General features: G+C 39.0%; 1 protein-coding gene across 3 annotated transcripts; it reads right to left on the reverse strand.

Annotated features, from left to right (window-relative positions):
* Positions 1-6746: 6746 nt before the first annotated feature.
* Positions 6747-61125, reverse strand: MORC4 (MORC family CW-type zinc finger 4). Of its 3 annotated transcripts, none has more exons than XM_045537906.1 (17): positions 60746-61125; positions 60555-60627; positions 52974-53106; positions 47716-47933; positions 46816-46963; positions 43303-43435; positions 42851-42979; positions 39289-39408; positions 37617-37717; positions 30865-30963; positions 27398-27526; positions 25627-25695; positions 25202-25253; positions 23637-23809; positions 8243-8930; positions 7659-7942; positions 6747-7354 (listed from the first exon to the last, which is right to left on the reverse strand). In XM_045537906.1, exons 1-17 carry the CDS (start codon positions 60845-60847, stop codon positions 7201-7203), a joined length of 2805 nt encoding a protein of 934 aa, XP_045393862.1. In that variant the 5' UTR covers positions 60848-61125; the 3' UTR covers positions 6747-7200. The 3 variants fall into 3 exon arrangements, with proteins under 3 accessions (XP_045393862.1, XP_045393863.1, XP_045393864.1); XM_045537907.1 differs by having other exon boundaries at positions 7697-7942; positions 60746-61119; XM_045537908.1 differs by lacking the exon at positions 27398-27526 and having other exon boundaries at positions 60746-61119.
* Between the last annotated feature and the right edge of the window lie 64684 nt (positions 61126-125809).

Raw genomic sequence — 125809 nt, forward strand, 5'->3', positions numbered from 1 at the left:
GCAACAGCCCTGAGTGAAAAACCCAGTCAAGAGGAAATGAATTTCTACGTTCTTTGGAGGGATATTTGTTACATAAGTGAACAATTTCCTGATCATGAGGGCAGTTAAACATTGTGTGGTTCGTGGAACTTTCTTCCTTGGAAATTCCTATTAATGTGGGCTAGTTTTAGCATTTTCCCATCAAAAGGAAGAAGATGAGACTAATAATTTTCAAGACAGGCAATATGGTGTAATGGGCAGAGAGCTTGGGCTCTGGAGTTGGACACATCTGGGTTTGGATTTTGCCTCTGCACCCTCTAGCTGGGTGGCCTTGGGAAAGCCACTTCAATTCTCTACACTTTAGTTTTCTCATCCATAAAATGAGGATGACACCTGCCTCTCAGTGTGGTCACGGCATATAGTAGGTCCTAACAAATGATTAACTGTTATTACCTAAGTATATTGGTGACCTAAAGGATAGGGTCAAAGTCACACCAAAATGTGTGTCTTTGAAGGATGGGGGCAGACAACAAAGTGTATTTTATATAGCATATTTGAATCTACATTAGCAAGAGATAGTCTTTCCCAGGCCAAAACGTCTCAAGATTCTTCCCAAATGTCTAAATACCTTGAAGACCTCAGATAGGCTCCCACTCCTAAGATTCTTCTAACAGAAGCCAGGGGAAAAGCAGACTTGAGATGCTGGAGAGGAGAGGGATGGTGATGGCTCTGTTGCCTTCATCCAGATCTGTGGAAATCTGGGGTGGAAGAGAACCACGATTAACCAGGTCCCATTGCTAGAGAAAAAAAGTCCAGTCTAAGGCAACTACAGACTGGGGTTAATGTCCCAAATTCAAGGACAATTGGGGAGATTTCAATAGCCACTTTCCTACTGTTAAGCAGATTTAGTATAGGCTCCATTCTGTTCCTTATGCTCCAAATTGGATAATTTACTCTTGGGTGTTCCTGTATTTACCTCTACTCACTTCTGTGACTTTGCTCACCTGGAAAACCCTTCCCACACAACTCCACCTTTACAGTCCTTCCAGTTTCCAGGGCCTATCTTGAAGACCAGAACTTCTGGGAACACTTTCCTGAGCCCCTGACTAAAGTCATCTTGCCTGCCCCTGACCACACAATGGGCAGATTTATAGAAAGTGTTTGGCACGTAGAAAGTATCCAAAAACATTTGCACTATTTTATCTAAAAGTGGGTTGGGGATTTCTGGTGATGAACATCAAAACTTTGGGCTTAGGGCTGGAGGCGAGTAACAAAATAAATTTCTTCTGCAGATTTTATTTTTCATTAGAAAATGAATGCTATTTATGTCTCAATGACTAACGCTTTCATATATACAAGACTATCTGATTCAGCTCTTTTTCCAATTATTTAGTTTATTAATCCAAACATATGCCTTAAATTTTGATTTGGAAAGTATAGTTCCTGAATGTTCTCTCTGCCTAATATAAGTCATGAGTTAAGGATGTCCTTGTCATAAAGCATAAGTCATTCTTTTGGGAAAATTACACTTGACTTAGCCTGAGCTCACACCAGCACTCCTGAGTAGACCCCCATGTTTCAGTCCTAATAAAGTACTACAGAAAAGGGTTCTAATTCACAGTACAGAATCCTAAAGAATTCTACCTGGAGATTGCATGTGAGAACTAAGAGCTTGCTAATGAAGCCTCTGCCTATAAATTTTTAGCTCAGATGATTTGTAATCACTGAACCTGGACAAGCAAATCTTCCTGTCCCCCGGGGCCACAACATGTCTGGCCTAGTCCTCTGGCAGGTGCCCATTCGTTCGTCTTGATGTACTGACCTCTTAATGTGTGCCCAGAACTTGTTTCCTTGAGACTTGTTTTGTCTGTCCTTTGTTTGTGGATAGCTCCTCCTTCTTCTCTTGACGTAAACTATCACCACTCTCAGAAAAAGTGAACAGAAGCCTTCTCAGAATTTTTTCTCCTTTTAGTTTTCACTCTCAAAATCTGGTCTCTACAGCCTTCTCCTGGTTACCTTCTGTCATTCTAAGTATTTAAAAATTGCATGCTAAAGGATGGGCACGGTGGCTCATGCCCATAATCCCGGCACTTTGGGAGGCAAAGGCAGGAGGATTGCTTGAGGCCAGGAGTTTGAGACCAGCCTGGAGAACACAGCGAGACCGTACCTCTACAAAAAATGCATGTTAGGGAGCCTCATTTTGATAATATTAAGAATATGTGTAGTAAGGAATGACCACATTCCCTTTCTCCTTTGGTAGCCTTTTTAACTATTCATAGCAAAGATCAGCTAAAGAGAAACACTAAGGCACTCCAGCTCACAATGATGGCCCCTTATAACCTGTAGCATTTATTGTCTCAGTCTTTCATTTTCCAAGTTTAATGTCCAGGATTCTTCTATCCCTCATTCATACTGTATTTATCCAACCACTTCTATGAACAAGGCACTGTTTTAGGCTCCAGAGGTAGATGAAGAATGAACAAAACACAGTTCCCACCATTTACTCATTCATTAACAATCATTTGTTGAATACTTACTATATCCCAGGTACTGTGATAAGCTCTAGAATACAGTGGTTGGCAAAAACAGGCATGACCCTTCCCCCTCATGGAACTTATTAGTGAAGGAGGCAGACAGAGAGCAAGTGTGTTGCCTTTACCACTGTATATCATATAGCACACAGTAGGTACCCAATTAATACCTGCTAAGTGCAAGTAAATGACCAAATATATAACTATAAATTGTGAAAAGTGCTATGAATTGAAGAAAACAGGAAACAGTGATAGAATGAAAGGGTAGCTAGGGACAAAAGGCTGCCAGGAAAGGCCTGTCTGAGGAAGGGACACTTATAACAAGACCTGAAGGATAAGGATAGCCAGCCACGCCAAGACTGGAGATGGGAGCACTACAGGGGAGGGAGCAGTATGGGTAAAGAGTGTTCCAGGGCCAGGTGTGGTGGCTCACGCCTGTAATCCTAGCACTCTGGGAGGCCGAGACTGGAGGATTGCTTGAGCTCAGGAGTTCGAGACCAGCCTGAACAAGAGCGAGATATCTCTACAAAAAAATAGAAAAATTAGCTAGGTGTCATTCATTGTGTGTGCCTGTAGTCACGGCTACTTGGGAGGCTAAGGCAGGAGGATGGCTTGAGCCCAGGAGTTTGAGGCTGCAGTGAGCTATGATGATGCCACCGCATTCTAGCCCAGACAACAGGGTGAGACTGTCTCAAAAAAAAAAAAAAAGTGCCCCAGGAGCAGCAACAGTAGGGGTAAAAGTTCTGAGGTAAGTAAAAGCTTGACATGTTTCAGTGGGAAAATCACAGTGAGCCAGGGGGAAAACGGTATATGATGAAGAGTCTCATGAGACAAAGTAGAAGTAGGCAGGAGTCTTGCAGGACATTGTGAGGGGTTTGGATTTCAAGAGCAACAAGAAGTCATTTAAGGGCTTTAAACAGAGGTATCACATGATCTGATTTGTATTATTTTAAAAAATCACTGTCTGCAGTTATACAGCAATTGTGAGAACAAGAGTGGGTGCAAGGACTCCAGTCAGGAGTTATAAAAATCCAGGGGAGATGATGGCAGTTTGGACTAAGGTAGCTGTGGTAAAAGTGAGTAGAATCAAGACATACTTTGGAGATAGAACTGACAGACTTGTTGACAGGCTGGATGTGGGGGAGAGAAAAGGAAAATTAAGGATGACTTCCAGGTTTCTAGCTTAAGCAACTGGGTAGGTGTAGGTGCCATTTTCTAAGACAAGTAAAACTGGGGAGCGGGAGGGACAGTCCCACGGTATGTCACTGTTTAACATGTTTTATTTGAAATGCTAGTGAGACATGTAAGTGTAAATGTCAAGTAGGCAGTTGAATATCTGAACCTGGAGCTTCTAATAGGGAACATAGTACAAGGAAGCTTGTGATAAGAGCCTTACAAATGACAAAACTTAAGTGGTGAAAGAGAAATATCATGTTTAGCTGAGTTAATCAGAGGAATTTGCAGAAAAAAGTTGGCATTTGAGCCAAAGGGAAGATGATGAGGGAAAACATTCCAGGCAAAGGGAATGAAATGGTAAAGGTGAAAGAGAAAAAATATATATGTTTTTAAATCTTCTGTAGAGACAGGGGGTCTCGCTACGTTGCCCACGCTGATCTCAACAGCTCCTCCTACCCCAACTTCCCAAAGTGCTGGGATTACAGGCATGAGCCACCACGCCCAGCAGAAAATCTTAAAATGTGTTCAGAAACTGAAAAATAGTTTAGTTTGGACGGAATGTGGCTTGTGCTTGGAATGTTGCAAAATGAGTCTAGAAAGGGAGGTTGAGGCCAGATCACAAAGGGCTTTGCACACCATGCTGGGGAATTTGTATCGCATTTGGTGGGCAATTGGGAACCCTAGCAAGTCTTTGAGCAGAGGCATAACCTGATGAAGTTGTTAAACACAACTTAGTGACACAGAGTAAGATAGATTAAGCAGGGAGAATAGGAGGGAGGGAGGCCATGAGATCACTTAATTTAAATAATTTGACTGCCACGCTAGAAAAAAATTTTTTTTCCCTTGGGCCCACGGTGTTTTATTATGAAAATAGAATAAAAACTTCAAAAACAAAATGATCCTTTCTAATTTAATGAAAAATTTTTTGTTTTCTGTGAGTTATACGCAATTAGATTGTCAATATTAATTGTAACAATAAGAACATCAACAAGTAAGATTTTCATTAACCAACTGCAGGGTTTTGCCCAGGGGGCCACCCATCATGTAACACATATGCTACAGCATGGCAGCGTGAGCTGCCTGCACACCACGCGGCTCCCAAGGTAAAGAGAAGTATTAGTTATACATGCTTCACGAGGCCCTGGGCTCAAAACTAGAATGAGTTAAATACAACTCACATGGCAGTTTATGTGTTCAATTTAAATAATTTTATTTAAATGATCCAAGGCGTGAGGTAATAAGGGTGTAAATGTTGCTAATGGCAATAGAAAGTTCAAAGGCAAATGCGAGAGATATTTGAAAGGAGAATTACGATTATGTTAACCTAACACGAAAGCTAGGAGGAGACACCCGCTTTTTTCTTCTCGATGTCTCTTGCCTCCACACTAGATCATAAACTCTGGAAAGGCCGGGACACTTTTCAACTCTCCACAGTGGCATTTAACACTAGTCAAAGAGACCTCACGCTGGTATGGTTTCATAGCAAATAGGTAACAAAGAGGTAGCTCTGGTATTGAAGTGAATGGACTCACACAGGTAGCTGGTGCTTGTACAAGCAGTGTGGGGTCAGCACCACGGGTTGAGAGTAAGCACTAGCAAAGATGAGTTAAATTTCTTCCACCTTTTTCCCTTTAAAGCCCAACTGTCTCTTCTCCTTCCTACTCTGCCCGCTTGCTCATTCAACACTCACTCACACAGGCTGAACCTTCAGTGCTCTGAAGTTTTCCCTCCACCAGACTCCCATCCATATTATCCATCTCTGTGCACAGTCTCACCCTCACGGGCCCCATCTGAAGAGCTGACGAACAAGCGTCACTGAGAGAATGACTGAATATGCTCCCCTTCCCTCAGTAGTATTTACATTTAGAAAATTGGGGCCTTGACTATTGTAATCCAAATGTCTAACAAGAAAATTAATCATGTGACAAGCTAGAGCTGGGGGAGGTGGAGGGTAAGGGGCCAGGGGATATCGTTAAGTACTCATTCTGATGGTGAAGCCTGGCTCTGGCCTCCCCTTGTTCCTACAGTCTTACTGGGGTATCTATGATGGGCCTCCTTTCAAAGGAGGTAAAGTACATTTGGAAAAGTCTTCTGGAGTAATTCTGCAAAGGAGAAACAGAATGACTGTCCAAAACATTTCCTCTGGACTAGCTAGTCCTTTTGCCATTGTTTGATCCCACCTGCCTTTTATTGTTTCTCCTCTGCTTCCTATTTTTTACTGTTGGTGTATTTTTATGTGTTTGTTGTTCAACGTCTTTTGAAGAGTACCTTGAACTTGTTGGAGAGTATGTGCTACATAAATATAATAAAGCAATGAATAAATAAAATGTCTCCTTTTATAAGAGTATAAGTTTTACTATTTTTGATAGTACGATGTCTACCCCTCACTAGCCTGAAAAGCAGGTAGGTGTATTCTGAGGGACATCAGAGAGACGATCTTGCTCTAAAATACTTCCACTATACCCGAAATTCCACAATTTTATGATACATATTTTCAAAATTTGAGCCTTGAAGTTTTTTTCCCCAAGAATCCCTTATTAAAATGCAAATGCCAAGGGGGGTGGGTGGTAGGTGGGTCATGATTTAACCTTAGTTCCCTTTACATTACCCGACCACTCCTACCAAACGCATTTTTCACATTCTGAATTCTCCCGAGCCTTTGTTTATGCTGTTCTTCCAGAGGTAATGCTAACAGTAACATAAATTACAAATATAACCTTACCTTATATTTTCACAAGTCTCTCATTTGATATCCAAATCCAAGCCTACTTGATATTTTTAAAAACATTTTATTTTTCCCAATGTAAAAAGAACAACATTTATTATAGAAAATTTGAAAAAGGCAGGAAGATAGGAAGAAGGAAAAAACATCAACCATAGCCCTAACACCTAAAGAACACTCCTTAACAGTGTGGTCATGCTCATTCTTTAAACCTCAATTTAGGTCCCATTTCTGGTGTCATGCCTTCCTTGAAATTCCCCCCACCCAAGATCTCCTATGTCATGTTTGTACCACTCACTTGTACACATCAGACACTTCTGTGTATAGTTAACTTGGTATATGTCCTGTATTTCCAACTAGATCGTTAGATCTTTGAAGGTTGAAACTGTTGAATTACACTTCTTGGTTTATCCCAAAACACCTGGTACTTTGGACCCAGTATTTGTTGACTGATTTAACCTAAATGAATATAAACCATTTTAGAAAGGATACGAAATAGGCCAAGTATCTAGGTCATGAAAATTAAAGCTTTTGGGTCACCTAGCTTGGTGACTATTGCTTTTCTGCTCCTAGACTCTTGAAAGCCTATTTAACTGGTCTCTTTCTCCATACCAAAACTGAACAAGAAGCAGACTGATTAAGAGCCAGGATTTATACGAAGAATCTCTATATAAGGCAAAAAGGTGAGAGAGAATCTAGAGAGAGATGTGGGGTGGGGGGGAGGAGAAGAGAGAAGAAGAGGAGAGTAGGGTAGAGAAGAGAAGGGTACAGAAGAGTCACAGAGTCTGCTGCTCAGTCCAGAATGTGATTTGCCTCCAGCACTGTGTACAGGATCCCATCCACTTGTTCTGAGTCATACCCGATCTCTCGAAGCTCCAAGTGAGGGAGGACAGAAGTAAGGAGATAGCTGACGTGGATACGCAGCCGCGTAAGCTGTGCCAAAGCCCTGTATAATGGAGTGAGGGGGCAGAAGAAGAGATGATATGAAGTCATTAGCCAACAGAATAAAATGAAGCCCCTTCAAATTGGGCCTACATCTCTCAACAATTATGTTTCCATTAGCTGGAAACAAAGAAGAAAGCACAATGCCACCAAGCACAGGGAGACTGGCTGTAGCTTTCTAAGAAGTAATTAGTCCTTGGTGGCCTATGAATTAAGGCTTCCTCCTTGTTTATGACGAGTAACTGGGGGTCCTAAGGGATGCTTCCCATTAGCACTCACAAGCTGATAACTAAACCCTAGTAATTAACCTTTCTAGGTCATCTCCCTCTGGGGTCCGATAGGAGACCTGGGCCTTCTGCAGCATTTCCAGGTGTGTCTCTGTCTGTTTCAGTTTGTCTTTTAATTCTTGCTTTTCCTCTTTGGTTCTTTCTAGCTCAGCTTTCAGAATCTGGAATTCAGCCTGGCGATAACCCATGTGTTTCTTGCTCCAATACAAGCCTTCCGTCTCCTGGGTACTGTAGGCCACCAATTCATGTTGGACTTTCTTGAATTCAGAATGCCAGTGATTCCTCTCCTGTTCTAACTCCTCCACCTGCAGGCCAAGAAACAGAAATTCAATGTCCCCACACACTACTGAAAGCTAAAGAAACTGCCCAAAACTCTTCCTAATATAACCACCCTGTGATTCCACTATACATACTCCTTTACTTATGGACCTTTTCAATCCCAAAATATGGGAAAGAAGCCTATTATGGTTCATTCCACCTGAAATACACCACAGAATAGTTCAATGAACTGTTTAAAGGCCTCAGAACATGAAACCATTAGAGCCCCAATGCCCCGGTCCCTTGGTTACAATGATCTCTTATCCCCAGTAAGGTATTGCCTTAACCTTTTTCTGAAACAAATTCCTTTCGGCCAAAACACGTTCCAATGTTTCTGTAGTTCTCTTCAATTCTTCCAGCTCTCTCTGGTTCTTCACCTTTGGTGTATTACGACCTCCACTCTCCTCGTTGCCTCTTCCTTTCTCTCCAATGGCTGCAGCGGGGACTGCAGCAGAGGCCACAGAAGAATAAGGCACTGGGTTCCAGGACTCAGCTGCTTCTCTTCGTCTCTCAGCAAGCCCCTCTTTGTGAAAAGGGATAAGCTGAATGGGAGCTCCTGAATCTTGCACACCTTTGGCAACACCGACGACAGCTACAAAAGGTCCCTTGTTCATGTCTTCTTTGTTTATATTTGTGCTATCTCTGTTAAATTCTTCTGCTACTAATCTTGGCATCTGATCTTCTAATTCTTCAGGAAGCAAGGACCCATGGCGTTGGTCTTGGGCCCCCAGATACAGAACTGGAACATCCCTACTCTGACCTGTACTCTTGTTTGCTTCTGGGTATTCTGGGGAAAGGTATGGTGGTGTATTTCTCTCCGAACTGGATTTATCATGGCTGTTCTCCCCTTCTGGGTAGGCAACAGCTGCCTCTACCCTCTTGTAAGGACCAGGCACAGAATAATGTAAAGGAGGTATTATCAGCTCATTCTGGAGCCTTCTTTGTTTCTCCACAGGTTCCTCGCCTAGGAACCACCTGTAGTTACAGCAAGAAGAGGAAATTAAATTGTAAGCTATCACAATACAGACTAATTATGTTCTTAGTCTATGGAGCCCCTCCTCAAATTTCCCATATTAACATTGCCTCTAGATGTTACTCACAGATCATTTCAGGTTAGGAATAAAACTTTACACCCAAGCCTCAACCCCTTTGCTCATGCAATTGGCTGAGTTCGCAACTGAGAGAGGTGAAGGTGAAAGGTGCGTAGGGGCCGGGCAGCATCTGGATATAGCAGGACTAGGTTTACCTTGGTAAGAATTCTAAAAATAGGATTCAAACCAACCTGAGTTAAATGTTTCCTAAATGCGCAAGTAAAGGAAGACAAACAAAACACACACAAAAGCCCCTAATTTAAGAATGAGATTAAAAGGGCATAAAAAGCCTAGTGGAGTATGTGGAGAATAGAGCCAGTTTGTTAATTTTACAGCGTCACAAAACTTTCCAGTATCAAGGACTTAAATACACACTTTTTATATTGCAGCAAAGCACCGTACAATTCTTTGCCAGCCCACTGGATTGTGGCTATTGCCCATTATTCACTTGTAAAAGTTAATTAAAACACAGGGCCCTAGTCAGAAACAAAGAAAGTAAATCGGCCAATTCAAGTCATTTCCCTTTGTGACCAAAGAACTCCCAGTGCTCAGGCAGAAGCCGGCACTCTCTCTGTTCTTCAGGATAGCCCAGGGTAATGGCCTTAAATCACTTTCCATTTTTGGCTGCTATATGCACTGATGGTTGAAGGAACTAACAAAATGTCACCAGACAAATCCAAAGGTAATTTTATATTATGCAGCAGGACAGGAACTCTATTTTAACCTTACAACTAACTATTCTGCCCTCTCTCTGGATAACAAAGAAATTTCAAGGTAAAAATCAACTTTCAAATTTTCAATGAGAAAGAGTCAGGCATATTTTTAGCCTCAAGGCTGTCCGTATTTCTCTGCAATTTCTGAGAAGACAAATCAAACCTTAGCTTCTTATAATGCCCCACATGTTCTTCAGAAATACAACTGGTCTATCTTAATACAACTTGTTGTGTTGGCCTCAGGGGAAAAGCAAAAGGACTTAGGGGCCATGTAAGAACAAATATATTCATCTTTAAACATGTATAAGGGCACTACAGATGGTCCATTTAGCTGTGGTATCGAGGAAGATAGTAAAACAATAAGTTGGCAGGAATGAAAGAAAGGGGTATAATACTAGATATCAATGACAAAGTTTTATGAAAGGCAATTAAAGTCATATTATTTGCTTTCTTTTCATTTTCCCACCTCTGAGGGTTCTGTCCTTAACTATCTTCTCTTCTGTCCCTGTATTTCTTCTCTTTGGTAATCTCATACAAACTTTTGGCTACAACCTCTGGACAACAATTCCCACTTTCTCCCAAGCCCTGACCTCCAGTACTAAATTTCTAACTGCCTGTCAACACATTTCTTCCTGGAGGTCCACTGGTATCTCAAACTCAGTATGTATCAAGCCAACCTTTCAATTTAACCTTCAAATCTGCTCCCTCTCCTATGTTTCCTATATGTGTTACAACACCAGCAAACTGTTACCAATTATTATACAGTTTTATATAGTAATTTTATATGCTATCAATAGTCAAATTCAAGCTCTCGTTATCTCTCCTGGACTATTGCAATGGCTTCCTCCAGTCTCTGGTCTCCCCTTCTCTCACTCCAGATCACTCACTGCCAAGTTAATTTTCCTAAAAGCATTGCTCTAATTATGGTACTCCTCGATTTGATGTTTATTGCTCCCAAAAAATAAAAGCTCATATGTCTTAGGTTCGCACTCAAACTTTTCCATGTGAAAACATAGGAAACATTTATTGAGCACTTACTGTGTGCCAGACAGCATGAGATTGCTTAATGTGTATTGTCTCATCTAATACCCCCAATAACCCTGAAGTAGGTGGTATTACTATCTATCTCCACTGTTTTAAGCGGATGCTCAGGAAGAGGTTAAGTAACTATCTCAATGTAGCTAGTAAGTAGCAGAGCTGGGACTTAATTTAACCCTAGTTTTATCTCTCATTATTCCCTTCACAAACACCAAACTGGATGCCCTGTGATTTCTTATGCTGCTCCTTTTGACTGGAATCCCCTTCTCCTCCCTAACACTGCATGCCTAAATTCTTATAGCACTTCAGCATTCTCTCATGACATGCATCACTTTGTACCCTGTGTGTGTGTGTGTGTGTGTGTGTGTGTGTGTGTCTTAAAGCACCGTACAAAAGTATAAGCTCCTTGACAGAAGGCAGCTTAACTAACTGTGCTAGATGAGGATGAGGAAACAAAATGTTAACATAAGAGGCAATCAAAAAACAACCATTATGTGAATGAGAAAAAATAAGCAGATTTTACTTATTGGTTCTATACCTCTCCAGAGAGTCTGGCTCTTCCCTCTAAGAGCCGATTCTCATACCAGACTTGTATCCACTCATTTAGAAAAGATTAATTAGGGGTTTTACATAGTAGTAATTCTTTTTCCAACTACATAGTTTCTTCTCATTTCTTTTTGCTCTATCATATTCCTCCATTGTCTGTCATTTTATAGGTAGGTGCATTTTGAATTTTCTCTTTTAGTTATTTTACATTTTCTCAAAACACACACATACACCATGCTTCTGCTCCTTCAAAATGCTTTTTGGGAGGTTTCTATGTTTGACCACATCAGTTTACTATTTCACTAACCAAGACAGAGAATGCTGTACTCAGATTAGGATATTTCATTATTTTTTTACTCGCTTATTCCACAGATGTTGTCTGCTATGTTTAAGTCAGGAATAAAGATTAAAAAACATGGTCCTTTTTACAGTACATATGTACTTCTTCCAGCTGATACATTTTTAAACATCTTTGTTGAGATAAAAATGACAAATTAATTTAAAGTCTACAATTCAGTGGTTTCAGTACACTCACAGAGTTGTGTAACCATCACCACAATCTGTTTAGAAAATTTGCATCATCCCTAAAGAAACCTCCTACCCATTAGCAGTCACTTTCTATGCCTCCACCTACCTCTATGCAACCACTAATCTACTTTCTGTCCCTATAGATTTGCCTATTCTAGGCATTTCATATAAATGGAATCAAGTAATATGTAGTCTTTTGTATCTGGTTTCTTTCCCTTAATATAATGTTTGCAAGGTTCATCCACGTTGTAGCATGTATCAGTATTTCATTCCTTTCTATAGCTGAATAATATTTCATTGTACAGTTAGGCCACATTTTACTTACCCATTCATCAGCTGACGGACATTTAGGTTGCTTCCACTTTTTGGCTACTGTTAATAATGCTGCTATAAACATTTGTATAGAAGTTTTTATATGGATGTATGCTTTTAGTTTTCTTGGGTATACTGGATCATGCAGTAACTGTTTAATGTTCTGTGAACTACTGGGTCATGCAGTAACTGTTTAATGTTTTGTGGAACTGCCAGACTGTTTTCCAAAGCAGCTGCAACACTTTGCATTTATACCTGCCATGCATGAGGGTTCCAATTTTGCCACATCCTCACTGGCACTTGTTATCGTCCATCTTTTTGATTACAGCCATCCTAGTGGGTGTGAAGTAGCAGCTCATTTTGGTTGATTTGCATTTCCTTAATGACTAGTGATGTTGAGCATCTTTTCATGTACTTATTGGTCATTTGTTTATCTTCTGTAAAGATATTTCTATACAGGCTGGGCGTGGTGGCTCACGCCTGTAATCCTAGCACTCTGGGAGGCCGAGGCGGGTGGATCACTCGAGGTCAGGAGTTCGAGACCAACCTGAGCAAGAGTGAGACCCCGTCTCTACTAAAAATGGAAACAAATTAGCTGGCCAACTAAAATATATATATAAAAAAAAATTAGCCAGGCATGGTGGCACATGCCTGTAGTCCCAGCTACTCGGGAGGCTGAGGCAGTAGGATCGCTTAAGCCCAGGAGTTTGAGGTTGCTGTGAGCAAGGCTGACGCCATGGCACTCACTCTAGCCAGGGCAACAAAGCGACACTCTGTCTCAAAAAAAAAAAAAAGATATTTCTATACAGATCATTTACATATTTTTAATTAGGTTGTTTGTCTTTTTATTAGTGAGTTGTAATAGTTTCTATATATTCTGGATACCAATCCCTTATCAAATATAATATCTCCAAAGTTATTCTCCCATCCTGTGGGTGGTCTTTTCATTTTCTTGATAGTGTCCTTTGTAGCTCTAACATTTGTAATTTTTATGCAGGCCAATTTAACTTTTTTTCTTTTTTGAGACAGGTTCTTGCTCTGTTGCCCAGGCTAGAGTGCAGTGGTTGTCATCATAGCTCACTGCAAATTGAAACTCCTGGGCTCAAGCGATCCACCTGCTTCAGCCTTCCAAAGTGCTAGGATTATAGGCATGAGCCATTAACTATGCCTGGCCCAATATATGAAACCTTGGTGTCATAGCTAAGAAACTATAGCATAATCCAAGGTCACAAAGATATAATACTCCCATGTTTTTTCTAAGATTTTTATAGTTCTAGCTCTTACATTTAGATCTGTGAGTCATTTGGAGTTAAATTTTGTGTATAGTGTGAAGTGGGGACTCAATTTTATTTTATTGCATGTGGATATCCAGTTGTCCCAGCACCATTTACTCAAAAGACTTTTCTTGAGCCAGGCATGGTGGCTCACACCTGTAATACTAGCAACGCAGGAGGCTGAGGCACAGGGATCACTTAAGGCCAGGAGTTCAAGACCAACCTGGGCAACACAACAAGACCTGTCTCCAAAAAAAATAAATAAATAAAATAAAATAAATAAAGAAATTTAGCTGGGTGTGGTGGTGCACACCTGTCATCCCAGCTACTCAGGGGGCTAAGGCAGGAGGATCCCTTAAGCCTAGGAGTTCGACACCGACACTGTAGTGAGCTATGATCATGCCACTACACTCCAGCCTGGGAGACAAAGCAAGACCCCATCTCTAAAAAAAAGAGAAAAAAAAAGTCTGTTCTTTTCCCCATTGACCTGTTGCCTTGGCACCTTTGGCAAAAATCCAGTGACCAAAAATATAAGGGTATATTTCTTGACTGTTCCATTGATATATATGTCTATTCCTTATACCGATATCATACTGTCTTGATTACTATAGCTATACTATAGATTACTGTAGGGAAGTATTAATATAAGTCCTCCAACTTTCTTCTCTTTCAAGATTGTTTTGACTATTCTATATCCCTGACATTTTCATATGGATTTTAGGGTCAGGTTGTTGATTACTACAGAAAAGTCAGCTGGTATTTTGATAGGGACTGTATCAAATCTGTAAATCAATTTAGGAGTACTGCTATTTTAACAATATTAAATCTTCTGATCCACAAAGATCAACCATCTTTCCATTTACTTGGGTCATCTATAATTTCCTTCAACAATATTTTATAGTTTTCGGTATAAAAGTCTTGTTTGTACTTCTATTAAATTTATTCTGAAATATTTTATTTTTGAAGCTATTATAAATGGAATTGTTTGATTGTTTTCTTAAATTTTGTTGTTCTTTTCAAGGAACCAGCTTCTGGTTCTACTGATTTTCTCTGTTTTCTTCCTATCTTCCTATTTCATTTCCATTCTAATCTTTTTTTTTTTTTTTTTTTTTTTTGAGACAGAGTCTCACTCTGTTGCCTGGGCTAGAGTGAGTGCCGTGGAGTCAGCCTTGCTCACAGCAACCTCAGACTCCTGGGCTCAGGCAATCCTCCTGCCTCAGCCTCCCGAGTAGCTGGGACTACAGGCATACGCCACCATGCCCAGCTAATTTTTCTATATATATTTTTAGCTGTCCGTATAATTTCTTTCTATTTTTAGTAGAGACGGGGTCTCGCTCTTGCTCAGGCTGGTCTCGAACTCCTGAGCTCAAACCATCTGCTCGCCTCGGCCTCCCAGAGTGCTAGGATTACAGGCGTGAGCCACCGCGCCCGGCCTCCATTCTAATCTTTATTGTTTCCTGCTGCTTGCTTTGAGTTTGCTCTTGTTTTTGTATTTTTTTAAAGTAGGAATTGACATCTTTCTTCAACTTTAATGTAAGCATTTATGAATACAATTTTCCCTATGAGTACTTCTTTAGCTTCATCCCGTAAGTCTTGGTATATTTTGTTTTCATTTTCATCCTTTCAAGATATTTTCTAATTCCCCTTGTGATGTTTTTCTTTTACCTACTTGTTATTTTGAAGTGTGTCATTTAATTTCCACATATTTGTGAATTTCCCAAATTTCCTTAGGTTGTTGATTTCTTTTTTTTAAATTTAACTTAATTTTTTATTATTTCAGCATATTGTGGGGGTACAAAAGTTTAGGTTATGTATATTGCCCTTGCCCGCCTACCCCCCTGAGTCAGAGCTTCAAATGTGTCCATCCCCTAGACAGTGCACATCACCCATGATTTCTAATTTAATTCTATTGTGGTTGAAGAACGTCCTTATATGATAATAATCCTTTTAAATTTTTTTTAGGAATAAGTTTTATTTTATTTGTTCTTGATCAAGATGCAATTGTGAGATTATGATTGAAAATTAAATTTTCCACTTTGTGAAATTAAACTTTCAATGAAGTCAAAGTCTGGCAGAATTAGTGGTGGCTAAAAGTATTCATTTGTTAAGAACTGCTCCATCCTTGGCTGGGCGCGGTGGCTCACGCCTGTAATCCTAGCACTCTGGGAGGCCGAGGAGGGTGGATTGCTCGAGGTCAGGAGTTCGAGACCAGCCTGAGCAAGAGCGAGACCCCGTCTCTACTAAAAATAGAAAGAAATTATATGGCCAACTAAAAATCTATATAGAAAAAATTAGCCAGGCATGGTGGCACATGCCTGTAGTCCCAGCTACTCGGGAGGCTGAGGCAGTAGGATCGCTTAAGCTGAGGAGTCTGAGGTTGCTGTGAGCTAGGCTGATGCCACGGCACTCACTCTAGCCTGGGCAACAAAGCGAGACTCTGTCTCAAAAAAAAAAAAAAAAAAAAGAACTGCTCCATCCATCCATCCATCCTCCCATCCTTCATCCACGAAATGTGTGATCTCATTACCTCTCTAATAGTAATGACAAGCTAGAGCATATACTAAGTTTACTCCCCAGGAACAGAAAAAAAAAATCAGTCTTAACTCTGTCTCATAAGTTATAGGCATGTTATATTCTGCAAAACTTGGTCTGCTCATCTTGATGCTTTGCTCATCTTCCCCCGCCAGAGCCAACACTGACCCTCGGTGTATTCGGTGAAAGGCTAGCTGCTTGCTCCTCTCCTTGTGGTTCTGGGATATTCTGGTTGGATTAATGTGGCGATCACTGGGAAACGTGTAGAAATAACTCACCTCCTGGGGCCTGAGCTGTCAGATATCTCCTTGCAGACTGGCTGCTCCCCATCTTGTTCTTTTTGCTCATTTCCATAAATAGACTCCAGTTGATAAAACTCTGCACAGTGATCGATTCTATGCTTTGTATGGAACCAGAGAAGACCTTGTATAGCCAAAGCAATCTTAAGTAAAAAGAACAAACTTGGAGGTATCAGTCTACCAGACTTCAAGTTGTACTACAAGGCTTTTAAATTCATTGAGAGTTGTTTAATGATCTAACATATGGTCTATCCTGGAGAATACTGCAGGTGCACTTGAGAAGAATATGTATCGTGCTGTTGTTGGGTGAAGTTTTCTCCATGTGAGTCAGGTCTACTTAGTTCATAGTGTTTTTCAAGTCTTTTATTTCCTTGTTGATCTTCTGCCAAGTTATCATCTCCATTAGTGAAAATGGGGTATTGAAGTCTCATTGTTGAATTGTCTACTTCTCTCTTCAATTCTATTTGCTTTTGCTTTGTGTATTTTGGGGGCTCTGTAGTTAGGCCCATATACGGATGTAGTTATTATATCTTCCTGATGGACTCTATCATTATGAAACGTCCCTCTTTATATCTAATAAAACTTTTTTGTTCAAGTCTATTTTTTCTAATATTAATATAACCATCCCAGCTCTCTTATGGCTGCTGTTTGCATAGTATATCTTTTTCCATCCTTTAACTTTCAATCTATTTGTATCTTTGAATCTAACGTGTGTTTCCTATAAATATTGATAGCATATTTGGATATTTAAAACAAATCCAATCTGATATGTCTTTTGATTGGATTGTTTAATCTAGTCACACTTTATGGTATTGACATGGTAGAATTTATATCTGTTATCTAGTTTTTTATTTTCTATATGTTTCATGTTTTTGTTTCTCTCCTTTACTGTTCCTTCATTTTATGTTATGTATTTTCTAGTATAACATTTATAAATCTAATATACTACTGTAATTATTACTTTATGCAATGTTACATCTTTTGAGGAAGCCAAGAGAGGAAAGCAGAGCAAGTACATATTTACATAGTTTCCTGTATTAACCTTCTTATTTACCATTTTTTATTGTCTTCATCTATGACTGTGGGTCTGAGTTACTCTCTGGCTCTCTGGTATCATTTCCTTACTCCAATAGAGCTTTGCTCCCATCCACCTCCTTTGTGCTGCTATCGTCAAATAGTTTACATTTGTATATAAGGCCACTGATGATATACATATATATAATTATGCACAAATATGCATTGCTTATGTAATTATTCTTTAAATCAGTTAAGAATAGAAAGAAGAAGAAATATGCTAATATACTGTCCTTCATAATTAATTATATAGTTACCTTTATAAGCACTCGGTGCTTTTTCATGTGAATTCAGAATACTGTCCGGTATCACTTGCTTTCACCCTAAGGAACTTTCCTTAGTATTTCTTGTAAGGAAGGTCTGCTAACTACAAATTCTGTCAGCTTTTGCTTATCTGGGAATGTATTTATTTTACCTTCTCTTCCTAAGGACAGTTTTACTGAAGTTAAGATTCTTAGTTGAGTCTTTCATTCAGTACTTTGAATATGTCATCCCACTGACTTCTGGTTTCCATTGTTTCTGATGAGAATTCAGCTTTTAATGTTATTGGGGTTCTCTTATACATGATAAATCATTTTCTCTCTTTACTTTTAAGATCTTCTCTTCACCTTTCAATAATTTCCCTACAGTTTGTTTGGCTATGAATCTCTCTGCATTTATACTATTTTGAGTTTGTTGAGCTGCTTAGATATGTAGATTAATGTTTTTCATCAATTCTGGAAAGTTTTCAGCATAATTTCTTTGAATATTCTTTTTATCTCTTTTTTTTTCTCTCTTTCTCTCCGTCTTATACTCCTCGTATACATATTTTGGTGTACTTGATGGCCTTCCATATTTCTCTGAGGCTCTGTTCATTTTTCCTCATTTTTTCTGCTCTGTTCTTCAGATTGCATAATCTATAATTGATCTATCTTCAAGTTTGCTGATTCTTTCTTCTTCCAACTCTAATGTGCTGTTGAGTCCCTTTAAATAATTTATGTTGGTTATTGTACTTTTTACCCTCAGAATTTCCATTTGGTTCTTTTTATAATTTCTGTCCCTTTATTGATATTCTCGAGCCATTGTCATCATACTTTCTTTAATTCTTCAGACATGGTCTCCTTTAGTTCTTTGAACATATTTATAATGGCTGCTTTGAAATCTTTTTTTTTTTTTTTTTTTTTTTTTTTGAGACAGAGTCTCGCTCTGTTGCCCGGGCTAGAGTGAGTGCCGTGGCATCAGCCTGGCTCACAGCAACCTCAGACTCCTGAGCTTAAGCGATCCTACTGCCTCAGCCTCCCGAGTAGCTGGGACTACAGGCATGAGCCACCATGCCCGGCTAATTTTTTGTATATATATTTTTAGTTGGCCAGATAATTTCTTTCTATTTTTAGTAGAGACGGGGTCTCACTCTTGCTCAGGCTGGTCTCGAACTCCTGACCTCGAGCGATCCACCCGCCTCGGCCTCCCAGAGCTAGGATTACAGGCGTGAGCCACCGCGCCCGGCCTGAAATCTTTGATAAATTCAATGTCTGTGTCTCTTCAAGAGCAGTTTCTATTGCCTGCTTCCCCCCACCCCCATGTACAGGTCGTATTTTGCTGTTTCTTTGCATGTCTCATAACTTTTTGTTGATAACTAGACATTTTATTAGATAATATAGATAATAATTAGAGAATATAGATAATATAGTATATCAATTCTAGATACTGATTCCCCCTCCCTGAGACACTGATTTTCTTGTTTGCTTGGTTGTTTATTTAGTGACTTGGCTAAATTGACTCCATGAAGTGTACTTCCCCTGCAATGTGTAGCCTCTGATGTCCTTGCTCAGATTTTTTGATTTTAATTTTTTACCTGGCAATCTAGGGTTTATCCCTGGTTCAGCATAGGCCACTTATTGGTTAAAGCCCCATCAGCCACTTAGGTTTTTGCCCCTTACCATTAGATGCATATGTAGCTTGGAGGCTACTATCAAAGTTCAAGGAATTTGTTTCTGGCCCATATTCAGCCAGGTATTAATAGCTTGGATTTTCCCTTTCGATCATCCCTGAGAGGACACAGCCTTGAGCATGCACACCATCTTCCACATTGCCAGGAATGTGTGTGATTTTATCTTTAAGCCTGGCTTCCCAGGAGTTGCCCCTGGTAAGAGTGGCTTATTGTTCACCAAGTGGTTGGTCAGAGGTTGTGCTTAAGCCCCTAGTGCCAGTGAGGCTCCTGCTCTTTGTTGTTTGATCTGTATACAGCTTGGGGACTGCTTTCAAGTCCAACTTATGTCCTGCTCCAATTGCTTCTGAGTGGGTATAGCCTTGTGTTTATGAACATCCTTCCTGATACCCAAAATTGATTATTATCCCAGGAACACTCTTCCTGACTTTCTTTCCCTGATTCTCTCTGTTACCAAACTTCTGATTGCTTGGCCATTTTGCTTGCTGCAATTTGTATCATGGACATATGAGCACACTCTTAATTGTTTTTCACTAAGATTTCCATTATTTTTGACAATGCCCTTAAGCATGGAATTCTTCATGTTCTATTCCACATAAAGTCAGGCCCTTCATGTAGAGCTGTGGAGTTCTTCATCCTTAAAGACCCTCCTCTCTCTAAGCAGACCCTGTGGAACACTGCACAAGAGCTGGAGACAAGGACAATGGCACACTTCTCCCAGTGTGAAATCTCTTCTTTATGAATGGGTGTTGGTGTAGCTTTTGGCTTGCTTCATCCAGCATAAACTTCTGACCTATGATCAACTTCAGGCTGGAGCAATAGAAGCATAGTATTGTTGGCTTGCTGTTCTTGGGTGAGTGCTTCCACACTGTAAGGGAGTGCTGTTCTTGGGCTGTGTGGGGAAAGAGAAGGTTGGGTGGGAGAAGAGTCTTCTTGGGTCTGCCTGGAATAGAGCTTCTACAAAGCAGAACTGGAGTAGATGAGAAAAGCAGAGGCTTGCCCCTCCTGGGTAAAACCATAGTTCTAGACAGGAAACTAGGGGAAGAGGGAGTCCTCATTTTCTTGACCACACCCACCTAGATTAGAACTCCCTTGAGTAGTTTTCATAGAATAGAGTTTGGAGGTGAGTAGGAGCAGGTTCGTGGTTCAAATGCCACTGACTCTTACTGTTCTTTCTGATATTTAGTAGATTTTCTTGAATGAAATATTTCTCCATCTTCTGTGTGCCTCTAGGACAATTTCCAGAAACGTTGATTTAAAAAATTTTTTTTCAAGTTAAATGGCTATTTGTAGGTGACAGTCCACTGTGCTCCTCATTTTTCCGTTCTAGAAGTCATGCTCCCAGATCATATTTTTAAATGTTAATAAAGGCCCCTGAATTAACCATTAACCCCTGAATACTATTCTATTTCTACCCGTCATTTGTTATTTCAAACATTCCTTTAAATGTGTTAGAATTCTATCCTCTTCCTTCACCATTACAGTGTAATTCAGATTTTTTTTGGTTATCCTTTGAAAACACGAACTAATTAATTAGCCTTCGACATATAGCTTAATTTAAAATATCTAAATAAATTACAGCCACTAATTCTTGCCTTTGTCCATATGCTTTTGGTTACTTTAAATTTTATTTTGTATAAGAAAACTAGCATGTTCTGGGGATACTCACATATAAAACTTTGACTAAGCTCCTTCATCTTTAATCTATCACTGCCCTAGAAACAGTGTCTTTCATATAGTAAGCATTCAAATACAGTCATGTGTAGGTTAATGATGGGGATACCTTCTGAGAAATGAATCATTAGGTGATTCTGTCATTGTGCGATCGTCATAGTCTACTTACACAAACCTAGATGGTATAGCCTACTATATACTTAGGCTATACGGTATTGCCTATTGCTCTTAGGCTACAAACCTATACAGCATGTAATTATAACACAATGTAAGTATTTGTGTATCTAAACATAGAAAAATGTTTAGACATATACAATAAAAATGTGGTATTGTGATCTTGTAGGACTATTGTTATACATGTGGTCTGTTGTTGACTAAAATATTGTTATGTGGTGCATCACTATATATGTAGAATGAATGAACAGAAATAATCTGTCTTCCCCTAAAAGGTTATGCCTGCTTACATACTGGCTGAATCTGTTCTTTATTGCAGGTAATCTCCTCCCCTTGCTACATTTGTGAGACTCACAAAGCAGTTGTCAGTAACACTTCTGGAGCCCCTGCTAACTTACCCCACTAGAACTTTTAAAGTTTTCTTGGATAGTGTAGGCTTTATTTTATCTGGAGTTAGTAAGCCAACTACATGACCCAAGGATCCTTATCAGCATCAGGTTTTGATAATAACAAAATAGACCTTTATAACTCTTAATTAAACCTATTACTCCATTAACAATGTTTTTATCAGAAACGCTGTATATTTTACTAAACTCTTGAGGAACTCCATTTTCCCCCCATAAAAAGGCAGACTCTCCTCAGCCAAATTGAACCCCCCATATATGTGTAGCCTGAAATGACACAATCATCATTTACTGACCTTACATAACACATGACATTAGCATCAACTGTCATGTATCTCATATCTTTATCTTAAAGAATCTTATTCTCAATAAATCAAAATGACACAACAATGGTCAAGGTATTTTACCTGTCCTCTATAGCCAAAACCTCACTCTTGACATATAATCCACACTCATACAAATATCCCAGTAAAGACTGACAAAGTATGCCACCCAATGGACGTTCTATTGTACTGCACTCATAAAGTATGTTCATAAATTAGCACTTGTAATCCTCTTGAGGTTACCAAAAACCACTAGAGAGTTGCGAAAGAAACATTGGGGGGAAAAAAAAAAGTGATCATAGTAGAAAAAGGATAGTAGTCTTCAAGAGCGATGACACCTGATACTCCAGTGGTAATGATGATATATGAGCATCTCCAGGAGACCAAGGTGGAGAGGTAACAATGCTTCAAAAACACCTAGCATTTACTGTGCATCCCTCCCAACGTGCAATGGAAGTTTAAAAAGTATGGATGGGAACAGGGTAGAATTAGGCTCAAGCTCATGAGACTAAGGTTAGATTCTATTTCTTACCCCCTTGCTACACAATTCAATCTTAGAAATTGCTCCTTCAAAATGACTCAAATTCAACCATTACTTATTGAGTACCTACTATATTCCAAGGCACTGTTCTAGATGATTTCATACAAATTCTCATTTAACTCTTTTAGAGCTTTATTAGTTCTGCTCCTAAAAGCTTACTTCTTGAGACTGTTGCTCATGTTCAGGGGGTCATGGGGTTCTTCCAATATCCACAGGGCTTACTTGTGGAAGAATCATGGAATAGGTGACTTGCACATCTCTAAAGATGTTTATCTACATGAGAGCCTGAAAAAAATCAACCTAAGAAGCAAGAAACGGGGAGAGAATAAGTAACATTGGGGAAAGAAAACAAACTAGGAGTCATTTTACTCTATTATGTATTCCATTGGACTATCCTACAATATGTTAACAAGATATCCAAACTGAAAAGTGTCACTGACAAGTTCACATCCTACCATATAATAGTCACATTACTAATGAATGCAGAAATTTCTATTAGAAAGCAACTCTGTGCCTGTCCCATGGCTTGGCCCTACCAGAGTGAGAAGCACAGTAGAGAGGAGAAAGCAAGGAGTCATAATTAGAAGCACTGGGTTAAGTCTCACGGCAGTATAGGGGCAGTCATATCTTTCAGTTCTTTAAATACTCCTGGTATTTAAGAAAAAGAACAGCTACGCTCCTTCTTGTTATGAAGGCTCACAAAATAACATTGATAAGGTGCTAGAAGATGAACAAGTAAAGCCCAAGACTAAATGTATACTAATAATTTACTCTAGGAAACAATAAACGATAAAGCTTACCCAATGGCACAAATTTCTGATAGTTATTTTTATGTGTGGCCAACACGTGCTAGGCCTATGAGTCCCCAGACAACTTCAATATCCATAAATTTAAGAAAAGGAACAATGTTTATCTATGTATTATCTTATTTGTATGGTATTTTATGCTTTTCAAAGAGTTATGGCCATTATTTCACTTTCAAAATTCCCTACAAAATGTGAACACATAATACATAAAAGAGTATCAGCAAATAATCACCTCAAAAAAATATATAGACTTGACACAGCAGTTGTCATGTTGAAAAGTTTGGGATATATGCAACACACACTTCTATCAACCTAAAATTTTGTTTCTCCTTCTAAATATAGACATGGTACAACATAGCAACTTACTCTACAGGAAAGTAGACCTTGAGGCTTACAATTGACAAGAGACTATGTTTACTAGTCACCTGGAAAACTGAAAAACACTGGAATCCAGAGGCTTAAGTTGAAGAGGTGATCTGCTTTCTTCTCTGATGGCTGGAAGCAAATTAGGGCTATCAACTCCCTCACATCCAGTTGTCTTGGTATTCAATCCAGCCATATCTTGAACAGTAGGGATCTTTGGTGGATTACTGAATACCTAGAAAAGAAAGAAATGATTTATAAAAACCTCCAATTCAAACTAAATGTCAAAGGATGAGTCAATCCTTTTGATGCTAGGAAAGAATGCTTGGCCAAATAAAAAGAAACTGTTTCCTACACAAAACAAACAGCGCGCAGTAATGTACACTAGAACACTGAACCCAGGCACGTTCAGTAATCAACCTTATCAGCTGGACACCAAACAGACCTCCCCCAAATCACATATTGGCTCCTAGAGTCATCCCACCCCCAACATTAACCCAGGCCCCCCCAATCACTGTCTAACTCTCTCTTGTGACCCAGTTTAAGGCTGAGAGTTTTCACTCCTCTGAGATATGTGATGAGGGTCAGGGTGGAGGGAAAAAGCATTGCAGCAAGTGTCTGTTCTGGTTTTGGAGAAATGCATGCGAGAGACTAACACATATTCATAGTACACACACACAGAGAGAGACATGCGGCTGGATCTTATGGGAGAGCCAGCTTATGCAGATGGTAATGAATGATAAAGGTGAGGGAATACACAGGGGAGGTAAACTGAATGAGGAGAGGGCAGTCCTAGGAAATCTACCAATCTCTCCATCAGACTATTAAGCCAAAACATTAGGATACGAAACCTGATTATTCATATGCCTGGGTCTTGGCAGGATATCAGAAGAAGAATTAGTATTCAATCACCTCTATCCTCACCAGTCTGACCTACCCTGATTGAGTGGGTGGAAGGTGAATCTAACATGCGACTAGCAGATCTCTCTGGGAAAGAGGGTCAAGAGGGAAATCATGCAGAAAGGCAAGGTTGGGTAGGGAAGACATATGGGTGCTACGGTGGCTGTCAGGAAAGGAGAGTCCCTGAAAGGACGGCCAACCTTATTGCACCCTTCAGCGTCCGGAGCTGGGCAACCATGTCCGAGAGACAGTGCTCCTGAAAATTCAAAACAGCAGAGAGTCTTTATAAAGCCAGCCAGCCTGAAAGCAGGGATCGGGCAGGAGCACAAAGAACCACCCCTTCTTCCCAAGAGGGAGGAGAAAGAAATCACCTGTGAATCCTGGAAGAAAAGAGACAGGAAAACCAGACACTCAACAGGAGCAGCCTATGTGAGGATGGAACACAACCCTGAATATTCTGTGACACTAAATGTGACATTCACACTGTCCAGAGTCAGTACTGGATTCAAATATGGAAAATAAATGATTTGACTCTTCTATTTTTAGCGATCTGAACATCAGTAACAGTGGATCAAAGCAAAAGCAAAAGATCCAATGAAACAAAGACCACCAGAAGAAATGGTTTGTTATTTCTACGTAGCTTTCAAGATTGCTGCTTCCTTCAACCTGTGTCCTCTGTTGGGGAAAATTTTGTGTGAGAAAAGGAAGGGTGTGCACTGTCTCTCACCTGTTGTTTTTCATTTTCTATAGGCATCTTCTTCTTCTCAACAGTTTGATTTCTAGGAGAAGATAAAAGTGCTATTTAGTTCACTTGTGAAACTTCTCAGTTTGAAATGGATTACCAATTGTAGATTTAGGTTATTATGTTCCTTCGAAATTAGAAATACTGTGAGCCTTACTGAGTGACTAAGGGTGAGATTTCCAGTGCCCCACCAGAGTAGGGGGGGGAAGGAGGAGGAGAGAGACTAAAGATAGTCACTAGTTGAGATGTTCAAGAGATGGTTAGAAGGAATAAAGAATTGGGAGAGCAGAGAGGTGAGGAAGGAAATCACTAAGAAATAAAAATCTCTCTTCTCAAAACTCCTGTCCTATTAGAAAGGGTCAGGCTCCTCTACTGTATGATATAGTAGCACCATCTCATGTATACTCAACTGTTTCTTAGCTTTGCTCAAGTACAGGTCTTCATCGATGAGTTCTTGTTCCTCTGGAACAGAGCACCTCCTGCAGTACAGAGAAGACATCATCCTTCGGAAGCAAAATGTATCCTTTGCTTTTACCCTTTACTCTCCTCACAAGTATGGCAGGCAGGTTAACAACCGTCTAACATTACAGAGTTCAGATCCCACCCACGTTACAAAACCTTGTTATATGTAAATCATGAGGAAGAGAATTTTAGGAGTAAAAGCTGAAGGTAATACTGAAAAACTTATTCAATGGTCAAAAGTAATCCTAGAAACAAACAAAATTAATAACAATTGGAAACTATGTTACAAGCATTTTATAAGGAGGTAAAGTGGCCAGGAAAGCTATGTCTCTTGGACTAAGCGTAAACAGACAGGAGATAAAGTATTCAAAAGTGACACTTCCAAGCACTCAGTTCCACATTCTAATCACACAATCCCATTTACTCTCCATGGAAAGGTAGCTTAGGCATATCTGGAGACTAGGAGGGAATGGCTTACACATTATGGACCTAGATTTTATCTATTTAATTTCTTCCATTTTAGGCATTTCCACCCTAAAATGTGTATCCATTTTAGCACTTTTTTTCTATTAGCATTTACCTTGCAAAAAAAGAATTTTAAGAAAGTCACAGCTGAATTAAAGTAAAATGACTTATTATTATAAAACTTTGTGATTACTGAGTCAAATTAAAAAACTATTATATTAAAGTCAGTGCCCATGGATATGTCAGGCACTATTTAGATGTTGGATGCTGCATATGGTATATTAGGAAAACAAACACATAAACAAACAGCACTGAATGTACAATAGTTACTACTATATAATTGATTCCATAGACATATGAAGAAAATTATTGACTCAGTCTGGAATATAAATACTTTTTTCTCAAAGAGTTTACAATCTCATAAAGAACCAAAGCATACATATATGAAAAACAACTAAAAATACAAAGCGGTATGTGAACAAACATCAAGAATCAAATACAGGCCAGGCGCGGTGGCTCACGCCTGTAATCCCAGCACTATGGGAGGCCGAGGCGGGCGGATCGTTTGAGCTTAGGAGTTCGAGACCAGCCTGAGCAAGAGCGAGACCCCGTCTCTACTAAAAAAAATAGAAAGAAATGATTTGGACAGCTAAATAAAAATACATATATATATAGAAAAAATTAGCTGGGCATGGTGGCTCATGCCTGTAGTCCCAGCGACTCGGGAGGCTGAGGCAGGAGGATCGCTTGAGCCCGGGAGTTTGAGGTTGCTGTGAGCAAGGCTGATGCCATGGCACTCACTCTAGCCCAGGCAACAGAGTGAGACTCTGTCTCAAAAAAAAAAAAAAAAAAAAAAAAAAACAACAAGAATCAAATACCATAAGAAGTGGGAGTAAAATCACTATAAACCATGGTTAACAGAAAAAGCATCACAGAAAAGACTTAAGCTCCCCAGGTGGATATGATGGCCAGGCAGACAGAACGTAGGTCATTGCAAGCAACAGGAAAATGCTATCAAAGTCAGGGAGGAGAGAGTAAGCATGGCATGTGTGGGGAAGTGAAGCTACAGGACAGGCTCAAGTACAGGGTTTGTGTTAAGATACAATGAAATATAAGGCTGGATAGGTCAGGTGGGGCCAGTTAAGGTTTTGAATGCCAGGCTGAAGGGTGTGGACTTGAGATAAAAAATGTTTTAGAATATAGAGACAAATCAAGAGTTACATTCAGGCATAATACTGAGTCCTGGAACCTTACTTGTACTGTGGATGGGAATTATAATAACAAAACCATCTTGCAGGTAATGAAGATGGATCAACGTTGCCAGGAAGCTTCCTCCATTTAAGACACTCATCACACTGTACCCATGTCTGGTCAGGAATCTTCCTGAATGAAGGAAAACAGAAGTGTGACTGTATATCCCAGCTCTGTGCTTTGTCTTAATTAGTAAGGCATAGCCTAAAAATAAAAGAACCTAATTTTATATATAAAATGTGTTAAAAATGTTATAGTCTAGGTGCCTAAAATATATATATTTTGAACTAAACAGATAAAATAATAATAGAACTAAATCAGATATGGATATGAAAAATAATAACAAGTATTACATGGTGAGCTGCCATTATTCATGGAGGTCAATATTTATCCCAGAATCCGTTGCTCTAGGCAAACAATAGGATAATTTTAACTCTAAAATTTATTAACTTGGAAAAAATTTTATGTATATGTTACTTTATTACCAAGAAATAAAACCCATAGAACTATTTTAATTGCTTCTGTCCAATCACGTAACAAGTTTAAAATGCATTTATGAGAGTCATTGAAACACTGTCATTAAAACATCTCCCCCATTTCCCTGCAGAGACTCCCTATTTCTCTTTACTTTTTGCCCTCTCAAAAAAACCTTTTGTTTATAATATTTCCTTTTTTTTTTCTTTTTTGAGACAAGTTCTCTCGCTCTGTTGCCCAGGCTAGAGTGCAGTAGTGTTATCACAGCTCACAGCAACCTCAAAATTCTGGGCTCAAGTGATCCTCCTGCCTCAGCCTCCTGAGTAGCTGGGACTACAGACGCGCGCCACCATGCCAAGCTAGTTTTTCTTATTTTTGTAGAGATGGGGTCTCTCTGTGTTGCCCAGGCTGGTCTCAAACCCCTGGCCTCAAGCAATCCTCCCACCTTGGCCTCCCAAAGTGCTGGGATTACAGGCATTAGCTACCACACTCCGCCCTGTTCATAATATTTCAGTCAAAATTGTACTAGGTTGATATTCCCAAAGTTAATCTTAAAAAGTAATATAAATTTGATTAAATTTCATAACTAAAAATGGTGGTTCCAGACCAACAATTGGGTTAAAAATTAAGATAAAACTCTTCTAGAGTTCAACTCTTAAAATGCATACCCACTCCCATCCCCCACCCTAGACAACATAACCCAGTCACATACACCTTAGAGTGAATTTGTTTCTCTGTGAAAAAAAGATGGCCTTTATATGGTAGAAGTGGTCAGTACTCAAGGCATAAAAGGCAGACTGAAGTGGGAAGGGGGAGACTAGAGAAAAGGTACACAAAGCAAGTAAAGGGGAACCTTGACCCATTTCACCAACATAATTTTTTAGCGTAGGATGGGTTTTGTATATGTTACATTTATACTGCTCTTATACTAGATATCTCAATAGAGTGGTGTGGTGCTTTTATGTCTTAGTTCAATAATTTTCTTATCATCTTAAATAGTGCTTTTTTCTAAAGATAAAAGTAATATAAGCTCATTATGGAAAAACTAGAAAATATAGAAAGATATGCAGAAAAAAATAAAAGAAACTCATAATTCTAGCACTCAAATACAATACTCTCTTCTTTTATAAAACTCTGTTTCAACAAAAAATAAGTTTGTATATATTTTTGGATCTACAGCTTCCCATCTCCCAGCTCCAGGCTGCTCCTGCCTTGCAACCTCTAAGCTCTAAGCTCAGGTCTGACCTCTGGTGTCTACATATTTCTAGACAGCCACTGTTTTACTTAGAGCCAGAGCCAGCAAAAAGCTGCTTCAGTACTAGTGGCAGGGGAGAGGAAAGGTCATATTAGCTTTGGTTCTACATGCATATGCACTGAAGAGTCTCTTGCAAATGCCAGTATTATACTCTTAGTGAGAAGCATGCTTAGAGGCAGCAATTCTTTGCTTCAAGTTACATGCAGACCATGGTAGATCCTTCAATCCAGGCAGATAAAAGAGGCTTTTAACTCATGCTTGCAGTAAATAGGTAGTTGAGGAGGCTGTACTACTAATATATTCCCTTCACTGCATCCCTCGAGAAGGGTATAACAGTTAAGAACTTAGGTTTGGGGAACCTGATTGGCTATATTTGAACCTTGGCTCTACCACTTCCTACTTGTCTAAACTTGGGCAAGTTCCTTAAGTTCTCAATGTATCAGTCTCTACATCTACAAAGAAGTAATAATAAAATCTATTTCATAGGGTTGTTGTGATGATTAAATAAATTACTACACGTAAAGAACTTAGAATAATGCCTGGCATATAGGTACTCAAGAAATATTAATAATAACCATTATTACAATTCTGCCTCCAGCACACACACTCTCTCACAGTATGTAAACAGCTGCTTCACTGCATTAATCATTGCTAATCTGAAAAGCAAAAAATGGCATGATCTTAATTTGCATTTCTTTGAAAACCATGGAGGATAGACATGGAGCTGAGATCTTTAGAATAAGAAGATGGTGATATACATACAGCCATAAGGTTGCATTTGAAACAAAATTTTATATCATACATTTGTCTGATGATTTCTATTTTAAAAAAACAGTTGCTTATCCCAAAATGAACTTTTAACACTCTAATCTTTGTCTTGAGGGTGGTGTAACTGACTATATATGTGTTCTTATACATTCTAGCCTCTGTAGAATGCTCCTTTTCTGACTTACTGAGGTATGTCATCCTGTTCTGTGTGTAACTCCCTGTCTTAAATTCGATAAATTCTATCTTTTCTATAAAATTTTAGGTTCTTTATTTCTACTCTCAAATACTGGTGCAGCCCCAACACTAAAAATAAAATATAAAATATTCACTAAAAATAAAGAGAAGGGAATACAACATCTGAACACCTACTTTATGCCAGGTACTGTGCTAAAAATGTTATGTCACCTAATTTAATATTAGGTGAAGTAACTTACTAAGCCAAGCACACCCAACTATTAAGAAACAGATCCAGATTTTCAACCCAGGAGTATCTGATTTAAATGGCCATTATCTTCCACTACATCACACTGCCTATACTAAACTGACAGTACTAATCTCTTTACATTTATGATCCAAACCACACAATTGTTAAACCAGAATGAAGAGGTTTAGAGAATGATGCAATTAGTACCTATGAGTTCCTATTTTTAAGTCAATTAAAATTCCAGATGTGAAAAGCGTCATCTTACCCTGGTTCCTTCCATTTGATTTATGGACATTACCTCTGATACTTTCTTTTTTTTAATAGTCAGCATACTTTTTTATTATTCTTTTTTTTAATTTCAAGATATTAAAGGGGTACAAATGTTTTTGTTATAAGAATACCTTGTATAACGCTTAAGTCAGGGCTTTTAGTGTGCCCGTCACCAGAATAGTGTTCATTGTACCCAATAGGTAAGTTTCTAATAATTGGGAGCTAAACAATGGGCACACACGGGCCCTGGTACTTTCATCTTCTATATTCATTACTCACGGTATTGGTCTGGCTATGGCTGAGGTCTCAAAATTCTCTTGAGATGTTTTTTCCTTCCAGTAAGCATTGAGCTTCTGGGCAAGGGCATTTATTGTCATCCTGAAAGAAAATGCAGGAAGTTCGTCAAAGTTCAGCACTTAGGGAACAATTTTTCGATCTTTAAGAAGCTCCCATTTAACAGAAACCAACAATTTAGCAAATTTGGTACAGTTTTGAATATTTACACTTTAAGAAACTAAGACGGGAATCCACTGCCTTTGAAAACTACATGTCAAAATGACAAAGTCATAATGTTGAATAGTCACTTTGATTGAAAAGATGAAATGGTCACAAGTACTAAAAAGTAGAGTTCTACAAATATTCAGGGCTTATTGAGTCATGGAGTGGGTAGATAAGTTGACATCACAGACTATGACAGAGGACCAAACTGCAGAGCTAGGACAGGGCCAAATACTGATAAGTTGATTGTCAAATGACTGTAGGTAAATAATTCAGGAATAAGATGAAAGTCAAAAGATCAAATACTGCACCTTATCTATTATAAATAAAATAGTAACTTCAATTTGTCTATATAGTTTCTCTTCATCCAAATGCTGATCAGAGCAGTTAAAGCACCAATGGACAACAAACACTCTGCAATATTCTTATTATACAGCTGTTGCTGGCTGTTGCTCTTTCTCCTTTACCTCCCTTCCCAAATGAACAACAGTAGACCCAGGGTCAACAACAAATTTAATTTGTAAAAGTCAAAACCTGAATTTTACTTGTAAAAATTGCCAACTTTCTAATTACTAATTCCTATTTAATTCTACAACCTAGGATTACAACTGAATGTAGAGCTATACACATTTGGAATGCTGTAAACTTAGAAATTTTTTTTGAGACAGGGTCTCACTTTGTTGCCCAAACATGAGGGCAGTGTCATGATCATAGCTCATTGCAACCTCAAACTCTTGAACTCAAGTGATCCTCCTGCCTCAGCCTCCCGAGTAGCTGGGACTACAGGCGTGCACCACCATGCTCAGCTCATTTTTCTAGTTTTTGTAGAGACAAGGTCTCACTTATGTTGCTCAGACTGATCTGCAACTCCTGGCCTCAAGCGATCCTCCTGCCTCGGCCTCCCAAAGTACTAGGATTATAGGCATGAGCCACCGTGCTTGGCCAAGAATTTAGAATTTTTGAAATCTCTTAACCCCCTAGATTGTTCCCCAAGGATTTTTGCAGAGCTCTTCTCTTTTTAAGAGGAACTCTTCTTTTCCTCCACCTTACTTATATTAAATTAGATTCTCACTACATAGAAAAGAGTAATCATATATGAGCTCCCCTATAAACTCCTATTCCCCTTAAAACTGCCAATGTTCCTACCTCTATGTTTAATGTTTATAGCCTTCCCTCAAGTCAGATGAAGAAGTATTCCTTGTTTTCTCTTAAACTCTACTTTAAAAAGAAGTAGGTTAGATGGGCTTCTGGGAAGATGGCAGAATAGGAGGCATATGGAATCTGTCTCCTCACCTAGATAACAATTGCACTGGCAAAATCTGCTTGATGTCACTATTTTGATGAACTCTGGACTTGACTGAAGGCTTGCAACTTCCAAGGGAAGGCTTAGATGCTAACTTGTGGTTAATTTGGGTCGATTTCAGTTTTTAGCCCAGTAGCAGCTACCCATCCTCCACTCCCAACCCTGTGCCAGACAGCCCTGCATGTGTTCCAAGAGGAGCTTGTAGGAGCCAGGATGGGCAAAAGGGATGATGTTCTCCTCCAAATATTATGGATTTGTGCTTTGATCACTGATTGCTGCTTCTGATCACAGAAGTGCAGACAAAAAGGCAAGTAGCCGTTGTATACCTCCCCGTTGTTGTAAGCTTCTCCTCCAGATGAAATGAATCCAGGGGATTAAAAGGCCTGGAACATTTTTTGTCCTCCTTCATTTCTCTCTTTTTCCCCTTTTGGGAGTCATACATAGAGACTAGCACATTCAAAAGCAATCACACATATGGGGAAAATTAGAAAGTCGCTATGAATGCCCAGGGAAAGGAGCAGGCTCAGAAAAGAAGTGAGAAGACCTTAAGTTTACTTCTCAGGATGATCCTCAACACAGAGATAGCCTACAACAATAAAATAAAAGCAAAAGTGAAAAATAGCAACCCCTGAGAAAGGAGGAGAATCTGATTTCCAGAGTTACCATATTATTAGATTCAAAGGTCTAGTTTTCAACAAAAAAATCACAAGGCATACAAAAGCAACAGGAAAATATGGCCCATTCAAAGGTAAAAAGGAAACCTTCCCTGAAAAAGACCCAATAATGGATCTACCAGACAAAGACTTTAAAATAACTGTCTTAAAGATGCTCAAAGGACTAAAAGAAGATGTGTAGCAACAACAATAATAAATAAATGGGACCTGATTAAATTAAAAAGCTTCTGCACAGCCAAAGAAACTGTCACGAGTGTAAATAGACAACCTTCAGAATGGGAAAAAATTTTTGCATGCTACACATCTGATAAAGGACTGATAACTAGAATCTATTTAGAACTCAGGAAAATCAGCAAGAAAAAATCAAACAACCCTAGCAAAAAGTGGGCAAAGGACATGAACAGAAAATTTTCAAAAGAAGACAGAAGAATGGCCAACAAACATATGAAAAAATGCTCAACATCTCTAATCATCAGGGAAATACAGATCAAAACCACAATGAGATTATCACTTAACTCCAGTGAGAATGGCCTTTATCAAAAAGTCCCATAACAATAAATGTTGGCATGGATGCGGAGAGACAGGAACACTCATACACTGCTGGTGGGACTGTAAACTAGTGCAACCTCTGCGGAAAGCAATATGGAGAACCCTCAAAGAGATACAAGTAGACCTACCATTTGATCCAGCAATCCCATTACTGGGCATCTACCCAAAAGAACAAAAGACATTCTATAACAAAGACATCTGCACCCGAATGTTTATAGCAGCACAATTCACAATTGCAAAGGTGTGGAAACAACCCAAGTGCCCATCAATTACATGAATGGATTAATAAAAGGTGGTATATGTATACCATGGAGTACTACTCGGCTGTAAGAAACAATGGTGATATAGCACCTCTTGTATTTGCCTGGATAGAGTTGGAACCCATTCTACTAAGTGAAGTATCCCAAGAATGGAAAAATAAGCACCACATATACTCACCATCAAATTGGTTTCACTGATCATCACCTAAGAGCACACTGAGGAATAACATCAATCGGGTGTCGGGCAGATGTGGGTGGGGGAGGGGATGGGTGTATACATACATAATGAGTGTGATGTGCACTGTCTAGAGGATGGACACGTTTGAAGCTCTGACTCGGGGAGGGGGTGGGGGGGCAAGGGCAATATACGTAACCTAAACTTTTGTACCCCCACAATATGCTGAAATAAGAATAAAAAAGAAAAAAATAATAAAAGAAGATGTGTAGAAAGTCAAGAAAACAATGCACGAACAAAGTAAAAATATCAATAAAGAGATAGATAACCTAAAAAGAAACCAAAAAAGAAGACTAGAGCTGAAAAGTATAAAAATGGAAATTAAAAAAAAAAACCACTATGGGAATTCCAAGGCAGATTTGATCAGGCAGAACAAACAATCAGTAAACTGGAAGATAAGAAATGGAAATTATTGAGTCTGAGGAACAGAAAGGATAAAAATGGAAAGTGAATGGAGACTGAGGAACCTATGGGACATCATCAATGGTCCAACATATGCATTGTGGAGTCCCAGACAGAGAAGAGAGAAAAGACACAGAGAACACTTAAAGAAATAATGGCTAAAAACTTTCCAAATTTGACGAAAGACATGAATATAAACATCCAAGAAGCTCAACAAACTCCAAGTAGGATGAATTCAGACACATCATTATCAGAACCAAGACACATTATAATCAAACTGTCAAAAGCCAAAGACAAACAGAGAATCTTGAAAGCAGCGAGAGCGAAGCAATGTATCACATTCAAGGGATCCTTGGAGTTTATAACTCCACTTTTTGCTTTCTACACGATGTAAGAAAATACATTTAAAAGAAAAACATTATGAGTCTAAAAGCTAGTATTATGGTAACTTTAGTCTGTAACTCTACATTTGTTTTCTACATAATTTAAGAGACTCATACATTAAAAATTATTTACTCATGATTTTGGACAGACAATTTATAAAGATGTAATTTTGTGACATCAACAACTGAAAGGTGGTGATTGACCTGTTAAGCTGTTAAAGGAACAGAATTTTTGTATGTATTTGAAATTAAGCTGGCATAAATTCAAATTAGAGTGTCATAACTTAAGGATGTTAAATGTAATTCCCATCATAACTACAAAGAAAATAGCTATAAAATATATACAAAAGGAAATGAGAAAAAAATTTAACTTTTGCTACAAAAAATCAAGTAAGCATAAAAGAAGATAACAATGTAGGAAATAAGAGACAAAAAAGCTTTAAGACATATAGAAAATAACTAGCAAAATGACAAAACTCTCCTTATCAGTAATTACTTTAAATGTAAATGTATTAAACCCAGATTCACAAAGATATGATGTAACGAAAAGGAATGTATCAGATTTTGGTACCTGGAAGTGGAGTGCTGCTATAATAAATATTTATTAACAAAAATATGTAAGTGGCTTTGGAACTGGCAACTGGTAGAGGCTGGAAGAATTCTGAGGAGGGTGACAGAAAAAGCCTAGATTGCCTTGAGACTGTTAATAGAAATATGGATGTTAAACACTTCACTGGTGATGGCTCAGAAAGAAGTGACAAGCATGGTAGAGAAAACACAAATTGTCTTAGAAAATACTCAAATCATCATGAACAGACTACTGGTAGAAATATGGATGTTAAAGACATTGCTAGTGAAGCCTCAGAAGGAAATGAGGAGCATGTTATTGGAAAACTTTAGAGAAGGTGATCCTTGTTACATAATGGCAGAAAGCTTAGAACTGTGTCCTACAGTTATGTCGAAAGCAGAACTTGTAAATGATGCAACTGGATATTTAGCTGATATATCCAGGTGAAGTGTTAAAGGTGTGGCCTGGTGTCTTCTTGCTGCTTATATAAAGTGAAAGAAGAAAGAGATAAATTGAGGGAAGAATCATTAAACAAAAAGGAACTAGGACTTGATGGTTTGGGAAATTCTCAGCCCCTCCAGATTACAAAAGATGCTAAAATTTAGGAAAGCATGCTCTAAAGAAAAAGAGTGGGATTGAACAACCTTTTGCTAATAATCTTGGAAAAATCTAAAGGTCAGAGTATTCAGTTGCACAAAAGGATCTTTGAAAAGATTAAGCATGTGACTCACAGATCTCCACAGCTAACTAAGCTGAAGCCAAGGATAGATACAGAATTATCTAGGACAGACTTGTCAAGTGCCTCTTGTTGGATGGCGTGAATATCCATTACATACATGGGAGACCTACAAAGTTCTTGAGAATGGCACAATAACATAAAAACTTCTAGTTTGGACTAAAAGAAATGGAAAGAACATAAAATGACAGAATGCTGTTGGAACCTCAAAATTCAATAGTAAGAAAAAGTAGGCTGATGAAACTACTCTGCTGCAAATACATGAAAAAAGAAAGATGACTTTGAGGGTGAAACCGTAAACTCAGAAGGCAAAGCCTCAAGACTATAAGGTAGAGGCCTTGAAATTTAATGGAATTTAGCTGGCTGGATTTTGAAATTGCTTGAGACTTATGACTCCTTTTCCTCTTGTATTTTCTCTCCCATTTGAACTGGAATATATATAACTAGCATTCTATGCCTGTCCCACCACTGGATTTTAGCTGCAAAAAAAAAGACATATCCACAGATGGAGAAAAATTTTGCTCCAAGATGCATCATACTCGGAGTATCAACCTTACATGATTTAGATAAGGAGATTTGGGACTTGTGAGCCAATGACATTTAGATGAAATTTTAGACTCTGAGTTGATGCTGTAATGGGTTGAGACTTTTAGAGACACTGCGATGAGGTGAACTCGTTTTGCATGTGAGATGTAAGTGAATCTTAGGGGACCAGAGGGCAGACTGTGGTAGACAGAATAATAGTCCCGCACAGATGTCTAGGTCCTCATCCCCAAAACCTATGAATATGTTAGGTTACATAGCAAAGAGTAATTAAGTAATTAAGATGAAATTAAGATTACTCATCAGCTGACCTAAGATAACAAGATTATCCTGAATTATCCAATGTAATCACAAGGGTCCTTAAAAGTGGAAAAATGAGACAGAAGAGTTAGAATCACAGAATATGGCCCTACTCTATCCATCTAACTTGCTTTGCCTTCACTCCAGTAACATCCCATTATCCCCACTCCCCAAATCCCCACTCTATAAATCTGTTCACTGATTTCAAAATTTTTTTTTGGAACAAACTTCAAACTGCTTTCTTCCTTCAACATACTCAATAACTTCAGATCCATTCATCTCTTTTCATTCTTCAATTCCAAAGCTCTTCGTTTCACCAGAAATATTTTACCAAATGACTCCCACGTTCTTTCCATAATTTCTAAAGGTAAGGTAGACTCAGCTAGACTCCATATATCAAGCATCAATAAGCTTTAACTTTAAAATGAAATAATTTTATCCCTACTCTTGGAATATAGATTTGAAGTAATTCTCAGTTAACTTACCTAACTGGTTTTTTAAAGATAGTTTTAGAGATTTTAGAGAATAGAATCATATCTGAACAAGCTATCAGAAGCACCTCAGGTTGGAAGTGACTCACCGGTACTCCTTGGTGTACTCAAAGTCTTGTTTGTTGTAGGTAGGTTTTAGGAAATTGCACTCAATGACTCCAATTACTCCCACACCTTCTCCACAAGTTGGCTTAGAAGAAAAATATTAATTGCAACACTTACATTACTGTTGACTGCCTGGAGGCATTTCCTTTTGATTCCAAACAAGAATAGAAAGGTTACATAACCTTTATGGGTAAGAAAAGGCCATCAAGATCTAGAGAAACATTTAGAATATACTTCAATAGACTGCAAGTATTACATTGAACTGGAAACTCTGACAAAATCTAGGGCAGAGATTTTCAAACTATGATCCACAGATCCCTAGGATTCTTCAGGGATTAAATAGCCATCTCTACTTCTCCCATACTACCTCCGCTTTAATCTGCTTTATATTCCAGGATTGCTATAAGATTTCATTTGAATAATTATACTGCTAAAAAATCAAGGTTATATATTATTGTTCTAAAGAAGTGAAATAAAAACTCATCTGAAAAAATTTAAGGATGCTGTGTGATCATCACATCCTATAAATTAAAATAAGCAATATTTCCATATATATAAGGCCACCAAACAACTACAAAATAGACTTGCAGTGACCACTAATTACAAGTTGATTCAAGAAGTTTTTGGATTTAAAATCATTTTTTTAATTCTTTAATGGAAGAAACTAGCACACAAACACGAGTTATCTAAAGATGCTATAACAAGGAAATACAAGATAGGTTGAAAATTATCTATCCTGGGCTTTATATAACTCTGCCCTACTATGTAACATAAAGCAGTTTATCATTTTTTGTACTTTATTAATCTTATCTGTAAAGTAGGAATGAAACGGATACTTGTGGAAATCACTACCTTAAATAATCATTAAAATATTAAAGACAATGGTAACATTTGTATAGTTTGGTTTTAAAAATATTTTCAATGCCCTGAGGAAAGACCATGAAAGAACACAGCTGGAAGGCAGCTGTATACAAGCCAAGAGGAGAGGCCTTAGAAGAAATCAAACCTTGACCTTGGATTTCCAGCCTCCAGAACTAGGAGAAAATAAATTTATGTTGTTTCAGCCATCCAAAAGAATGATAATAAAAATAATAAAAATATTTTCACATAACTTATCCCATTTAAATCTCTCAAACCTGTAAGCTACGAGGTAGGTTAAACAGGTAATATTATTATTGCTGTTTCTATTTTACAGGTAAGGAAATTGAGCCTCAGATAAATTAAATGACTTATTCAAGGTTACACAGCTTGTACATGGAAAATTCAGGACCCAAATCCTGGTCTTCAACCACCAAATTTTATGCACCTTCCACTATGCATTATTGTCTCCCCAAGAAAATGGAAAATGCTACCTGAAACACTAATAGGCTGGTATGCACGGCGAAGTTGCTGGTGTTCTAAATCTACTTCTTATTAACAGCTACTTAGAAAATGCATTTAGTAAAGTTCCTGGGTTAACATCTGTGAAGAATGAGAGGAAGAAGGAATTTTTCAACACAAGACAGCTCACTGGTAACACAGAGTTCCAGGATCAGAATTCAACAACCATCATAAGATGGGAGCAGAAGCCATTAATGAGCCTATCCCCTTTGCAAATTTTAAATCCTCTTCCTATTCTTTTTAGCCTCCTCTGACAAAGAAATATTAACCACTCACCTTCACCTGGCATCCCACCTTCTCAAAAGGCTTTATGAGTCGGTTGTTATGATACATCATTATTCCAAACTGGTTACTATTCTTGCAAGAGAACCCAAAAGTGATTGTCACTTGCTTATTCTGAGAAGAAAATCATTAAGGAGACAAATACATACCAGGGGCTTCAGCAGACAAAATTTTGTACTATATTATAGCAAAAAAAAAAAAAATCAAACACCAATGGATATAAATTGGTGCACCTTTTCCAGAGGGCATTTTAAAATTCTGTAGCAATAGCTTTAAGAATATTCTTAACCTTTGACTAAGTAATTCTCTTTTAAGGCATTTATCCTACAGTAACAGGGGAGCCCACAAAGGTTTATGAGTTACAGAGATTTTCCAATTAGTTGTAATAGCAGGAAAAACATAAATAATTAATATGTTCGACATAAGGGAATGATTAAATAAATGTTGGCATATTCACATGGTGTACTATGCAGCTCTTAAAATTATGTCCCTGAAAAAATATTTGAGAACATTAGGAAATGCTCAGATTATAATAACAAACATTATCTAAAAAAATATATATATACACACAGGCATAGAAAACACTATGAAAATATACCAAAAATATAATCAGTGATTAAAAAATTCATAAATAATCACAAAACATCTTAACCCTTGCTAGTTGCTCAATTTGCTGCTAAGGCTTACAGGTTCTGATCAGAGTTGGAAATGGTACAATACTAATCTGCATGATTATATGCAACAAAGTAAGTCCTGCTAACCATAGAAAACATAATGAAAGCAAAAGTAACAAAAACAAAATCATTTTCAAAGATAAAGGACAATGAATAGTCCTGTAGCAATAAATTTCGTGAAAAGAATAAGCTTGGATAGATGAAATTAAGAAATTAATTATTATAAGTAAAACATGAATACAAACTAGTTTTTAACAAATCCTACTCAATTTAAAAATCAAGGTAAGTAAGAAAGATAAAAGTGAGATAGAGAAACTGAGATTTTCATTAAAACAATTACTAAGAAACCTTCATGTCCAAATGAGTTGAATGAGAAGTTACTTTTGTTACTTATTCAAAAAATGATCTTTATTACCCCTCTAAATGACAAGTTACTGGCATCAAAACCATACGACAAATGGGCCAGTATGATACAAAGGCATGATACAAGTGAGTACATAACACAGTAATGGTTGGCTCAGAACATACGATGTTCTGGGCTCCAGAGGCTCAAAGCAAATCTCAAATAAGACCTATTCCAACACAAAAACAAAACTCCCCCATATAAGCAAAACAAAATTCCATACCACACAATTAACTTTTTTTTTTTGAGACAGAGTCTCGCTCTGTTGCCCTGGCTAGAGCGCAGTGGTATATCAGTGGCATCATCGTAGGTCGCTGCAACCTCAAACTCCTAGGCTCAAGCAATTCTCCTGCCTCAGCCTCCCTAGTAGCTGCGACTAAAGGTATGCACATCACCATGCCCAGCTAATTTTTCCATTTTTTTGTAGAGATGGGGTTTCATTCTTGCTCAGGCTGGTCTCAACTCCTGGCCTCAAGCCGTCCACCCGCCTTGGCCTTTCAAAGTGCTAGGATTACAGGTGTGAGCCACCATGTCTAGCCTGTACACTTCTAAAATTCCAAAATATGGGGTTGGGGTACATTGGGGTAGGAGAGTCCCCAAATTAGCATAAGAAGAGTGAACAAAGTAAAAAGAAGAGGACTTTGATAATTGATAAATAAATAAGTTATCATCAATGATCTTGTTCCTCGATGACCTTGGAGGAAATTTTATTCAGAGTTTCATTTTACTCATGCCTATAGTGAATCTGTTTGGTCTAAATTGTAATCTGGGCAGGTAACTGGTTTAATGAAAGGGGACTGACAAGAGTTGAGGTACATATGGAATGCATGGAGAGGAGTTGCCCTGACAGAATCCCACAAAAGAAAGAACCTAGAGACAGAAATATGTTATATCCTAAAATAGTAGTTGTAAAGTACTTCTTTAGACTGGTTCTGTTAAACCTACAGCACTAACATCCTAGCCTACATACAGTGATATGTATAACCAGCGTACCTACAGATGCTAACAATGCTAGCTCTGGCTCTGTTAAGTTGGGTTTGTTTAGGACTTTAAAAGAGTTTCCTAGTAGACAAGATATATGTTCCCCCAAAAAAGAAAACTGATCTGCTCATGAGTAAAAACTACATGGCTTTTAAAAAGGGGAATAACAATTTCTCATCTTTCATCAGAAAAAAAAAAACACAAAGCAAGCTAGACAGTGCCTTTGATAAAGCAAGTAGAGTGTAAACACGTTTCACTCTTGTTTCTTGGGCCAAGAGTGATGCTTAGCTACTAGGAAATAAATTAATAGAAAATTTCTTCATAACTGCATATGAGTTCTCAGCCTTTCAAAGATATTTTGTCCAAAAAGCCATCAACAAAGATGTGCCTAATTTCCATAGTTCATCTTAAGATTTCCTCTAGTATGTGAAATCCATTCCCAATGTAATTGAGGGTAGAAGTGAAAACAAGTAATAGCTCCTCCAAGTAGTAGCTGCCATTATGAGAAGTACTAGGAATTTTACGTGAAACCTGTGTAAGATTTACCTCACCCTAGAAAATCAACCTTTAATTTCCACTCTCCTAACGTCAATCAATGTAAGTCTAGACCTGTTACAACAAAAATCACTCTATATCCAAAAGATTAATAAGTTCTAGTCAACATTTTATTTCAATCAACATAATATATTTCAAAATTCCAGTATAAACTAAATGATATGTATTGCTCCTTATGGCACAGATTCCCAAACGTGGCTGCTCATTAGAATCAGCTGAGGATTTAAAAATAAATATTTCTTATTATTTAAAAAGGAAGGATTTTAGGCAGGGTGTGAGAGCTCATGCCTATAATCTTAGCACTTTGGGAGGCCAAGGTAGGAAGACTGCTTGAGGCCAGGAGTTTGAGACCAGCCTGAGCAAGAGTGAGACCATCTCTACAAAAAAAAAAAAAAAAATTAGCAGGGCATGGTGGTGTATGCCTGTAGTCCCAGCACTTTGGGAGGCAGAGGCCAGAGGATCACTTGAGGGCAGTAGTTCAAGACCAGCCTGAGCAACACAGTGAGACCTCCCAGGACCCCATCTCTACAGAAAAACAGAAAAATTAGCTGGGCATGGTGGCACGCACCTGCAGTCCCAGCTACTTGGAGGCCGAGGCAGGAGGATCCCTTGAGCCCAGGAGTTTGAGGTTGCAGTGGGCTATTATGATGCCATGGCACTCTACCCAGGGCGACAGAGCGAGACTCTGTCTCAAAAAAAAAATTATTTCAGAATCTACTGAACAAGAATCTCCAAAATCTCAGGACTCTGTATTATTTCAACAGTTTCCAGGTGATTTCCAATAAAACAGGTATATACATTAACATTTAAGAAATACTTCCTTAGAGTACACCATAATAGGATTTGTACTACAACACACATTTTTTAATTGGAGAAGCAAAGTTTTTATTTTTCTGTGCCAACCTGAAATAAAAAGGTCAATTTCATGTAGTTGTAAGGATACTGTGAAGGTAGGTTTATATATATCATATCCTACATTGGCCAGGCTCTTGGCAATTATCTGTGTAGTCACCTTCTTTTGACGCAGAAAAATTTTCATTCGTGGCTTCATGTATAGAATACCACAAAATGCCTATGGAACAGTTAAGGGAAAGTTATTATGTGATATTGCCAATTCTACTGACATCCCCATAAAACACAGCGAGCAACTGATGTCTATTCTGGACAAAGATTTGGCTCAGTTTCTAAACCTTGTTACTCTACGTCAACTATCACACTGAAGTGCTGCTGACTATATTAGCTAAACTGTTTCAGTGGAGACAGTGCAAAGGAATCCTAGCAGAAGATTAAAAGGTTGTCATCTTTATATAATTAAAATGAGATCCTGTTCTATAATACCTTCATGTTATAAGAAATCTTACCTCTCTTTGTTGAAGAAAATCCATTCTTACTCACCCGTAAAGAATATTCTGTTTCTGGTAGCTCAGAGGTAACACCACCAGTCTCTTTTTCTTCTGTGTCAAAGTCTGATACCAGGATGTCATATTGATCTGTGTCAAAGTCCAACTCAGACTTTCCATCTTTATTTCTGGGTAAAAGAGACAAGGACCAATCTAACAAAACTGGCTCCAAAGGATAAAAAATGCACTAGGAACCCAAGAGAAAAGAAACAATATAAACCAAAACTCAGGTATCTATTTCTTTCCCTGACTACCAATGCAAAGGAACTACAAACTACTTGGTTTGAGGATCACATAATATTCAAGGGTATTTCCATTCTAAATAAATTTACTATGTTTCATAGAGGTGGTGATGCCAAGTTAATAAGGAAAGAAACAGAGAAAGAATGTGGAAAGTCCGTGATCTGATAAATCAAACAGAAGTCCGCTATCCTCAAAGCAGGGTCTTAAAATAGATCCCAACTTTCCTCAGTACTGCTAAGTAAGTCACTCAACATTACATTTCCCCACTGAATAAACAGATGAATTAAAACCTACTTCTACTAACTTCAGACTAATAAGATACCATGATTTCCCCAGATCTAATCTTATTTCTTAGAAGGAAAAAATTGTTATAAAAACAGTACATATTTACTAGTCCTCTAGAATATCATTTATAGAATTATTACTTAAACATAACAGCACTAATATTCTTTTCATAGGGACCTTTATTCTTCCCATCTTTTTGGACCACTTAGCTTTAGTCCATTCCAAGACCCTGAGCTATATCAGTAACCACTGCCAGGGCAAAAAGGTAAGAACCATCTTTGTTCCTGAAAAAAAACTCAAAAACAAATGATGGATTTTAGAGAAAATGTATGTATCAGAATAATAGTTCCCAAAATTTGTTCTGTGAAATAGTGAAACAGTAGTCCCTCAAGATACTCTTAAACAAGAAATAAATAAAAGTTGTATGATCAAATAAAATCGAGAAACAATTCTTACCCTCAGAGTCACCTCATATTCCAGTGATACTTTCCCCTAATACTTCAGGCTGCATAAGCTCAGAGCTGCTGTGTTGAAAATGTACTTCCTTTTTCAGGGCTGGACCATAGCCACTATGGTATATAGTCTTATGAAGCCCATGTCACTGTACAATATTAATAACATATTCTGGATTTTCCAGGATAATCCTGATTCTTACTACCTCACCCCACCCTAATACATAAATCCTAAGGTTCCTTGTCCTCTTTGTTCCTGTCCCTGACCTTCCCCATCTAAGAAAAAGAAGTCTGAAGAAGTATGTTTACAAATTGGGAAATACTGCACACTATACTACTCTCTTAAATATTTTCAGTGCACATTAGTATATATATTAAAGTCTCTTAAGTCCTAGAATAAAACAGCATGGTAAACTTTGTTTAAACCAGCTTTTCCCAAATTTATTTGACCATGCAATCTTTTATTTATATAGGTTGAGTATCCTTTGCCTGAAACACTTGGACCAGAAGTATTTTGGGTTTGACATATGAAAAAATGCTCAACATCTCTAATCATCAGGAAAATGCAAATCTAAACCACAATGAGATATCATTTATCTCCAGTGAGAATGGCCTTTATCAAAAAGTCCCAAAACAATAAATGCTGGCGTGGATGCCGAGAGATAGGAACACTCATACACTGCTGGTGGGACTGCAAACTAGTGCAGCCTCTGTGGAAAGCAATATGGAGATACCTCAAAGAGATACAAGTAGAACTACCATTTGATCCAGCAATCTCCATTACTGGGCATCTACCCAAAAGAACAAAAGACATTCTATAAAAAAGACATCTGCACCCGAATGTTTATAGCAGCACAATTCACAATTGCAAAGGTGTGGAAACAACCCAAGTGCCCATCAATACATGAGTGGATTAATAAAATGTGGTATATGTATATAATGGAGTACTACTTGGCTATAAGAAACAATGGTGATATAGCACCTCTTGTATTTTCCTGGATAGAGCCGGAACCCATTCTACTAAGTGAAGTATCCCAAGAATGGAAAAATAAGCACCACATATACTCACCATCAAATTGGTTTCACTGATCATCACCTAAGAGCACATTGAGGAATAACATCAATCGGGTGTCGGGCAGATGTGTGGGGGAAGGGGATGGGTGTATACATACATAATGAGTGCGATGCGCACCATCTAGGGGATGGACACACTTGAAGCTCTGATGGGGGGTGGCAAGGGCAATATATGTAACCTAAATTTTTGTACCCCCATAATATGCTGAAATAAAAAAAAAGAAGTGTTTTGTTTTTGGGACTTTTTTTGGATTTTGGAATATTTGCATTATACTTACCAGTTGAGCATCTGTAATCAGAAAATCGAAAACTGAAATGCTCCAATAAGCATTTCCTTTGAGCTGTCATTTTGGCATTCAAAAAATTTCAATTTTGCAGCATTTTGGATTTTAGATTTTCAGATTAGGGATACTCAACTGGAAATACCTCAGGAAAAATGATCCTTTGTAATACAAATTATGTTACTTGAGGTTTTCTCAGTAGGACACAGGGAAGATCTAAATTACCAATGTGTGAGCCATTATACTTTTTTTCATTTTTAATTATAAGCACAGTACTCTCTATATAAATGGGGTCTCACTATGTTACCCAGGCTGGACTCAAAGTCCTGGGCTCAAGCAATCCTCCTGCCTCAGCCTCCTGAGTAGCTGGGACTTACAGGTGTTCACCAGCTTACCAGCACTATTTTCATGTAAGTTTTATCCAGCTAAGAAATGAGACTAAATACTTGACCCAAGGAGAAAAGGAAGAATGAATATATCTGACAATCTGTTCTATTAAACATACCAGTAATACATCTCTATTTTATATTAAAGGTTTTTAAGTTTTTAGTGTTTAGGTTTTAATCCATTCCTAAATGTATTCCATTCCACATGCCAAGATTAAACAAACGGCATATTATAGAGTATTTCTAGATTGTTTTATTAGTTCTAAAGACATGATCTTAAGCCAATCTCATTATAGTTAAAATTCATCTGCATCAAAGATTTTTCTACTTCTAATCCAGCTATTTTGGAAGCACTAATACAGAGGTCCTTATTTTTTATAGATAATGTTATTCATTGTTACTCTTAATTTCTCTTTCTCATACTTCATTTTCATTGTCAAATAGGTAAAATAACTATCACTTACCAATCCCAAAACAATGCCCATGAATATGAAATAGATATTTATAAAGGACTCTGAGTATCTTAGAATAATGTTGAACTGTCCTGATTATTTACGGCAATAGCCTCAGGATATGTGTTTCCACCTTAAAAGTGCCACATTTTACCAATAAGAACCATTATCTCAAACAGAACTGTGGTTCTAAGAGAAAGTTATGGAAAGGTATACAATGAGATAGAAATATGTATCAAAATTCATCTACTCTGCTTCTCTAGAAAGATTTATTAAAATGTGCTTCATCATACTACCTTTCCTTATTAGAATCTCTCACCCTTGGAATACTATACCTGCGGATGTTCCAAATGAGAACACGAGTGCCTTTTTTGCCTGGGATGGCATCAAACTGGGATAGCAGGTCATTTTCACTGTTGAAAATTGAATAGTTCAAGATGGCTTCTAGGCTGGGCAAGGAATCCTCAGTAACAACCATTTTTTGTAAAACCAAATATAGTCAAAGAAAAATTAATATTTTAGGATGTTATTGAGTATGAAGATCTGCCTTTTGGGTTGCATGTTTAGACAAAACTACGGACATAAAGCATGGGCATTATTGCCAGGGAAGAAAGGAAAGGGGGAAAATGGAGAAAGGTTGTAGAGACAAACACCAAAATCAGTTACCCCTGAAGAGTATAGCTTCAAAGATACAATGCAAACAAAAGCCTATATTTAAGACAAAGATCAAAGTCTGAATTTTTAAACTCTTTGGAAGCAATGAGTTCAAACCTTGTTGCTATACTGTTCCAGTGAAGACAACCTGGTGTCTAACAGAAATAACTATACAACTGTTATTTGTTATAGTGAAATGAGCTATTTTATCAGATAAGCTGATAAATAATATGTTTCTAGGAGTATGAATGCCGATGTAGCTACCCTTAGGGGGAAAAAAGGGAAGGCCCTGGGAACTTTACTGTGGGGGTGGGGGTGGGGGTGGGGGTGGGGGAGAGATATACTATATAGTTCAAGTAGCATGACAATGAAAATTTCAATATACCAAAAACATTTCTAAGCTTCTGTCAATGACCCACTTATTTTAAAAATATTTGATAGAGGACAATTCCAGTTAAATTTACGACATTTGAATACCTCTTTATGAAAACTTTTGATAGCTAGATTTGACCTGAAGTGGTTCCTATCAAAATAGATTAGACTAATTTTTAACCAACATTCTCCATTTCCAGAAAGGATATTGTTTTGCTGGTTGAATGGAACGATTGGTACAATAACTGCCTGGGCCTGGACACATTCCAGATAGGTCTGTGACAGGAGTCCAACAGTGAGAGTACCCCCATTCTTGGTGAAGACAAGAGCGTCCTTTCCTAGCCGCATGGAGCCTGATTTGAAACCATTACCAAAGACCCCGATGGGACACTGGCTCTTCCTTATTTCTTTATCTGTAAAGCCAAAGCTGTAATTACACAAGAAAAAAGAAATCAGAAAAAAGAAATCAGAACAGTAAAAAGCATCCTAAAATAGGTGACAAGCAGAATGTTTGGCTTACAAATAAAGAACACTTGTAAAAAGTCTCCCCTGTTTTATTCCTTTTGGTATTTCTGGGCAAAACTATTAAGTTAGAAACATAGGAAATTACTATGGGGTAATGAGACTGATTTTCCTGTGTGGTTTGTGTGTACATGAATAGTTCCACTACCTTAGAGTCACACTTTGTAAATGTAAAGAAGGTGTCTTTTCACTGGCTAACAGAGAGCTGGAGGTGGCCTTGGGCAACTGTCTTTCTTGTCTAGATAAAACAGCTCTGATTGCTAGAAGTTAGGATAAGGTGAAAAAAAGTACTTATCCAGAGAGGGTAACAAAAGTACCAGACAGTGGCACTGGTCAGAGGTACTGGACTAGGCAACTCCTAAACTGGTTATATCACCCTCCAGAAATCTGAAAGTCAGGGATCATATATCTTGACAATTTCAACTCTCCACCCAAAGGATAACCCTTCCAATTCTTATGCTCTGCTCCATCTGCTGGGACAGTTCATTGGAATAGGACCAAGGGATAAAAATAGGTAGTTCTGCCTCTGAATATCTGCAAACAGCTGCAGTATAACATCTTTCTTGTTCTATTAAGGGCCTATCACTGAGTCACCTCAACAGTCTCTGCAGTCCCTTATGATCAGCTTAATGTGGGAGCCAGAACCTTTCCTTTTCTTATATTTTCCATTCAGATACACACCAAAAATAACAGAACCTGAAAAAATTAAAGATATCAAATCTAGAAAATGATTATCTTCCCCTTATATTGTCCCTCATCACTGATAAAACTAATTTTAAGGATTGTTTCTCTCCAGATTGACTAATTTTACAATGCTGTATACTGCCATTCGTTCAATATATATTTAAATTGAGCACTTACTATATGACATGCATGGTGCTAATAAGCACTTAAAAGAGACATTGCTTGCCCTCACGGTTTCTAGTCTAAGGAAGAATTTCATATATAACAGATTATATGCTTCTCAACATCAATTAAACAGATACTCTATAGGCCACGACTTAGCAGCCTGGTCTTGACTTCTACTCTTTTCAGCAGGGTGGACCATGTGTCTGATTTCTGTTTCTTAAAGGTTGTACTTTTGTGTTTACTCTCTAAGGAAGGCCACCATCTTTTAATTTTCTATTTCAAAGTGTTATACAATAATACCATGTCTTCCTAGAGTAGATACTTTATAGGAGCTTTGTGTTTCCCACAAGTAAGTCTAATGACAGAGAAAGGTAATTTCTAGGGCAGTGATCCTCTGAAAAAGCCAAAAGAACATTGAGATTATGCTGTCTATGGACCTTAGTATTCTAGGAAATAGACTTATAAGTTGGTAAGATTCAGGCATTCCCATTCCTCTTGTGGAAGAATTGGCTAGAAAAAAACAGGGTCATTATGAGGATTAAATTATATACTGCATGTAAAACATATTAATTATAAAGTAGTATTCAAACTTTAATTTTAAACTAACTCTGGAAGTCATTCTGAGAATTGTCATGTGCTATCCCCTACTCCTACTTCAGATCCAATGTCACATCTAAAATGCAGGCCTCACTATAAATTATAATAATAGTCTTACCTATCATTTGAAATGAATTTGTATGGCTAATTGGACCTAAACTTTCTCTAATACCACAAAATCTTCAATTAGATGGTCATGGGAAAGTGGTAAAAATAGGGAGATAATATTAATCCCTTAATTTCCTAGCCTCTTCGGCCACCCATCACCTCTTTTTCCCTTTTTAAGTATTAATCTTCATTGTGTTACTTAGTTCGGGGAGACCAAATGACAATATAAGGTTGAGAAGATAAGTAGTAGGGCAGGGCCAGGACCAGAATGGAAAAGAATAAGAAGAGTGAAAAGAGAGGAGGTGGAAGCTCTGGATTTTTTGGTTATTGTTATGTTTCACTTAATTCTTCCCATATGCTCTTTTATTCTACCTAAGTTCCCATGTTAGGTATTCTATTTAACTGCAAATTAATCCCAGATACCAATCAAATAACCAACTAATTTAAAAGCCCTCAGCATACATAGTAATAGACTTGTATTTTATATAATTTGATATAGCTCAATAGTTTTCCATAGAGCTATCTTGGCTCAGAAGGGTGGTTTCTCTTCACTAAGTCAGTCTTGTTCTATCCTCTCCTATAAAAGACAACATTGTTTACCCGCCAAAGGGGCTTGGATACCACCTCTTTGAGTGGAATCCAAGAATACAGCAGTTTGCCCTTGAGTACCTTAAAATGTCAAGAATCTAGAGAGGTAAATTTAAATTGGGACTCTGATCAATGAAACAAACCTTAGCAAAATCCACGGACAAAATCCAGGGCAGGCACTGCTGTTTCCTAGATATAGTAGTGATATAATATGTAATATAAGAGAATGAAAGACTGCTAAGTAAACTGTTACTCTCTGGCTGTTGTTTTAGAAGAACAGACCTACTGGAAAATGCACTTCTGAGCACAGTTAACAAAGACCTTCAAATCTGCGGCTCTGTGGCTATTGTTAATCCTCAACCTTTGAAAGAGATTTTCCACCTTGCTGAAAAAAGGCAGCTGAATACATAGACTAGCTGATTCATACTCTATCCCCAGAAGCTAAAGAGAATTAGTTGTGGACTGTAAAGGAATTTAATGATAGGTTTTTCCTTTTTAATTTGATTTGCTTGAGATTACATGTTTATGGAAGAACTATTTTATCAGCCTGAAAATAGAAAAGAGTAGTATGAAGAGTTGGAAAATGGAAACAGGGTAACAACAAATGTTAGAGGTCAAATGGAATTTCTGTAGGCTCAACAATTTTGTATAATTACTTCTATTACTTTTTCTAAATACAAAAGTAATATGCCCACAAATGAAAAACAGAAAAATTAATATACCTAGTAATAATTTTCAAAGCTACCTTTAAAGTTCAATTATTTAAAAAGAAATTGTGAGAAGTGGAATCCTTGGTTAGAAGTTAGGATCAGACTAAATGTTCTCTTTTAAATCAATGGTATCTTCTCGCTGATTCAAGTTAAAATACAATTGCAAATACAATATAGTACATATATTAATACTACATTAAGGACACATTAGAATAATTTTCTAAAATTAATTTTTAAATATGATGAACAACTGCCCAGTTCAAATTGGAGGGAAACATTTGGTATGGTAAGGAAAATGCAAGTTTCTGCTTGTTTTGCTCCCTGGGGAGAGAACAAAAGTTTCAATGGATGATACTAATCCTTCATATTTCAACTCAAATGTCATTTCTTCAGGGTACCCTTTTTTGAGAATAGATTAGATCCCTCTGTTATATGCTCTCAAAGAAACTGTGCTCTTCCTTCATAGCATTTACCACTGGGTAGAATAGCCTATTTAGTTATATTACTAGTCAATTCTTTTCTTTCTCACTAAACTGTCAGCCATTTGAGAGCAAGGATCATGTCTGGTTCACCACTTTATCTCCAGTGCCTTGTACACAGGTGCTCAGGAAGAATTTGTTGAATGAATAAATGAATGAATTTATAACAAAAATTATTGCAATTATTTTGAAACCATCCTCCTCCTCCCTCCTACCTTATAAGTACTAACTTTCACAGATGTAGTTCCACAAACAAAATGGAAGTTGATCAGATTCGTTGGGCCCACTATTTGACACCCATGTCACTGGGATAAGGTGTAGTGGGAAGGAGTCATTAAGAAGATATGCAATTTTAGGGGAAAAAACTAGTATGTACATAATTAGATATAAATATTTTTGTTCCATCCCATCTAAAATTCTATTTTTCTTAATACATAATATTAACTTTAGGAGATACAACTGATGGTGTAAGTTGAAAACCAGGGCCAATTCTCTACCTTCACCAACATACTAGTCATATCCTTGTCTCACTTCTAGAGGCTTTCCCAAAATAGTCTTCTAATTAGGAGGGTCTGAGACAAGGTAAACAGACTTCTGAGTGGTAAAACATAACCACTCACTTTGCCCAAATTTCTTTTTTTTTTTTGATGGATCAAAGCTATTTCCCTACAAAACAGGGCTACTGATTTAGAATACCTACAAGGAGAACTAAAACCGAATGAATTGGTTTTCCATTTTTACAGTTCTGAGCCCCTTCCCTCCTCCACAGCAACCCCCAATGTTATTCGTGCTTCACACACTCTAGTGCAGAAAGCCACATGGAGAGTAATCAACCTCATCTGCTACAAATAGAGAAGGAAGGAGTTGAAGAAACACTCATCTTTCACTGAGTGATATGTGAAGACATTATACTACAAACTTACATTCTCAATCACCCTTTTAAAGTAATTAAATGAATTGAGTGGCAATAGAAATCTACCACCAACTGCAACAGTTAGAATTTCCTAACTTTGCAATTCTACTGCAAAACCTTCAAAGATTATGTGTGTGAATGCCTTCTATTTATCTTTCATGTGGCTTGATTATACCTAGATAGCTTCATGGTCTAATCCATAAATCATCCCAACTCCAATACTTCCGATTTATGAGTGAGTTTAGGTTAATATAAATCAGAGAAGGTCTCAGACCAGTGAAGGCCTTCAGGTCTTTATACTTGTTCTCTTTGCCTGAATTCTCATCCCTTGCTCCCTGTCCCTTTATCTAGTTAAATTCTACTCACCCTTAGATCTTAGCTTATACATAATTTCATATAGGAGGCTCTTCCTAACCTCTGGGATCAGATTGGGTTCCCCTGTTGACTCATGCCATGTACTTTCCTATCATTATGCTTACAGCTTTTTATCGATTACTTGCTTAATTATCTGAATTGCCAGCTAGGCTGTAAATTCTGTGAGGGCAGAAATAGTGTTTATTTCATGACTAGTGCCCTGGCACATAAGAGATGCTTAATGAACATAAGTTGAATAAATAAAAGGCAAGCAAAATATTAAAGAAAACTATTAAGCCTTAAATAGGGTTCATGCACTCAAGATAAGAAAATGAAGACATTTTTACCTGAGCATTCGGTGTAGTTTATGAGGTGTCATCCCACATCCATCATCAGTAAAGGTCAAACAAGATTTATTCTTGACCTCCTCAACATCTATAAAGACCGTCCTGGCCGATACATCTGGATCTACAGCATTATCTGCAAAAGGTAGAAATCTGTGATATTAGATCCCTTTTTTTTTCAATATTCTATCAAAATTTCTAGTTCAGTGCCTCTAAGACATAGAAACTATCCTTTATTCACCTCACTTGGATGTCCCAGAAGGTGAGCATGGAGCATTAATGGTAGTGCACTTACTGAATTACAGAGAACAGATATAATGGCAGATGGGGTTACAAAGCTGATTTCTAGATTTCATATCACTAATGTGCAATCTGCTATTCTATCTTCAAACTTCAGGGTCTGTGGGAAAAGTATTCCCATATACAAAGCATTTTGCTCCATTTCTGCCTTATTACTTCCTTTTTGTTTGTTTGTTTTGAGACAAGATTGCCGGCTAGAGTGCAGTGGTGTGATCACAGCTCACAGCAACCTCAAACTCCTGGGCTCAAGTGATCCTCCTGCTTCAGCCTCCCCAGTAGCTGGGACTAGGGGTACACACCACCATGCCCAGCTAATTTTTTCTATTTTTAGTAGTGTCTCTTGTTCGGGCTGGTCTCGAACTCCTGACCTCAAGCAATCCTCCAGCCTCGGCCTCGCAGAGTACTAGGATTACAGGCATGAGCCACAGTGCCCAGCCACATCTCATTACTTCTTATCTTTTAGCCACTTTACTGCTCATGAATACATACAGTAAAGAGTAGCTACCGAGAAAAGTTGAACCAGCAATTTTAGTAAAGGTAGATGCATATTACACAGATTATAGTTTGTGATAATTTTATCTTCTACTTTTTTACATCATCTCCTCTATTAAAGAACACAGATACTATCACCATTCCTGTTTATAGCCTAAGAGGCATTGAAAGAGTTAGAGGTTAAAATCAAAACATTTAATTTCCTTTCTAGATCTCAGTGATGGTAGCAAGCATACTTAGAAGGAGTGATTTTTGCTTAGGTATTTTGTAATAGTCTTAAAGGTGAGGCAGGCTGTCCACCCCTTATGAAATGAAGACCATAGAATTAAAGCAGAAAAAATATACAGAAAGGTTCACAATTCCTTCTGAATTATGTCTTCACAAGGGGTTAATTATTTAGGATTCCAAAGACATCAAATATAGTCATATTCTAACTTATGTGTCATGTCCACAACTCCAGGGATGCCATTGCCTAGTGGCCACATCCTTTTGCCACAGGCACCAATTTACTGTCAATCACTAACACCTGTGGCTCATTGGTCCCAGTGGAAGAGCAGTCTGTACAATCTGTTGGCTAGATTCCTTAATCATTCCTGTCTTTTTTTTCTCTATATATTTTTAGCTGTCCATATAATTTCTTTCTATTTTTAGTAGAGGCAGGGGAGGGGGGGTCTCGCTCTTGCTCAGGCTGGTCTCGAACTCCTGAGCTCAAAGGATCCATCTGCCTCCGCCTCCCAGAGTGCTAGGATTACAGGCGTGGGCCACCACGCCCGGCCTCATTCCTGTCTCTTTAAGGAAAACAGAATCCTTCCCTTCCACCTCTTCCCTTTTCCTGACATTCTATACTATTTTCCTGATGCCACATTACTGGGCTGAGAGAGCCAGGTGGGGTCCTGGTTGTATATTCATCCCATCACTACTGATCAAATCATGGCATTTCTCTACTGAGAACATCCCTTACAACCAACAGTATTACACATATTCAAAACATTCATTTTTTCCAATACAATTAACAGTATCAGTTACAACCACTTGGATCTGTGGAATGTCCATCAAATAAGACACAGATTAATTTCAAGGGCCACAATGGTGTTGTCAGAGTCATTGATAAAACTGTCACTGATTGTAACCTGTACAAGTCTTAACAGCAGTATAGTATCACCAGTCTCAGAAGGCAGTTAAGAGGTCTGATATAGTCAATCTTTTTTTTCACAGAAGGTCCCAAAGGAAAATTTATTTTATATGGGTAGCAGCCACTTCTTTTGCTTTCATTATTATTTTTAATTGAGACATAATAATTGTACATATTAATGGGGTACAGTGTGATATTCTGATACATGCAGACAATGTCAAATCAGTGTAATTAGCATATCTATTACTTCAATCATTTATCATTTCTTTTTTGGGAACATTCAAATTCTACTCTTCTAGCTATTTGAAAACACACAGTAAATTGTCTTTAATTATGTTCACCCTAAGTGTTATAGAACATTAGAACTCATTTCTCCTAACTAGTTTTGTATCCATTAACCAACCTCTGGCTATTCCCCTCCCCCCTACCTTTCCCAGTCTCTAGTAACCACTGTTCTACTCTCTACTATAACTTTTTTAGCTTCCATGTATGAGAACATGCAGTATTTGTTATTCTGTGCCTGACTTATTTCACTTAACATAATGCCCTCTAAACTTATCCATGTTGCTATGAATGACAGGATTTCATTCTTTTTATGGCTGAATAGTATTCCATTGTGTATATATACACACCACATTTTCTTTATCCATTCATCTGTTGATGGATAATATAGTCAATCTTTAAGGACCAGATGCAGCCTAAGGCCTGTGGAATATGGCAAGACAAATGGGCTAACTTTTGGCAGGAGTTACAAGTCTGGCATGCAATGGCAGCTTTATCAGAAATATAGTTCTTTACTTTGTTGAGAGGCAGAAGTTTTTTTCTGTAACTGACAGAAGGATTCAGCATTGTATAGCTGCCTACATCATTTCAAAAAACTTTACTTGGCAAGCAGGCCCTGAATTGTGTTGGGATTTATAGCCAAAGTCATTGTGACTGATGCAACCTGTCAACTAACTGGACATCATTTATACATTGAAAACTTTGGACACAGAGGAATTTTTTCTAACACTATAAGGACATTCACATTTCAAACATGTAACACATACCACCTGCAATTACACATTTATACAACAGTACGTTCAATGAATCAGCTGGAAGGCCTTTTGCAAAATCATTTTAACCTTTTACCTCTTTACTGCAAGTTTTGACCAAAGTTTACTAGGTATGTTTTTTACAGGAACACACCAAAGAGTTTTAACACAGGCACTTCAGGAGTCATAAGATAGCTGCCAGGAGCAGCTAGATATTTTATCTTCTTGGCTGGAAGCTCTTGGAATACAGGGGGGAGGGAGCACGCAAGGGGCCAGGGTCAGCTAGAGCAGCAAGGAGAAAGAGATCAGTGACAGGTACCAGCAAGCACAGTTTTGCACTTACTTTCAGTTTTCTGTGGCCTTTCACTTGGCCTCAACAAATTATACTAATAAGGTCGGCGTCAACGTATGATAATAAGGCACCAATCTGGCAGCTGGTTTCAATCCTTCTTGCTACTTAACCCTCCAAAAATTTACCAACTTGTGGCATATGCTATCAGATCCCAGGAAATCTATCTTCTCCCCTAACCCAGTCCACCCAGCCCAGGAACAGAAAGGACAATGAGAGAACCCTTCCTCCTCTCCCCTCACCCACCACTCAGGTGAGAGCTGCACTGTCAGATCCTGGAGGGTCTTCATCCCCTAACCTGGCTGCACAATCCCACATGCTACCAGATCCTAGGGAGTCTTATCTCTCCTAACCTGGCCTGTTCTATCCCTTAGTAGGAGAATCTTATCTCTACTTTCCCCTTGCCCACCACTTGGGCAAGAGCATGAGAAACCAGATCCTGGAGAACCTATCTTTATCCCCTAGTCTAGTCCACTTGACCCCTTGTCTTCTAAAAAAGCATTGTAACTGATGCCTCAGACCTCAGCAGAACCTGGGAAGCAATGAGAAACGATTCCACATCAGCCCCCCAGTCAGCCTCCCGGGAGAGATAGGATGGCAAGTGGGAGACAAGGGCTTTGAGGTAGCACTTCACAAGCTTCTTATCCTTTCCTGTTCCAGTAGGATCACAAGGCTCCCATCCTCACCTGATCTCAGAGGACAGCCTATTTGGGCCAAGCGGTTGCCCTACAGGCATCCTGCAAGTATCTAAAAGTATTCTTGCCTAAAAGTAAGGTCATTGAAGGAGCTCAGGAAATTTCACCCCAAAATACCACTCCTTGCTATAAAGAATATTTTGAACTAAAGGCCATTCAAGATAAAAAAAAAAAAAAAAAAGCACTGGAGGGGGCTTTCCCTCTATCTGCATAAACTGGACTGACCGGATCAAAAGATCAAAGGGGCAACTGACTTCCCTTCCTCTCCCTGTTATCTCACAGTATTGCAGGAAAGAAGATCAAGAATGCAACCAGGGCCGGGCGTGGTGGCTCACGCCTGTAATCCTAGCACTCTGGGAGGCCGAGGCGGGAGCATCGCTCGAGGTGAGGAGTTCGAGACCAGCCTGAGCAAGAGTGAGACCCCCGTCTCTACTAAAAATAGAAAGAAATTATCTGGCCAACTAAAACTATATATATAGAAAAAATTAGCCGGGCATGGTGGCGCATGTCTGTAGTCCCAGCTACTCGGGAGGCTGAGGCAGGAGGATTGCTTGAGCCCAGGAGTTTGAGGTTGCTGTGAGCTGGGCTGACGCCACGGCACTCACTCTAGGCACTCACTCTAGCCCGGGCAACAGAGCAAGACTCTGTCTCAAAAAAAAAAAAAAAAAAAAGAATGCAACCAGACCTGGCAGAAATCATTTAAATATAATACCTGTCTCTCAGGTTAATTGAATTTGCAAAGAGAATCATTTACAAGTCTATCTGTTTCCCCCAGCCATTCATCCTCCCTTTTGCCACTGGCTGCCCCTAAACAGAATTATCTGTACTTTTCATCTCCCCCTCCCCTCCAAAAGGACAGGTATAAAAAAATCTGAACTTCATGGGGATATTGAGTAATCACTCTGTGATTTTGTATGGCAGAGTTGATCTTTCAGGGAACATTTTTGGGGAGAGGAAGAAAAGGGAAGTTTCCCCTGGCCCCCACATCATCAACCTCTGGCACAAGTCTATTCTTTTTCCTCTGTTCCACATCCCCACACGTGCGCACAGCACTCAAATGACCACAAATTTGAAATTTAGAAGTCATTTTTTTTTGTCTCTCCCATGCCCTATAATACATCCCTTAAGCTTTCTCATACCTTGCTTTTTCTATTCCCATTGTAATTCTCTTAGTTTACAGAGTTTTTTCTTTCTCATCTGGATTATTGTGATAATCTCCTAATAGTCTTTCAAATCCATGTCTCTCTCTCCGGCAATCCATCTTATACACTGCTACAAGATTAACTTTCCTGAAGCACAGCTCTGATCATGACATTCCCCTGTTCAGAAAACTTTAGACTAAAAGGCCAAATACCAGAGCCTACCAGTCACATCCTGATCCCAGATCACCTTTTTAACCTCATTTCCTACTTGGTACTTGGAGTAAAAAAAACCTGTGTTTTAGTCCTGGATCTGCCACTTACTACACATGTAACCTCGGAAAAGTCAATTAAATTCTCTGAACCTCTGTATCATCATCTGCAGGATGAAAAAATAATAATACTGTTTACCTCAATGGGTAAAGTTAAAAAGGTATTCGTGAACGGTCTTTGTAAACTTTCTAAGCACCTATAGATTTTACTATTTGTGAACTCCTTGCTCCAGTTAAACTCAACTATTCAGTGTTCTTCATGCTTTTGTTCATCCAGTTGTCCCTTTTGCCTGGAATGCCCTCCCCCCCATATCCACATGTCCCAATCCTTCAAATCTCAGCTCAAATGTCACCTCCTCCACAAAACCTTTCCTAACCCCCCTCTTCCTGATAAACTGGAAGTCATTACTCTTTCCTCTAAACTCCCACAGCACTTGTTTACATCTTTGTTGATATATCACTTCCTATTTTGTTGTTATACAAAACATAAACCTTCTGTACATATTTTATCTCCCCTACTAGAAGAATGAATCTGTGTTGTATTCATTTTTGTACCTACTACAGTGGACTTGCACACAATGGGTGCTCAATAAATATTTACTGAATGAATGATTCACTCGAAAATTAATGCCTAAGTAGAGAAAACTATCGAAGGAAAACCCAAAATGCAAGCTTTGGATTACCAGTTAACACTTTGCTCTCCCTTTTTCCTATTATTAACATTATCACAAATAGCTGTGATCTGATTTTAAAATCTGTATACATGTGTGCATGCATGTGTATGTATAATACACATATACACTCGCACTCCTATTGGACATCTTAGGCCAGGCTTAATGTAATGCTTAAGACAAAAATCACATATATTCAAAATTACAAATTGAAAACTCATTAAATCACCTATAAAGTAAATTAAGAACAGGTACATGTGGTTTTACACAGTTCAAAGGTGAGGGAACAATATATTTGTCTCCCATCCCCCACTATGTAAATTGTTGCGTTCTCCTCTTTAGGCCTCTCTCTCTTTTTTAAAAAATTAAAGCACATAGATTGTATTCTACTCTGCAGAGATTTGCCTGAGGCATAGTGCCAAACCTTAAAGATACAGTCCCTGTTCTCTAGGATTTAAAACACATCAACACCACTTTTCCTGGACCTTCTAAGTAAATCACACATCTTCTAAAGCATTAGGTGTTATAGTCAAACTAATTATCAAAGTTGTCTATCACCTTTTCAAATTAACTCTCCTATCTCCTGCTGCCCGCTGACTTCTTGCCCAAGGCAACTCTCATGGCATGGCCACAGCGACTGTTTAAGTAAGGACTGGGGCTCAGGTGGAGAACTTTGAAACCATTTTCAAGATTTTGTTCTGTGCTACCTTGCCCCATAAATATTTTTTCCTCCTTTCAATTTTTGAAGCATTTACAATGTGCTCTGCATGCTGCTGCATTTTATGCAGGACTGCTTTTCTTCTTTGCTTTCCACACAGCATTTAGCACACTGCTGCTGGTGTACTTGGCTTCGAGAGATGAACCGAAAATGCTTTAAAAGCAAACACAGGTGGAGGGAGAGGTTAAGTCCTCGGTATTCATTCCAGCGGTGTGAGGGCGCTCGTGGACCACGGATCCAGCCCTCCGCAGTCGCAAGGAGCCAAATGCACTCGTGTCATCTCTTAAGAGATGTCCCATCATTCCTAGACTTTCTTGTTTCAAAAGTTAAGGAACTCCGTTTTCCAGACCCAACCTCTAACCCAGTCCCCAGGACCCTAACCGATCCTCTAACCGTGCCCCTCTGCTAACTGGGCATCCTCCGTTGGTCGCCCATCCCCGCGGAGCCCAGCTGCCTCGGGGCCAGGTATTTTTATGCATTTCCTTTTGATTATTAACTAAGTTATCCTAAAGTGCCCGGAACATCACGACCCAGAGAGAACAAGCACACAGGGGTCCTGACCCCTCAGACACACCGTGTTTCCTCAGCTTTATTCCCGGAACCTCGTCCCTGGCGAGAGAGCCGTCCCCCTCCTCCGTCTGCGGAGCCGGGGCCGGCCCCAAGGCCCCCACCCCAGCCCCGGCCCGCCCCCGCGCGGCTCGGCGCATTCCTCTCGCGTCCGCGGCACCACGCTGGCACCACTGCCTCGGGCGATCGCGGCCGGGCCCGCCCTCGCCACTCACCTAGCAGCTCCGCGATGGCACTGAAGGGTCGCGTGTGGCTGCTGGAGTTGCTCTGTAGGTAGCGGGGGCTCATCTGGGGGCGAGAGAAGGTCCCGTCCCGCGTGAGGCCTCGGCCCGCTGGGCCCTCCCCGCGCGCCCCCCACAGTCCCGGGGCCCGCGCGCGCGTCCGCCCCCTCGGGCCCCCGACCTACCGTGCTCAAGCGGATTCCGAAGGCCTGCGGGGCGCCGCCCGGCCGGGCCAGCCCGCAGCCGGGCGCGCCAGGGCCCCCGAGGGCCCCTCGGTGCAGCAGCATTTTTTTGGCCGCCACGATGCTCGTTTGCTGCCGCCGGACTCCTCGCCCGGCCGTCCCGAAACTAGCCCTTCGCTCGCTCCCACTCGCAGCTGGCAGCGGCCGTCCGGGACTGGCCCTCGCTCGCTCCCACTCGCAGCTGGCGGAGGCGGGGCACGCTCCAGCCACCTGTCCCGGGCGGGAGGGGTGAGGCCGGCGGAGCCGAGCGGCGGCCCCGCCCTGTCAGCACCTCACCCGACCCACCGACTGCTGGGGCTCCTTCAAGGGCCGTACAGAAATATGGCGACCTCCTGACTGCCGCTCCTTGATCCCCGCCCCTAATTAATTCTTGGCGTTTGCCATAGGCCAGATCGCCGAGCGGGAAAGCACGAGGGGGGGGGGCGCGCGTGGGAAGGGGCGGGAATGAGGCAAGAGGAGGGAGAGCGTGTATGGGATTTCTGGAACGGAGTCGCACTGAGGCTGCATGACTAACGGGCAGGATAAGACAAGTCTTTCAAGTTCTGAAGGCTACAGTTTTGCTATCTGGGAAGATAGCAGACTCCCGTGATGGGAAAATATTCTGACTACTCTGACTCAAATGCTTCCAGAAGCACCTAGAACTTTCTGGGAGGCAATTGGCAAACTAGCTCCAAAGTCTTGCAAGCTTGCAGGGAGGCTGTTTGTTAAGATATCGGATTCACTTAAATACCGCCAAGTAGGGGACTGATTAAGTTTTAGAATATCCATAAAGCAAAATACTATGCAGTTCTTAAAGGCCGTATCTGTAGATAAATATTTATTGATGTAGAAAAATATTCATGAAGGCATTAAGGTAATGAGAGAGTATGACATTGTGTGACATGTGATACCTTTTTTATTGAAAAAGTATGTGTGCATATATATGCATATGAACATACATATATATATATGTATGTATACACACAATGAAAAACATTTGGTATATACCAAGATGATGTCTCTGGGTCTAGAGTTAGGGATTTTTTTCCTTTTTCTCTTATCTGTACCTTCTAATATTTATATTATAAACATACACTGTAGGAAAGTAGATTTTTAATTTTTAAAACATATAACATTCTATAGCATGGATGAACCATAATTTATTTGACCATTCCTCTATGATAATTTAGGTTGTCTTCAATTTTTTTTTATTTTGACAATCCAAAAATTGCTGCCTCAGACAATCTCATGTACAGGTCATTAATTTCTGGTACTGTTATTTCTATAGAATAAATTCCAAAAAGTGAGATTGCTGTGTCTAACAGCAAGTGCATGGCTTAATTGGAATAAATACTGTAAGATGAAGAGGATTTGACCTCCCACCAACAGTCAGCTATTTTGCCATGTTCATAGCACTAAATGGTTCCAATCTTTTAACTTTGTGCAAGCCTTTTGAATAAAAAATATTCTCCTTGTTTTTATTTGCATTTACCTGACTGAATATCTTTTCAAATGTTTATTGTATATTTGCATCTCCTCTTCTATAAGTGATTATATCCTTTGAGCATCATTTTTCCCCTATTCAGTCCTTTGCATTTGTCTTTTCTTTAGTTATCTTTTTTAATTTTTAAAAATACATAAAAGTACAGAGAACAATATAATGAACCCCATTTACTTGTTACTCAGATGTAGTATACCAAGACTTCCATACCTGCTGCAATGGACTGAACATTTGTGGCCTCCCAAAATTCATATATTGAAATCCTGCCCCCTAATGAGATAGTATTAATATTAAAAGGTGAAGCCTTTCGGAGGTAAATAGGCCAACATGAAGCCCTTAAGAATGGGATTAGTGCTATATCAAAGGGACCCCAGAGAGCTCTCTCAACCTCTTTCTGCCACATGAGGACACACGGAGGAGCTGGCAGTCTTTAGCCTGGAGGAAAGACCCCAGCAGAACCGAACCATGCTGGCTGGCATCCAGATCTCAGACTTCCAGCCTCCAGAACTGTGAGAAACACAGTTCTGTAGTTTAATACATTGACTGCTACACTAGAAAAAAAATTTTTTCCTTGGGGCCACAGTGTTTTATTACAAAAATAGAATTGAAAACTTTGAAAACAAAACTACAATAAAGAAATTAAGTGAGGTGGCGTTAATCAGGAATGATTTGCAAAGGAGGTGGGTTTATGCACTAGGTTTGAAACTACTGATGAATATGGATTAACAGATCAAAGAAAGGGCTTTCACATGTGTAGGAATGATAAATTCTGAAATCAGGGGGCTATTTCCTGGAAATGGTCAAGTGGATGGGAATAAAGTGGATGAGGTAAACAGGAGATGACAATCATTTGTAAGGGTTTATTTCTTAAACACGGTGGTAAATGAATGGGTGTTCATCATACTATTCTGTATACTTTCTATACCTCAATATTTCGTAATAAAATATTTTTAAAAGAGAGAGAGATTGGTCTTTCCAGATGGGGGAAATGCAGCAAGTGGGACACAGAAGCAGGGACAACACACGTCTATTCTGGAGATGTTTCAACCAGCACCCTCATGTCTGGATGGAGCACTCAGAGACTTCCACAAAGCGATCCGCTGCCATTGCTCCCTCCCTAAGCAGAGTGCATTTTGAAAGCCGTCTTAGGCCCTCACTCTTATTTGACTCAAGGCTCAGGACCTCTAGAAATGCCCATTTCCTGCCTTCTTCTAAGATGTGCTCCTGTGGTCTGTCCATCTTGCTTGCTGTCGGACACCGAATGCCGCCCTAAGTATCAGCACGTTTGCTACTTGTGGGATTCGGTGTTTAAACAAAAGCTTTGTGCCCTCCCAAGTGATTGGTCCCCTGACTGGCAGCTGAGGTCCGGGGCCCCCTCCCAGGCCCTCTCCAGCTGCCCATGGCAGGGGCAACCCTGAGGGGCCAAGTGAGCTGCCGAGGTTCAGGGCTTGGCCTCCCCAGGCCTTGCGGCCAGTGCACAACAATAAACAAAAGCAGCAAATGAATCCACGCAAATCCCATCACTGTGGCTGCACAGGGCCATAAAAAGGCCATAACTCGAGGTCCCATGTGCGTCACCAGCAAACGGGGTTTCAGCAGCAGCTGGCACGTTGTGAAGGAGGATCCCAGTGAATAGATCCTGTCAGTTGGCGCAGCCTGGGTGCCAGGTGTGACACCCCGGGTTTTGCTGCAAAATGAGGTGCAGGGAAGTGCTTCGGCAGGGTGTGGTGGAGCCCTCCGAGAACCGCAGCGTGCCTCTGTCTGGGGCCAGAACTTTAGGCCTCCAGGCCAGCCTCGCCCTGGGCCAGGGCCTTGGGTCTGAGGCGCTGCACAGTCTACATTATCTTTTTTATTTCAAGTTGTCCCTTCTCCTGGTCCAGGCTGAGTTCCCTTAGCCGCTCCCCCAGGCACGTGGAGGAGCCACAGAGGCGCCTGCCATTTCCTCCTGGTCAGCTAACCTGCGACAGGTAGCTCTAATTGTTTGACACATGCACATAAACATTACCATGCAGGGCACTCCAGGGTGTGTGCGCATGTGTGCGTGTGCGTGTGCGTGTGTGTGTGTGTGTGTGCATACGTGCGTGTGTTCTGTTTCTCCTAGCATCTTTTGACCCATTCTTTCAGGTCACTTGTCCCAAGTTCCTGGTTGGATGTGATGGAGAGAGCCTAGGAGGTATCCGGGTGGGAGGGCAGCCAGGTGTGGTAGGAAGGCTGAGTCAGGAGGCACAGATTCCTGTCCTGACTTCTCCACTGAATCAGCCTGTGACCTTGGGGAAGGGGCACAGGCCTGTTCCCAGGGAAGCAGACTCTGAGCAGAGCTTTGTGGGCAGGAGGTTGAAAGGGGGGCCCTCTCAGCACCAACACCGGTGGGCAGTGGAGACAGCAGGACTGGGCGGAGGAGGAAGTGGAACTGCGACACAGCCACCACAAAGGGATCCCATGGGAAGCTCAGAGTTGTCCTGAATTGTGACAACAAGGCAGACATGTATGCTCCTGCATCGAGCAGTCTTTGGATGCTGCTCACCACCTGGGAAGGGTGCAGCACCCTACGCATGGCGGCTCTCTTCAGGCAAGGGCAATTCCCAGACACGGACTCAGCTTTGCACTGTTGGCCACCAGCATTCCCCACAGCTGGGGAAATGGAGCTCGGGTGCTAAAGGGGAGGGGTGGAGCCGGGCAGGGCCCCACAGCATCCAATTCAGCAAGTTACTTCCCCTCTCTGGGTCCCAGTTTTCTCACCTGTAAGAGGAGTGACTAGGATGAGCTCTAGGATCCCTTCCAGCTGCAGGGCTGGGATCCCCCCAGCCACCCTCTGCCCCTACCACCACCCCCTTCCTCTTAAGCTACGCCTAGTTCAGCGTCCTGCCCTTCTGAAATGTTTGCAATGACTCCTCATTGACTACGACACAGTACAAACTCCTGAAGGGACTTCAGCCTCCTTCCTCGTGACTTACCCACGGTGAACATGGTGTTTCTGTCTCACTCTCCCCTCCGTTCCTCTGCTCTTGCAATAAGGATGTGTCTGTTATGCACTCATGAGCAGGGTATAGCGGAAAGCACTTTGGAACCAGACTGGGTTGGAATCCAGGTCCAGCTCTCATGAACTATGTGACATTAGGCAGGTCACTTCAGCTCTCTGAGGCTATTTCCTCATCTGAGGAAAAAATGTAGTTATTGATGTCTTCTTCCTGTGGTTGCTGTGAGAAGTAAACGAGATAACGTGGGTCAAGAGCCCAGTGCAAAGCTCACTAGAGCTTGATCAGTGTTAGTTCTCTTCCCTCCTCCCTTTGTTGAAATAGCTGAACCTGAACATCATCACCCCATAACTCTGGGGCTGGGCCTGGCAATCTGTGTGTTGCCCCAGGTGATTGTGACGCTGGCTCAGGTTTGAGAACCGCAGCGGATCGGGGCTCATCTTGGACCGAGTGCTCTGGGGTCCCCTCCACTACCCTCTCCCCACCCGAGAAGAGGGAGGCGTGACAGCAGGAGCCAGACAACTCCAGAAGAGGTTGAGCTTTTGCCAGGAGGCCTTGGGAGTGACCTGTGCTCTTTGGCAACTATAGGAGCCCTGGAGCAGGTGGCTGAGTTCTGCCCGGGGCCTGGCCTCACTGAACTAGAACCTCCCCCAGGTCACGGGGTGCAGTCCCTGCCTCTGCGTGAGGCCTCCCAGCACCAGAGACACCTGAGCTTCAAGCCTACTCAGTGCAGCCCCTAAAGCAGTGGTTCGCAAAGTGAGGATCTCAACAGCACCAGCACCCCCTGGGAACATACTAGAAACACAAATTCTCAGGCCCCACACCAGACCTGCTACAGGTGATTCTGATACAGACTCAAGCTGGAGAACCACTGGCCTAGACTTTGCAAACTAGTTTAACTTCATCTGCTTTTTAAACTTTCCCATCCTCTAGCTACTTCTTCCTTACTACCCAGAAGATAAAAAAGGAAGACAAAAGCATGTTGATGGAAGGACATATAAAGCCACGTTTCCTAAGTAGAGGAAACGCCCTTTCCACTTCGCTGTTTGCATTTATCTGTTCTGAGCAGTCATTTCGAATGGGACCTGTGGCTGGTCTCTCTTGATTTGCACTCAATACCAATTTCTCCAGTGGTTGGTGCTACTGGTAAAAGCTTCAGCCCACAAAACAGAGCATTCATAATTTAATATAAACAAGCATTGTGAACAGAGATTTAAGCCAGCCACTGGTTTAAATTTCATTGCAGCCACTGGCTTGGTGCATTTTACAGCTCTGATTTCAGTTCCAGTCGTGAAGACTCAGGAAAGGCCAACAGATTTCTGAACATAAACAAAGGAAACAAGGGGCAGAGGTGGGGGAGGTCTGCTCCCAACTGGCAGATCAATTAGAGATCTAAATAGATCTAGGGAGTGTTAAAAGAAAAACCTTAGACAAATTATATTTAAGAGAGTTTAACTGAGGAAAGAGTAATTTACAAATCGGGCGCTCCCCCCCCACAACCAGAACAGGTTCAGAGAGACTCCAGTGCTGCCACATGGTTGAGGAAGATTTATGGGCAGAAAAAGGAAAGCGAGATACAGAAAATGGAGGTGAGGTACAGAGACAGCCGAATTGGTTACATCTACAGCTGCATTTGCCTTATTTGTACAGGTTTGCACAGTTGGCTGCCTGTGATTGGCCGAAACTCGGTGATCGGCAGGAGAGTAGGTTAGAGTCTGTTGACACATCCACTTAGGTCACAGTTCAACACGTATGGAGAGCCCTTTAGGCCGAACTTAAAATATGTAAAGAGGCAGCTTTAGGCTAACTTAATTTAACAGGAGCTAACTTAGGCCATTTTATAGCGAGGGGGACCGGGGACTGTGCTAGGACATGACTGAGCTGTGGAGCCCTCACTGGGGAAGGAAGGGCTGGGGCACAACAGGGCTGGCTGAGGGCCTGCATGGGGGACACTGGACACAGGGGGCTCTGTGGGAGAAGCCCAGGGAGCACAGCGGGGAGTGGGGGGGGTTCAGGCCTAAGGGCTGAGGGTGTGGACTGCTAAAGGACTTCCCTTCCCAGCCAGGGCGGGGTGGGAGTGGGGGTGGGGGGTGCGGGGGTGGGCAAAGGCTTGCCCTGAAAACAGAGGCAAGAGACTTGCTGCCAGTCCCAGGAACAAAGTGTTAAATGAGAGTCTCCTCCACTCCCCTCCCAGCGTCCTTGCACCCCAACCAGCCCTGCCTGGGGCTCCTTCCCTCTGCCCAGTAGACAGGGGCCAAGCCGGGCTCCAGACTGCGTTCCTCCAGCTCAATGGCAAGTGCAAGACCTCCCTAAGGAAAGCCTCTCTCCCGCTTGGGTTTTGTTCGTTTTTAAAGGAACTCTCCCTTTCTCTTCCTAGGGTCTCAGTAGGGGCCCAAGTGGAGCTGTCCTGGGGCCTCGGGCCTTGGCTCAGCACAGAGCACGTGGGCTCAGTGGTTTCTGTTTCCCATCTTGTCACGTCTGGGCAGCTGCCTCCTGGCTCCTGCCTGACAAGGATCTCAGAGCATCTCAGGGGGAAGGAGAGGGAAGCTCCAGCCACCCCGAGGCATGAGTGAAGGGAGGGGGGTTGTTGCCGTGGGGGGAGGTGTGCCCCAGACCAGGCAGCAGCCTGCTATTAGCACACCAAAAGCTGGCTGTCCCTGGGAATCCCTTCTCTTGGCGCCAGCCGGCCCAGGTGCCAGCCTTCGGCAGTGAGTCAAGATGTGTTTCTCTGGGTATGCGGCGTTCAGAGGGCAGAAGGCGCTTGTCTAACCTACACACAAAGGACTAGATGAGTAGCTTGTTAGTGCACACCGGCCGCAGAGCTCATCCCAAGCGTGTGTGTGTGTGTGTGTGTGTGTGTGTGTGTGTGTGTGTGTGTGTGTGTTGCTTGTGGGGGGCGCACCTAAGTGGTATGGTACATGGTTTGTATGCATTTTTCAAAAATCATCAAATGGTACACTTAAAATTTGTGCATTTCATTGTGTGAAAATTTTACCTAAAAAAATGAACTAAGAAGAAACTTTGATCTCTAATGATATACATGCTGAAGTGTTTCAAAGGAAGTGTCCTGATGTTTGCAACTTACTTTGAAATGCATGAAAAAATTAGATGAGCTGATGGATGGATATAATAATGAATAAATATGTGATAAAGCAAATAAAAAAATGTAAATTTTAGCCTCTAGTTTGTGTTTATATGGATGTTCGCTGTACTTTTTAGAAGTCTGAAAATTTTCCAATAATGACATATTGTGGAAAATAATACTGTATTTGGCAAGGAGGTGTGGAAATTAGTATCATTCTTAAAATTCTAAGCATGCAGTGGTGTTAGACCTTATCATATCTGCATTCAATCCACCAATCTGACCTCTAGGGAAAAAGATCTTCACAGACTACTGTAAACTCAACCAGGTAGAGGTCCTAAATTTCTGCCACTGTGCTAGATGTGGTATATTTGGAGAGCACATTAACACAGCCTCAGGTATACAGCATATAGCCATTAATTCGGTGAATGTGTTTTTTTCCATACTATTCAGGAAAGAAGATCAGAAACGGTTCAGATTCAGCTGGAACAGACAAGAATATACATTTGTAGTTTTACTACATGGCTATATTAACACTCTTGCCCTCTGTCAAAATGTAGCACGAAGAGACCTGGATATCCCACAGAACATCACAATGATCCACTGTATCAATGAAATCATGCCAACCAGACCAGATGAGCAAGAAGTGGCTTGCACATTGATAGCCTTGGCAATGCACAATCTCTCACAACATGGGACATAAGCCTTATGAAGATTGAAAGGCCTGACACGTTAGCACATTTTTTCAGGAGGACATTGTTTAGGGACATGCTGAGCAATCCCATCCAAGGTAAAAGACAAATTATTGCACCTTGCACCTCTCACCACAAAGAAGGAAAGTGCAACATCTGATAGGCCTCTTCAGGTTCTGGAAGCACTATATTCCTCACTTGGGAATACTGCTCTGACCTATGCACTGGATGATGTGAACAACTGACAGCTTTGAGTGGGACTCAAAATAGGAAGTGTTTTGCAGCAGATCTATACTACAGTGCAAGCAGGCAGGCTTCTTGGGCCATATGACCATAATACCACATAGTATTAAAGGTAGCGGTGGTGGGAAAATATTCTATGTGGAGTTTATAGCAAACCCCATGGAATAATCACAGTGCAGACTGCAAGGCCATGTCATCTTCAGAGGAGAATTATATGCTTTTGAAAAACATCATCCCATGTGCTTTTGGGTCCTGTATAAGTGGAGCAAGCTGACAATGGGACACCATGTAAACATATGGCCACAACTGCTCATTATGTGTTTGGTTCTGTCAGACCCACCAAATCCTAAGGTCAAGTGGGCCTAAAAAGAAGCTATCATAAGAAAGTGATAAAGCCACACAAGCTGGACCAAAGGACACAAGTAATGAAGAGGTGACCCAGTCCTCCACATTATCCACCACTATTACACCAGCACCTTTGCCTAAGCTCACATTTATGGTGTATGGGAACATCCCTCGTGACCAGCATACAAAGGAGGAAAAAGCCTGAGCTTGGTTCATGGACAGATTGCCATGGCATGCCAGTGTAAGCCAAGACCGAATGACAGCTACATTATAGCCACACTCATCATGGCCTTGAGAGAAGATGACAGATAACTCTGAAAGGCCACTGTAGCTGAGACTGTCCTTTTGACCGGCATCACAGATCAATTTCTCCCTCTGCCGACTGACTCCTGTTTCCTTCCTCTCTTTTCGGTGGATGTTGATCCAAAAGTTACTTCTTAATTAACGTCCTGTGCATTAACACCATCTCAGACTGCTTCTTACTGTGACAATACCCATTTTTCTTTTCCTTCTCAATTTGTAAGATCTCTTTGTATATTAGGAATATTATATGTAGCACAGATATTTTCTTAGTTTGTCTTTTGTCTTTTAACTTTGTTTACAGTGTCTTTTGCAAAACAATTCATTTTTGTAATTGAATCTGTTAATCTTTCCCTACATCTACCAAAAGATAATGACTGTGATGTAGAAGCATTAACCTGAAAGGAATCATAGAATATTGTTAAGAGATAAAAGCAAGTTGCAGAATAATGTATAGGGCAGCACTTATCAAACTCTTCTGATTATAGGACTAACCAAATTTCTTCTTGGAAAACTCAGATTCAATATGCCCAGGGTGGGGCCCAGGAATCTGTATTTTAACAAATACTCAAGGCAATTCTATGATCAGATAAGTTTGTACATCAAATATCACTCCATTTTTGTAAAGAAAAAAGGAACTCTGTGTGTGTGTGTGTGTGTTTGTACATACTATATGAGTATAGAGAAAAGTGTGTAAGGATTCATACCAGATTAATATTGGTTACCCCAAGTAAATGGAACCAGAAGAAATGAAAAGATTATGTGTTTATTTGTATACTTTTGTTATACTTATTACAAGGGGCATGGATTACTTATTACTTTTTTTTTAAATTCAGTAAATCTTTTAAGCCATTTTTAAATTGCCTTTTTTTCGTTTACAAGAATAAGATAAGAAAAAGAAGCATTCAGGAGAGCTATCTTAATTCTTGGCTAAGCATTCCCTGCCAACTCCACCACAGCATCAGCAATTTCCCCTATATTAAGAGAGCTAAAACCTGGCCAATGGTTGATGAGTTTTACACCTATGTGACCATGAAATAGTTAACCGAGTTTCTATGTTGTTAAAATTTTGGTTCACACCAAAAATAGTTTATACAGGTTGTGTAACAGCTGCTGTTGCAATTATGTCTAATGGAAGGTTTTGATTCACACCAAAAACACTTACATGTGTTTTGAGTGGCTAAAACTTCTGGTTTCCTAGGAACTAACTACACAAGTCTCCCCTGGGGACTCTGAAATCATCCTTCTTACTCTTGCCTGGTTCACTGCCTTGGAAACATTCAAAACAGATTGCTGATCTGCTTCTAGGCACTGGGATTATGAGACTTGCTTGTCCCTTTTATTGAGAAAAATGTTGTTCTGATTACACAAGTAATTAAAAGCTCACTGTAGAAAATTTGAAAAAAATAGAAAAGTATAAAACGAAACAGAAGAATCACTCATAACCCTTCCACTCAGAAGCAACCACTATTATCCTTTTGGCATATTACCTTCCAATTTTGTTTCCAGGCACTTTTTGCAAAGTTGAGCTCATCCTTGACATATAATTTCATATTCTGCTTTTATCATGCAATGTGACAAAATAAGCAATTTTTTATAAACCATGCTCTTATAACATTCCATTTTATTAATATATAGATGCTCTCTGGTTTACTTTACTATTCCACTTTTATTCACATTTAAGTTGTTTCTGTTGGAAAAGTAACATTGAGCTTATATCTTTGGGAATAAAACTATCTGAATTTGAAAACATCTCCTGTTTGCTGGTGGTAGTGTTTCCTAACAGCTGTACTCTAATAAGGTATTCATAAATTTTCACCTTGTAATCGTCACAGTGAATTCCAGGATATCTTAGGCCTGCCAACTAAGAGGCAGCTCCCCTGAAAATAAGGGACAAGGATACAAGTGAAATCATAGCTTCAATGACAGAAAGGACAAACATCCTAAAACCCAAATATACTGAACTTCCAGAACAGTGACAACAATGGTATGCATTATATTTAGCCAAAACTCCTATGTATCTGTTTCTGCATTGTGCTTTGTTCTTATCTGAAGTGTTCAGTCAAAAAACTTTTCCATTTTGTTTGTTTTGGCAGAACTCTTTTAAAGGGAGAAGGGCCAGAAGACACCTTGTCCAGCTAAGCCATGTATTGCCATAAGAGAAATTTCACTAAAACTGAAATAGTTTTAAAAAAATCATGTTGGCAATTTAATTGGGGCTAAAGACTCACGAGGTTTGGAAGGACATATACCTTCTCATTCTAATCTTACATTCCTTCAAACCTTTCTCAAAAATAAGACCATAGTTTTTGTTGTTGTTGTTGTTGTTTTTAAGATTAGTCAAGTGAAGTAGTGAGAAGGGGAAGACCACAGTTGCTTTAAAATACTCATGAAAAAAAGGTGTGGCTGTATGAAGAAATAGATAAAATTAGCCGGGCGCAGTGGCTCACGCCTGTAATCCTAGCACTCTGGGAGGCCAAGGTGGGAGGATCGCTCGAGGTCAGGAGTTTGAGACCAGCCTGAGCAAGATCAAGACCCCGTCTCTACTAAAAATAGAAAGAAATGATCTGGACAGCTAAAAATATATATAGAAAAAAATTAGCCGGGCATGGTGGCGCATGCCTGTAGTCCCAGCTACTCGGGAGGCTGAGGCAGGAGGATTGCTTAAGCCCAGGAGTCTGAGGTTGCTGTGAGCTAGGCTGACACCACGGCACTCTAGCCTGGGCAACAGAGTGAGACTCTGTCTCAAAAAAAAAAAAAAATAGATAAAATTAGTAAAACGTTGCTAATTGTTGGAACTAGATGATGGGTATGGATTATACTATTCTCTCTACCCTTAAATATTTTCAAATTTTCCATAATAAAAAATTGAGAGAGAGAGAAAAAAAAACCTAAAAGGCATCTAAAAATTAAAAGTAAAAAAAAAAAAAAAAAAAAAACAAGGATAAGACACCCTACAAATGGTAACATTTGATCTTGTTTGGGCTAGAATGTTTTCACTTGTAACTCACTTTCTTAAATAGCTAGGAAACCACACATACAGTTTTGAGGGAGACATTTGATTACATCGATTCTTCTTTTTTTTTCTTTTAACTCCTCATCAGTCAACTTGAAGATTATGCAGTTTCTTGCCTATAATAATTTAGCTATCTTTGATAGACAAAAATCCTATTGGTCCCTAAATGATTGATGAACAGATATTGCATTGGCTTAGAAACTTTATTTCAATTAATGACCACTGCCTTTCACACCTTGCAGAAGGAAAAGGTAGATGAACATGACTGACTTCACAGTTTTTCAGAGGCCAACCAGCCTTACTGCCATCTATTGCACACAGAAAGACAGACATTCCAGCAGCATGGCCACAGCATAGCCCTGGAGGTGTCTGTGTAAAATGGCCTCCATTTAATGCTGGCTCCCTCAGCAGAACCAGTTATTTTTATTTTATTTTTTTTTTGAGACAGAGTCTTACTTTGTTGCCCGGGCTGGAGTGAGTGCCGTGGCGTCAGCCTAGCTCACAGCAACCTCAAACTCCTGGGCTTAAGTGATCCTCCTGCCTCAGCCTCCCGAGTACCTGGGACTACAGGCATGCGCCACCATGCCCGGCTAATTTTTTCTATATGTACTTTTAGTTGTCCAGATAATTTATTTCTATTTTTAGTAGAGACGGGGTCTCGCTCAGGCTGGTCTCGAACTCCTGACCTCGAGCGATCCACCTACCTCGGCCTCCCAGAGTGCTAGGATTACAGGCGTGAGCCACCGCGCCCGGCCCAGAACCAGTTATTCTACACAGTTTTTCCAAGTCTCTGTCCCAGCATCAGGCATGCGATATTAAATCTCTCTACTGGTCTTTCTTCCCCTCTAGAATGCTGTGTCAAAGTCAAGGCTGTGTCTTATTCCGTTTTTGTTTTCCTAGTACCCGGTACAGCCTCTGGAAAGTGGCAGGGAATATAAATTCATGATAAATGAACAAAGGAATAAACATACAAAAGTACTGGAACTGGAGTATGCAAATGGAGGGTTAAGATCTGTTTTATATTTCTTAGTTGTTACAGTCTTAAGAAAGTTTCTTAACCTATGTCAGTCTCAGCTGCAAAATGGGAATTACAGTGCCAAACTTTCCTACTTCACAGTGTTATTTCAAGACTCAAAATCACCCTGAAGTAGTGCATATGAAAGTATTTTGGAAACCAAAAAGAGGGAAGGCCACCTGTGTTGCGTTAAGGAGGGAGACAGCATAGTGTGGTGTTTATGTCCCCTCTCTTTCAGTTGCTGTGAGAAAAAAACGTGGTGTTGTATGTAAAATGCTTGGCAAAGTACCTGGAACAATGTAAACTTTCCAGAGATGGTAGCGTCTCGATTATTCTCTTGTATGTGAAAGATTCCAGGCAGCTGAGGGTGATGGGATTATATGGGAGCCAGCCATATGGACCACATGTCCTTTAAAATGACCACTTGACCTTCATGATGCCGTGGTAGGCAATTTGGAATCTTTCATCATGTCTAAATGACATTGGACTCACACACAGGCTCTCTATGACTGGCTGGTGCCCTCACTGGGCCTGAGAGTGGCCCTTCCATGTGCATATATATGTATATATGTGTATATGTTTGTGCATGTATCTGTGTATATATGTGTGTGTTTCTATGAATGTATTGTGCTGGGCCTGAGGATGTCCCCAACTGAAGTGCACATATCTCTGTGTTTGCCTGTGTATATATGTGTATCTTAGTATGTTAGGGCTGCTATAACAAAATACTTTAGGTAATTTATAAACAATAGAAATTTATTTCTCACAGTTCTGGAGGCTGGGAAGTCTAAGGTCAAGGCCCCAGCAGATTTAGTGTCTGGTGCAGACCTGTTCCTCATAAATGGCGCCTTCTGTAAAATATGTCCTCACATGGTAAAAGGGCTAATAATCTCCCTCAGGCCCCTTTTATAAGGGCAGTAATCTTATTCATGAGAGGTCCATTCTAATGACCTAATCACTCCCCCAAAGCCCCACCCTTTGATACAATCACCTTGGTGATTAGGTTTTGTCTCAGTCTGTTTAGTGTTATTATAACAAAATACCTGAGACTGGGTAGTTTGTAAAGAAAAGAAGTTTATTTGGCTCATGTTTCAGGTGGTTGAGATGTTTAAGATTGAGCATCTGCCTCTGGTGAGGGCCTCAGGCTGCTTCCACTCATGGTGGAAGGCCTTCATGGAGCTGGCTTGTGCAGAGATCACATGGTGAGAAAGGAGGAGAGAGGGGGCAGGTGCCAGGCTCTTTCTAACAACCAGCTCTCCTGGGAACTAATAGGGTGAGCATTCACCCCAAAGGGAGGGCATTAATCTACTTATGAGAGATCTGACCCCATGATCCAAACACCTCCCACCAGGCCCCACCTTCCAGCATTCCCACATTGGTGATCAAATTTCAACATGAGGTTTAGAGGGGACAAACATCCAAATCATAGCATTATGCCCTGGCTTTCCAAAACTCAAGCCCTTCTCTCACATGCAAAATACAATCATTCCATCCCAATAGTCCCAAAAGTCTTAACTAGTTTTAGCATTAACTCAAAAGTCCAAAGTCTCATCTGAGACTCAAGTTAAGTTCCTTTCAATGATGACCCTGTGAAATCAAGACCAAATGATTTACTTCTAAGACACAATGGTTGTACAGGAATTGGGTAAACATTCCCATTCCCAAAGGGAGAAATTGGCCAAAAGAAAGGGGTAGCAGGCCCTACACAAGTCCGAAATCAAGCAGGGCAGACATTGAGGCTTAAAGCTCCAAAATAATCTCCTTTGACTCCATGTCCCACATCCTGGGCACACTGGTGCGAGGGGTGAGCTTCGAAGGCCTCAGGCATCCTTGCTCCCATGGCTTTCCTGGGTGTAGCCCACATGGCTGCTCTCTCAGGTTTGGAGTCTAATGCCAGCAGCTTTTCCAGGCTGAGTTGGCATGCTACCAGTAGTTCTATCATTCTGGGATCTAGACAGCAGCCCCATCCTTGTGGCTCCACTAGGCATTGCCTCAGTGGAGACTCTTAGTGGTGGCTCCACCCCTGGGTCAGGCTTCTCCCTGGGCACCTAGGCTTTCTGATACATTTCCTGAAATCTTGGTGGAGGAAGCTACGCCTCCATAGCTCTTACATTCTACAGGCCTGCAGAATTAACACCATGTGGACTCCACCAAGGCTTAGGGCTTGTGCCCTTCAGAGCAGCAGCGTGAGTACTTGTCTTTTGAAACCATTCAGTCCTCCTAAGTCTCTGGGTCTGTAATGGGAGGGGCAGCCTCAAAGAAAACAGGCCTTAGGGTTGTTTTCCCATAGTTTTGACTATTAGCACCTGGCTCCATTTTAGTCATGCTAATCTCTTTAATACAGTGCCTCTCACAGCTGCACCCTTGGATTTCTCTCCTGAAAATACTCATTCATTCTCTATCACGTGGCTACCCGACTATTTTAAAGTCAGTCTCTCATATCCTCCTTTGAATCTGCTTTATCATCATGCTGGTTCCCTCAATAATAATTTGAATAAAACTTTGCACATGCCCACTACTTTTTTACAAAAGGCATTGATTAGATAATATTGGGTATGTGGATTAACTTGACCTATCTGGAACATGAATATATCTGTTCTGCAGGCATATGACTTTAGTAAATTATTATGAAAATGTTGTTACAGAAAAAGCTGTAGATATAGTAATTTGTCTACACTTAAAAATTTGTTAGGTTACCAACTGTATACTTTGGAAAAGGCTTGCATGTTCTCTCAGAACATGCCAAATACAGTAGACTTTTAAAAGGGAAGCCTCAGTCGAGTTTTTGAGCTAAAATATTCCAGTTGAGTCACTGAAATGTTTTGTCTGTAACTCAGTTATATACAGAGGTAAGAACTGGAGGTCTAGGCAATTGTTAGTAAGTTTAATAAATGTAGACACTAAATAACATCAGGTTTTCTTTAATTGGAAGATCTGTCTGTGAATTATTAAAACTATTCCCTTTGTGAACTAAAATAAAATCTTAAGCCCCCTAGCTGACTGAATGGACCCCTCTTGGCCAAGGGGACCTCCCACTTTTTTTTGGCCAAACCAATGTACACTCTCCACGTATTGACTTAGGGTCTTATGTATAGTTCCTGTCTCCAGGAATGTATAAAACCAGACTGTAACCAGCTACCGCAGGCACATTTTCTCAGAACCTCTTGAGGCCAGGTGCTCCAGGCCTGTCACACATATTCAGCTCAGAATAAACCTCTTTAAACTATTTTACAGAGTTTGGGTCTTTTTTCCATTAACGCCTTCAATGTTTTGGGGGAGAAGAATGAATTCGGACCCCTACCTCACACCATATACAAAAATGAACTCAAATGGGCCTAACATCTAAATGTAAGCATTACTTTTTACAGAAAACATAAGAGTAACCTTCATGACCTTGGATTAGGCAATGTTAGATACAGCACAATAAGCACAACTGACAAAAGAATAGATAAATTGGACATCATTAAAATTAAAACATTAAAATTAAAACAAAGGACACCATCAAGAAAATGAAAAGAAAATCCACAGAATGGGAGAAAATTTTTGTAAACTATATATTTATGAGGAATGTATACCCAGAATATATAAAGAACTCTTACAATTCAATAATAAAAAGACAAATTACCCAATTCTAAATGGTCAAAGGATTATTTGCTAGTTCTCCAAATAAGATCTGCAAATGGCCAATAAGCACATGAAAAGATGGTCAATACCATCAGTTATTAGGAAAATGCAAATCAAAACCACAATGAACTATTTCACATCCACTAGTGAGACTATAATCAAAAAGGCAATGACAAGTGTAAATGAGGATGTGGAGAAATTGAAACTGTCAGACATTGCTGTGGGATGTAAAATGGTACAGCCACATTTGTAAAGAGTTTGGCAGTTCCTCAAAAAGTTAAATGGAAAGTTACCATTTGATACAGCAATTACACTTCTAGGTATATACTCAAGAGAAATGAAAACATATGTTCATACAAAAACTTGTACATGAATGTTCATAAGAGCCCAAAGTTGAAACAAACAAATGTCCATCAACTGATGAATGCATAAACAAAATGTGGTATAGATCCATATAATGGAATAATATTCGGCCATAAAAAGGAATGAAATATTGATACATGCTATAACATGGATAAATCTTGAAAATATTATTCTAAGAGAAAGAAGCCAGACGTAAAAGGCTACACATTGTATTATTCCATTTATGTGAAATATCCAGAATAGGCAAATTTATATAGAGACAGAAAGTAGTTAGTTACGTAGGAGTGGGTGGTCATAATGGGAGAAAAAGCCAAGTGGCTGCTAATGGGTATAGGGTTTCTTTTAGGGAGGATAAAAATGTTCTAAAATTATTAATACATTGTGATGATAGTTGTTCAACCCAGTGAATACACTAAAAAAATTGACTTGCACACTTTAAATGCATTATTTTTAATGTGAAATATATCTCAAGAAACTATTTTAACAAACAGTTTGATGTTGAAATGATCCTGAGACTAATGGAACAAGTCATAACCATTATTATGTGACTACAGATACGTGTTAAAATAAAATGAATATTCTCTCCTGGTTTATAAGAGAGGCAACTTATTGTATTAATTCGGTGTTCACCCTCCCATCCATGCACAGTGGGTATCGGGCAGATGGAAGGGGGGAGGATGAGATGGGTATATACACATGTAATGGGTGTGGTGCGCACCATCTGGGGGATGGACACGCTTGAAGCTCTGACCTGGGTGGGGCAAGGGCAATATACGTAACCTAAACATTTTTACCCCCATAATATGCTGAAATAAAAAAGAAAATAAAAATAAAAATAAAAATGCAAAGCACAGCCAAATAGTTAAGTAACAGATCATAATTGGGTCTTGAAAAGTTGTTTGCCCTAATGAGCCTGGTACTCTCTGGGAATAAGAAGGCACTTGAATCTCCCCTATGTCACACTTTAAAGGGTGTGTAAGTTCAAGTACAAATAGTTGTGGTAATTTGTGTGTTATTATCAGCTATTTTTCAGAGCTATTTTTGCCTTTTCTTACAGTGGGGAAAATGGAGCCCAATAATGCATGCTATTTATAAGGCACCCTTTTCTTTCCCTAATGGTCATTACTGTTTTCTGCTTTTGCACTCTACACTTGCTCCACTTCACTATCTTACTCTGTAACCTTCCTCTAATCTTTCCACAATCATGTTATGTTATGAGAACACTTAACAATTACCTTGGATCGAGAATTGTGCCCCTTGAGCTCTTTGGCTATTTTCAAGCACATCAGTGAACTGCTGTAGTCAAATAGTCTTGATTTCTTTTTTCTACCTCCTGTGCCATATGTTTAATGCTAGTTGGTTTATGCCTTATAATTAAAACCCTCCTTGGTTGAATTCACAGCCTCTGCACTTCCTTGAGCAGTACCTTCTTTCTGATACCTTGAAAGTGATTCTCCTTGATCTGTAAGTCTCTTATCAGTCCTAAATTTTGATTCTCAAAAACTGCTTTCAGGCCCATCAGGTGGGAGCTGGAAGGGCAAATGCTATGATATTTTCCCAGAACAACATCAAGCCTGGGGTCTCTAATGGGATAGCGAAACTATATGTTCATTTCTTTTAGTAATAACAGGGTTAAAATGCTAGTTAAAATATCATTGTCATAATAACAATAGCCACCAATATAGGACAGGATCCCCATGGGCAACCCTTGCTGTTGCTCTAGGTCCACTAGTGCATCCCCTAAATAAATGCAATCCAGGCAAAGCGTTTATATTATGCATATTTATGAAACTTCATAAAGATAGTTGTCAAACAACTCTGTTTTTCAATGAATTCTTCTCACCCATTAGCAATCCTTTCTCTTTTCTCCTTCTTCATGAAAACTATCATATTTCTCAAGATTAGCCCAATTTTCCAAAGATACCCTACTTTTACCTTCATCTTGGCATCCCACTTAGCAAAAGAAAAAGCCTAGTGATCAGTGAAGAAGTAACAATCTACTCTTAACAGTCATGCCTCATGAGAATCTTTCCCAAGATTATTCTCATATATCTTACACATCATTTTATGGAAATATTACTGTAGTGATAAGCCTTTTATATACATTTACAATATTCACATGTTCAATTTTAGCAGAGACTGCCAAAAGGTTTTCCAAAGTGATTATATCAATTTTCATTTTTACCAGCAATATACAAGAGTTCCTGTTGCTCTATATCCTCATCATTTGCTATTGTCATTCTAATTTCCACATTCTGGTGGATGTGTAGTGGTTTATCATTGTGGCTTTAATTTGAGCTTCCTAATGATTAATGGCATTGGACACTTTCTAATGTTTATTGGCCATTTGTATATCTTCTTTTATTAAGTGCCTCTTCAAGCCTTTTGCCCATTCTTTATAGCATTATCTGGTTTTTTTCCTACTGATTTATAGGAGATGTTTATTTTGTACTGTATAGCAGTCCTTTGTCAGTAATGTATCTGCAGATATCTTCTACTATGTGGCTTGCCTTTTCACCTCTTAATGGTATGATTTGATACTTGGAAGTTCTTAAGTTTAATATATTCCAATTTATTAATCTTTTCCTTTAATGGCTAGTGTTATTTTTGTCTCACATTTAAAAAATATTTGCTACCGCAAAGTAAAAAATATATTCTATTATGTTATATTCCAGAAGTTTTATTGTTTTACCTTTCACATTTAGATCTACAATCCACCTTGAAATGATTTTTGTATAGGTGTGAGGTTGGGGCCAAGATTCATTTCTTCCTTCATTCCTTCCATTGACCCAGCACAATTATTTTAAAAGAATTTCTTTTCCCAATTTTCTGCAGTGTTACCTTTGTTATAAATCAAATGTCCATATGGTGTGGACCTATTTCTGGACTCTCTTCTGTTCTATTGGTCTATTTGCTTATCATTTTGAAAAGGCCACACTTTCTTTATTAGTGTAGTTTTATAAGTATTGCTATATGATTCTGTTAATCTTCCATTTGTTCTTTTACTTTAGGATTGCCTTGGCTATTTTTGGCTCTTTGCATTGCTTTGTAAATTTTTGAGTTAGCCTGTCAATTTCAACCAAAAAAAATAACATGCCGATTTTGATTGGATTATATTAAATCTATCAATCAATTTGGGTAAAATTGACATCTTTACAATAGTGAGTCCTTCAATCCATGAACTTAGTAAATTCCTCCATTTGTTTGCATCCGCTTGAACCTCTCTCATTAATATTTTATAGTTTCTTGTGTAGAGGTCTTGTAAGATTAGTTCTTAGGTATTTTACGTTATTGTAAATGGTATCTTTTAAAATTTTTCATTTACAGTTGCTTATTGCTAGTATATTAAAATAAGATTGATTTTTTTGTGTATTGACTTTTTATTCAGTGAAATTGCCAAATTCACTTATTAATTATAATATTTATCTGTAGATTCTACATACATATTCATGTAGTCAATACATTTTTCTACATACATATTCATGCAGTCAATACATTTTTTTCATGAATGTGTGTATGTGTATATGTATGTAATACAAATGTCCACTGGGAGACTGTAGCCACGGGATGCCTCTCATGTGACTACAAACTGATCCTTCCACTGTAGTTACCACTGAGCATTCACTCTGTTCCTTCTTCCTTTTCTGAATCCCATTGTCTGCATTTGCTGCTTGTCAAGCTACTCAGAAAAGCATCACCACTGACACCACCTCTAGTGTCAAGTAGACTTTCTCTGCATGCTTCAAAAATGCCCAGTCTTTAGGGTATCAGACCTGTACTGGGTCCTATGAAGAGGCAAAGAAAAGGGTTTCCCTATTCTGTGTTACACTGTGTTGCCTCAGATCTAAAGCTAACCTGCGTGTGCCCAGAATTTCAGCGCCTTTCTTGAATACTCCCTGCAGTTCTGGCTCTCTCATCCTCTAACAACAAGGGGTCACTCAGTCCACAGGGCTGGGGACAAATCCTCTATCATCATCTCTATCTTCTTTCTTCATCTCTTTTGATTCCTTTCCCCAGAATAAAAACAAAACAAAACAAAACGGAAAAAAAACCTTCTCATAGTTTATGAATGGAAGCTAAATGGATACTATTAATAGCATGTGGAGGGTGGAGAGTAGACAGGGAGCTCCTTACACTAGCTGCAGCCAACATAAGTTCCCATTATACTTTAGCAATAGTAAAATCTTTGCAGTCTCTTAATTTAATTGATCCTTCCCTAAAATGGTGTGTGTTTTGGGTGGGGTTGCAGTCACAAATACAGGCATACCTCAGAGATATTGCAGGTTTGGGTCCAGGCCACCTCAGTAAAGCAAGTCACAAATTTTTTGGTTTCTCAGTGCATATAATATAAAAGTTATGTTTACACTATATTGTAGGCTATTAAATGTGCAGTAGCATTATGTCTAAAAAATGTACATATCTTAATTTAAAATACTTTATTGCTAAAAATGCTAATGATCATCTGAGCCTTCAGTGAGTCGTAATCTTTTTACTGGTGGAGGGTCTTGCCTTGGTGTTGACGGCTGCTGAGTGATCAGGGTGATAGTTGCTGAAGGTTGGGGTGGCTGTGGCAATTTCTCTCTTCTCTTCTCTTCTCTTCTCCTTTTCTTTTCTTTTCTTTTCTTTTCTTTTCTTTTCTTTTCTTTTCTTTTCTTTTCTTTTCCCTCCTTCCTTCCTTCCTCCCTCCCTCCCTCCCTTCCTCCTTTCCTTCCTTCTTTCTCTTCTTTCTTTTACTTTCTTGCTTTCTTTTCTTTCTTGCTTTGTTCCTTTTTCTTTCTTTCTTTTTTAAGACAGTGTCTCACTATGTTGCGCAGGCTGGAGTGCAGTGGCGCAATCACAGCTCACTACAGCCTCAAGTTCCACACCTGGCTAGATTTTTTAACTAGATATGGGGTCTCGCCATGTTACCCAGGCTGATCTTCAACGCCTGGGCTCAAGCGATCTTCCTGCCTCAGCTTTCTGCAGTGCTAGGATTACAGGCGTGAGCCACTGTGCTCGGCAGCAATTTCTTAAAATAAGACAACAATGAAATTTGCCACATCAATTGACTCTTCCTTTCATGAAAGATTTCTCTGTACCATGCAATGCTGTTTGATAGCATTTTCTCCACAATAAAGCTTCTTTCAAAATTGAAGTCAATCTTCTCAAATCCTGCTGTTGCTTTATCAACTAAGTTTATGTCATACTCTAAATCCTTTGCTGTCATTTCAACAATGTTCACAGCATCTTCACTGGGAGTAGTTTCCATCTCAAGAAACCACCTTATTTTCTCATCCATAAGAAGCAACTCTTCATCCATGAAAGTTTTATCATGAAATTGCTGCAATTCAGTCACATCTTCAGGCTCCACTTCTAATTCTAGTTCTCTTATTATTTCTGTCACATCTGCAGTTATTTCCTCCACTGAAGTCATGAACCCCTCAAAGTCATCCATGAGGATTGGAATCAACTTTTTCCAAACTCCTGTTAATATTGATATTATGACCTCCTCCCATAAATCACTAATGTTCTTAATAGCATCTAGAATGGTGAATCTTTTCCAGAAGATTTTCGATTTACTCTGCCCAGATCCATCAGAGGAATCAACATCTATGGCAGCTATAGCCTTGTGAAATGTATTTCTTTAAAAATAAGACTTGAGGCCAGGTGTGGTGGCATACACCAGTAATCCCAGCACTTTGAGAGGCTGAGGCAGGAGGTTCAATTGAGGTCAGGAGTTTGAGACCAGCCTGGGCAACACAGCAAGACCCCATCTCTACAAAAAAAAATTAGCCAGGCATAGTGGTGTACACCTGTAGTCCTAGTTACTATGGAAGCTGGGGTGGAAGGACCAATTGAGCCTAGGTGTTGGAAGTTACAATGAGCCATGATCACTGTACTCCAGCCTGAGAGACAGAATGAGACCCTGTTTCTTTAAAAAAAATAAGACTTGAAAGTCAAAATTACTCCTTGATCCATGAGCTGCAGAATGGATGTTGTGTTAGCAGGCATGAGAACAATATTAATCTCCATGTTCATCTCCATCAGAACTGTTGGGTGACCAGGTGCATTGTCAATGAGTAGTAATATTTTGAAAAGAATCTTTTTTTCTCAGCATTAGGTCTCAAGAGTGGGCTTAAAATATCCAGAAAATTGTGCTGTCATCCAGGCTTTGTTGTTCCATTTCTAGAGCACAGGAAGAGTAGATTTAGCATAATTCTTAAGGGTCCTAGGATTTTTGGAATGGTACATGAGCATTGGCTTCAATAAGTCACCAGCTGCATTAACCCCTGACAAGAGAATCAGTCTGTCCTTTGAAGCTTTGAAGACAGGCATTGACTTCTCCTCTCTAACTGTGGTAGTCCCAGATGGCACCTTCTTCCAATAAATAGAAGGCTGTTTCATCTCCATTGAAAATCTATTGTTTAGTGTAGCCACTTTCATCAATGATCTTAGCTAGATCTTGTGGATAACCTTCTGAGGCTCCTACATCAGCACTTGCTGCTTCACCTTGCAGTTTTATGTTTTGAGATGGTTTCTTTCCTTAAATTTCATGAACCAACTTCTGCTAGCTTCAAACTTTTTTTCTGCAGTTTCCTCATTTCTCTCAGCCTTTACAGAATTGAAGAGAGTTAAGGCCTTGCTCTGGTTTAGATTTTGACTTAAGGGAATGTTGTGGCTGGTTTGATCTTCTATTCAGACCACTAAATCTTTCTCCATTTAAGCAATAAGGCTGTTTCATGTTCTTATCATTCGTATGTTCACTGGAGTAGCACTTTTAATTTCCTTCAAGAACTTTTCCTTTGCAATCACAGCATGGCTAACTGTTTGGTGCAAGGGACCTAGCTTTTGGTCTTTCTCAGTTTTTGACATGCTGTCCTCACTAAGCTTAATCATTTTAGCTTTTGATTTAAAGTGAGAGACATTCAACTCTTCCTTTCACTTGAATACAGAGGCCATTTTAGAGTTATTAATTGGCCTAATTTCAATATTGTGTCTCGGGAAATAGGGAGGGTTGAGGAGAGGGAGAGAGACAGGGGAACACTATTTCATGGAACAGTCAGAACACACACTACATGTATGGATTAAGTTCACCATCTTATATGGTGCCCCAAAACAATTAAGATAGTAACATCAAAGATCACTGATCACAGATTACCAAAACAGATATAACAATGAAAAAGTTTGAAATATTGTGAGAATTACTAAAATGTGACATAGAGACATGAAGTGAGCACATGCTTTTGGAAAAATGCCACCAATAGAGGCAGGGTTGTCACAAACCATCAATTTGTAAAAAACACAGTATCTATGAAATGCAATAAAGTGAAGTACAATGAAACAAGCTATGACTATACATAGAAAGTAGGGTAACAGAAGGGGGTATTTGACACACAGACTACAGAGACTGGGACTCTTTTGGCATACTAACTCATAGGAGTTATTTTCAAATGTTAGACTGATGGAAGTGGCTTCCCTTCATTTCCTACTCCATCCACATGGATTTAAAGCCCTTTCCATCTTCAATGAAAGAACTAGATGGAACAGATAACAAACAATCTGAGTCAATGACTGAAGCAAAGAAAATGTAGGAGCTCGGAAGAAGAAAGCAGAGGGGTTTAAGAGCAGGAGGGGGCTGTGGAAGGATAAATGAAGAGATAATGACTCCAAGCGGGAAGAGGTTCCCTAGGAGAAAGATAACTACCTAGGGTTATCTACGTGGGTGGCCCCAAGAATCAAGACAAAGATTCAACACACCTGTTAGGAAGCAGGCAGGTAGCGCAGAAAATCTACTTCTAGTTCTCCTGGAAGGAGAACTCTTCCCTGCACATTCTTCTGTGCTCTGGGCATGTGACTAATCTGCTAACAGTAAGATTTGTCTTTTTGGGAATGTATCTTATTGTGCTCTGTGTGAGTACTCAGAACATAGTAAGGAGGTTACACCCACCAACTCTAAGAGTGTTTGACTTGGAATGGCTTCCAGTGAATCTGCTGTGTTGGCAATGTTCTTCACTGACTGCAGAAAGTAGAAGTTTCACATTTGACTCTGATGCCCTTAGCCATCTTCAGCCCCAGTTATGTCCTATGTCCATAATTTTCCCTGCCCAAATGGCTAATACCATCTTGTAAAACTCTCAAAACCATGGGACTAGCATTCCTGTGGTATAATCAGTTGTATCTGTTGCCTTTGCACATGATATGATGTAATATACCATTAATCAGTACCCATTTATGCTATTCTTCAAGCAAAATATTTATTCCTCTGGTGATAGCTTATATAATTTCTCCTAGGAGGCTTTGGTTTTTCCTATTAATCAGCCACATTAGCTTGCATTCTATCCATTGTCCTTTCCTCTGGGTCTCACTTCTAGTTGGAACATTGACAAGTTGCCATGACCACAGTTAATCCCCACCATAGACCCAGTCTTTGGAGGCAGCTCCAAGCTTTCTGCTATTTTCCACTCAGGAAAGTGTCTTACACTTTTTTTTTGAGATAGAGTCTCTCTCTGTTGCCCTGGCTAGAGTGCAGTGGCATCATCATAGCTCACTGCAACTTCAAACTCCTGGGCTCAAGAGAGCCTCCTGCCTCAGCCTCCTTTCGAGTAGCTGGGACTACAGGCATGCACCACCACACCTGGCTAATTTTTTTTTTTTTTTTTTTTTGAGACAGAGTCTCACTTTGTTGCCCGGGCTAGAGTGAGTGCCGTGGCATCAGCCTGGCTCACAGCAACCTCAGACTCCTGGGCTTAAGCGATCCTACTGCCTCAGCCTCCCGAGTAGCTGGGACTACAGGCATGCGCCACTATGCCCGGCTAATTTTTTTGTATATATATTTTTAGTTGGCCAGATAATTTCTTTCTATTTTTAGTAGAGACGGGGTCTCACTCTTGCTCAGGCTGGTCTCGAACTCCTGACCTCGAGCGATCCACCCGCCTCGGCCTCCCAGAGCTAGGATTACAGGCGTGAGCCACCGCGCCCGGCCTAATTTTTTCTACTTTTTGGTAGAGGTGGGGGTCTCGTTCTTGCTCAGGCTGGTCTTGAACTACTGACCTCAAGAAATCCTCCTACCTCAGCCTCCTAGATTGCTAGGATTACAGGCATGAGCCACTGCACCCGGCCCGTGTCCTACACTTTGGGAGCTACAGATGGCCCTGAATCCTTGAAGATAGCCTGTAGTTTTGCCTTGTGAAAGACAGCATCAACATCTTAGTCTTGAGCCCAGATTTATAGAAAATATCATATTGAATCATAAACTTAACATGTTAGCGCTACTGCTAATAGCACCTATGTTGGCACTGGTAAGTAGACAGATAGGCAGTACATATGAAAAGGCACATAATAAAATATTCTCTGTAAGAACTCATTTTGAAGTGAAGAACAATATTTTGTGAATAAGATATTGAGTCTCACCTTCAGACAGACTTATACTGGTAATAGCTACATATATTCTCTCTTCATAATTGTCCTAATAAACCACAATCCTAATGTAAAAAGAACGGTAAATACGAGGTTTGGTGAGGTCAAAAAATAGTAGGACAGAAGCCTAAGCAGGTCGCCAACACCTGAAGTATTTATCTATAGGCCTTTTCTGGCCAATTCTTAAAGGGGTAGGATGACCTGCCTACCCTATATCTGATCATTGAACTTACCCCATTTTTACTCTGTTAACTATAATTCAGTTCATAAAAAGGTTTCACAAGTCTATAGTGCCCAATGAACCCCAAGAAGATCCTTAATTTCCTACACTTGGTGAATAGGGCCAATTGATAAGAGTGAAAAAATTTTTTAAAAATCTGTGATTGTCTGAAGTTAACCCAGAACTGATAGAATTGGCATTTGACAATGGATATTTTCAGGCTTGCATTTTTTTTTCAAAGGGTTCCACATTAGAAGTAGTCCTCCAAGTTCCTGGCAAATATGGTTATGTCACTTAAATAAGCTAAAATTTCCAGATAATTCAAATTACCAATCACTTTTCCATCAACTGCTGCACTATAGTAGCCCTTTCCCCAGGATAACTTGGGGCAGCCTTACAGACTGGTAAAATCCCACAGGATAGATGAAAGCTTTCTTTTCATTGTTCACTTTATCCATAGGAATTTATTAATACTTACACCTCCAGTCCAACAAATATTAATTCATTACAACCCTAAATGGTAGTTGCTATTATCCCCTTTTACAGATGAGGAAACTGAGGCACATAGAGTTTAGGTGATTAGCCCAAGCTCACACCCTAGTTAATAGTGAAGCTGAGATTTGAACCCAGATCCAGAGTCTGCATTCTTAATCTCTACTTTTCAGTCTTGCTAGATAGTTTCTAAAATGAGTAAAGACCCCTGCAACTTCATCTTGTGCTTGTCACCTTGAGTACAGCCCACATTCCATTGACAGAGGGAGAAAACCCTATTCTTGGCTCAGAACTTCCTCTTCAATCTTACCATCCTCTCTTTAGATGTTAGTGAGTTTCCCCAATTAAAGCTCCATGGATTTAATTAACCTAGGGGGCCAGAAAGCGTTCTCCTCCAGGATAGAAATATGGGTTGGGGAAATGGGACAATGCCAAAAGACAATTTTAAAAACCATCACTACACTCAAGCTAAAATGAGAAAGGGTACAAATCTACATATCATTATCATAGCCATTGGCATGTAGGCTCTGCTAAGTCTACTGCCTGGTTTGCAAATGCAGTGGAATTGATAAAAGAACCATTGAGAAGTTTGTGAAGGCAGTAGCTAAGATGGGAAAGAGATCCTTCAAATAAACCTGGGACTTGGATAATTGAAAGTTAAACGTGAAAGTGGTGGCATAACCAATATCTTTCTGTGGAAATTTAAGACCATGAAATCCTATGTGATCATCACTGGTGTTTCAGGACACAATTTTTTTCCTTAAATATAATATTTACATAAACACTTTAGCCTGATGGAACTGACTAATGTGAAACAACAGAGTGCTAGTTTTAACAACACAAATCCCACTGAAATACTCCACAGCCATGAAATATATGAGGAAATTATCAAATGATCCAACCCTTACTTTTCAAAAACTGGCTACAACCCAGGCACTATAGCATTGTTCTAATTTCTAATTGGATTGGGAGAAATATGCTGGAGTCAAGCTCTCACATGACTTCATCAAATGGGTGAAAATTAATATACAAGGATGACATTGCTTGAAATACACTGTTTGAAGTTTTGGGTTCCATCCTGGAGGAGGAAACATCTCAACATTGTCTAATTTAGCAATGGAAGTTTAAGTATAAGACTAATTAATGATGACAATGCATTGCAAAAGCTTTAGATCAAAGAAATATTTTGTGGATCATTTATTCTATGGAAGTTTGTAACAGACTATGTCAATTTCCCATCCAACAATTACTAGTCCCATTCCCTTGCTGGCGGAGGTATCATCAATAATATATAGGCCAAAACACCTATATAGGAAAAATTATTCATTCCAATCAATACCTACGCTTTGGGGAAAATACCTTTATTCTTTGCTGGAGGTTTTCATATCTGCATGTGATAGGTGAAACTACTGTAGTAATTTTGCAGTCATGAAGGGAGATTGTCACTGATATACTGAGAATGGCAAAACTTAAAGAACACCTGAGTCTCTGATGGCATCAGCTGCTGCACCAACTCAGGAGCCATCATGCATCTTTACTTATTACATGAGATGATAAATGCATTTATTATTTAAGTTGCTTTAGGTTGAGCATTATGGTATTGCCTGTTATGGACTGAATTAGGTCCTCCCCAAATATTACTACATATATTGATGTCCTAACCCCTGTTACCTTGGAATGTGGCTGTATTTGTAGATAGGGACTTGAAGGAGGTAGTTAAGTTAAGATGAGGTCTTTAGGTGGGCCCTAATCCAATATCATTGGTACGCTTATAAGAAGAGGAAATTTCGACACAGACAGGCACAAAGGGAAGAGGGAATACCATGTGAAGACACAGGGAGAAAACATCATCTGCAAGCCAAGGAAAGAGGCCTCAGAAGAAACCCATCCTCTGGACACCTTGATCTCAGTGTTAGGGTGGAAAGCTAGTGTGGAGCTGGTGCACACGGGTTTGAGAAAAATTTCTCCAGGCAAAGATTAGGATAGAAGGAAGAAGTTTATTTTACTTTCCCCAAAGTAGGAATGGGCTGAACATGAGGGAAAAAAAAGGAAAAGTGTGTTGGCCTAGAAAACTGGCTACTCAGACCACTTATGTGGAAATGTAAACAAAGGGATGCAAGGTAATTTATGGTTGTAATCAAATTAACAAGGTGTTGTGAGCTGCCCTACCCACTCCTCTCTTCTTAATTGCAAGCAAATAATAGAATGGGCTGTGTGAAACTGCCCTATCCGTTCTTTTTCTTTAGCAGTAATGACAGGATTGGCTGTTAGAGATCTTGTCTGCGACCTTGCCCTCAAGATATGATTTTGGGCAGGGTTTGATGTCTGGAGTTTGTCCCCCATGCTGTCATCCAGGAGCCTCTCAGGAAGTACCCCAAGCTATGGAAATAGATGCTAAAAGGCAGTTTTAGTCAATAGGTCTAGCAAGTGTAAAAAGAAAAAAATTTGCATTTCCTTTTTGTCTGCTGGGCTCCTGTTAGATGTGAAAACAGCTCCCCAGGGCGCCTTACCTGGGAGAAGAGGTGGGGAGAGAGCAGAGAGACAGCAGAGAGAGAGAGTAGAGAGCTGATTTATTTCGCTTGCTAGACCCACCGTCCTTTTACTCAGACTTCTAGCGTCTAGAAATGTCAGAAAATAAATTTCTGTTGTTTAAGCCACCCAATCTGTGGTACTGTGTCAGCAGCCCTGGAAAACTAATACATTGCCCCCCAAAGCACCATAACCAAAACATAATTTAGTTATTAGTTTATAAGATTGGTACTTTAAAAATGGAAACAACTTGACCAAAAGCTGCCACAGTTTGGGGGAACAATTTAAACAAAGTTAATGTAAAAACAAAACACAAACAAACAAAAGACTAGGTGGTGGGCGTCTGGCCAGATTTACCGTTCCACCTTAAACAGCTATAAAGCAGGACAAGTTATACAAAATAATGGATTTCAGACATTGTACAAAGGGGAAGTGCAAGACAGTTATATCCAAGAGAAAGAAAAAAAAAAAGAGGAGAGCTCTAAAATTTCCCAGCTTACTGTCTGGTAATATCCCTGAGTTGAGGAAACAGAATCCAAGGAGACCAAGACACCTAGGATTTGAAAGGCACAGTACTGGAGATGAGACAGGTGAAGGAGGTAAGGAGAGGAGGGGGAAAGAAAAATGAGGAGGAGGTAGACGAAAAAAGGAACAGAGTCGGAAGGAGGAAGGCGGGGGAGAGAGAGAGAGGGAGAGAGAGAGAGAGAGAGAGAGAGAGAGAGAGAGAGAGAGAGACAGAGAGACAGAGAGACAGAGAGAGCGCGTGCCCATGAGTATGAGCCAAAGTGTGAGCATGTGAGCACTCCAGAGATCTGCAGAGGTTTCCTTAAATCTTTAGCTGAGCACTGGTCATGCTTGTGAGGAAACCACCTGCGGCTAAGGGGAAGAGGAAGGATGCAAAGGAGTAGGAAGAGCAATTACTCAGCGCTCATATGGGATGAGGAATATTTTGTATTCTCACCAGCCAGAATGGAAAACTCCATAATTCTAGGGCATCAGGAACCACAAAATCATTACCTCAGCAGTGGGGATGAACTAGCTCTAGACTAAAAGCTGCTCTGGTCTTACCTAACAAAGTTTAAAGTAAGCCTCAGAAGTATCACAGGACTTCCAAGTAATGTAACACCACACTAGACAAAACACAAAAAAATTACGGAAATTTTAAAAATCCATCAATCATCAACAAAATATTCAAAATGGCCGACATTCAATAAAACATTACCAGGCATGCAAAGAAGCATGAAAATGCAACTCATACTGAGAATAAAAGTGAATCCATAAGGTCGGGAATGGTGGCTCACGCCTGTAATCCTAGCACTTTGGGAGGCTGAGGCGGGAGGATCACGTGAAGCCAGGAGTTTGAAACCAGCCTGGGAAACACAGCAACATGCTGTCTCTATAAAAAAATTTTTTGTAACTTGCTAAATATTTTTACTTTTTTAAAGTAAAAATTGAATTTTTTAAAAAAAATTCAATGTATTATGGGGGTACAAATATTTTTGGTTACATGGATCACTTTTGTAATGCTTGAGTCATGGTTATAAGTATGCGCATCACCCAGATAGTGTTCATTGTACCTATTAGGTAGGTTGTCAACCATCCCCTCCTACCCCTTCCCCCTGCTTGATTTCTGTTAAGTTTTACTTCCCTCTATGCACATGTGTGCTCATCAGTTAGTTCCAATTTATTTAATAATAGTGAGTACATGTGGTGTTTGTTTTTCCATTCTTTAGATGCTTCACTTAGGATAATGGTCTCCAGTTCCATCCAAATTGTTGCAAAAGGTCTTACTTCATCCTTATTCATGGCTCAGTAGTACTCCATGGTGTATATATATCACATTTTGTTAATCCACTCATGAATTGATGGGCACTTGGATTGATTCCACATCTGTGCTACTGTGAATTGTGCTGCAATAAACATTTGAGTGCAGGTGTCTTTTTTATAAAATGACTTCTTTTCCTTTGGATAAGGAGTGGGATTGCTGGATCAAATGGTAGGTGTGGGATTGCTGGATCAAATGGCAGGTGTATTTTTAGTTCTCAGGCTCACCTGTCTTGGAACCCCTCAGTTTTCTCCTGTCAGTTCTGTTCATGTGGGCCTCCTCTCCACCAGAGTCTAGCTCCTAGACCTCTGCCCTGTGTCCTCAGTAACCCACTCAAGTCTGGGGGGCATGGGGTCTGGCCTGCTTGTCTGACCTGCTGGTGTGCGATTCTGAAAAATGCTGGTGGGCAGGGAGCTCCCTAATTCAGCACCCGGGGTCCACTACAGGCCTGCAAGTAGAAAGGTGCAGGACCCTCACTCTGTGGGAACCTTGGCCTGCAGCACACACCCACTTGAGGGGAAGCTGCTGCTCACCAAATTCTTGGCTCAAACTGTACTCCCAGTTGGGGTGGTTGGGTGAGGGGCAGGGGTAGAAGTGTCTGAATGGAAGAAAGCTGGCTTTCCAGCCTCTCATGACACTCTCCTTGGAGGGGAGCCCCACATGGAATGACCAAGCTCTGGCATCACGCAACTTCTCCCCACTATTCTATGTTGCCACCTTGCCCGGGCTCATGGGGGAGGAAAAGCCTCCAAGAAACTTGGTAGCCTGCTGGTCGGTGAAGGCTCATGGATGGGAGAGAGGGATCCCTCCTTACCCTTTCTCTGGGCTCTGAGCCTCCCTGGGTTTGATCCTCATGACACCTTTTTTTCTTCATCTTCTTCCTTCTCTGCTTAACAATTTTCCTCTCTGAGGTCCCTGGCAGGCTCCAGCACCTACCTCTCTCTATGATCTACACCTGGTCTGTGTTTCTTCTCCACTCTCCTGTATCTGAAACCCAATCTTCCCTCTGGGATGGTTTGGCAAGCAATGTCACTAGTCATCTATCTTGGCCCCTGATAAATTAAAAAGAAAAAATTAACCAGGCCTGGTATAGTCTCAACTTGAGCCCAGAAGTTGGAGGTTCTAGTAAGCTATGATTGCACCACTGCACACCAGCCTGTCTCAAGAAAAAAAAAAAAAAGAAAGAAACATTACAGAATTACTAGGCACCAACATTAAACATATACTCCATATATTCAAAAAAGTAAAGGAAAATGTGAACACATGAAGAAGAGATACTGACGACTCAAAGTAAACTTCATTAGAAAAACACAATTTCTGGGAGGAAAAATACCCTCAGTGGGAATAACAGCAGATTAGATATTATAGAAGAAAGTTTAATGAACTTGAAGACATAGCAAAAGAAAAATACTTAAAGAAATACAGAGAAAAAAGATACTAAATTTTTTTGTTGTTGACGCTAGAAGTTTGAGTGAAAGGATGGTGGGTCTAGTGAGGGAAATAAATCAGCTTTCTACTCTCTCTCTGCTGTCTCTCTGCTCTCTCCCCGCCTCTTCTCCCAGGTAAGGCTCCCTGGGGAGCTCTGTTTCACAACATCTAACAGGAGCCCAGCAGACAAAAAGGAAATACAAATTTTTTTCTGTTTACAGTTGCTAGACCTATTGACTAAAACAATTGTCTTTTAGCATCTGGTTTTTTTTTTTTTTTTTTGAGACAGAGTCTCACTCTGTCACCCAGGCTAGAGTGCCCTGGCGTCAGCCTAGCTCACAGCAACCTCAAACTCCTGGGCTCAAGCAATCCAACTGCCTCAGCCTCTCGAGTAGCTGGGACTACAGGCATGCGCCACCATGCCCAGCTAATTTTTCTATATATATTTTTAGCTGTCCATATAATTTCTTTCTATTTTTAGTAGAGACGGGGTCTCGCTCTTGCTCAGGCTGGTCTCAAACTCCTGAGCTCAAACAATCCGCCCGCCTCAACCTCCTAGAGTGCTAGGATTACAGGCATGAGCCTCCTTGCCTGGCCTAGCATCTGTTTTTGAGACAGAGTCTTGCTCTGTTGCCTGGGCTAGAGTGCTGTGATGTCAGCCTAGCTCATAGCAACCTCAAACTCTTGGGCTCAAGCAGTCCTCCTGCCTCAGCCTCCAACCCTGAGTAGCTGGGACTACAGGTGTGCACCACCACACCCGGTTGATTTTTATATTTTTTTTTTGTAGAGATGGGGTCTCACTCTTGCTCAGGCTGGTCTCGAACTCCTGAGCTCAAGCGATCCTCCCGCCTCGGCCTCCCAGAGTGCTAGGATTACAGGTGTGAGCCACTGTGCCCAGCCCTAGACTAAAAAATTAACAGAGCATCATTGAGCTCTGTGGGACAACTTAAAGCAGTCTAATATATATGTAATTAAAGTTCAAGGAAAGAGAAAAATATTTGAAGAAACAATGGCAGAAACTATATGATAAAATCTATAAATCTACAAATCCTAAAAGCACATGAATCTCAAGCACAAGAAATATGAAGAAAAATATACCAAGGCATATCTTAAACTGCTTAAAACCAGTGATAAAGAGAAAATCTTAAAAGCAGCCAGAGAACGCATTACATTCAGAGACATAGTACTTACAGAAGAACAAAGATAAGAATGACAGTAGATTTCTCATTGAAAACAAGGCAAGCTAGAAGAGGGAGGAGCAATACATTGAAAGTACTGAGAAAAATACACTGTCAACTTATACCTAAGAAAAAGATCTTTCAAAATGAGAGTAAAATTAAAATTTTTGCAGACATACAGGAGCTCAAAGAATATATCACCAGTCAATCATCAGTTCAAGAAATGTTAAAGGGAATCTTACAGATGTGAGCAAAATGGCAGAGTGGGCAGCTCCAAATACCTACATATTCACAGAAATATTTAATAACCAAAAAAAAAAAAAAAAAACCCCTCAAAAAACAGAGCTGTCAGAACCAACTTTGTGAGAACTCTGGAAAACAGTCAAATGTTTACAGCAACCAGGCAACCTTTTTGCTCTTTTTACTTACCCTTGCCCCACCCCTTCCTGGTTTAACAGCAGTCTTGACGGAAGCAGCTTATGTTCCCATGCACATGCCAAGGACAGGACCATGCTTACAAAAGAGCTGACAAGACCCTGTTTTCATCACTGGCTGGTCTATAGGCTCAGTGCAAGTTAGAATTGAAGGCTGAGGCAGAATTATAAATGGACTAGCTAAGTGTTAAAGAAGGTTTCAGCACAGAATCAATCCATGACTGGAAAAAGTTCTCATTTTTGTTTTTTGTGTTTTTTAAAAAGTTCCTGGCATTCAAGGAAATCTCAGTCAAAACACTGTTTGAACACAAGCTAAACCTTCGACATCAAAGAACAAACCCTGGGGAGCAGGGAGAAAATCTGATTTCCAGATTTATCACATTATAATATTTGAATGCTCATTTTTGAACCAAAAGAATCACAAATCATACAAAAAAACAGGAATGTATCTGGCCCATTCAAAGTAAAAAGTAAATTGATAGAAACTGTCCCTTAGGAAGCCCAGACATTGGGCTTTGTCTTAGTCCCTTTGTGCTGTTTCAACAAAATACCACAGATTGAGTAATTTGTAAACAACATAAATTTATTTCTCACAGTTCTGGAGGCTGGAATGCCAAGATCAAGGTGCTGGCAGGGTTGGTGTCTGGTAAGGGCCAGGTCTGTACTTCTAAGACGGCATGTTATTGCTGCATCCTCCAGAGGGGAGGAACACTGTGTCCTCATATGGCAGAAGCACATAAGAGAGTGAACCCACTTTCTCAAGCCCTTTTATATGGGCCCTAATCTTACCCAAGAGGGCTCTGCCCTTATGACTTAATCACCTCTTAAAGGCCCCACCTCTTAATGCTATACCATTGGTGATTACACTTCAACATATGAATTTGGGGGGAGATATCATCATTTAAACCATAGAAGGCTTACTAGACAATGAATTTATTTTTTATTCTTTAAATTGACAAATAAAAATTGTCTTTATTTGTGGTGTACAACCTGTTGCTTTAAAATACGTATACATTGTGGAATGGCTAAATAAAATTAATCAACATATGTATTATCTCACATATTCATATTTTTTTGTGGTGGGAACACTTAAAATCTATACTCTTAGCAATTTTCAAGTATAAAATACATTGTTATTAACTATAGTTACCATGGTGTACAATAATAGACCTCTTGAACTTATTCCTCCTATCTAACTGAAGTTTTATATCCTTTGTCGAACATCTCTCTAGTCCCCCCAGCTCCAGCTTTTGGTAACTACCATTCTCCTCTATTCTTCTATGAGTTTGGCTATTTTAGATTTCACAGATAAGTGAGATTATGTGGTATTTGCCTTTCTGTGTCTGGCTTATTTCAGTTAACATAGTGTCCACCAGGTTGATCCAAGTTGTCACAAATGACAGGATGTCCTTGACAAAGAATTTAAATCAACTGTTTTAAATATTCTCAAAGGGCTAAGGGAAACCATAGAAAAAAAACAAAAGAAAACCAGGGAAACAATATGTGAACAAAACAAAAATATCAATAAAGAGATATAAAATAATAAAAGGAACAAAATAGAAATTCTGGAGCTAAAAAGTACAATAACTGAAATTAAAAATTCACTAGAGAGGTGGAACAGATAATATGAGCATGCAGAAGAAAGAATAGGTGAACTTTGATATAAGATGATTGATTGAAATACCCAGTCTGAGAAACAAAACCAAAAAGAATGAAGAAAAATGAACAGAGCCTGAGAAACCCGTGGAATACCATCAAGTGGGCCAACACATGCATGATGGACAAAGAAAAGAAAGAAAAGTAGACAGACAATATTTGAAGAAATAATGGCAGCTGAATGCTTTCCAAATTTTATGAAAGACATGAATCTATACATTCAGGAAGCTCAACAGACTCCAAGCTGAAAAACCCAGAGATCCATCCCAAGACACACTATACTCAAACCACAAGCCAACAACAAAAAGAGAATCCTGGAAGCATCTAGAACATCTTGAAAACAGCAAGAGAGGAACAACCTTTACATACAAGAGATCCTCAATAACAGTAATAGTTGATTTCTCATCAAATTATGAAGGTCAGAAGGCAGTGGGATGACACATTTAATGTGCTAAAAGAAAAAAAAAGTCAACCCAAAATTATATATCCAGCAAAACTATCTTTGAGTAATGAAGGAGAAAATAACAGTAAAACAAAACCTAAAGGAGTTTATTATTAGTAGATCTGCCATATAAGAAAAGTGAAAGGGAGTCCTTTAGATTTAAATGATAGGATACTACACAATAACTTAAAACCATATGAAGAAATAAAGAACACTAGTAAAGGTTTCTACATAGATAAATATAAAAGCCAGTATTACTGTACTTTTAGTTTGTAATTTCTCTTTCTTCTATATTATTTAAAAGACAAATGCATAAAACAATACTTATAAATATACACTGATGGGCACACACTGTATAAAGATATAATCTGTGACAATAATAATATGAGGGAAAGAAATGGAAATGTATAGGAATGGAGTATTTGTATACTCTTGGAACTAAGTTGGTATTATTTAAACTATGTTGTTACAAATTTAGGATATCAGATGGGGAGGTGGGGGCGAGGGATTAAAAACTTACCTATTGGGTACAATGAACACTATTCTGGTGACAGGCACACCAAAAGCCCTGACTTAAGCATTATACAAAGTATCCATTTAACAAAAACATTTGTACCTCCTTAATATTTTGAAATAAAAATAAATAATAAATAAATAAATTTAGGCTATTTACTGTAATCTCCAAGATAACCACTAAGAAAATAACTAAAATATACACAGAAAAGGAAAGAAAAAGGAATCAAAATAGTAGACTACAAAAAAATCAACTAAATATGAAAAAAGTCAATAATGGAGGAATTCAGGACAAAAAGGATATAAGACATACAGAATGCAAATAGCTAAATAAGAGAAGTAAGTTTTTCCTTATCAGTAATTATTTTAAATGTAAATGGATTAAGCTCTCCATTAAAAGAAAAAGACTGGAAGATTGAGTAGAAATCTGTTCCATGTATACACTTTCTAAAAGAGACTCACTTTAGATATAAAAACACAAAGAGTTTGAAACTAAAAGAATGGGAAATGATATAACATGTAAATATTTAGGCCGGGCGTGGTGGCTCACGCCTGTAATCCTAGCACTCTGGGAGGCCGAGGCGGGTGGATCGCTGGAGCTCAGGAGTTCGAGACCAGCCTGAGCAAGAGCAAGACCCCGTCTCTACTAAAAATAGAAAGAAGTTATATGGATGCCAGGCGCACTGTCTGGAGAGTGGACGCGCCTGGGGCTCTGACCCAGGGGGATTGGCGGGACACGGACAATGTATGTAACCTGAGGTTTTGTACCCCCATGAAGAGCTGAAATAAAAAAAAAAAAGTTATATGGACATCTAAAAATATATATAGAAAAAAAATTAGCCAGGCATGGTGGCACATCCCTGTAGTCCCAGCTACTTGAGAGGCTGAGGCAGAAGGATCGCTTGAGCCCAGGAGTTTGAGGTTGCTGTGAGCTAGGCTGACGCCACGGCACTCTGGCCAGGGTGACAGAGTGAGACTCTGTCTCAAAAAAAAAAAAAAAAAAGAGTAATTTTATAGTTTGTGAATTATATCTCAATAAAAAAGAAAATATTCAGATGGGATATAAGCACATGAAAAGATGCTCAACATCATTAGTCATTTAGGAAATGAAGATTAAAATCACAGTGAAATACCACTTCAAACTGATTAGGATGACTAAAATTAAAAGGACTGATACCACCAAGTATTGGTAAGAATGCACAGCAAGTGGAAATATCATACATTGCTGGTAAAAATGTAAAACTACTTGGAAAAACTGTTTGGCAGTTTCTTAAAAATTTAAATATATACTTATCATATGATCCAGCAATTCTACCCCTTAGGTGCTGGAATGCTGCCTACAGGATTGGACAAGCCATGCTTTGCATATTAGCTGGGCCAGGCATACAACCGCTAATGTTTCTACTAAACTTTCAGGAAATTTCAGCCTTAAAATAATATAATTGAGATTTGTGTATCCTTCTGGACACAAAATACATAGTCCCCAGTTTAGTCAATTGGATATTGGAGGACAACCACCACTCTGTGACAAACTTATTTTCCAACCTTTCCAGGATGTTTTTCGACATTGATATATCAAGTTCAGAATATATCAGCTACATGTAACAGAAAGACTGGAACAAATTGCCTTAAATATTGAAGATAATTTATTGTCTCTTGTAACCAAAAGGTCCAAAGTTAGGTGAGGTTTCAAGTGAGGCCTAATTCAACAGCTCGATGGTGTCACCAAAGACCCAGCATATTTTCATCTTTATTTTCTGTCTTTCATCCACTTCATTTTAAGGCTGGTTATCTTTCCATGTGGTCACAGACTGACTTCTGGGGACTCTTTTTTCCTCATTCACATCCAGAAGAAAATGGACGTCTTCTCCAGATAGCTTTCACCAAGGAAGTTTCTTATACAGAAGCCCTAGCAGCTATCTGTTTGTCTCCTTAGACCAAATTAGCTTGAGTCAATCTAGACCTGAATCTGGGAGTGGAATTATTTCCCTTAAAGCACATGGGCTGTGTTGGGGAAGAAGGGATAGCTACCTGAATGAAAATCAGGATATTCTTACCAAAGGGATAGGGAAATGGATGCTAGGTAGCTAAAAACAGAAAATCTTCACTACAATTGGGAAAAATACAGATGGGATTTCATGGTCATAGTCCTTGCACATATGCTCTCTCCTGACTCTTACCTATAAAATGTTAGGAGGCCAGCTTACTTTGTGGCATCCTTGTACCACTTCATCCAGTGGTCTTCCCTTTGAGGAATTATAAGAGGCCATACACCTTTTTTTTTTTTCTTTTTCTTGTTTGAGACAGAGTCTCACTCTGTTGCCTGGACTAGGGTGCCGAGGCATCAGCCTAGCTCACAGCAACCTCAAACTCCTGGGCTCAAATGATCCTCTGGCTTCAGCCTCCAGAGTAGCTGGGACTACAGGCTCAAGCCACCATGCCTGGCTAATTTTTTCTATTCTTAGTAGCCCAGCTAATTTTTTTTTCTATTTTTAGTTGAGATGGGGGTCTCACTCTTGCTCAGGCTGGTCTCGAACTCCTGAGCTTGAGTGATCCTCCCACCTTGGCCTCCCAGAGTGCAAGGATTAGCACTGTAAGAGCCACCATGCCTATAAGAAAAAGCTCACACCTTCTTTTTCTTTGAACTTTTCATCATTTGTACCAGTCTCTATAGTCACTTTAGTTTCTGGATTTCCTCTTTTGTCTGGCTTAGAACCTTAGCATTTTCCTTTCTCTCTTTTCCACATCACATGTAACATGGGAAGGAGCAAGGGGTCTGTCCTTAGGTAGAAAGCTAGAGCTTTGGCTGCATGCCTCTCGGGATAGCCTCTGCCTTTAGTAGCTTGAGCTTATCAATTGCTCTCTTTTTTGACTGTCTTGAATAAGCATTTCCAGCCTTTCCCCCCCATACTCTGCTAAGTAGATACTTTCCCCATACTCTGCTAAGTAGGAAGGAGTGTATGCCACACATCCCTGTGGCTCTCAACATTGCCAAATGCCAACTCATGAGTCTTCAAATTTTTGGTCTTTCTAACTGAAGCTTTGCTTCCCTGGAGAATATGAATTACTTTAGGTTGTTTTCATCATTGTCCTTCTTGTTTCTACATCTGGTATATGCTACTCTTGCTGCATCTCAGCTGCATGTCCCAGTCAGAGTTTGTGTATTTCTTCCCTTGGTATCGGGCTCCCTGAGAACATCCTCAGTTCTTCCTTGCTCACGGTCAAGAAGAGGCTAAATTGTTTTCCCCAACTGTCCACCAACTGGACTAATTTTTCATGTGAAATGACTAGAGTTTGGGTTGTAGAGGTATTTTTATACCTAAGAAATCTGGGCACATCCAATAACATCTGTCTCTTCCTCTCTAGGCAAAGATTCAGTCTTCTTTACAGGAAAGACTAAAAAAAAATTTTTGAGTCCTGGAGAGGAACCTAAAATAAATACATGTCATGTACTCCACTCTCCCCTTTTCTTTTTCTGGTGTCTCCCAGGGCTTGCAGAATAATGCCCTTGTGAAATGCTAGTAAGGCCACATTCACACACTCTTCTTCCCTTTTGAATAATTATTTAATATTTGGCACTACATATTTGCTGACTGAATGTGTGAATTAATGGAAATATAGCAATTACATTATCAAGTAAAAAATTCAGTTATAAAACATGTAATATTATTCCTCCCCTGTGAAAATCACATATATTTTAATATGCTTATATGTATAGAAAATTCTGGAATTATATGTAAAAGATTGAATAGTTTGCTCCTGAGAATGGGGTGAAAATTTTTAAAATTTCTTTACTTTTGACATTTATTCTTTATTGTTTCCTTATTTCCTTTTTTTCTTTTCCTTCTTTATTCTTTCTTTCATTAATTTTTTTCTTTCTGCTACAATCATGTTTCAAATTTTTTAATAAACTTTTAATTTTGGAATAATTTTAGATTTACAGGAAAGTTGCAAAGATAGTTACGTGGTTTCAGTTTCTCTTTATGTTATCATCTTACATTATTGTGGCATACTTGTTAAAACTAAGAAACCAACACTGGTGCATTATTAACTTAACTCCAGACTTTAATCAGATTTTACCAGCTTTTCCATTAATTTCCTTTTTACTTTCCAGGATCCAACCCACTTGCATTTAGTTGTTGTGCTTCCTTAGTCTGCTCTGGTCCGTGACAGTTCCTTTCCTTGTTTTTTATGACCTCAACAGTTTTGAGGAGTACTAGTCAGGTATTTTGTAGAATGTCCCTCAATTTGTTTTTATTGGTTGTTTTTATCATGATTAGACAGGGGCTTGAGTATTGGAAAAAATAGCATAGACATGATGTATCCTCTTTGCATCATATTAGGAGTACATGATATCAACATGACTTATCACTTCTAACGTTAACTTTGATCACTTGGTTAAGGTGGTATTTGCCAAGTGTCTTCACATTAAAGTTACTATTTCCCCTTTTCCAGCATGTATTAGTTTTATAATAAAATAACTAATAACATATTTTTAAAAGTAGAAAAATTATGCCAAGGACCAGATGGCTCCCTGCAGATCAGTGGCTTCCCAACATGTCCAGAGCCTTTCTCAGGAGAGTCAGATATCAAAAATATTCTTATTTCCCAGAGAACAGAAGAATGATGACCTACTGGAAATTTGTTTTTTATTTACTTTCCTCACAAAATTAAATTTCACTCATATCCTTTCCATTCTTCCCTTCAGGAATATAGGACTTACTTTGTTGAAGCAGTTTGAGTGGTAAAGGAAAAAAGAAAGTTTGGAAAGGAATAAGTTGCTTCTTGGAAGTAGCTTGAGGTGTCCTAGGAGGATCCTAGACTACAGCTGTGCTGAATGCACCCTTACATTTAGGGTATGGTATCATAGAATGTTTCTCTGTTACCTTAACAACTGGAATGACATATCCAGGTTTCATTCTGGTTGAAGTTTAAATTTAAATAATTAATGCCTTTGTGGAGAAATTCTCCTGCGACCCTAAAGCAATATAGAAAAGTGGCGTTGTTGCTCAGGTACTGCAATCCTTTAATTTCAATCATGGAAAAATGATGATCTGGTTTTTGCCAAAGAATACTATGTAGTAGTTAAAAGCATAAGCTTTTTTCTGTATCCATTATTTACTATCTGTGTAGGTCCTTTAATTGTTCTGACACTTAGATTCCTCATCTGAAAAATTGGAATGATAAAAAGGAAATACTGCCTACTTCATAGTATGAGAACTATTGTCTTCCTGTTAAATCAACTTTTATCATTATGAAATGTGCCTCTTTTATCTCCAGTAATACTTCTTGCCTGAAAGACTAGTTTGTTTGACATTAATATAACCATGAAAGCTTTGTTGTCATTGTTTTTGTTGCTAGTGTTGGTGTTTGCATGGTATATTGTACTTTCAATCTATCTGTATCTTTATACATAACATGTGTCTCTTGTAAATGGCATATAGTTGTATCTAGAATAGATTTTATTCTGTCAGACAATCTTTGTCTTTTAGTTGAGGTATTAATATTTAGTTCATTTACATTAATGTAATTAATGATATACAGTCATGCATTGCTTAACGACAGGGATATATTCTGAGAAATGTGTTGTTAGGTGATCTTGTCATTGTGTGAACATCATAGAGTGTACGTACACAAACCTAGGTGGTGTAACCTACTACACACCTAGGCTATATGATATAGTTTATTGCTCTTAGGCTTAAAACCTGTACAGCATGCTACTATTTACACTAGCATCACCATAAACACGTGAGTAATGCATTGCATTATGACATTAGGACAGCTACAACATCACTAGGCGATTGGGATTTTTAAGCTTGGTTATGATCTTATGGGACCACTGTCATATTTGCGGTTCCTTGTTGATGGAAATGTTATGTGGTGCATGACTGTAGTTGCATTTAAGTTCACCATCTTGCTACTGTTTTGTATTTGTCTAATCTGTCCATTGTTTCTTTGTTCCTCTTATGCTCTCTTATTTTGGATCAATTCAGTTTTTAATTATTACTACTCCATTTTGAGTCCTGCATTAGCATTTTATTTATACCACTTTCCGATGTTTTTAGTGGTTATTCTAGAACAATAGTTTCCCAAACAGGAGTGATTTTGTCACTCAGGGGACATTTGGCAATGTCTGGAGATATTTTTGGTTGTCACACTTTGGGGTAGGAGCTACTGCCATCTACTGGGTAGAGGCCAGGGATACTGCTAAACATCTTTTTTTTTTTTTTTTTTTTTGAGACAGAGTCTCACTCTGTTGCCTGGGGCTAGAGTGCCATGGCGTCAGCCTGGCTCACAGCAACCTCAAACTCCTGGGCTCAAGTGATCCTTCTGCCTCAGCCTCCTGAGTAGCTGGGACTACAGGCGTGTGCCACCATGGCTGGCTAATTTTTTCTATATATATTTTTAGCTGTCCATATAATTTCTTTCTATTTTTAGTAGAGACGGAGTCTCACTCTTGCTCAGGCTGGTCTCGAACTCCTGAGCTCAAATAATCCACCCGCCTTGGCCTCTCAGAGTGCTAGGATTACAGGCGTGAGCCACCGCGCCCAGCCTTAAACATCTTAAAATACACATGATAGCCATCCACAATAAAGAAGTATCCAGCCCCAAAAGTCAATGGTGACAAGGTTGAAAAACTCTGCTCTAGAAACCCTGTATCCTTAATTTATTACAATCGACCTTAAATTAGTACTTTACCACCTCATAATAAATGCAAAAAACTATACAACAGTAAAAGTCCATTTATCTGATCCCATCCTTTGTGCTATTATCATATTTTTTATTTCAACACATAACTCTACAAGGCATTGTTATTATTGATAATAGATAATAGATAATCTTTTATATTTATCTACATATATACCCTTTTTGGTGCTCTTCATTCCTTCCTGAAGATCTATTCTTCAGCGTAGTATTATTTTCCTTCAGCCAGAAGGAAATAGTATTGTTGGCAGTGAAGTCTCTCAACTTTTGTCTGTCCAAAAAATATTTCTTTCACCTTCATTTTTTAAAGGATTTTCACTAGGCACAAAATTATAGACTGGTGGTTTTCTCATATGGTATTTTAAATATGTGATTACATTACATTCTGGCATCCATGGATTGTGCTGTGTTGAAGGGGTTGTTGTTAGTCTTATTTTCACTTCAATGAAGGTAACTTGCCTTTTCCCCCCTTGGCTACTTTTAAGTTTTACTCTTTATCCTTAGTTCCGAAGTTGGACTATGATGTGCCTAGGTATGGTATTCTTGTGCTTATCTTGCTTGGTGTTTACTGAAATTCTTGGATCTATGGGTTGATGTCTGTCATTACTTTTGGGAAGTTATCAGCCATTATCTCTTCAAATGGTTTTTTTCTGCTTCATTCTCTTGCTTTCTTCCGAGATTTTAATTACACATGTATTAGACTGGCTGACAATCTGTATATCTCTCATCCTTTTTTCTCTTCTTTCCATTATTTTTTGCTACATGCTTTAATTGGATAGTTTCTATTGAACTGTCTTTGAGTTCACTATTCTTCTCTTTGGTTATGTTCAGTCTACTATTAAACCCATTCATGGAGTTCTTTTAAATTAACGTGAAATACAAAAACATAAAATTAATCATTTTATTTATTCATTTATTTTTTTGAAACAAGGTCTTGCTGTCTCACCCAGGCTGAGTATAGTGACAAGATTGTAGCTCACTGTAACCTCAAACTCCTGGGCTCAAGCGATCCTCCAATCAGCTTCCCAAGTAGCTAGGACTACAGGCGTGTACCACCATGCCCATACGATTAAAAAAAATTGTTTTTTGTAGAGATGAGGTCTCACTATGTTGCGCAGGTTGGTCTCAAACTACTAGGGCTGAATTGATCCTCCTGCCTTGGCCTCCCAAAGTGCTGGGATTACAGGTGTGAGCCACCATGCCCAGCCAAAATTAATCATTTTAAAGTACACACCACCACCTCTACTTCTAAAACATTTTAATTACCCTCCAAATAAACCCCATACCAATTAAGTAGTCACTCCCTATTCTCTTCTCCCCATAGACCTTGGCAACCATCAACCTGCTTTCTGTCTCTATGAATTTATCTATTCTGGGTATTGCATATAGGTGGAATCAAACAAAATATGACCTTTTGTGCCTGGCTTATTTCACTTAGCATAATGTTTCTGAGGTAAAATCACATTGTATCACGTATCAGCACATCCAACATCTGGATCATTAGTGGGTCTATTACTGATTATTTTCCTTTTGATTATGGGTCACACTTTCCTGTTTCTTCATATTTCTTATAATCTTTTTGTATGTTGACAATTGTTCATAAAATGACTACAGAGTCTGATGTCAATGTTTATTTTCCTTTTGGAGAGGGGATGCTCTTTTCTTTGTCAGGAAAATGGGTGAGGAGCTAATGACCTCAAACCAATTAGGAATTGAGCTAGGTTGACACTGGGTTTAGTTCCACTCTGTTCTAACTAAAACTCTAGAGGGCAAAATTTGAAAATACATTTTTCCCTTTTGGTAGAGAACCTTTTCTCTGCCTAGACTTTGTCTCCTATAAATCATGAAAATGGAAGTGATTTATCTCTGATTTTCCAACACAGCCTCTTAGCCTCCAATGCCACTCCAGTGGTCAAGAAAAGTCCATGGGAAGAAACCAAGGTGAGTTTGAGTCTCCTCCAAATTCTGATCTCTCATGTTACCCCATGAGGTTGTCAAAAGTTCTGCTACTTCTATCCCCTTAGCAGAGTCTGTCTGTCTATGGCAAAAGCAATCTTAAGCCCATACCCAGACTTGGCAGATGCCCCACAGGAGGAAAGTGGTTGCTAATCTTTGCTTTCATAGAAAGGACTCTCCTTTCTCTCCCTCTTCCTCTTTATCTCTCTCTACATACATATACGCATACATACATACATATATATTTTTCTAGTTGTTACAGTAGAGGGAAAGTCTGTTCCTACCTTCTATATCCTGTAGATCCATCAAATCAGGTGGAAAGGGTTTATGAGAATTATATTAATTTTATTAATTTATTCAACTAATATTTATTTTTCACTTTCTATGTGCCAGGGATTGTTCTAAGCTCTAGAGATATTTCAATGTTTATCAGCTGTGTGAATAGCTGTATCATTTAAGTGGATATAACATTAGGGATGGGATCAGTTTTTGAATAGGAAGTGTATCAAGAGTTCTGTTTTGGACAAGCTCAGTCTGACATGCCTATTAGGCATCCAAGTGGAGGTGTCATGTAGGCAGCTAAATATACAAGTCTAGAATTCAGGGGAGAGACCCAATGTGGATAAATTAAGGGGGTTATCAACATATGGATGGGATTCAAAGCCATGGGTCTGAATGAGATCATCTAGGAAATAAGTACAGATAGAGAAGTGTTCTATAGTACTGAGCACTGGGGAAACCCAATATTAAAAGATGCAAGAATAAAGAAGAAAAATCAGCTAGCAATGGACCAATGAAGGAGCAGCCCATGAGGGAGGAAGGAAACCAAGATTAAGATGTCACAGAAGCCAAGTGAAGAAAACATTTCAAGAAGGAAGGAATGATCAATTGTGTTGAATGCTGCTAAGAGGTTAAGTAACATGAGGACAAAAAGGTGGCCACTGCATTTGGCAACTGATGGCCTTAAAAAGAGCTGTTAAAGTAGAGAGTAGGGCCAAAAGCCTGGCTAAAGTGGGTTAAGAAGAAAATTTGGAGGTAAAGAGCTTATAGGAGAACAGGTCCTTGGATGACCTTGGCCAATCCTGCTCTTCCAGCTCCCACTTGAAGTTCTTGGAATAACTGCAGAATATACCAAGAATGCAACATATTGAGATAAGGAGGAAGTGTCTGAAACAATATGAGCTATGCTCCCATTCTGCAACATTTGTGCTCAGTGAGCCAAGTGGTATCGAAAGTATGTAAACCCAGGGCAGAGTGCTTTCGGGGTTTCTCAGCTGTGGTATGATGTGGGTCACATACAGAGAAGACTCAAACCACCCTGCACAGCTTTCCTGAGCCTTGAGGGACCAGCTTGCCATGAATCCTAGGCTTTTGTTTATCCTTGCTGCCTATCTGTGAGTGATGTATCTGTTTTGCCTGACTTGTTGTGTTAGTGTTCTCTCTCACCAGACTCATGCAAGTCGTAGAGATACTGGGGCACGTTTTGCTCCTCATCGCTGTCCTCGTGCTGTTGGAACTGCTGTGGCAGCTGGGTCCATTCTAAGATCCTGCCAGATTTATGCACCTTTACAGAAGTATAAACAACTCTGAGTGAATTTTACTATTAACAGGAGCATAAAAATGGGATGTCAGCTGGGAGGGCATTGGGGGTCAAAGAAGAGTTTTTCATTTTAAGAAATATGAGATTATATGACATATAAAACATTTAGCATGGTAATGGTAAGTAAATTATGTTTACTATTATTATCTTACTATAAGAATCTTTTGAATTTTGCAGACAGTAGTCCATATAATTTTAGGACTTTTAGTATTCGTGTTCTGATTCTTTTAAGTTTGGGCCAAAAAGGAAAGTCAAATTCTCAGAGAAAGAAATTCATAATTTTGTGAGCATACTTGTGGTGACTGACCACTGTATTTGCTATGCACAAGCTTATCCTACCAGAGAACAGAAGGCATCCATAGTTGCCCAGGCATTACAGGAGAAATAATTTTTTGCCCGTGAGTTTCTTACTAGGATCATTGTAGGTAAAGGGAAAGACTCTGATAATTAGCTAATCTGTCCAATGTATCTTTTCATTCACTAATTCAACCATTATTTATTAAGCAACTATGTGACAGACACTATTCTAGATGCTTGAAACACAGCAATTAAAAACAACATTTCTGCTCTCTTGGAGGTCATATTCTAATGGAGAAATAGATAAGTATGAAAATAATTGGTAAGATAAATTCACATAATTTTGAGTGGTATGAAGGATATACACTGGGTAATGAGATAGAAAGTGACTAAGGGTAGTGTTGATGTAATATGTAAATATGGTAGCCAAAGAAAGTTTTTTTCTGAGGAAGTAACATTCGATCTGATGAAGGAGGCAGCCGTGTGTATATATGGGGTGGGGGCAACTTTCTAGGCAAAAGGAACAAAGATATCAAGTAAGGAGAAGCTTGACTTGTTCTTAGAATAGAAAGAATGCCAACATGCCTGCTGTATAATGAGTAAGGGTACAGTGGTATGAGAAGAGGTCAGAGAGGTGGTCAATAATCAGATTTGGTATAGAGCTTTATAGACTGTGGTAAGAGGTTTGCTTTTTTTTTAAAGTGGAAAACATAACACATAAGTGGAAACACATAACATAAAACTTACCATCTAAACAACTTTAAAGTGCACAATACAGTGACATTTAGTACATTAACAACGTTGTTCAACCATCATCTCTGTCTAGTTTCAGAACATTTTCAACATACCAAAAGGAAACCCTGTAATCATTAAGCAGAAACTCCTCATTCTTTCTTTTCCCCAACCCTTGAAACCACTAATCTTTTGTCTCTATGGATTTGCCTATTTTGGATATTTCACATAAATCGAACCATATAATGTGTGACATTTTGTGTCTGGCTTATTTCACAGCATAATGTTTTTGAGGTTAAACCACATTGTAGCAGGTATCAGTACTCCATTCATTTTTATGGATGCATAAAATGTGGCTATACCACATTTTGTTTCTCTATTCATCAGCTGATGGATATTTGAGTCGTTTCCACCATTTGTCTATTGTGAATAGTGTTACCACAAACACTATAGTACAAGTTTTGTTTGAAGGATCATCTGGTAATTCTATGTTTAACTTTTTGAATAACTGCCAAACTGTTTTCCACAGCAACTGCACCATTTTCCATGCTCTCCAGCCATGTGTGAGGGTTCCAATTCCTCCACATTCTTGCCAACACTTGCTATTTTCCTTTTTAAAAATTATTCTTATACTCATCCTAGTAGGTGTGAAGTGGTATCTCATCGTGCTTTTGATTTGCAATTCCCTAATGACTTGTGGCATTGAATATACTTTCATGTGCTTTTTGGCCATTTGTATATCTTCTTTAGAGAAATGTTTCCACAGATCCTTTGCCCATTTTTAAATTGAGTTGTCTCTTTTTTTGAGTTGTAATAGTTTTAAAAAATATATTCTGAATGCTAGACTCTTGCCAGATATTTGACATAGAAATATTTTCTCTCTTTCTGGATGTTGTCTTTTCACTTCTATGACAGTGTTCTTTGATTCATAAAAGTTTTTCGTTTTTCTTTTGTTATGTCTGCTTTTCGTGTCAAATTGAAAATCCATTGTCAAATGTAAGAACACAAAGATTTATCCCTACTTTTTCTTCTAAGAGTTTTATGGTTTTAGCTCTTATAATTATGTTGCTAATTCACTTTGAGTAAATTTTTGTATATGGCCCAAGATAAGGGTCCAACTTCATTATTTTTTTTATTTTATAAGATATTTTATTTGACTTAGAATGGGATGCTATGACAGGGATGAGTATATAAAATCATAGTTGAAGGGAGGGTGTCCCAGATAGCATGGACCCACCATTATAACTAGAGAACATGACTACTAAAAGGGCTTAGAGTCACACAAAGAAATAGAAATTTTCAATACTGGGCAAAGATTAATAGAGGGATTTGTTTTGTGTTTTCATTCTTTATCCTGAGTCAGTAGGGGCATAGTCAGAAAGAAGAACCTGTCTAGTGAGATAGTTTACTGTTCAAGTCCCGCCCCCCCCCGCCTCTCTCTCTTCCCTGCCCCTCTCTCTTCCCTGCCCCTCTTTAAGTGGTTCAGGTTCCATTTATATTTAGTGTATATTCATGGTAGAGAGTAGTAGGATCAATTCACCATATTGACGAGAGTCTGAACACTGGTACTTTAGTTCTGCTTCTGCCATCCCTATGAGATCTTGAACCAATCACAAAATATTTGGTATTTTAAATGCCTTTTTTTCATAAAGAATAGTTGAAATTTCCTAGTCCTCTCTGTTCTCACATTGGTGCTGAGAAAATCACTAAAACAAAACATGTAGAAGTGCTTGAAACATTTTCACAACTAGGCAGTTTTAACTATTATGGAACAAAACAAAATGAAATATATGGATACTGGACACAAACTGTTAAGAGCTGGAGTCCAAGCATGTGAGCTTATCAAACTGGAATTCAAAGAAGAAAAGTTGCAGCGGACACCGAGGGGCAAGATCTTGCTCAGCCACACTTGTGAGGCAGAGCCTGTGTGGGGATGGTGGAGGGTCAGATCTGCTATTCCCAGCTTAGAGCAACTTTGGACACATCACTGAAGCTTTTTTTTCTTTTTTTTTTTTTTTGAGACAGAGTCTCGCTCTGTTGCCTGGGCTAGAGTGAGTGCCGTGGCGTCAGCCTAGCTCACAGCAACCTCAAACTCCTAGGCTTAAGCGATCCTACTGCCTCAGCCTCCCGAGAAGCTGGGACTACAGGCATGCGCCACCATGCCCAGCTAATTTTTTCTATATATATTTTTAGTTGTCCACATAATTTCTTTCTATTTTTAGTAGAGATGGGGTCTCTCTCTTGCTCAGGCTGGTCTCGAACTCCTGAGCTCCAGCGATCTGCCCGTCTTGGCCTCCCAGAGGGCTAGGATTATAGGCGTGAGCCACCGCGCCCGGCCTGAAGCTTTTAATATTTTATGTAAGTACAGAGAGACACTCTTAAATTGGAAAACAAACATGTGTGGAGGGTCTTTAAGAGCCATTTCTTAGATCAGAAAAGACTTGTGTTGAATCCAAGGAAAGAAAACATCACAGTGAAATGGAAAGTTTACATGAGTTTTAGTTAGAGCCAGAATTTTCTTCATTAAAGTAAGTTTAGACCAGCAGTAGTTAAAGGTGGAAGCATCCATTTTCCACTGGCAAAAATCATAGAGACTAAGAAGCAACCTATAGGACAAATGGCCACAAGATATAAAATAATTAAAAATGACAGTTTTCAGTACAACTAGAGCTACAGTCTCTGAGAAATTGTATTTAATGAAGGCAGCAGCCATACCAAATAGGTAGAATTTGGGTGTTTCTAAATGGCATGGGTACCTTATTCTTTACATTGAAACTGTATTGTAAGTTAAAATTGCAAGGTACCTGTGGGTTAAGCACGCTTTTGCCAACTTTATTATTTTGCATGTGGACATGCAGTTCTCTCAGCACCATTTATTGAAGAGGATATTCTTTCCTCATTGAATGGTCTTGGCACCCTTGTCAAAAATCAATTGATAACAGATATATAGGTTAATTTCCAGAGTCTCAATTATATTCATCTATATGCCTATATTTATGCCAATACAACACCATTTTAATTACTGCAGTTTTGTTGTAAGTTTTGAAATTGGGAAATGTGAGACTGCCAACCTTATTATTTTTCAAGATTGTTTTGGCTACTTGGGATCCCTTGCAATTTCATATAAATTTAAGGATTAGCTTTTCCATTTCTTCAAAAAATTCTATTTGCATTTTCATAGGGATTGCAGTAAATCTGTAGATTACTTTGGGTGTATTGCCATCTCACAATACTAAGACTTCCAATCCATGAACACAGATTGTCTTTTCATTTATTTAGGTCTTTAATTTCTTTCAGTAATCTTTTGTATTTTAAAGTGCACAAGTCTCATACTTCTGTGGTTAAATTTACTCCTAAGTATTTTATTCTTTTTGATACTACAATAAATGGAATTCTTTTTTTTAATTTCCTTTATGGATTGTTCATTGCTGTAATGTAGAAATACAAATGATTTTTTTGTTAATTATGTATCCTGAAATTTCGCTGAATTCATTTATTAGTTCTAACAGTGTTTTGTGGATTTTTAAGATTTTTCCAGATATAATATCATGCCATTTGTGATAGAGATAGTTTTACTTCTTCTGTTCCACTTTGAATGCCTTTTTATTTCTTGCCTAATTGCTTTGCCTAGAACTTTTAGTACAATGTTAAATAGAAGTTGCAGAAACAGGCATCCTAGTCTTGTACCTGATCTTAGGGGAAAAGCTTTCAGTCTTTCACCACTGAATATGATGTTAGCTGTGGGCTTTTTGTAAATGCCCTTTATCATGTTGAGGAAATTCCCTTATATTCCTATTTTGCTGAGTGTTCTCATGAAAGGGTATTAGATTTTGTCAAATGACTTTTTCAATTGAGATGATCTTGTGTTTTTTTTTCTATTAATGTGATTTATTATAATGCATTGATTTTCTTATGTGAATGACCCTTGCATTCCTGGGATAAATCCCACTTGGCCATGGTATATAATTCTTTTAATATGCTGCTCAATATGCTTTGCCAGTGTTTTCTTGAGGACTTTGGCATCTATGTTCATAAGGGATATTGGTCTGAGTTTTCATTTCTTGTGGCATATTTTTCTGGCTTTGGTGGTAGTATAATATTAGGCTCATAGAGTGAGTTAGGAAGTTTGTCTTCTATTTCATGGAAAAGTTTGAGAAAGATTGATTGGTGTTAATTCTTCTTTAAATGTTTGGTATAATTTACCAGCGAGAACTTCTCATCCTGGGCTTTTCTTTTTTGGGAGGTTTTTGATTACTGATTCAATCTTTTGTTATAAATCTATTCAGATTTTCTATTCCCCTCCCCTTCCCTCCCCTCCCCTCTCCTCTCCTCATCTTGCCTTGTTGCCTGTGCAACCTCAAACTCCTGGGCTCAAGTGATTCTCCTGCCTCAGCCTCTCAAGTAGCTGGGATTATGGGCACACACCACCACACCCAACTAATTTTTCTATTTTTTGTAAAGACAGGGTCTCACATGTTGCTCAGGCTGGTCTTGAATATTTCTTTTTAATTTAGGTAGTTTGTGTTTCTAGGAATTTGTCTATTTCATCCAGGTTATCTGATTCGTGGTGTAAAATTATTCATAGAATTCTCTTATAGTCTTTTTTTATTTCTGTAAAGTCAGTAGTAATAGCCTCATTTTAATTTCTGATTTAAGTAACTTCAATCTACTCTCTTTTTCTTAGTTGGTATAGGTAATGGTTTGTCAATTTTGTTGATCTTTTCAAAGAACCATCTTTTCATTTTGATGGTTCTATTGTTTTTCTATTCCCTATTTCATTTATCTTCACTCTAATCTTTACTATTTCCTTCCTTCTGCTAGTTTTGGGTTTAGTTTGATTTCCTTTTTATAGTTCCTTAAGGTGTAAAGTTGGGTTATTAATTTGAGATCATTCTTTTTTTTAAATTTAGGTGTTTACACCTTAAAAATATCCCTCTGAGCACTGCTTTCACTGTATCTCATAATTTTTGGTATGTTGTATTTTTATTTTGTCTCTTTTTGTAGAATTGGTTGTTTAATTTTCACACATTTATGGATTTTCCAGTTTTACTTACTTCTGGTCTTGATTTCTACTTTCATTCCATTGGGTTTGGAGAAGGCACTTCACATTATTTCAATCTTTTAAAATTTATTGATACTTGATTTGTGGCCTAACATATGGTCTATCCTGAAGAATAATCTTCCACGTGCACTTGAGAAGAATGTGTATTCTGTTGTTGTTGGGTGTTCTATGATGTCTATTAGATCTAACTGGCTTATAACGTTGTTCAGGTCCTCTATTTACTACTAAAGTAAATCTTTGTTTAGTTGTTCTATACATTATTGAAAGTGGGGTATTGAAATACCTGGAGGAGGGACTTCAAGATGGCTGACCAGAGGCATCCAACATACACCTCCTCCATAAAGAAGAACCAAACAGCAAGTAATCACACTTCAAATAGAGCATCTAACAGAGAACACTGGAATTCAATAGAGAAGTGACAGGAAACATCTGAGGCACAGGAGAGGGAAGAGAAGCAGCCAGCTTGGATGGGATTGGTTGGAAGGCCAGAGAAGCTTTCCAGTATGGGGAAAGGGTCAGTGAGAGATCACCAGTGGTTCACATTCCTACTATGGACTCCTGCAACCCTACCCATGTGACAACCCCTTACAGACCCTGAGAATAGCATAGGGACTTTCCTGGAGACTGTATGACAGCACTGCTCCAGAAAGGGAGCTCACGCAGGGTCACTCCCCACCCCAAGTACTAGGGAGCCTAGACCTCACCAGATTGCATTCTGCCCTGGGGCCCAAACAGCCTCTGCATCTCCACATCCCAGGATTCCTGCTGACATTCCTCCTCCCCCCATGTCCACCTGGAGGGCTGCAGTGGCACAAAACTGGTTGGACCCAGCAGAGCAGCAAAGCCTCAGCACTGTAGCACAGAGTGTTTACAAAAGAATGAATTGATAAACAAACTGTGACATATAAGTACTCTACATTTTACCAATATTATTCAGCTTTATGAAGGAAGAAAATTCAGACACATACTACAACACAGATGAATCTTCAGGATGTTATATTAAATGAAATAAAGCCAGACACAAAAGACAAATATGGCATGATTCCACTCATATGAGGTACCTAGAATAGTCAAATTTATAGAGATGGAAAGGAAAATTGTGGTTGCCAGGGGCTGGATGGATGGGGGAAAGGGAAGTTATCATTTATAGAGTTTTAGTTTTGCAATATGAAGAGTTCTGGAAATAGATAGTGGTGATGGTTACACAATATGAATGTACATAATTCCACTGAACTGTACACTTAAAAAATGGTTAAGATGGTAAATTTTATGAGTATTTCACTACAATGAAAAAATGACTTAAAAATTGCTACCTAGGAGGCCACTCCAGTCCTGAGAATTTGGGGGCGGGGGTGTGTGCAGGGGAATGGGTGGCAGGCAAAACAAAGAACGAAGGCATGTCCCTGAGCTAATCATTTGGGGAACCATGAGTTAGGTCAAAATGCATGACAATTCTTTGAGAACAGGATCTGTATTGCCTCTTTTTGTTCCAGCAGGCTGAACCAGAAACAAGTCTGACATTCCATGGCTGCCACCTAGCTGGTGATTGGGGAGTGGTAGGCAGGTAAATAAAAATGCCACAGTGCTCTTACTGAAATTCAGCAGCCTCTTTGTTTATTAAGCACTGCCCTGCACTTTTTTTTTTTTTTAATTAGATTCTGGAGTTCCACAAAAGTTGGTTCTGACAGTTTTTGCCAACTTAATCATTAGTGGAGGGATAGACCCCTGGAGTTCCCTGACCCTCCATTTTCAGTGACATCACTCTCAGAAATCTGCTTTGCATTCTAACTAATATGGAAAGAGGCCGGCGCGGTGGCTCACGCCTGTAATCCTAGCCCTCTGGGAGGCCGAGGCAGGTGGATCGCTCGAGGTCAGGAGTTCGAGACCAGCCTGAGGAAGAGTGAGATTCCCCGTCTCTACTAAAAATAGAAAGAAATTATCTGGCCAACTAAAAAAATATATATATAGAAAAAATTAGCTGGGCATGGTGGCGCATGCCTGTAGTCCCAGCTACTCGGGAGGCTGAGGCAGTAGGATCGCTTAAGCCCAGGAGTCTGAGGTTGCTGTGAGCTAGGCTGACACCACGGCACTCACTCTAGCCCGGGCAACAAAGTGAGACTCTGTTTCAAAAAAAAAAAAAAAAAAATACGGCAAGATATTAGAAGGTTTTAAGCCAATTAGTTACAGGATAAAAATTTTATTTTTTAAATATTGCTCTCTCTGCTGTTTAGAGACTGGATTGTAAAGAGGCAAGAATGGAAGGACACCAGTTAGGAGACTTATGTAGTAGTCTATCCAAGAGACGCTGGTGCATTGGTCTAGGGTGGATTATATTGGTAGTTGAATTGGAGAAAACAATGAGTGATTCTTGGTATATTTTTGGAGATTACTCTCTAGGACTGCTTATGTGAAAAGTGAGAAGAACAAAGAATATAATTTAGAACTTGGATGAAAATACCATTTACTGAAGTGGGAAAGACTAGAAAAATAATGGGTTGAGGGAGGTGGATATTCAAGTTATATTTTTTACTTGTTAAATTTGAGATTCTTTTGACATTCAAGTGGCCTTTTCAAGGAGATGGTTGGATATAAGAATCTAGAGCTCACCAGATAGGTCTGTGCTGGAAATAAACAGTAGATTTGGTAGTCATAAGCTTACAGAGTAATACAAAGTTATGAGACTAGCTGAGAGATTTTAGGGAGAGAGTGAAGTCAGAAAAGACAAGTCCAAGGAGAGCCCTGGGGCACAATAACATTTAAAGAAGTAGAGGCCAAGGAGCCAATAAAGGAGAATGAGAAGTTACCAGTGAGGTAGGAGGAAAACCAGGATTATGGTTTCATAGAAGCCAAGAGAATACAGTGTTTCAAGAAAGAGGGAGTGGTAAACTGCATTGAATACATCTGAGCAGTTGAGAAATATTAGGACAGAGAAATAGCCATTGATTTGGCAAGACAGGAGGGTGGGTTACTGAAGACCTTGTCAAGAGCAATGGCTTATTGAAGCAGATGGAGGAGAAAATGGAAGAAGTGGAGACAATGACCACAGAGAACTTAAGAAATGTTGCTGTGAAGCTTGACGGCAATGTGAGGTCACATAAGTTTTTTTTTAAAAAATAAATGGGACATCCTAGAACATGTTCATATGCTGACAAGAATGATAGATTGGTGATGAAGTGAGAAGATAGCAGTACAATTGCAGGTATGAAGTCCTTGAGAAATCAGGGGACTGGAATCAAAAGCACAAATGAAGTGGATGGTCTTTGATCAAAGCAAGGACACTTTACCCATTATAATGATAATCGAACATTTATTGGGCTCTTACTATGTACCAGGCACTATTTAAAACACCTTACATATATTCATTTAATCCTCACAACAACCCTGTGAGACAGATACTATTATTACCTTCATTTTAAACATGAGAAAACTAGGGCACAGCGAGTTTAAACAATTTAGGGTCACACAGCTAGTAAATGGTAGCCAGGATTGGTCACATAGCTAGTAAATGGTAAAGCCAGTGTATGGTAGAGCCATACACTGGGAATATGGCATTAGATTCCATGCCCTTAACAATTATGCTATTCAGTAAGTGGAAGAAACTAGAGTGTAGGCACAAATGTAAGTAGATAGCATATTTGTGTTGAAAAGATAAGTGTCTCAGTACAGGCTGCTATAACAAAATACTACAGACTGAGTGACTTATAAACAACAGAAATTTAATTCTCACAGTTCAGAGGCTGTACATATGAGATCAGGGTATCCTCATGGTCAGGTTCTAGTGAGGGCCTCTTCCAGGTTGCAAACTTCTGAATTCTCCCTGTTATCCTTACATGGCAGAAAGAGAGTGAGAAAGCTCTCTGGGGTCTCTTTTATAAGGCCACTAATCCTATTCATGAGGACTCTGCTCTCCTGACCTAATTATCTCCCAAAGGCCAAAACTCCTCATACCATCACATTGGGGTTTAGGATTTCAACATATGAATTTTGGGGAGAAACATTCAGTCCATAACAATGAGAAAGTTCTCATCTAATTGCCAACATGATATTTAATTGTATGGTTGTATTGTACTTTTTTAACTAATAAGTCTCCTATTGATAAACTTTAAAGTTGTTCCCAGGGTTTTGCTATTATAATGCTGCAATAAATATTCTTGTGCATGTATCTTTCAGCACATATAAGTATTTCTATAAAATGGATACTTAAAAGTAGATTTTCTAGATCTATACATTTACATTTTTAATAGATACTGCCAAATTGTCCTCCCCAAAGGTTATACTTAATTATGGTCCCATCTGAAGTGTACATGAGTGTCTATTTTGCAGACTCTTGGCAACATTTATCAATCTTTATATTTGAAATTCTGACAGGTTAAAAAAAATTACAGGTCAACACCTAGTGCCCAGATCTAGGTTTCTAAAAACCATTTTTCCAATAAAAGGAAGTAGGGATTCATGTAGAAATAGTTAATTACAGTGATGGGGCAGGGAAAATACAAGATTAACGTGGAACAGCTTGTAGTGCCAAAAATAAGGAAGTGGGCAAAAATGGGGACATGTCAAAAGGACAGAGAGGCCAACCTAAAGGAACTCCCAATGGCCAAAGAACATCTGAGCAGAAAAAAAATGATAGTATTACATTATAAATCACAGAATAAAATAAACATCTACGAGTCCATGCTGATATAAATACATGAATAAATTAGTGGGAGATGGGAAATCTCTTTTACAGAATTTCAATTAATATAGAAAGAATACAAGAAATAGAAAATCACTCCTATGGTATGAATATGTCACCCAAAATTCGTATGTTGAAATTTAATCATCAATGTGATAGTATTAAGAGATGTGGCCTTTAGGTGGTGATTAAGTCATGAAGGCAGAGACCTCATGACTAGGATTAATGACCTTATAAAAGATGTACAAGGGAGCTGCCTCCTTTTTGTCCCTTTTGTCCTTCTGTCCCTTCTGCCATATAAGAAGATAGTGTTCTTCCTCTTCAGAGGATGCAGCAACAAGGTGCCATTTTGGAAACAGAGAGCAGCCTTCACCAGACACCTCGGTCTTGGACTTCCTTGCCTCTAGAACTGAGAGAAATAAATCTGTTCTTTTTGTTCCTTGTATTTTTTCCCCAATATATTTAGGGGGTACAAGTACAGTTTTGTTACATGGATATATTGTATAGTGGTGAGGTCTGAGCTTTTAGTGTACCCATCACCCAAATAGTGTATGTTGTACTCAATAGGTAATTTTTCATCCCTCACCACTCTCCCAGCTTGGGAGTGTTCATTGTCTATTATTCCACTCTGTATGATCATGCATACCCATAGTTTAGCTTGTACTTATAAGTAAGAACATGTGGTAAATCTCTGTTCTTTATGAATTACCCAGTCTGGTTTTTTTTTTTTTTTGGTTATAGCAGCACAGACTAAGACAATCACCATTAGGTAAATCACTACAGTAATAATTACCACTATCAAAAACCATTAATAAATGCTAAAAGTAGTAGGCAAAAGTATAATGAGAAACAGGATATTTGAAAAGAGGCAAATCATAACTGTACAGTAAAGAAACCCAGCAAACACCACCTTAACCAAGTCATCAAGATTAACATCACCAGTATTAAGAATTATCAACATCAGGCCGGGCGCGGTGGCTCACGCCTGTAATCCTAGCTCTGGGAGGCCGAGGCGGGTGGATCGCTCGAGGTCAGGAGTTCGAGACCAGCCTGAGCAAGAGTGAGACCCCGTCTCTACTAAAAATAGAAAGAAATTATCTGGCCAACTAAAAATATATATACAAAAAAATTAGCCGGGCATGGTGGCTCATGCCTGTAGTCCCAGCTACTCGGGAGGCTGAGGCAGTAGGATCGCTTAAGCCCAGGAGTCTGAGGTTGCTGTGAGCTAGGCTGATGCCACGGCACTCACTCTAGCCGGGGCAACAAAGTGAGACTCTGTCTCAAAAAAAAAAAAAAAAAAAAAAAAAAAGAATTATCAACATCATATATCTCCTGATATGATGCACAAAAAAGCATTCAAGATCACTTTTGTGGTATTCTTACCAAAAATGCAAAACCTCAATCTAATCATGACAAAACATCAGACAAATCCCAATTAAGAATATTCCACAAAATAACTGACCAGTACTCTTCAAAGTTGTCATAATTATCAAGGACAAAGACTGAGAGCTGTCACAAATAGGAACAGAATAAGGAGACAGGATAATAAAATTCAATGTGGGATCCTGGATCAGAAAAGGACATTAGCAGGATAACTGGCAAAATTCAAAAAGGTCTAATACAGTTAAGAGTGTTGTATCAATATTAGTTTCCTGGCTTTGATAATTGTACTAGTTAAGTAAGATGCTAACATTAGGCGAAGCTGAGTAAAGGATATATGGTAAGTCTCTTACTAGTTTTGTAACTTTTCTGAAAATCTAAAAAGCTTTTAAAAAGTGAGAGCCCACTGCTAATTTGCATTACTACTCTGAATATGTGTGTTAGTTTATTGGTCATTTATATTTTCTATAAATTTTCTTTTTCCCACTTTTTAATTGGATTGTTGACTTTTGTATTCTAAAAAAATTATATACATTGTATGTTATGAAATTAGCTCTTTGTGTGTGATAAATGTATTTTCTGGTTTGCCTTTTGACTTTTTTTTAATGGTGGGTTTATGTGTGTATGTGTACACAGATGATTTCTGCTGACCTATGGGCAGAAACTAAGGACTAATAGCAAAATGGCTTTAAATTTTCAACAGTAATGAAAAGACCTCAGAATAGAAACACTACTTAATGGAAATGACTGTCTCTACAAGTTTTTCTTTCCTCCATGAAAATTACATTTATTAAAAAATTTACATACAGTATAATTCATCCTTTTTGGTATACAATTCTATGTTTTAACAAATGCATATACTCATATAACTACAATAAACATACAGAAAATTTCCATTATGAAAACAAATCACTTGTGCTACCCCTTTGTAGTCAAGGAATATCCCACTTTAACCCCTGACATCCACTGATTTTTTCCTCCATCCTTATTGTTTTGCTTTTCCAGAAAATCATATAAATGGAATCAAACAGTAAGCAGCCTTTTGAGTTTAGCTTCTTCTACTTAGCAAAATGTATTTAAGATTCATTCAAGTTGTTGCATGTATGTTTTATTACTTTTTATTGCTGAGTAGGATTCCATTGTATGGATATACTACAGTTTCTTTATGCACCAGTTGAAGGATATACTCCATTTTATGTTCCTCTATTGTTAGTAGTTTGCAGGTCTAGAAAAGGGCAGAGGTGAGATTTCTCACCTAACAGGAAGCACTTTCTTCTGAAAAGTCCAGCTTAGAAGTATGTCCCTGGGTAACATGTGCAAGAGGGTATACCAGGATAATTTACTTCTTGTCCCTTAAATTATATTTAAAATTGCAGAGTTAATCCTAAGTAGGAAGTATATTGAAGGAATAGGAGTTTGTCCTGAGTATGGTCAGATGATATCCTCAGAGTAGATCTGACAAATATTTTGGAAGCCATGCCATTGGCAGAGTATTTTTAAAAATTTTAATCTAAAAAATACTGAAAAAAGTAAAAATCACACCACTTTAAAAAGTTTACAAAGTAAAAGTCCCCTTTCAGCATACTCAATCTCACCTCCAAAAGGTCTATAATTTGGTATATATGTTTCCTAAATTTATTTAGAAATACCTATAAACACATACACCATACATACATGAATATTTTTGCTTAAAATGTATTCATACTATACATATTTCTGCATCTTTTTAAAACTTAATATAAAATCTTAGACATGAGTACAAGTTGGAATATATTCATAGATATACTCCACTATTTTGATGGCTGCATAGTATTCTACTAAATGGACATGCTGTAAGTTATTTACCCATTTTCCTAGTGATGGATATTTGGGTTATATCCAATTTCCTACTTTTGTGACAGTTTTACTGAGATATAATTCATATACCATACTTCACTTATTTTTTGTACCATTTGTGGTTTTTAGTATATTCAGAGTTGTGAAATCATCACAATTTTAGAACATTTTCATCAACCTCTAAAGAAACCCCATATACTTCAGCTATTACCCCCAGCCCTTCCCATTCCCCCCACCCTCTGCCCCAGCCCTAAGCAATCACTAATGAATTTTATGTCTATATATATTTGCCAATTCTGGACACTTCATATAAATGGAGTCATAATAATATGTAGTCTTTTGTGACTGGCTTCTTTCACTGAGCATTTTTTTTTCTTTTGAGACAGAGTCCTGCTCTGTTGCCTGAGCTAGTAGCGCCAACATCCCTGTAATTTTTTCTATTTTTTGTAGAGATGGGGTCTTGCTCTTGCTCAGGCTGGTCTCGAGCTCCTGGCCTCAAGTGATCCTCCTGCCTTGGCCTCCCAGAGTGCTAGGATTATAGGCATGAGCCACCACGCCTGGCCACATATTCTAAGGGTTCTTCCATATTGTAGTATGTGTCAGTAGTGTTCACTACTCTTCTACTTTTTGGAAGAGTTTGTGAAGAATTTGTATTAATTTTTCTTTAAGGTTTCAGTAGAATTCATCTAAGAAGCCATATGAGCCTGGGCTTTTCTTTGTGGGTATTTTTTAAATTACTAATTTAACCTATTTGTTATAGGTCTATTCAAATTTTGTATTTCTTTTCAAGTTGGTTTTGGTAGTGTCTTTCTAGGAATTTGTCCATTTCATCTATTTTATTTAATTTAATGACATACACTTGTTCATAACAGGCCTTTATAATCTTTTGTTTCTACAAGGTCAGTAGTAATGCTCTCTCCTTCATTTCTGATTCTAGTAACTTGAGTCTCCTTTTTTCTGGTCAATTTAGTGAAAGGTTTGTCAGTTTTGTTGATCTTTTTATAGAACCAACTTTTGGGTTGATTTTTCTTTATAATTTTTCTATATTCTCTTTATTTCTCATTTAGTCTTTTTTATTTCCTTCTTTCTGCTTGCTGTAGGTGTTGTTTGCTCTTCTTTTGACAGGGTCTCTGGGTATAAAGTGAGGTTATTGTTATGATATTTCTTCTTTTTAAGTACAGGCATTTATACCTATAAATTTTCCTCTAAGTATTGCTTTAGATGCATCCCATAAGTTTTGGTTTGTTATGTCTTCATTTTCATTCATCTCAAAAGATTTTCTAATTTCATTTGTGATTTTTTCTTTGACATATTAGTCATTTAAAAGTGTGTCTAATTTCCACATATTTGTGAGTTTCCCAACTTTCTGTTATTGATTTCTAACTTTATTCCATGTGGTCAGAGAACATGTTTTGCATGATTTCAGTCCACTTATATTTATTAAGGCTTGTTTCATGGTTTAGCTTATGGTCTCACCTAAAGATGTTTCATATTCACTTGAGAAGAATATATATTCTGATATTATCGGGTAGAATGTTCTATAGATATCTCTCAGGTCAATTTTGACTTATAACACTGTTTGAGTCCCTGTTCCCTTATCTTCTGTCTAGTAGTTCTATTATTGGAAATGGGGTATTGAATATTACAACTCTTTTTATAGAGTTGTATATTTCTCCTTTCCTTTATATCAGTGTTTGCTTCATGTATTTTGGGGCTTTGTTAGATGCATACATATTTATAATTGTTACATCTTCCTTATCGATTGACACTTTTATCATTATAAAATATCACTTTTTATCTCTAATTTTTTTTAAATCTTTGTCTGATATTAGAATATCCACTCTAGTTTTTTTATGGGTGCTGTTTGCATGATATATTTGTTTTCCATCCTTTTACTTTTAATCTCTTTGTATTTAATATCTTATAATCTAAAGTATATCTCCAATAAATAGCATAAAGTTGAATCTTGTTTTTTTTCTAGTCTGACATTCTCTGCTTTTTGATTGAATTAATTCATTCACATTTATTGTTATTATTGATATGGGAAAATTTATGACTATCATTTTACTGTTTGTTTTCTATATGTCTTAGGCTTTTTTGTTTATTTCTCCATTCCTCCTTCTGTTTTCTTTTGCATTGAGTATTTTCTAGTGTGGCATGTAAATTTCTTTAATCATATTTTTATTTTTTTAAGTTATTTCCTTAGGGGTTCCTCTAGGGCTTACCACATATATCTTAACTAAACTGAATAGGCTTCAGATATAATAACTTACATCCAATGATATATAAAAACTTTATTCCTATATAAACTCATTCCTTCTCCCCCTTTTGTGGTATTATTATATATATTATTTCTATCTATGTTACAAACCCAATATACATTATAATTATTACTTAATAAAATTTTGTGTCTTTAAAAGAAGCTGAGAGAAAAAAGAAGAGCAAGTATATATTTATAGATTTTTTATGTTAACCTTATTTCCCATTTCTTACTCACTTCATTTGTTCCCGTAGATCTGAGTTACCATCTAGAGTCACTTCTTTAGTATAATACAGCTTTGCTTCCACCCACCTCCTTTGTCCTGTTATTGACAAATACATTACATTTTATGTTATAGGCCAAACGATGCATTTATATACATATTATTTTATACAACTGCTTTTTAAATTAGTTAAGAAAGAAAAATGCATAGATTGTCTTTGATAATTACATAATTATCTTTGCCTGTGCTCTTTTTTATATGTGTTTAGATTCAAATTATCATCTGAGGTCACTTGCTTTCAGCCTAAAGAACTTCCTTTAGTATTTCTTGTAAATTAGGTCTGCCAGCAACAAATTCTCTCAGCTTTTGTTTATGTGGGAATGTTTTATTTCATCTTTATTTTTGAAAACTAGCTTTATTGTATAGATGAGTCTTGGTTGACAGTTATTTTCTTTGAGCACTTTGAATATGTTATCCTATTGGTGACAATTATTTCTATCTATGTTACAAACCCAATATACATTATAATTATTACTTAACAAAATTTTGTGTCTTTAAAAGAAGCTGAGAGAAAAAAGAAGAGCAAGTATATATTTATAGATTTTTTTATGTTAACCTTATTTCCCATTTCTTACTCACTTCATTTGTTCCCGTGGATCTGAGTTACTGTCTAGAGTCACTTCTTTAGTATATAATACAGCTTTGCTTCCACCCACCTCCTGTGTGCCTATTGCCACCACCACTGTTTCTGAAAAGAAGACAGCTGTAAATCATATTGGGGTTCCCTGATAAGTGACAGTTCATTTTTATCATATTGCTGTCAAGATTTTCTCTTTGTCTTTGGGTTTTGGCATTTTTCTTATGATATATCTATTTGTGGATTTCTTTTTGTTTATACTACTTGGGATTTGTTGAGCTTCTGGGATATGTAGGTTAATGTTTCTCACCAAATTTGGGGTGTTTACAGCCATTATTTTCTAGGACTATTTTTCTGCTCCTTTCTTTTCTCCTTCTGGCACTCCCGTCGAACATA

The sequence above is a fragment of the Lemur catta genome, chromosome X, assembly GCF_020740605.2.
Source record: "Lemur catta isolate mLemCat1 chromosome X, mLemCat1.pri, whole genome shotgun sequence".
NCBI lineage: Eukaryota > Metazoa > Chordata > Mammalia > Primates > Lemuridae > Lemur > Lemur catta.

Bases quoted from the DNA above. Each gene is read 5' to 3' on its own strand.
- MORC4 (XM_045537906.1), bottom strand. From the start codon at position 60,847: ATGCTGCTGCACCGAGGGGCCCTCGGGGGCCCTGGCGCGCCCGGCTGC. The intron at 8,931-23,636 runs GTGACTAGTAAA...CTGTAACTACAG, and splicing joins AGTGTTTTTCAGTTTTCCAG to GTGGTTCCTAGGCGAGGAAC. The intron at 7,943-8,242 runs GTTAAGGCAATA...CTTGGCCTGCAG, and splicing joins GGAATTTGTTTCAGAAAAAG to GTGGAGGAGTTAGAACAGGA.